A 101807-nucleotide genomic window follows, 5' to 3' on the forward strand; every position below is an offset into this window, starting at 1 on the left:
AAATGATATATCAATGTGAACGCATGTAGAAGATGTAGTTATTGGCATATTAACTCACTTCTGTATAGATCTCAACACAAAACTCCATTTATCCAAATCCCTGCTGCTCTGCCAATTGTCCACAAAGCAACACATGCAGCAGTTCCAAGACTGAATGGAAGTCATGAAGCAGATAAGGTATAGACCAGTGGTTGTCAAACTTTTTTTTTCCCCACAGACCACGTGAAAATTGCTGAGGGTCTCAGCTGACCACTTAATGATGTTTCCAAATGTTGTTTGTACTGTTAGCTAACTATTGTAAAATGCTTTGGATAAAAGTGCTATATAAAAAAAAAAACACAACTTTTTTTGTTCTACAAATAATATCAGTAGTATTAACTTTCTAATGTGATGGATGTGGCCTCCCCGCCGCAGCAGTCCCCGACCTGGGGCTGGGAAGAAGAGGGGTCTCTCCCCACCCCAGCAGCCCCCAAGCTGGGGCTGGGGAATCTCTCCCCTGCAGCCACAGCCCTGGAGCTGGGGAAAGTCACCTTTCTCTGGCCGCCATAGCCTTCTATGTCCTAAATTCCAGCAACACACGCCTGCGCGGCTCCACTAATTAGGTAGGTAGCCCTTCATTCTCTTGTGTGTGGCCGCTCAGGCACGCACCTTAGAATGGAGCTTGTGGACCACAGTTTGAGAACCTCTGGTAGAGACACTTTTGCACAGTTGTTCTGGAATTACACAACAGAACCACAGCTCTGGAAAAAGACTCATGGTTCAAATCACTAACCAAAGACTCAGGCCTTGTGTACACCGGCAAGTTTCTGCGCAGTAAGGCAGCTTTCTGCATTGCAACTCCCAATGTGTACACACTGCCAAGCCACTTAGTGCTCAAACACTGCACAGTTGCAGCATTGTAAAAAAACCACCCCGCTGGGGCTATATTGCTGCAGTGCCAATGTAGACACACTAGTCGATTACAGTGCTGCAGTTGGCCCCCTGGAGGTGTCCCACTGTGACGCATGGCTTTAAACAAGGGTTAAACATCCTACAAAATAAACAACCCTCAAAAGACGTGGGGAGATGTCTGTGTATTTACATATGTATGAACAGGGTTGACAATGTAATCAACAGTCCCTAGGTTGTATTCTGATAATTCAGAGATCAAAAGATCATCCTAGCATTTAAATGAATTGTAAACATGGGATATCTCTGTATTCATCTCTCTTTGAAAAGTACAGCAAATAATCTGTGAATGGTGGAGGAACAAACAAAATTGCCTTGTTAATTCTATAGCTGAGTATTGGTGATGGACCTCCTTCAAAGTCATCCTAATTACCTTTTCTTCCCGGATGAACTCCCAACTTGTCAAAGAGGACATGAAATTGTATAAAAGATCCTTGGGTCCCAATTCTGTCATCTCAGATTATTTTAAGCTGCACCAGGGCAAATTTGAGTCACAATACTGAGGTCTCAGTTAGGATGGTACACCCTGAATATGATATTTAGACACTAGACTATAACCTGTGAAGTGAATTCTAAAGGAACTCTCTACACCTACAAAGCTCACCGTCTCTGTTATGAATCTAAACCTCAATGAATTCAACTCATGGCTGTATGGATATTGATCTTTTAACCATTCTCTCTCTTTTTTTTTTAATAAATTTTAATTTTTAATCAGAAGTGGCTGGAGTGTGTATTTGGTAAGATCTGAAACATTCATTAAGCGCAGAGGTAATGTGTCCAAGCCTTTGGGAAGGGTAGAACCTTTTCTTTTATATGATGAAATCATCATATCTGACTTAGTTCCCTTAAAAGGATCCAGGCTCAGGCCTCTCTCGAGACACCTGTGTTGTTTGGTAAGGTAATAAAGAAGCTGTTTTATGCTGGCTTGGTAAATCTAAGTATTGGAATATCCACCAGCTTTATGGGGATTCTCTACCCCATTCTTTACAGTTTACCCCCATTGAGTGATCTCAGCTGACCCCTGCTGGGACCCCAGTCACATGCACAATGCCTGTTCTCGCCTTTCTGGTCATTGGTTTGAACTCTACTGCCCTGCCTTCAGGTGACCATGAGCCCCACCTCTTAAATTCCTTGGGAATTTTGAAAGTCCCCTTCCTGTTTGCTCAGTGACACATGCAGTGGTCTCAGCGCATCTTTCCAGGTGACCATGCCTGCTCCGTGCACCAGGCGATCCTCCCCTTGCAGCAATGCCAAGCTGCTGGACCTCATGAGCATTTGGAGAAGAGGAGGCTATCCCATCCCAGCTGCGCTCCAGCCATTGGTATTATAACACCTATGGCCAGAATTCATGATTCATGACAGAAAGGGGCCATGACCGGGACACACTGCAGTGCAGGGTCAAAGTGAAGGAGTTGTGGAATGGCATGGGAGGCAAATGGCCACTCCACTTCCATGCCCAGGAGCTGCCAATTCTACAAAGAGCTGGATTGGATACTCGCTGGCGACCCCACCTCCACTGCAAGGGTCACTGCGGATACTTCGGTGGCTCACGTGCCAGTCAAGAGTGGACCGAGCCAGGAGGAAATCTTGAACAAGGATTGGGATGCAGAGGCAGAGGATGACTCCGAGGTCAGAGATGCATGCAGTCAGGAGCTCTTCTCTGCCCTGGAGGAAGCTAGCCAGTCACAGCTGTTGGAGCTTGGCAAAGCGCGAACAGGAGAGGAGACCCCTGCGTAAGTGGCTTTGATTTTAGGAATTGCTACGTGAGTTGTTGGGGGCAGGATTGCAGAAAGCAGGTTTGTCTCTGTATGATGCGCGTAACACCACATGCCTAGTCTGAGCGGCGGAATAGCATGTTGATTGACTCCCTCACTTCATGGGAATCTACCTCAGATCTCCACAAACGTCTCATGGAGACACTGGGCAATCCGCTACTGCAGGTTCTTTGGCAGAGCTGCTTTGTTTCTTGCCCCATTAAGGGTAACTTTACTGCACCACTCTGCCATCACTGAGAGGGGGAAGGGAGACCATTGCTGCACACAGGCAAGCGACATAAGGGCCAGGACGGAAGCCGCAGTCTTGAAGATACCCTCCCTTGATTCCCTGCTCACCCTCAGCAGCGAGATATCTTCCACAATAAACACAGCCTGTGGAAAATGTGGGAACAGTAATGATTATAAGGCCCCCCCCCTACAGTGCTGGCTCTCCCCAAGAGCCACTTACCCAGTGTACAGTACGGTCCTGGAACACTGATTTCCCCTGCCCCTGAGGTTACTCATGTGTGCTTGCCTGGAGTCAGCCAGTTAGTGACAGGTATGTGAATAGTGGCTATGTTTTTAAATCACTGAATCAGTGGTCTGTGTGTTACAAACAATACTGCTTCTGTAAAATGTTGCATTTTGGATTCACAGAGATGACCTTGGGAGCCCAGCCTCCCTCTTTGTTGTCACTGGGTGAACGGCTGCGCAGAATTAGAAAGCAGCCACGAAGAACTAAAGAGAACTTCCTGCATGATGTCATGATGCACTTCGCGACCAAAAAACAAGAATTGAAGGAGGAGGAACAGTGAGAAGAGGGAGTGACAGGAGAATGCGGCGCACCAGAACGAAGCCACGGAAGCTCTTAAATGTTATGGAGCGCGAAGTGGACACACTCCAGATGCTATAGCACTGCAAACCGAGCAGCTCCGTGCCTATCGTCCCCCGCAGATGCTGTCACAAAACTCTTTCCCAGGCACACACCCCCCGGGACACTGCCAAAATACTCTTAAAAACATCTTGGCTCCACTGTACCCACTGCATTCCACTCCTGCTCCATCACAGTCCAGCCCTGTAGACTCCCGGTACCCACTGCACTCAACACTCATCCCTCTGCAGTTTAGCCCTGCTGAAGTACAGTACCTGCTGCACTGTACTCCAAACGACAAGGTTGTATATGATACCTGGACATACACAAATCTTTAACCGTCCCGGGACCTCACCTCCTCCAAGGGCCCTCCCTTTCCCCATCCCCCTCAGTGCTAATGTGTTTTTTGTTTGTCTCTCTCCTCCAGTTGTTTTTTAATAAAATAATTGTTTTGGTTTGAAAGCAATCTTTATTCCATTAATTGAAAGCAAACAGAGCCCTTGCAAAGCAACCGGCAATTTTCTTAAACCTTCACAGTGCATCATCTGCACTAATCACAATTACCTCCTAGCATTACAAGCACTGCACTCCCAAGCATAGCAACAATTAGTGGCTTTCAGCTTCAAATTGTTGCCTCAAGGGATCCCTGATCCTTATGGCCCCATTCTGCACCCCTCTAATAGCCCTGGTCTCTGGCTGTTCAAATTCAGCCTCCAGGTGCTGAGCCTCAGCTTCACTCAGGGCTGGACCGCTTTCACCCTTCCCTTCACAAATATTATAGAGCGTACAGCACGCGGCTATAAGCATAGGAATATTGCCATCGGCCAGGTCCAGCCTCCCACATAGGCAGCACCAGCAGGCCTTTAAACGGCCAAAAGCACAGAACAGTCATTCTGCACTTGCTCAGCCTGTTGCTGAACCGCCCCTTGCTGTTGTCAAGGTTCCTTGTGTATGGCTTCATGAGCCATGGCATTAAGGGTAGGCAGAGTCTCTCAGGATCACAATGGGTGCTTCGACTTCCCCTAAGGTGATCTTCTGGTCTGGGAAAAAAGTCCCTGTTTGCAGCTTCCCGAACAGGCCAGTGTTCCGAAAGATGTGTGTGTCATGCACCTTTCCAGACCAGCCTGCGGTAATGTCTGTGAAACACCCAAAGTGATCCACAAACAAACTGGAGATCCATAGAGAAATATCCCTTCCGATTAATGTACTCGGTGGCTAGGTGGTCTGATGCCAGAAGTGGAATATGCGTGCCATCTATCGCCCCTCCACAGTTAGGGATGCCCATTTGTTCAAAGTCATCCACAATGTCACACACGTTGCCCAGAATCATGGTCTTTCAAAGCAGGATGCGATTAATGGCCCTGCACACTTCCATCAGTACAAGTCCAGCGGTCGACTTTCCCCACTCCAAACTGGTTAGCGACCGATCCGTAGCAGTCTGGAGTAGCCAGCTTCCACAGTGCAATCACCACGTGCTTCTCCAATGGCAGGGCAGCTCTCATGCTCATGTCCTTGCCCCACAGGGCTGGGGTGAGCTCATCACACAGTCCCATGAATGTGGCTTTCCTCATCTGAAAGTTCTGCAGCCCCTGCTTGTCATCCCAGACGTGCATGATGATCTGATCCCACCACTCAGTTCTTGTTTCCCAAGCCCAAAAGCAACACCTCTGTGAATGCCACAAGCTATCTCGTGTCATAGCTACTACTCGTGGTGAGATCTATGTCAAACTCCTCTTGACTTTGTAGTTTAAGGAATAACTCCACTGCCACGCGAGACGTGTTAGAGAGAGTGAGCAGCACATTGGTCAACAGTGTGGGATCCATTCCTGCAGACCAAAGAAGCAGGACGTGCAGTACACAAACCGTTGAAAGATGACGCCATAACAGACGGAAACACAGGGATTGCTGGGACGTGAAGCAATGCATCACAGGGCATTGGGACATGACCCAGGAGGCCCCACGACCCCCTCCGTCTTCCCACAACTCTTAGCAGCAGAAGAGGAAGAGATGCTCTGTGAGACAGCTGCCCAGAGTGCACCGCTCCGAATACCGATGCAAGTGCCGCAAGTGTGAACACGCTATTGTGCAGGCAGCTAACATTGTGAACACACATCAGCGGTTTCCCTTCAGCGCTCTGAGCGGCGATGTAACTCTGCCAGTGTAGACATACCCTAAGGATCCAAAGTCAGTAAGAGTCACAGCCCAAAATTTTGGTCAGGGAAATGTGACCCTTCTCTGTCATTCCTGCCACTCCTTCATGTCCAAATCTTTGGTTTTGTGGTTGTTTTTTGTTTGTTTTTTTGAGGCAGAGCCACTTGTGTTTAACTAAGAAGGGGTGAATTGCAACATTGTCTCTTTGACTGCCTCCCCTGCTTTCTAAACTCATGCTTTTGCCACTCCTTCCTCTTTCCTACTAAAAAAACCAAACTCTTTTTAAAAATTACTTTTCTATAGAATGGTAACCAAGTCTGAAACAATGTCTAAGTGAACTAGATGGTACCAGTAGATAAACAAGCTAATAAACCTTCAGATTTAAGGGAGAAGAGTTATTGGAAGAGTATAGCTGGAAGCAGGGTCAATCCAATCCAACACTATTCCACAATTTGCTTCAGAGGATGAGTGGAGAAAATGCTGATCAAATTAACCAGATTTGCTACAAATGCCTATTTAAATTATTATAGATGATACAATGACTGCATAATTTTAGGAAAAAAATCACTGATTTCACAGTTTATTTTACAATTATCGGGATTAGTCTACAAGTTAAGGCAAACATACAAATGCATTTTCTTTTCCTTTTAAATCATAATTATAAAGATTACACAAAGTTCTCCAAAATTTCTAAGAAATGTTCATTATTTGGAAAAAATCATATTAAGATGCTTGATACCAGGACATGGAAAAACTAAGACAATGCACACAATGCTTTATAACAACAATATTCAAACATCTAATGGCAATATTTAATCCATTTGAACAATGCATTCAAACGGGCAACTTCAGAAATTACTTACAAAGGTAAATAAGATTGGCAGCCATACCATAATACTATTCATAACATGAACATAATTATATTGGCTACTTTCACAAAGAAACAGGACATTTGATTTCTCAACAATGAAAGCATACAATGATTAAATAAACGTGTGTGTGAATACATGTGCATAAATGAGTATGCTGTTGCTTCATATAGTCTTCACTTTTTCAGACAAGAGGAGATTATTTAGGCATACTTTGCCAACTGATTTCTCCGGTGAGATGCAAATCCCTATTAAAAGTCATGAAAACAAAATCCAGAAGAAGGCAGCCCTTGTTAGTGGATGGACAGTGTGGTTTATGTGTCTCCATTTAACACTGCCAGGCAGCTCTGCAGCAGCTGCAAGTTACCCTGTAGAAATAAAGAAAATGATGACCACGTTTCCCTATTTTCTGAGATATAAAATATTTTTAAATGAAGATGAAATTCATTACTTATTAAGCAGCATGGGTAACTATAAAACATTTGTAAAATATTTTTGTTTAAGCAATTTTGATCTCTTCGAAAGATCTGTTGAACATAGGAAGCCAATCTCAAGGAACTGCTCAACAGAAATTGAAATCTAGTACACTTTCTGAATTTGGTTAGTTTAAATAACTTCTCCACTACATCTCATATCCTTCCCACACATATCGCAACAAAAGCCTATTTGTGATGCAAAGCACAACAAATTTACTACAGAGGTCTGTCATCGTCCTTTCTTTTAGAGTTAAATTCTCAGTTATAAAAGGATGACTGAGATTTCTGTTAAAGATATTCTTTCAGGTACTCCTCACTCAGAAAAGATAGTAATACTACTATTGTCAGATTATTTCCATAACAGAATTATTCATATTATTCAATACATTGTATATCAGGAAAAATAAATTAGACAGGAATTTCTTTGATATATTTATCTTGGAGCAATGAAGGAAAAACAGAATCAATTAAATGCCCTAAACCAATGATTGAAAGCAGAGGTGGGCAAACTACGGCCCATGGGCCACATCCAACCCGCGGGACCATCCTTCCTGGCCCCTGAGCTCCCCGCTGGGGAGGCTAGCCCCCAGCCCCTCCCCTGCTGTTCCCCCTCCCTCGCAGCCACCCCACTGTGCGAGCAGCACTCTGAGCGGTGGGGCTGCACACTCATACAGGGCAGCATCTGGCTCTGGCTGGGCGGCTCCAAACATGCTGCTCTGAGCGGCATGATAAGGGGGCCGGGGGGTTGGATATGGGGCAGGGGACAAGGATCTGGGGGGGGGGGGGAGATTCTGAGGGGGGCAGTCAGGGGGCAGGAAGTGTGAGGGGGCGGGGACCAGGCTGTTTGGGGAGGCACAGCCTTCCCTACCCAGCCCTCCATACAGTTTCACAACCCGATGTGGCCCTCGGGCCAAAAAAAGTTTGCCCACCCCTGATTTAAAGGGTGGTCCTATCCTAAAAATTACGAAAAGTGGCACCTTATTCCTCAGACATGTTCCATGTGTGTTATCACTTTGCTGATGGTAGTGACAAAATAAAAAACTAACTTGTTATCACTGCAGAGACAGCAGCTCTAGGAGAGTGGTTATCAGAATTGTTAATCAAGTTTCAACTGCAAGGCCAAATCTATCCCTAGTTGTACAGATCTAAATAAAAACAATTTGGCGTTCAAAATCATTACTACTGATGTACAAAGCAACAAACAACTTGACCTTCAGATCCCAGACTGAGTTTACAGGGCTTGCAGTTAGAAAAAATATATTTACTTACAAATTAATCAAGTATGGTCTGGAAATCAGTGAGCTAACTATAGCACCCAACAATGCCATTATTAGAAAACCAGTTTCTTTAAATTCTAAAAAGTAAGTTAAAGCACACTGTGCTGGCTACCATCCGTTTTATACATCCCATTGCTATCAATTTTAATTATCTGGCTCTGTTCTACAGTTACAAATTATACTGAGTTTGTACTCCAATCTGAAGCTGAAGAGTATGGGCAAGAAACAGGAATTGCTAAGAATGAACATCCTAATATTCCATCTAGTCCAATAAAAGATGGACAGACAAAACCCTCATAATGCACAATTATACCATGGAAGATGCTTCTTGATCCCAGTTAGTAATGAACATACACCCAATCAAGCATGTGGACTGATGAATTTTACAGTTTTAAACTCTGTTCTTATTCAAATCCAGATCTTTCTTGGTAACTATTTGCTTCTGTAACCTGTAGCAGTGAGTTTATGTATGATCTTAATTTCAAAGTTGATTTTTAATATAAGGAAGCTTTTGATATGTAAAAAATAAAAAAAAGAAAGAAAAAGAAAAAAGAAAAATCTTCTGCTTCTGTTTAACTCTGGGGTGGGCAAACTTTTTGGCCCAAGGGCCACACCGGGGCTGCAAAACTATATGGAGGACCAGGTAGGGAAGGCTGTGCCTCCCCAAACAGCCTGGCCCCTGTCCCCATCTGCCCCTTGACTGCTCCCGTCAGAATCCCCGACCCATACGACCTCCCCTGCTCCTTGTCCCCTGACCGCCCCCTCCCAGGACCCCCGCCCATAACCACCCGCCCCGGGACCCCACCCCCTATCCAACCCCCCCTTTTCCCCTGTTCCCTGACTGCCCTCCTCCAGAACCCCAAACCCATCCAACCCCCCCTGCTCCCTGTCTGCCCCAACCCCTATCCACACCTCTGCTCCCTGACAGGCCCCCCGGGACTCCCACGCCAAATCAGCTCCCCCCGCCCAGAACCTCCAACCCATCCAACCTCTCCCTGTCCCCTGACTGCCCCCCGGAACTCCCCACTCCCTTACCATGCCGGAGCCAGCCACACCGCCACACTGCCCGGCGGGAGCAACAGGCCAGAGCGCTGGCAGCGCAGTGAGCTGAGGCAGCAGGGGAGGGGCCGGGGACTAGCCTCCCCGGCCAGGAGCTCAGGGGCCTGGCAGGACGGTCCCATGGGCCGGATGTGACCTGCGGGCTGTAGTTTGCCCACCTCTGGTTTAACCTATACAATGACTAAGATTCTTGCATCTCCTCCTAATCCTTCTCTTCTCCAAATTAAGCAGTTCAATTAAGCATAAAAGACTTCATATAAAAAAAATCATCATCTCTCAGCCATCCCCCACTGTTGATTTTGTTTCCTTTGCCCTTCTTTGGAGAAATGGGACAATCATGTCAGTTAAAACTCCAAACACCAATTTTGTCTGATCCTTTACCCCATCCATCCTCCACTCACGGGCAGCAGTCACCAGTACTCCACAAGAGAAACTAAGTTTTTCCTGTTGTATATACGAATTACACCAACACAGTGTTTTCTTATATCCACCCTTCCAACCCATGTAAGATGCAGGGGGATTCACCCATGTTGCTAGGTCATAGGGACCCAGGAGTCTAAGGCCCACGTTGGTAGTCTGATCATGGCAAAGGTTGATCTTTGCCCAGTGCTGGAAAGGTGAATGAGGTAGAGTGGAGCCTATAGTATGCTGGCAGAATAGGCAAAATGTGTGTGTACTGTATATGGATGGTAATACATGAGAAATTGTGGTCTCTGGCCTGTAACAGAAGGATCTAGTTGCCAGCCTGGTATATGTAAAACATGTAAAAATAGCGGATTTTGGATTCCAGACATTCTACTGAATAATTTACAGGCAAACTCGCATCAACATGGGGAAACTATGTAGGAAACCCATTAGCATTAATGTTCATTAAATCCATGCATAAGTGGGAAAACAGATTCATTCAAGTTTAAGGAAATCCCAACATTGCCATATTAGAATGCAGAAGTCGCTTCTGACAAGTGGTACACCACTTAACTTTTCTGATCTGTGGTGGTGGGCATTTTTTTCCCCTTTAAGAAAAGAACAAGTTTCATATACTAAGAATAGAACTAGTTTCATATACTAAATCTTTCAGATACTGGGTGGCAGATGAGGAACACATCCCTCATAACCCCTACGTTTGGAGAAGACAACAAAAACTTGTATTAACGTAAGGCATACATGTCAAAACTGGGTTTTGTCCCACCTTACATACACATTTGAGAATCTAAAATTAATTGCGAGATCAGGATTCTGTAATGAGTTGTTGCTTGAACTATGTTAGCTGCACTCAAGTTGCACTGTTTATCCTCACCAATTCCAGAGTATGACCACCACTCTGTTTATGAACTGTAGTTCAAGTTCAACATTACAGAACTAAGATGGTTTTAAAGTGGTAACGAGGCTTACATGTGACTTTCACATGAGACAGCCAAACATTAAATACAGACTTCCACACTTACAGCTCAAGAGCTTCTATATGCATAATATATTGAATTTGTGAACCGAGTGAGCTGCAAACAGAGGAGAGGCAAACAGAGGGAGTTCGCCTAAAAACCAAGCTATGGTGAGTGCTGTATTGGGGGGCTCTGTTGTGAGCTGGCAGGGTGAATATCTGAGTGTCTGTCTGCTGTGACCATTTGTCTGACTGGTGCTAGTTGCAGGGACTGTTTGACAGTGTGTGTGTTTGTTTAAAAAGTGTAACTGTCTGACAATGTGGGTTGTTTGTTTGAACAGTGTGAATTGGGAGTGCTTTGTTCCAGATGGACCATGAGTGGTTGATTGGAGGGAAGGCTTTGAGCCTGGGCAACTGCTTTGAGCCAGCAGCCTTATAAAAAAGCAACCAGCTGCCAACCGAAGGGAAGCAAACAGAGGGAGTTTGCCTGGAGGGAGTTCCCACAGAATTTTTTGCCTTTCAGCAGTAAATACAACATCTGAAGAGGCTCTCAGAAGGAAGACAATATGGATAGTGAGCAATCAGCTGTTATGACCTGCATGTGCCATGTTTGTCTCTCCCCCAGAGGAGAGAAGGGACTTCGTCTGTAGACTGTACGAAGCGCAAACTGGTCTCCATATTGGAAGAGGAGGTTAAAGGACTAGAGACCCAAGTATCAACCCTGAGTTACATCAGAGAAAACGAAGACTTTCTGGATAGAAGTCAGTGTTTGGTACTGCAAGCACAGCATGTTGAAGAATTGGAGAGGGCAGTGCAGAATGGGAAAGAAAATTGGCAGCATGTGACCTCCAGAAGAAGAAAGAGGAGAACCCATGTACCCCCAATGCAGAAAGAGGTAAGAAACCATTTACAGGCTCTCTGCACAGGTACTACAGTGGAGAATGGTTTAGAAGAGTCATCTGAGGGGAGGGATCAGAAGACCATCAACCAGAAGGCATGGAATGCATTATCTTAGGGATGGAGGTTCTATGACCACCACTCCAAAGGGGACAAGATGGGTGGTGGTGGTTGGGGACTTCCTCCTAAGAGGGACAGTGTCATCCATCTGCCATCCAGACCAGGAAACTCAAGAAGGGTGCTGCTTGCCTGGAGCTAGAATTCAGGATGTGACGGAGTGTCTGCATCCAGTTTTGGGCCCCCCACTACAGAAAGGATGTGGATAAATTGGGAAGAATCCAGCGGAGGGCAACAAAAATGATTAGGGGGCTGGGGCACATGACTTATGAGGAGAGGCTGAGGGAAATGGGCTTATTTAGTCTGCAGAAGAGAAGAGTAAGGGGGGTTTTGATAGCAGCCTTCAACTACCTGAAGCGGCGTTCCAAAAAGGATGGAGCTAGGCTGTTCCAAGTGATAGCAGATGACAGAACAAGGAGCAATGGTCTCAAGTTGCAGTAGAGGAGGTCTAGATTGGATATTAGAAAAAACTATTTCACTAGGAGGGTGATAAAGCCCTGGAATGGGTTACCTAGCGAGGTGGTGGAATTTCCATCCTTAGAGGTTTTTAAGGTCAGGCTTGACAAAGCCCTGGCTGGGATGATTTAGTTGGGGTTGATCCTGCTTTGAACAGGGCGTTGGACTAGATGACCTCCTGAGGTCTCTTCCAACCCTAATCTTCTATTAATTTACTTTCTAGCAGTCACAAGCTACACAAACCTGCATAGTTTAGAACTGTCTGGAGGTTTTCACTTGTCTAAAAAGGTAGCACAGAAACAGCTTTACCCTCTACTGGCAAAGGAGGGTAACATTTAAAATTTAGTTTTCCTTTTAGTTTTCCCTTAGATCACATCTAAAAATGTATATGGAATTTACATAATCCCCCTTCCAAAAATTCAGTTCCAGAGAGGGGGCACAAGGCCTCAGTCACTCCCCATCTCACCAATTCTGAGAAAGATGATAAGACTTTGAGGTACAGTAGATGTTATTTACAAATTTACAGAACTTTTCATGAAAATAAGTTCTTATTCATAATTCCAGCATTTGGGAGGAAGGTTTAAACAAACAGCTTCTGGTGTTCAGTCAAATAGTAAGGAGATTGAAAGCCTGCCTCATAATTTTCATAATTGCCAGAGTGACATACCCTTAAAGTTTTACTGGTCCCACTAATGACTTTATCAAAATAAGCCTCAGTATCAAAGCCTCCTACCTAATTCCTGAAGGGTCATTACTGGGGTTTGTTCTCTCCCCCACACCATTTTAACAGTTCCTTAAAATGAAAATCCACCAGAGCCAAAAAAAGGATCTCTTATTAAAAAAAAAAAAAAGTTATTTGGAGGTCTGAAGCAGGTTTTTACCATCATTCCATTTTGCCAGTGACTGAATGACGTATGCCTATTATGACCATTCCAGAGATAGAAGGTGGTCAATAGAAGCTTAAAGGTAAATAATATAACTACACTACAATATCTTGCTACAGCTTTAGTTTCTCTTTCATATTGTGTCACATTGTTAAAACAAAATTAGATTATACAAGGGCATCATGAGTTGTTATAATTTCCTGAGATCTAAAAGGAATGCAAAGTACACTAGCATTTTGTGCCACCAGACAGACCAACAAGCACTAACAGGCTTAATAAAAGAATTGAATTAACTAAATTAATCTAAGAATTTGTTTTATTTCACAACCAAGATCAAGTTGAACAGAATTTTCTATTATACATTCCCTTGCTCCATTAATGACGCTGCCTGCAGATCACATCTCTAATGTACAGGTATTATGAGCTTTGCAATATTTGAAAAAGCAGGACTTGGATACTATCATAGAATCATAGAATATCAGGGTTGGAAGGGACCTCAAGAGGTCATCTAGTCCAACCCCCTGCTCAAAGCAGGACCAATCCCCAATTAAATCATCCCAGCCAGGGCTTTGTCAAGCCTGACCTTAAACATATCTAAGGAAGAAGATTCCACCACCTCCCTAGGTAACGCATTCCAGTGTTTCACCACCCTCCTAGTGAAAAAGTTTTTCCTAATATCCAACCTAAACCTCCCCCACTGCAACTTGAGACCATTACTCCTTGTCCTGTCCTCTTCCACCACTGAGAACAGTCTAGAACCATCCTCTCTGGAACCACCTCTCAGGTAGTTGAAAGCAGCTATCAAATCCCCCCTCAGTCTTCTCTTCTGTAGACTAAACATCCCCAGTTCCCTCAGCCTCTCCTCGTAAGTCATGTGTTCTGGTCCCCTAATCATTTTTGTTGCCCTCCGCTGGACTCTTTCCAATTTTTCCACATCCTTCTTGTAGTGTGGGGCCCAAAACTGGACACAGTACTCCAGATGAGGCCTCACCAATGTCGAATAGAGGAGAACGATCACGTCCCTCGATCTGCTGGCAATGCCCCTACTTATACATCCCAAAATGCCATTGGCCTTCTTGGCAACAAGGGCACACTGTTGACTCATATCCAGCTTCTCGTCCACTGTAACCCCTAGGTCCTTTTCTGCAGAACTGCTGCCGAGCCATTCGGTCCCTAGTCTGTAGCGGTGCATGGGATTCTTCTGTCCTAAGTGCAGGACTCTGCACCTGTCCTTGTTGAACCTCATCAGATTTCTTTTGGCCCAATCCTCCAATTTGTCTAGGTCCCTCTGTATCCTATCCCTACCCTCCAGCGTATCTATCTCTCCTCCCAGTTTCGTGTCATCTGCAAACTTGCTGAGGGTGCAATCCACACCATCCTCCAGATCATTTATGAAGATATTGAACAAAACCGGCCCCAGGACCGACCCTTGGGGCACTCCACTTGATACCGGCTGCCAACTAGACATGGAGCCATTGATCACTACCCAAAGAGCCCGACAATCTAGCCAGCTTTCTATCCACCTTACAGTCCATATTTCTTTAACTTGCTGGCAAGAATACTGTGGGAAACAGTGTCAAAAGCTTTGCTAAAGTCGAGGAACAACACGTCCACCGCTTTCCCTTCATCCACAGAACCAGTTATCTTGTCATAGAAGGCAATTAGATTAGTCAGGTATGACTTGCCCTTGGTGAATCCATGCTGACTGTTCCTGATCACTTTCCTCTCATGTAAGTGCTTCAGGATTGATTCTTTGAGGACCTGCTCCATGATTTTTCCAGGGACTGAGGTGAGGCTGACTGGCCTGTAGTTCCCAGGATCATCCTCCTTCCCTTTTTTAAAGAGGGGCACTACATTAGCCTTTTTCCAGTAGTCCGGGACTTCCCCCGATCGCCATGAGTTTTCAAAGATAATGGCCAATGGCTCTGCAATCACATCCGCCAACTACTTTAGCACTCTCGGATGCAACTCATTCAGCCCCATGGACTTGTGCACATCCAGCTTTTCTAAATAGTCCCGAACCACTTCTTTCTCCACAGAGGGCTGGTCACCTCCTCCCCATGCTGTGCTGCCCAGTGCAGTAGTCTGGGAGCTGACCTTGTTCGTGAAGACAGAGGGAAAAAAAGCATTGAGTACATTAGCTTTTTCCACATCCTCTGTCACTAGGTTGCCTCCCTCATTCAGTAAGGGGCCCATATTTTCCTTGACTTTCTTCTTGTTATTAATATACCTGAAGAAACCCTTCTTGTTACTCTTAACGTCTCTTGCTAGCTGCAACTCCAGGTGTGATTTGGCCTTCCTGATTTCACTCCTGCATGCCCGAGCAATATTTTTATACTCATCCCTGGTCATTTGTCCAATCTTCCACTTCTTGGAAGCTTCTTTTTTGTATTTAAGATCAGCAAGGATTTCACTGTTAAGCCAAGCTTGTCGCCTGCCATATTTACTATTCTTTCTACACATCGGGATGGTTTGTCCCTGTAACCTCAATAACGATTCTTTAAAATACAGCCAGCTCTCCTGGACTCCTTTCCCCCTCATGTTATTCTCCCAGGGGATCTTGCCCATTGGTTCCCTGAGGGAGCCAAAGTCTGCTTTTCTGAAGTCCAGGGTCCATATTCTGCTGCTTTCCTTTCTTCCTTGTGTAAGGATCCTGAACTTGACCATCTCATGGTCAGTGCCTCCCAGGTTCCCATCCACTTTAGCTTCCCCTACTAATTCTTCCCAGTTTGTGAGCAGCAGGTCAAAGGAGACTCCAAAGGAGTAAACAGAGTGCTAGAGTTGAGAATGGAAAACTGAGACCATTAGGTCAGAGACAAAGTGAAGTCTGAATTTATCAGTTTTTTCGAAGGTCTCAATCTGTGAGTAGCATTAGCATTACTGTTCCCTGGAAAGTATGAATGGAAGTGAGGAAATCTGGGTAACTAAATCACTGGAGAGGGAAGGAATTTGCAGCATACATTAAAGCAAATAGTGCAAAAGGAAGTACTATAGACTCATGACTACATACAGATTCCAAGCAAACTGTCTATGCTTGGAAATCTAAGTTCTTATAGACTAAAATAAGAACTCAGTATTTGAACCCAGTATTTGTTTCGATGCACAGTGTCCCCGATTCCCATCTCTGGTAAATTAAAAGGTAAAATTTTACACCATTCCCAAAATACACAGCATCTTTTGGACAAAGTGAAATGAGGACATTCAGGGACCCCCTGGGTTTCTCTGTGTGACAGAGGCCCACTGGTACCAACTGGCAAAGGGCTCACTGTTCATTACAAGCAACTCCTGTCTCAGACCTGACAAACTTACCACACCACTCACTAGCACACCATTTTCACAGAGGTAGTATGTGAAGTCTCTACTGAAAGCTTGTAACCTATCGATAACCATTGTGAGATATGTGTCTGAGTAATATTTAAAGGAATAATGTAACTACATTGAAAGTTATTCCTTACCATCTTCAAGCAAAAGTTAGTCCCCAGAGAATAACATGCTCAGGGAGGGCTTATTAAAGCAGAAAGGAGCTGTCTCCCTCCCTGGCTAGCACAGTATGTACTGTATTGCTCAGTTGTCTACCTTTGCACCAACCCAAACAAGTCAACAGAAAACCATCAAAGAAACTATAATCATGAAAACCACTTGAAGTGAAAAGGCTCAACGGGACAGTGAAGGGATTGCCCTCTTTGTGAATAAAGACTGCTTCAGTTGGTCATGGTGTGGGAGGAGGGAGGACACTCCAGATTCATTCACTGAGGATGTACCTTGATAAGCAGGGTTGCTTCATGAAAGACTGTGTCCTAGCTACTTGGTCTAGCAAGCACTGTAAAAGACTGAACTTTGAGAATCTACTTTATTAGATAGGAAAGGTAACTATTAATAAGTTTAGGCCCTCATTTGCATTTTATGATTTTGTTTCATATGTATCCACTTATTTCCATCACTCACACTTGTTCCTATTTGAATCTCTATTCTTTCTTAAGTTTCCTTTTGTTTTACTGTAATTGAACTCAAGTGCTGTGTGTCATACAGGAGTGGTGGCCTAACGTGACACTGGTAAACTGGAGGACACTGTTCCTTTGGGAACAGAGGATCTGGGATTTCTGCGGGTATCTGGTGGTCAGAGGCTAGATACCACAAGGAGACACTCTGAAGGGACTTGGGAGCTGAGGTGTATCTATTGTCAACATGCAGACCTGGTATAGCTCAGCGGAGAGTGCCTGAGTGGCTGACAGGCTGGCTGTGTGAGGGAGCTAACACCCAGCTGGCAGAAGAAAAACTCCCTTGCACTAGAGACAGAGGGTAACAAGGTGACTCTCAGTCCTGGGTGCCCCAAGAAGCATCACACTCAAACCAATATAAAACACAACCTTTTTTAAAAGGCTCAATGTGAAAGCCATCTGATCCATAAGAATTAAGTGAAGGGTCCCACATATTCTAGTGCTTCTAGTACATAAATATATATTTTGAGTTTAGTTTAAGATAGATGATAAAAGGAAAAAGTAATGCAAAAAGATTACTTGAAAATTACATTAAAAAAAGCCATTTCTTCTCACAGCATTAAAAACGCATCCAAACTAAACTGTTTTACATCAAACTGAAATGTCCAAACCAATTTAAACAAAAGTTGCATGGATGTACATTTTTATAGATCCATACACACTCTTGAATTTCAAGTGTCTATGCCTAATTTCAGCCTAAAATATTCAAAATAGATCCTCTCAGAAATAAGGTTTTAGTGAGAACAGTGGCAAGTGCAGACAACGGTAACAGTTAAATAATGTGAATTCTGAAGGAACAGATGGTTCAGGATAGCTTTTCCGGAAAATCCCTTGGTATAAGATGTTATAGCCACAGTCTGCAGCTTTGTCAAAAGTAGTAAGCTATTATCTCCACAAAGACCAAAAAAAAAGTTGCTCAAATGCATTTAAATGACTTTTAAGGACAGTGCACTTAGGTTCTTTTGGGGAAAAATAATTCACCTCCTTAAAACCATTTAGCATGTTCAGTAAATTATCTGCAATCTGAAGTTTCTTAGTCAACATCCTATGCTAGTGAACTAAAAGAAACCAAGGCTCAGAGGTATATTCAAGAATCTATACACAGATCTGGCCTCAATATCTTGCTCAGTGACAGACTTCCTCTATGAGCTTCAGGCATAGTTTCATACCTCATTGGCGGGGGGGTTGCAAGGATAAAATCCACTAATATCCGAGAAGGAAACTCGGATATTATGCTAATGAGAGTCATACAGGTACCTAGACAGATACCGTAGGCAGCAATACTATAGTCAATGCATGAGATATTTTCTATGGGATAGAGATGTTCAAAAAGCACCGAAGGCACTTAGGACCACAAGTACCATTGAAAGTCTATGCATGCACCCCTATTCTCCATAGTTCACAACTTTATAAAAGTTAGCCTTTCAGCTGAAGCTGCTCACACTTCATATCAGCTCTGACTGAACTTTTTGGAGGTGGACAGTATATTACATAGCTCAGAAATGACCAAACTGATCTTATCCAAGTATACAACATGGAAAAACGGATTTAAATACAAACCAAAATAGGTTTTGATTACCTTAGCATGCTTCAGTTCCAATTCTGCAAGTTCCACTAGATTCTTTCGGAATGCAGCAACTCTTCTTGTTTTAAAGTCTACAAGTTCTGTAAAGTATAATTTGTGATTCCATTAAAAATAGTGTCAGTGCATTCAAGCATTAAGACGCTTGCCCCTCGGGATGGGGGCGAGGGGGGAAAAAAATCACAAGTTTAAGACTAAGGACTATAATTTGGGCTCAGAGCTATTGCAGCATTGTTAGGGTATGTCTATATTGCAATTAAAAACCTGCAGCTAGTCTGTGCCAGCGGGCTCAGGCTCAGAGTGTTCGGACTAAGGGGCTATTTAATTATGGTGTAGACATTCAGGCTCAGGCTGGACCCTGAGCTCTCAAACCCTATGAAGTGGGAGGTTGCAGCCCGAGCCCAACATCTATTCTGCAATTAAACAGTCCCTTAGCCAAAGCCCCTTGATCCTGATTCATCTGTCATGGACCTGTTATGCATGTCTAACTGCAGTGCAGACATAAGCTTAGAGAAGGAGCTATTTAAAGTGTGATTGTGATGGCTTCTCTTAACCATAATTTTCATATATGTAAAGCTCTTTTGGAGTCATATAGCAGTGTGTCCCCCTTTTAAAAAAAATTAGAATATTAAATTTTAATTAGGGCTGTTGATTAATTGCAGTTAACTCACGCGATTAATTTTTTTGAGTTAATCTCAATTAATCGCAGTTTTAATCGAACTGTTAAACAGAATACCAATTGAAATTTATTAAATATTTTGGATGTTTTTCTACATTTTCAAATATATTGATTTCTATTACAACACAGAATACAAAGTGCACAGTACTCACTTTATATAATTTTTATTACAAATATTTTACTGTAAAAATGGTAAACAAAAGAAATAGTATTTTTCAATTCACCTCCTACAAGTACTGAAGTGCAATCTCTCTATCATGAAAGCGCAACTTACAAATGTAGATTTTTTGTTACATACCTACACAAAAACAAAACAATGTAAAACGTTAGTGCCTGTAAGTCCACTCAGTCCTACTTCTTGTTCAGCCAATCGCTAAGACAAACAAGTTTGTTTACATTTACGGGAAATAATTCTGCCAGCTTCTTATTTACAATGTTACCTGAAAGTGAGAACAGGCGTTCGCATGGCACTTTTGTAGCCAGCATTGCAAGGTAGTTATGTGTTAGATATGCTAAACATTTGTATACCCCTTCATGCTTTGGCCAGCATTCCAGAGGATATGCTTCCATGGTGATGACACACATTAAAAAAATAATGTGTTAATTAAATTTGTGACTGAATTCCTTGGGGCAGAACTGGATGCCTCCTGCTCTGTTTTACTGCATTCTGCCATATATTTCATGTTATAGCTGTCTCGGATGAGGACCCAGCATGTTGTTCGTTTTAAGAACATTTTTTCACTGCAGATTTGACAAAATGCAAAGAAAGTACCAATATGAGATTTCTAAATATAGCAACAGCACCTAGACCCAAGATTTAAGAATGTGAAGTGCCTTCCAAAATCCAATCAGGACAGGGTGTGGAGCATGCTTTCAGACATCTTAAAAGAGCAACACTCCAATGCAGAACCCAAGCCACCAAAAAAGAAAATCAACCTTCTGCTGGTGGCATCTGACTCATATGTTGAAAATGAACAGGCACTGGATCGTTATTGAGCAGAACCCATCATCAGCATGGACGCATGTCGTCTGGAATGGTGGTTGAAGCATTAAGGGGCATACAAATGTTTAGCATATCTGGCACGTAAATACCTTGCAATGCTGGCTACAACAGTGCCATGCGAACGCCTGTTCTGACTTTCAGGTCACACTGTAAACCAGAAGCGGTCAGCATTATTTCCTGCAAATGTAAACAAAACTTGTTTGTCTGAGCGATTGGCTGAACAAGGAGGACTGAGTGGACTTGTAGGCTCTAAAGTTTTACATGGTTTTATTTTTGAATGCAGGTATTTTTTGTACATAATTCTACATCTGTACGTTCAACTTTCATGATAAAGAGATTGCACTACAGTACTTGTATTAATTGAAAAATACTATATTTTATTTTTACAGTGCAAATATTTATAATAAAAATAAATATAAAGTGAGCACCATACACTTTGTATTCTGTACTGTAATTGAAATCAATACATTTGAAACACTGGAAAACATCCAAAAATATTTATAAGTAGTATTCTATTTTTTGTTTAACAGTGCGATTAATCGTGATTCATTTTTTTAATTCATTTTTTTTAAAGATTAAATTAATTCTTCTCTTTTCCCTTCATCACTATGCTTGCCCCAGAAACTTGCCTTTACTCATGAGCGAAAGCAGGCATGTGAAGGGCTCTGCAGAGAACAGTGAGGCAAAATTAATTTGAAGAACAGATCAGCAGGTAGCTTAAAGACAGAGTGCTTGTTGAAACACTTCAGGGGCTAACAGGATCTTTCTCCAAAGAGCCACCAACTTTGGCAGATTTATAAAGCCAAAAGAATTTTAGTGACAGATGTGGATGGGGAAGCGAGGTAGGCTCCAGGGGCTAATTTAGGAGAGGGGATGCTGACTGGGTCAGAAGACCACTTCCCTAGGCCAACGTTAACCCAAAGGGGGAAAAGACTTGCAGAAAGGAGGCAGCACACTGAACAGTCTCTTCTCCAAAGGAGGAGCACCTTTCACCCACCAAAGCTGCTTAATTTCGGACAAATCCCCAGTACTAGCATCCCCAGCAAAACACTCCCCTCACTGGCTCCTCTGTTTCTGACTTACAACCACCTGCAATGAGATGTGGCAGTCAATGGAAATCAGCACTGAAGTGGCTAGGTAGAGTTGTGTAAGGCCATTTCAACAGAGCTTGACAAAATTGTATTTGTCTTCACTATCTGCAGTCAGTTACACTTTTGTGCATGTCAAAACAAGTGACGACTTAGTTACTTGTATCTTGATTAGAGAAAATTCAGCCATTTAAGCATCATATTGGTACCAGAAAGACCATTAGTCTTTAATATAGAAGGAAAATACTGTGAAATGTCCTCAGATAAGTCACAAATAAATACAGATTAAAAGCAGAGAAAATTCAGAGCAGTAAACATATTCTAAAGGTCTGAAAAATTGAGGCTATTCAAGAAAACAGATTTTTTTAAAAGTGCAAATATAACGTGTGATCAAAGATTGCTCAAATACCTTGTTTTGCTGATTCAGATATTTTTTCAAATTTCTGACAACATACTTGCTGAGTGGTCTCAGCTTGCAGCACATCTTTATTTTTTGCTCTTGCTTTATCCAATGCCTTATTAGCATTTTCATAATCCACTAGTGACCTAGATCTTCTGTATAGGAGATCCTGCAAAAACAAAGTATAAGGATGTCTAAAATCTACAATTACCTACTGTTGGATATCTTCAATTTTAGCCCTCAGATCAGAGCGTAACTACCTTATTTGTCTCAAGATTTTCATTTTATTCCTGCTTGTAAGATTATTCTAATTTTAGTTATGTGAATATAGCAAAACAGATCCTCCCACCCCAGCAACATAAAGGGGCATAGAAATTCCCATATTGGATCAAACAAGTGGTGTCATCTAGTCCAATATTCTGTCTGACAGTGGCCAACACTAAAAGCTTCAGAGGATGTTGCAAGAAACTCAGGAGAAGGCAGGTATGGGGAATTCCATATCCTCCCAGCAGATTAGAATCAAGCTATTGTTTAGATTATGAATCCGAAATACCTGCATAGCATGAGAAACAATACTAGCCTTCTGTATTAAAAAAATGTAAACAGCATTCATCATCACCACCACCGTTTTCTGAATGTGGACAACTTTGTAAATTCCTTCTAACAGCATGAAGAAGCAAAAAACAGTCTCTTCCCACACCAAGCAAACAGTTTTGGAACCAACTTTGCCTATAATAAAGTTTTATTTAAATTATTTGTTTTAGTTTCAGTGATTTTAGAGTATATGAAACAGTTGTCAAACTATATGACTACTTTTCAATTAAGCACAGTCATTAGAATAATCTGCGAATTATAAGTAGTTTACAGAATTTTTCAAAGTTACTCCTTCATTGCTTCTAAATCCACAAATGATATTTAGCCTTGCAGATGGGAACAAACAAAATGTTGTTGTTACCATTTTCTTAAGAGTGAAGATCCAATACTGGAGGAGTGGGACAAAAATTAACAGGCTGGAGATTTTTGTCCTTTTCCTAATCCACTAAATTAGCATAATTTATATTTACTTAGGTGATCCCTAAATACTCTTTCAAGAAGTGCACTACCTCATTGAACATAAAGCACAAATTCACCTTAGCAGCTTGTGATTCCCTTAAGTAATATTTCAGAAGGTCAGAAAGCTTAAGGTCTTCATCTGCAGACACCCGCGCCTCTATTTTCTGGAGGGGGGGGGGGGACGGGGGGGGAGAGAAAAAAAAAAGTGATATGCCTTTCTCAAAACATCTGGACTCCAATTTTTCATTTGTTTGATGTAAGTACAGGTGCAGATACGTGCAAAGCAACAGTGCATGATGCACACAGATATTACCACTTTCAAAAAATTAAACAATCAATTAAATTAATTAAATTAATCAATTAATTAAACATCATGCGCTAGTTATGCCTGTTTATAGGAATGCACAAGGTATGCCTGTTTGTCTTATAGGAAGCCAGTTTTTAACAAGGACATTGTTCCCACTTTCAGTGGAATATACTGTATACTGAAAAAGACAGAGAAGTTCAAACAGCCTCAGAGGAAAATACACATTCTCATCATATGAGATTAACAGAACATAAAAATTCTGTCTTAACTCCATATCAGCTATTCAAGTGCAGATACTCTTCAAAGAGACCAATTCCACTGTATGAACTGTCTGAAAAGGTCAACCAGTTCTGTACAGTTGCTGGCACCCACCTTCATCTCCAACATCTATAGTGTTAAAATGTTATTCCAGTAACACATCCAGCTTTAACCAAATCAGTAGCTGTGTTCAAAAGGTGCACTCATGAAGTTGAATCTCAGTGATGAGAAGGCAAACTGATTCAACAGTGCACTGTCTTTGAATAAAATATATACCCAATACAGTATTGCTGCACCCGTATGTAGTTAACAGAGCAGGGTAAATCATTTATCTGAAGAAGCATTCCTGATTCAGAAAGTCTTCATTATTCCATGTCTGCATAAACTAATAGGTTTTAAAATATTCATGTTTACTAGCTATTTACATAACTAATTTGCTGACCTCTCAAATGATTGTTGCTCAAGGTCCCAACTCAATATTTTTAAAATTTCCTTTTCCATTAGTGTCCTTTCCATTCCATCTACTGCATTATATTCTTATTCCTGATAGCTTTCTCGTGGGATAACTTGGAGGCAATCTTCTTGCATGCAAGTCTTTTAAAATCACTTCTGTTGCAGTAACAGACAAAAACCTTGAGCACTTCTTAACATTTTGGAGGACTAGCTCCCCTTACTTGGTAAAATTAATGTCAGGCTACAAGGTAGATAAACTACATCCTTTGAAGAGCTCTGTGTAAGCATGAAAGCTTGTCCCTTTCACCAACAGGTGGTCCAATAAATATACCTCGCCCACCTTGACTCCCTTTTACCCTTTCACACAGTCTACAGAGTCATTTTGAATGTGGTTTTATTTAAAAAGCAGTTTGAAAATCCTAACACACTATCTTCCTCCTCACCTCTGCCCAATGCTCAATACTTACCATAAAAAACTCACAAGCTGATCAAAAGACCACTGACCCCAAGATACTAATTGTCAATATCCTGGCACACACTGGGATATACAACTACAAACAGAAGTTTACATCTAAAAATTGATTTAATGATACATACCCTTGTTTTGTCAAATAACTCTGATACCTTCAGAAAAAACCTGGGAAGGAAACAGATACGTATTATGACTTTAATGGTTTTCCGTTCAATTTCCAGTCAATGATCTAAATAACCTGATCACAAAACTAAGATTTGGTACAAAGCAAGAAAGGCCTATTACTGCAACTGGAGTATAGTATTACCAGAACTGAGGTGAATTGACAAATCTCTGTACGTTAACTTCATATATAGCTCCTTCCTGCAATAATGCCAAGTACAACTGATATGGTTAAGCCTTCATTTTCACAAGCAAATTTAAAAGAACATTTTTTAAATTGCCTATGTTTTAGTGTGCAGAGTCCAGGAGTACAATTTAGTTCAGAATATCAAACATACTGGACAAAATTCAACATACTGGACAAAATTACCAAAAGCGTGAGTGAGCACAAATCTCCATATGGATGCATACCTCTTGTTTTCAACTCTAGGGAAAGAATGGGGATCCACAGAGGTGCACAATGATGCCACTTTTCTTGATCGCTCTGCTGTGACTATGACAAAGCATGCATATACCCAGATCTTAGACGTGCTCTTGTCATGCCTTACAATCTGCTTGCTATGCATATGGGGAGTGGTAAGGGAAGAGAAAGAAACCATTCTTTTGGATCTTATTCTCTCTTATGGACTCAATCCATTTTGACAAATGAACAGACACCAACCTGGCTAAGTAAAAATTAACATATTGCTGGGTAGCAATCTGTCCCATAATATAATCACTTTTAACAATAAAAATCTTACTTGCACATATCTGTGGAGTCCTGTGTTCCTAATGTATACAATGAAGACCCAATTCTATTACAGTCATCTGCAACACCTAGAAAGAAAAAAAGGACTTAAGACTGAATTTCATTCTACTCTTGTATGAATATTATTTCAAGAAGCACATGTTATTTTTTCAAAACTGGATGCTTTTCTAAAAGGTATGCTCTAGTTCAACCAGGAGTTATGGGCTTGATGCAGGAATTACAAGATGAAATTATGGGAAGCAGTGGCCCCAGCTCCCTAGCGCCACGCGTTGCCTCTGCTCCACCCCAAGCCCCGGTTCTGCAGCTCCTATTGGCTGGGAACTGCGGCCAATGGGAGCTGCGGGGTGGTGCCTGGCTGCCAACAGAGGCAGCATGTGGAGCATGCTGAGGGAGAGAAGCCCCCTCCAAATAAGCAGTGGCCCCAACCCCAAGCCCACCCATGCCCAAAACTGCCCTGAGACTGCCTCAGCAGCAGCCAATGCGACTGACCTGGGGGCTGCCCAAGCGGCTCCTGGGCCAGCCACATGGGGCTGCTGCAGAAGTCATGGAATCCGTGACCTCCGTGACAAACACTATATACCACAGTGTGGACACAGCCTGCTTTTCACTCAGCATGTAGCTACACCTACTCTACATGCCCCCACCAGTGGTGTGCCTTTCAACTTGCAGATATTTGACACAACTGGAAATTTCTTGACTCACTTTACCTTGAGAATATAAGAAAGTTAATACTAATTCTTGTTCTGATGGTACTTCATTACAATAGATTACAAAAAAAGTTTGTAGCATAGACCTTGTTTTAACAGATTGTTAAACTCACTATTGCATACCAGCCCTGTGGAACTACTATAATAGCTTATATAGCAGAGTAATATTAGGAAATTATGTATTTTAATCCATCTAAATCAGTGATTCTCAAATTTTTCTTTTCACGGACCACTTGAAAATTGCTGCGGGTCTCGGTGGACCACTTAATGATCTTTCCAAACATTGTTTATACCATTAGCTATTGGATAAAAGCACTATATAAAAAAATAATAATAAATGTTTTTTTGTTCTACAAATAAAAGCACACAACTCATATTTTAATAACAGTTGTCTTATCTTTCTAATGTGATGGATGTTCCCTCTCTCCCCTGCCACTGCAGCGCCTGAGCTGGGGCTGGGAAGGAGGGGGGGTCTCTCCCTCTCTCCCCCACCATGGCAGCCCCCTAGGTGGGGCTGGAAAGGATCGGGGATCTCTTCCCCGTCACAGAGCTGAGGCTGAGGGCCACCTCTCCCCGGCAGCTGCAGCCCTGGAGCTGGGGAAAGTCGACTCTTTCTCTGACCACCGCAGACCTGCATGTTCCAGATTCCCCCCTCTTATCACTCCACTGCTCCCTCCCACTTACCCCTTATTCCCCCCAAGGCCACCACCCCACCTTACATGTGCATTATCTCCAGGGTCCAGGTACGTGGCTCCTGTGTGGCTCCACTAATTAGGGGGGTGGCCCTTCATTCTCTCATGTGCAGCCGCCCAGGTGTGCACCTTAGAGGGAACTATCCACGGACCACCTGAATGGAGCTCGCAGACCACAGTTTGAGAATGTCTGGTCTAAATGATATTTTTGGAAGTGAGAGACGACAACTCTTTGCAACACTCCAGCTCTCTGGAGATCACTAGGAAGTGCTCCATGGACCACGCTTGAGAATCTTTGCAAGATTCCTGAGGTCCATACTCTACCTTCCCTAGATAGAACTTTGAAGGAACCATCAGTCCACAGGCTCCGTTTGATTGGACTGGCCACTACGATAACTCAGAGTGTTGAGAACCACGTGCTTCTCAACCACTAGGATCAATGAACCTTTGATGTCTTGAGTTTGGTCAGTCTCTTGCTACCAGACCCTCATATTTTTGTGGTACATTGGAAATAAAACCAGGAGAGTTACAGATCCTGTCCTGGTCCTAGTCAGGTAATAACCAAGGGCCTTCTTGATGTTATCTAGTATGGCATCTAATCTCTGCTAGATGTGAATGAAGTTTAGGGAAAAATACAAGAAAGTTAAGTGTCTGGTTAAAATAGAAACCTGAAACCACTTTAGACAGGAATTTGTAGTGAGGACACAGGGCCATTCTTACAGAACATAAGTCACAATGGCCTGGATCTCACTAACAATCTGGGCTGATAATGCAGCAATGCAAAATGCAATCTTCAGAGAAATTGTACGAAGAACTGTCTGACAGGAGTTTGAACCAGGGCCCCCATTAGCTTTGTAAGTACCAGTTTCAGATCCCATTAACAAAGGTGGTTCACACAGAAGAAGGAATACATGGAGCAAGTCTTTGGCAAACTGCATTACTGTAGGGTCAGCAAAGATTAACAGTCCATGCATTAGAGGGTGGAAAGTTGAAATGGTAGACAAATGAAGGGTGCTAGCTCATATTTTTGACATATATGTAGCAGAAGACCCAAAACCAGAAGTAATGGAAGGCCACTTTGGATTTACTCTTTTCCGAGTTGCTCAGAAGGAAAATCTCTTCCATTTCATCAACTATGTTTTCCTAGTCAACGGCTTCCTGTTTTCCAGTATTAACCTCTTGACTTTGACAAAATACTCAGTCTAGTGCTCCCAGAAATCCAGAAGTCTAGTTGTCAGCCTAATAAGAAAATCAGAATCTGGGTGAAGAATCTTGCCCTGATTCTGAGACAAACGTTCTGGTAAACTGGGATGAAAAATTTGCAATTCTGTTTTCAGTTCTAGGACGATGGAGAACTGAAATTGCATAACTCAGGCTGGAACTAACAGAACCACCGTGGGTTGCAAGTCTCGAACAATGTGCTAAGGTAAGCACCTCAACACACTCCACAGATGTCAATTACTATTACCAAGGGAGACATATGGAATTGTCCTCTGGCACGAAAGCTTTCATAGCTGTGAAAGCTCAGAAGTCCAATCCCCACCTTTGTGCTAGGATTAAAAAGGACTTTGTTTATGTGAATCCCCAAGAACACTGCGCATTCCCTAGGGCAAAAGACACTCCCTACGGAGACTGAGCTCTTATAAGCCAATCACAGTTACAGCAAATATAGATGTCCTTTCCCCGGTTCTTTCCTGAGAAAATACTACTTTGAGCTACAGCAGAGGTGCGGCTGTCACAAACCTTCACATCTTTAACTTGGGCAAAAACAGGGATTTCACCCACTTTCGCCAGGCCTGTAAGCAGTCACTTCTTGCAAAGGGCCTTTGACATTAAAGTGCCCTTTTAATGCAGATTCTGCCAGACTCCACAACTTGCTCCTTAAGAGTCTCTCCAACAGCAATTTAAAGATGACCCTCCTAATCTTTTCAGGTTTCATAGGAGAAAGCAAGATAGATCAAACACCTATTCAAATTGTGACCATCTCCCAGGTACCAGACATTGCACATAACCATCAGTGACCAGCGTCAAAGTGTTTTATGAAGCGCAAGGCTTGAAAGGCCTGCCTTCCTAGTCACCTCACCATGGTGCCATTGTGTCAGCAGACCCTAACAAAAGGGAAAGAAAAACAAAGATAAAACAGAACAGTACTGAAAAAGGATGGTACGGCAGTGCAAGAGCTGAGCCCAGATGACACTTGAAAAAAATATGTGAACAGTGGGGGGGGGGGGGGGAGATACTCTAAAAAAATCCTATTTAATTGTTCACAAACAAAAATCCCTAGAGAGGATAAGGACAAACCAACCCAATGAGGGACGCATCAAGAACACTGAGCTATGCCAGCCCACTTCTCTTTTAGCAGTCTAACGGAAACAGGTGGGTCTATGCCTGCTTTTATGCCCTTGGAATTCGCAGGGTGGAAGAGGGTGGGTGCACACATGGCCCCAACAGACACTGCTTACTCGAAGTTTCCAAGCTGATTAATACCAAATGGCACCTTCCAAGACTGAAGATGGGCAACTGCGGAAGGAAAAATTTATTTCCTTCTTGAACTTAAGGTCGCCAACAGTTCCCAAATTTTGGCATGCCAAACTTTCCCAAACCTCTCCACTCCCCTGACATATTATGACTGCCACTTTTTGTTGGATTGGAATAGTTGAGTTTGAGGTTGAGTAAAGAAATGTAATTTCTTGTGTGGCATGAGTTGAACCCAGGTAACTGCAGGCAGATCTAAAGTTCTCCCCACTAGAAAAGGTTTGTGACAGAATTTAATCATGAATGTAGCTGTAACACCCACCTCTGCCCTCTAAAATTCATAAAACTTAACTAAAGGTTAAATACATGTTTCAGTTATCCCCAAAAGAAATGGTATGAAGAATCATATAGTCTCCAGTGTAAAAGCAGTTTATTCTAATTCCAACTGGTCTAGTACAGCATTAGCCATGAAGAAAATGGCACTCTCAGCCAACTTGTATTTTGGTGCCCCAGACCCCCACTGCCTCCCCCAATCATTGCCACTGGCCCCCACGGCTTCCCCCGCCCTCCTCCCCATCACCCTTGGCCCCCGCTGCCTCCCCGGACCCCACTTCCTCCCCCAACCATTGCTCCAAGTTCCCTTCCATGACCTTGCACTCCAGGCCAGCTCTGCTCCTCGCCTCTTGACCATGGCACCCACCCATAAAGCCAGCCCTGAGCATTAGTTACACCCAGAGAGATATGTTATTCCAAGATCTGATTAGTCTTTGGTCCATCAATGGCTATTGGCCAGGATGGTATCTCTAGCCTCTTTTTGCCAGAAGCTGGGAATGGGTGACAGGGGATGGATCACTTGTTTATTCCCTCTGGACACATGGCATTGGCCACTGTCAGAAGATAGGATACTGCCCTAGATGGACCTTTGGTCTGACCCAGTAAGGCCATTCTTATGTTTACTTCTGCTTGCATAAAGACGTTTATACTCCCTGAGAATTTTACTCTTCCTTGCATGTGAGGCAAGTTATCAACGGCAGGTCATTGCCAATCACAAAGTGCAGAGTCCTGCACTTAGGACAGAAGAATCCCATGCACTGCTACAGACTAGGGACCGAATGGCTAGGCAGCAGTTCAGCAGAAAAGGACCTAGAGGTTACAGTGGACGAAAAGCTGGATATGAGTCAATAGTGTGCCCTTGTTGCCAAGAAGGTCAATGGCATTTTGGGATGTATAAGTAGGGGCATTGCCAGCAGATTGAGGGATGTGATCGTTCCCCTCTATTCGACACTGGTGAGGCCTCATCTGGAGTACTGTGTCCAGTTTTGGGCCCCACACTACAAGAAGGATGTGGAAAAATTGGAAAACGTCCAGCGGAGGGCAACAAAAATGATTAGGGGACTGGAACACATGACTTATGAGGAGAGGCTGAAGGAACTGGGATTGTTTAGTCTACAGAAGAGAAGAATGAGGGGGGATTTGATAGCTGCTTTCAACTACCTGAAAGGGGGTTCCAAAGAGGATGGATCTAGGCTGTTCTCAGTGGTAGCTGATGACAGAACAAGGAGCAATGGTCTCAAGTTGCAGTGGGGGAGGTTTAGGTTGGATATTAGGAAAAACTTTTTCACTAGGAGGGTGGTGAAACACATCTAGGGAGGTGGTGGAATCTCCTTCCTTAGATATTTTTAAGGTCAGGCTTGACAAAGCCCTGGCTGGGATGATTTAATTGGGGATTGGTCCTGCTTTGAGCAGGGGGTTGGACCGGATGACCTCCTGAGGTCCCTTCCAACCCTGATATTCTATGACTTTGAAAATTTTCTAGTGTGTGCTATAACTAATGAGGCTTCCCCCGCTCAAAGAACAGAAACTCACTTTTGTGTGATCTTGTCATTTTATCAGATTTGCCAGATGCATCTTTGACTCGGTTATGGTATTCTACAAGGAATGTTCTTTCATGTTCAAAAAAGTCATCTACATCCTAAAAGACAAAACGGTATTTAGAAAACAGATTCAACTATCTATAATAATACACAAGAAATTTAGTATACAATCATGATTGTGTACAATTAAATACTTTATAATACGTGTAAGTGAACTCTGTACAGATTTCGTAAAACACCCTATATGAAAGTCAGTTTCTACTTCACTGACCTGCCAAGTCCCACAAGATTTGATGTTTGCCTGCAATGTTTTAGCCTTTATGATAATAGGTGTTGCACACCTAGAATCCTTAACACATGGTTAGCAGGTAGGTGAAAGAAAACTGATTTTTAAAGATATGGTGTTTCATAATGCATTTGTAATTTACTAGGGTGGTTGTAATAAGTACCTTCCACCTCTATGTCACCAGTTCTATTAAGACTCAAACCAGTAACGAAGGAGAAGGTTCATTACCATCCATCAGCTGGTTAGCGAAATAGTTAGATATCTGGTCTCAATTGCAGTATTGCATCCAGTTCTGGGCACCACACTGGGAAAGACGTGGGCAAATTAGACAAAGTCCAGAGAGAGCAACAAAAATTATTAAAGATCTAGAAAACATTACCTATGAGGAAAGATAAAAAAACTGAGTTTGTTTTGTCTGGAGAAGAGAAGACTGAGGGGGGACACATGATAACAGTCTTCAAGTATGAAAAGGCTCTCATAAAGAGGAGGGTGATAAATTGTTCTCCTTAACCACTGAAGACAGGACAAGAAGTAATGGGCTTAAATTGCAGCTAGGGAGATTTAGATTAGACAGTAGAAAAAACTTCCTAATCATAAGGGTAGTTAAGCACTGAAACAAGTTGCCTAGGCAGGCTGTGGAATCTCTATGATTGGAGGTTTTTAAGAACAGGCTAGAAAAACATCCATCAGGAATGGTCCAGATCAGTGGTTCTCAGCCAGGGGAACATGTACCCTTACGGGTACACAGAGGTCTTCCAGGGGATACATGAACTGATCCAGATATTTGCCTAGTTTTACAACAGGCTACATAAAAAGCACTAGCAAAGTCAGTACAAACTAAAATTTCATACGACTTGTTTATACTGTTCTATATGCTTTATACACTGAAATGTAAGTATAATATTTATATTCCAATGGATTTATTTTATAATTATATGGTAAAAATGAGAAAGTAAGCTATTTTTCAGTAATAGTGTGCTGTGACACTTCGATATTTTTAGGTTTGATTTTGTAAGCAAGTAATTTTTAAGTGAGGTGAAATTTGGGGTATGCAAGACAAATCAGACGCCTGAAAGGGTAGTCTGGAAAGGTTGAGAGCCACTAGTCCTGCCTCAGTACAGAGTACTGGGCTAAATGACCTATCGAAGTTCCATCCAATCCTAAATTTCTATGATTCGCTGTTTCTGTCCAGTACCTAGTACAGAGGCATCTACCTAAAAAGATTAACACCACAACTGTCACAATTAGACACTTCTGTTGTCTCTGCAGAGATGCTATGAACTGAGTGTGCAAGGACATTGAAGTACTCTGCCATCCAGACCATTCAGATCATGCTGAAGCATATAGGTGGGTAGACGCAGACAATATGAACAGTTACTGCCTATTTAATATCTGCTCTGTGGACAGAAGACTGGGTTACAGTATTGCTAATCTAGCCCCTTTCATGAGCACTACTCAAAAGAGAAAAAAAAGGTGAACAAAAAGCCTTAACCACCTTCATTATTAACTAATACATAGGAAATACATCATGCAACAGCATTCATGTGATACACAATATGAATGAATATGGTAGTTCTCTCTATATTGTTTTGAAAACAATTATTATGATGATTGGGAGAAGCCAAGATGTCTAAATAGCATTACAGTGGACGCAGATTTACACTAGGCAAGAGTCTGAAACATTACATTGACACTATCTTTTCTCCTTGAATAAGAGTTTTTTTATATATATATTGCCCTTTAGACTCTCTTTTGCACCAGAACTAACTCATGGCTGTAGTACCCGCATCTGATGTCTCAAGAATACAATTAGGAAAGTTACATAGGGCTTGAAAAATCCACTTGCTAGTGGGAAGCTTTCACTGGAGCACAGAGGGGATGAAGTCAACAGTTTCTCCAGAATTTAAGGTTTCATTATACAAGCACGTTTCTAGTCAATACAATTCCAAAGATAACTTTCCAATCATTAACTGAATAAAAGATTCAATATTGTCTTCCTGAGTCTACAGGCAGCTGCAATGCCTAAGAATTTTGAATATCGCAGTGAAATTGTCCAGACTTGTTAATTTCACTGGGCACTGGTAAAATAGTCAGAATCATCTGTTTCACAATGCTATTTGGGAAAGCTATAAAGAGCAACATATGAAGGATAGGTCCATCAATGGCTATTAGCCAAGACGGTCAGGGACCATCATGCTCCGGATGTCCCGAAGCCTCTAACTGCCAGATGCTGGGAATGGACAACAGGGGATGGATCATTTGATGATTGCCCTGTCCCATTCACTTCCTTGGAACCATATGGCTTTAGCCCATTGGAACACAGGATGCCACTGTTGGGCTAGATGAACCATTGGTCTGACCCCAAATGGTCATTCTTATGTTCTTAACCAAAGCAGGTATCAGAGTTATTCATTGGGGGAGGGAAATGGCCCCTATCCACTCCACCCCTCCACCTTCCTCCTCCAAAAAAAAAAAATAAATAAATAAATAAATAAATAAAAGGGCTGGAGAAGGGATAAAACCAGGAATGCCTTCCCTGTGGAAGCAGCCAGATAGTTCTGGAAGGTGACTGGGGTAGGGGCGGAAGGAGACCCAAAGCCTCTTTCCAGCAGGTAGATATGCAACTTTAAGGGCTGGTCTTCAATGCTGGGGTAAGTCGTCATAAGATACGCTACTCCAGCTACGTGAATAACATAGCTGGAGTCAACACAGCTTAGGTCGACTTATCCCAGTGTCTTCACTGCTCTGCATTAACAGAAGATGCTCTCCAGTTGACTTACCTTATTCTTCTCGGAGAGCTGGAGTACTCTGGGTTGACTAGAGAGCGCTCTGCCATCGATTTAGCGAGTCTTCACTAGACCCACTAAATCGACACCTGCTGCATCAATTGCAGCAGCATCAATCTCCCCATAGTGAAGACAAGCCCTAAGATTACAATTCCTGCTATCCAGAAGAGAATAATATGAATGATGAAACCTCCAGAAAGGGTCCCAGGACAGCACCCTTCTCAGTAGCTGGTGTTGCAAGGGGCTAGACATCTCAAGTTGCTACACCTGGGCTTTGCTGGTGCGGCCCCAAGTCCCTCCACCTTCGCCTCTTTTGTATCTACCTCTGGCAAGTGTATAATAAATTTGTGAAGCCCTGAAATGTACTTGGCATGCATTTGGTATTTGTCTCCTTTTGTAATCATATTTGATTTCAATTCAAAGAGATACAGTTTCAAAAAAATTACTAAACATTTTATTAACATGCTAGAGATGAATCACCTTTACTCCTGAAACAATGACACCATCTGCTGATTTAACCATGTTTTTAAAGAAGTCTTCAAGTTTCTCTTTCTTGTTTTTCCCACGAACACTCAACTGAAAGACAAGTTCACATCTCAAGTTAGCACAGTCTCTGAAGACAATAAAAGCAGTGAATTCATTTCTGGACTGAGAGGAGCTAGAAATTATACTAGAAACTGCAAGTCTTGTACCAGGTTGATGTCTGTTTGCCTAACAGTACATTGTATAAATAATGTGGACGATGCACCAAGTATTACTAATACAACATTTTGCATTCTACTGGTTATTGACCAGACTTCCTTTAACATCTAATGTGAGTTTTGGGAAAACATGCAACTCCATAGTATTTGGGAAGAATACTGAATGTATCTGTATCATTTCAGCTACATTCATTCTCAAATGTCCTCATTTTTTTATACACAGTAAAAGGAAGCTACTGACAAGTTAGCTAATGTCACTAGCTCTTCCTTTGCTGCTTACAATTGCAAATTACTTCATCTTCAGGAACTTCTAATCCATCCCCCTCCTTGCTTCCACTGAAATCATCCCTCTCACACCATTTCCCCACATCCTTTCTTCTGTCCACCTAACTTTCCAGATCTGTGGGGCCAGAATTCCTGGACCAGCTTTGCTTCTTCTGCAGCAAGTACTGAGTTGACCTTCTATATATCAGAGAACCAAAAGTCATGTTTCAAGTTAAGAAAAAGATCTATTACCTGAGGTTTGGTTTTAGTTTTATTTTCAATTTTCAACATTGAAGGTAGTGCAAGAGATATAGTTACATTTAGTTACTTAAAAAAGTAATTGAGGCACCACTATTTAGACAATATACACCATCATCTCAGAAATAGGTTTTTAGGCAAGTTACAATACATAACGACCTCCACTTCACTAGCCCAGTATTAGGATTCCAACTCCAACGCAGTATGAAGACAGCTTGTATTGGTTACTTCTCCATATATTTAACTAGTTTAGCTATCACAAAACTATTCTGCTTCTCAGAGATTTTTGTCATCTTGGCATAATATTTAACAACCATGTTATACTGAAGAAGAATCTGTAAACTTAACAGAACCTTTTACCCATCATAATTTTTAATCAAAGAGTTACTCTTGGAATGCTGTCTTGACGAGAACTAATCACACTTGTGTTTTACAAAACAGTGATAATGATAGTTTGTTTCATCATGCTCTCTCTTTCAAAACACCTGAAATCAATTAAAGAATAGGTGAGTAAATATCTTCTTGAGCCACAGCAAATGGTGACTGATTAAAAAGCGTTGCTAGTCTCCCGTAAGTATTTTTTCTGACTGGGCTACAGTTCAAAAACTATAAATTAAGTCCTGAATGCCAATTACCCAGATGGCAGAAAAATGAACTTTGACAGGGCCAGCTAATTTAATTTCTTAAATTCTAAATCCAAAGAGGTTTGGTTAAGGAATCACTGTAAATTGCTTCAGGAGATCAAGTGTTCTACCCATTTTCAATCATATCATGAAAGTACATCTTGATTACTTTTGCTACTGAATCAGTTTTCAATACTCACATCCTGATTATATTCCAAGAAGACATGGAAATTTAAATCTTTTCTCAAGATAGGATGTGCTGCCACACGACACAAGAACACTTCATGCATTGCAACTGTCTTCTTGAATATTGCCAGATATTCACTAGAAACAAAAAACAAGTACAGTGACTACACAATAAAGAATTAAAATTCCACCCAAAACAATTAATTTTTATTAAGCCGACTGCAGAAAATAGAAACATCCTCGTACACAGACAAAACTAAGGAATGCTAAAATATTTTACCCTAACCTTTGATGTACTTGATGTTAGTATATTATGTGGTATTTAATGTGTGCACTAAGAAGGTAATGTTAATACACGGCAAAAAATTTAATCCTTTATCATATAACATAAGCAGACATATAGAGATAAATACAACAAATATTACAGGCCTTTTAAATGAGGATACAAATTCCATCTGTGTGTTAGTTCCACTGGAAGTATAACCCCATTTATCCTTCCCATAAACTATCAAGAACTAACAAGATGCAAAACTGTACTACACAAGCAATCGCGTAGCCTATTGTGAATATTCCTTCCTCTATCTCCATCTTGCCTATTTGCTCCCCTCAACTCATTTGTCTGTATTTTGTCCATTTAGCTTGCAAGCTCTTTGGATCAGGAATCTTATTCCATGTCTGAAGTGCCTAACACACACTGGGTGCTCTATACATGGATCTTTTGCTTAATTTCCCTTTTGGAACGGTTGTAAGATTTAGTACAGTAGAACCTCAGAATTACGAACACCTCGGGAATGGAGGCTGTAACTCTGAAATGTTTGTAATACTGAACAAAACGTTATGGTTGTTCTTTCAAAAGTTTACAACTGAACATTGACTTAATACAGCTTTGAAACTTGACTATGAAGAAGAAAAATGCTGCTTTTAACCATCTTAATTTAAATGAAACAAGCACCGAAACAGGTTTCCTTATCTTGCCAGATCGTTTTTTTAAAATTTCCTTTTTTTTTTTTTAAAGTAATTTATATTTAACACAGTACTGTATTGTATTTGCGCTTTGTTTTGTCTCTGCTGCTACCTGATTAGAAACCAGAAATATGCACTGAGGTGTGTGGTTGACCAGTCAGTTTGTAACTCTGAGGTTTTACTGTATATCAAAAGTAAGTATCATGATAAGTCAGTTGTCCAGTTCAACCAAACTAGATTTTAAGGCAATAATTGAAGTTTAGTTTATGGTGCAAACAAAAGATTAATTAGGAAGAGGAGCATCTACTCCTGTCAATACTAGTTTACTATAGTTTATTTTATTTTGTAAATTCAATTAACTGACATGTTTAGTAAACTGCATTGATTGTACAGAAATAAGAGGAAAGAGGCTTCTTTTATTCCCCCTCAAGTTAACAATGAAATGGCTTAGATAATTGACACACTTGCTTCCACTACGTGCAAGGAGGGATCATAAGATTTACATACCAGCAAACCAGCAGGATCAGTGTTGGGAGATGTTTGATCTCTGTGAGAGCAGTAGTCATTCAGTGAAGACAAAAAAGAAGGATGCAGAGGATGGAGGTGGCAGTAGAAGAAACCCCAAGGTTTCTGTGTTATCCAACCCCTAACCAGACCACAAAAGAATCATGATCAGGGCCGCTGGAAAATCACAGATTCTTCAATATTTATTGTGCTCTGCTAATTTCCAGTTTTCTGGTGTATGAAGTATACGTGTATATTTCCTCTGCTGTCAAACCATCTCTTGCACACCAGTCTAATACAATACTTTTAATACACTAGCTCACAGCAGCTGGATGCTGAGAAGTGCTAATTATTTTCTTGCCAGTTCAGTGCTTTGGTGAGAAGTAATCTAGTAGCAGTGTAAATATACACCTGAAAACTGAAATCAGGGAGGGAGGAGAAAGAGCAAAGAGGTCCATGGATGAGATAAAAGAAAGGGGATGGAGCAAGGAAAAAGACTTTCCTATATGACTCAACACAGAGTACTAAACCTTACAACAAATCCTCCGATCACTATCAACTGCATAACCAGGGAAGTCACTATTTCCAAGAAACTGTCCTACTGTAAAATTATGTATTCCCAATAAAAAAACATGTCAGGCAGTTACCAAATTTCCAGTTCTACAGAACAGAAGTTTGATAATTGCCCATTAACAACTAACTACTGTGATTGTACAAGCTCCTATTACTTCACACTGATTTGAGAGCTCTTCTGCCTTGCCTATGTCTCTCACTAACAGTAACTAAAGATAGAAAGTAAAATTTGCATTTTTAGTTATTACTAGGGCACATGCAAAGAAAGCAGCTCAGTCCATATTCATGGTGAAACAAAAGATTTATACAAGTACATAGTAAAAACAGAAGAGCAGGTTATCAAAGTCTGATTGAAGCTGCCTTCATAAGTGATCTGTAGAGAAAAAGGTTAGTTAAGACCTAATACCTCGCCTTTACAGTTTGTTCTTGAAGGATTCTTTGTAAAAACAAAAAAAGCTAACTTCGTTTTCCATTTTCAGTGTGTATTTATATGACCCCTTTATAAAATTCGCACAATTCTGGGCAATAATTTATACAATTTTCCTGATGGCTCTGATCATGATAATTGAGATAACACTGGTTATGTGGTAACTGCGGATGCTCAAACCTGCATCTTCCAGAAGGGATCACTGTTGTGAAATGATTAGAAGTATGGAATAGCAGAGAGCACTAAAAGGCAATTGAAACATACAAACACACAGAGCACTAAATAAAATATACATACGCTTCCAGTTCTTGTTTCATCTTGGTGAACTCTTCCTTAGTCATCGATCCTTCTCCTTCTCCAAGTTTCTGTAGTTTTTCCCTTGAAGCGTCAAAGTCAGGCCTGGGTGGTGCTGGTGGAATCTGTGAAATGAGTCAGAGTACTTTTGAATTCCTCACCTTCTTAGTCAAAGCTAAAGCCCTTCAAATAACGGCACAGTAATGCCCTGTCTAAACTACACAGTTTTATTGACAAAAGTCAGCTTTTGTCGACAAAACAGTTGAGGTGTACACACTGAAATGCTCCTCCCGCCGATGTAAGTCTTCTGCTATGCCAACATAATAAAACCACCTCGACGAGCAGCATAGAGCTTTTTGCGACACAGTTAGAGCGATGCAGGATCAGTGGACATACGTCAGTTGGTTATGTCACCTTAATTGGCCTCCAGGTGTCCCACAAAGTCCATCATGACCGCTCTGGCCAGCAATTTGAACTCTGCTGCCCTGAAGGTACACAGGTATGCGCCCCTCCCCTGTTTAAAGACCCAGGGATTTTTGAAATTCCTCTTCCTGTTTGCTCAGTGTGCATAAGTCATACAGCATCTTCCCAGCTGACGATGCTGGCTTTACCCAGCAGATGCTCTCCCACATGGAGCACACTAGAGCTGTTGGATCTGCTGAGTACATGGGGAGAGAGGCGGCTGTGCAGTCGCAGTTTTACACCAGCCATAGAAATTTCGAAACCTACAGGCTGATTGCTAGTGGCATGCAGGAGAAGGGGCACGAAAGGGACACACAGCAGTGTCATGCTAAAATCAGTGTCATGCAGACATACCAAAAGGCAAGGGAGGCCACCCATCACTCTATAAGGAGCTGCATGCATCCTTGGTGGCAACTCCAGCTACACCACCAAGGCCCCATGGATACTTTGGGGAGACTGGAGGCAGCAGCCAGCGGACTTGAGCCCAATGAGGAAGTGGTGCCGGAGGACAATGTGCAGCACACGGCAAGGTCGTCCAGTGGCGCAGCAAGTCAGGACCTCTTCACCACTCCAGAGAGGTCTAGCCAGTCCTAGCACTCCAGCTCTGCATCCCGTGTGCCAGGAGAGGGGAGCTCCAGTAAGTGCTCATTTTGCTTTGATACTGCACAGTGAGAGGAGATTGAGCTCTCGTGTATTTTGTTATATGGTAGAGGATGGATAAGAGAGAAATTAACAACAGAGCCTCTCCATCTACGCAGTTGGATCACAGCAGAAAAGTTTGTTAATGTACAGAGGGATGTCCTGGGAATCCTTCATAGAAATCTCTAGGAAGCTTTCCTGTAGGTATTCTGCATTTCTCTGCCAAAGATTCCTTGGGAGACCTGCCTTATTTCTCTCCCTACTATACGAAACTTTGCCGTGCAACCCAGCAATTATTTCTGCAGGGAACAGAGTGGCACACAGGCGAGTAGCATACAGAGTTGGTTTGAAGCCCTATGCATGCAGGAGCTGCACCCTTAGGAGAGAGATATAAGGTTTGATTACTCTAGCCTGTGGAAAAGGGCACCAATATTCAGAATAGGCCCCCTAGACACTGAAAGCCCTGGTCTACACTAGGAGTTGAGGTCGAATTTAGCAGCGTTAAATCGATTTAACCCTGCACCCATCCACACGACAAAGCCCTTTTTTTTTTTACACTTAAAGGGCTCTTAAAATCGATTTCCTTACTCCACACCACAAGGGGCTTATCGCTGAAATCAGCCTTGCCGGGTCGAATTTGCGGTACTGTGGACGCGATTAGACGGTATTGGCCTCCGGGAGCTATCCCAGAGTGCTCCATTGTGACCGCTCTGGACAGCGCTCTCAACTCAGATGCACTGGCCAGATAGACGGGAAAAGGCCCGCGAACTTTTGAATTTCAATTTCCTATTTGGCCAGCATGGCAAGCTGCAGGTGAGCGCAGAGCTCATCAGCACAGGTGACCATGATGGAGTCCCAGAATTGCAAAAGAGCTCCAGCATGGACTGAACGGGAGGTACGGGATCTGATCGCTGTATGGGGAGAGGAATCTGTGCTATCAGAACTATGTTCCAGTTTTTGAAACACCAAAACATTTGTCAAAATCTCCGAGGGCATGAAGGACAAAGGCCATAACAGAGACCCGAAGCAGTGCCGCGTGAAACTTAAGGAGCTGAGGCAAGCCTACCAGAAAACCAGAGAGGCAAACGGCCGCTCTGGGTCAGAGCCCAAAACATGCCGCTTCTACGATGAGCTGCATGCCATTTTAGCGGGTTCAGCCACCACTACCCCAGCTGTGTTGTTTGACTCCTTCAATGGAGATGGAGGATTTTGGGACGAGGAAGATGATGATGAGGCGGCTGTAGATAGCTCACAGCAAGCAAGCGGAGAAACCATTTTCCCCGACAGCCAGGAACTCTTTCTCACCATGGACCTGGAGCCAGTACCCCCCGAACCCACCCAAGGCTGCCTCCCAGACCCGCCAGGTGTAGAAGGGACCTCTGGAGAGTGTACCTTTTAAAATAGTATACATGGTTTAAAAGCAAGCATGTTTAAAGATTAATTTTCCCTGGCATTCACGGCTCTCCTGGATGTACTCCCAAAGCCTTTGCAAAAGGTTTCCGGGGAGGGCAGCCTTATTCCGTCCACCATGGTAGGACACTTTACCATTCCAAGCCAGTAGCACGTACTTGAGAATCATTGTAGAACAAAGCATTGCAGTGTATGTTTGCTGGCATTCAAACAACATCCGTTCTTTATCTCTCTGTGATATCCTCAGGAGAGTGATATCATTCATGGTCACCTGGTTGAAATAGGGTGCTTTTCTTAAGGGGACATTCAGAGGTGCCCGTTCCTGCTGGGCTGTTTTCCTGTGGTTGAACAGAAACGTTCCCTGCTGTTAGCCATGGAGACGGGGGAGGGGCTAGCCAGGCGGTGCGGGGAGGCAAAATGCAACCTTGGAACGAAAGCACACGTGCTATGATGTAATGTTAACAGCAAGGTTTACTGTGAAAGAGTGTACCCATTGTTCTATAAAATGTGTCTTTTTAAAAACCACTGTCCCCCTTTTGTTTTCTCCACCAGCTGCATGTGTTTCAAGGATCACAAGATCTTCTCCTTCCCAGAGGCCAGTGAAGATTAGAAGGCGAAAAAAACGCACTCGCGATTAAATGTTCTCTGAGCTCATGCTGTCCTCCCACACTGAGAGCACAGAGGAATGCGTGGAGGCAGACAACGTCAGAGCGCAAGAAAGCACAAAATGACCGGGAAGAGAGGCGGCGGGCTGAAGAGAGGGCTGAAGCTGAAAGGTGGTGGCAGCATGATGAGAGGAGGCAGGATTCAATGCTGAGGCTGCTGGAGGATCAAACTAATATGCTCCAGCATATGGTTGAGCTGCAGAAAAGGCAGCTGGAGCACAGACCACCGCTACAGCCCCTGTGTAACCAACCACCCTCCTCCCCAAGTTCCACAGTCTCCTCACCCAAACGCCCAAGAACGCAGTGGGGGGGGACCTCCGGCCACCCAGCCACTCCACCCCAGAGGATTGCACAAGCAACAGAAGGCTGGCATTCAATAAGTTTTAAAGTTTTAAACTTTTAAAGTGTGGTGTGGCCTTTTCCTTCCCTCCTCCACCACCCCTCCCGGGCTACCTTGGCAGTTATCCCCCTATTTGTGTGATGAATTAATAAAGAATGCATGAATGTGAAGCAACAATGACTTCACTGCCTGTGCAAGCGATGATCGAAGGGAGGAGGGGAGGGTGGTTAGCTTACAGGGAAGTAGAGTGAACCAAGGGGAAGGGGGGTTTCATCAAGGAGGAACAAACAGAACTTTCACACCGTAGCCTGGCCAGTCATGAAACTGGTTTTCAAAGCTTCTCCGATGCACACCGCGCCCTCCTGTGCTCTTCTAATTGCCCTGGGGTCTGGCTGCACGTAACCAGCGGCCAGGCGATTTGCCTCAACCTCCCACCCCACCATAAACGTCTCCCCCTTACTCTCACAGAGATTGTGGAGTGCACAGCAAGCAGTAATAAGAGTGGGAATATTGGTTTTGCTGAGGTCTAAGCGAGTCAGTAAACTGCGCCAGCGCGCCTTTAAACGTCCAAATGCAATTTCTACCACCATTCTGCACTTGCTCAGCCTGTAGTTGAACAGCTCCTGACTACGTCCAGGCTTGCCCGTGTATGGCTTCATGAGCCATGGCATTAAGGGGTAGGCTGGGTCCCTAAGGATAACTATAGGCATTTCAACATCCCCAACAGTTATTTTCTGGTCTGGGAATAAAGTCCCTTCCTGCAGCTTTTGAAACAGACCAGAGTTCCTGAAGATGCGAGCGTCATGTACCTTTCCTAGCCATCCCAAATTGATGTTGGTGAAACATCCCTTGTGATCCACCAAGGCTTGCAGCACTATTGAAAAGTACCCCTTGCGGTTTATGTACTCGCCGGCTTGGTGCTCCGGTGCCAAGATAGGGATATGGGTTCCGTCTATGGCCCCACCACAGTTAGGGAATCCCATTTCAGCAAAGCCATCCACTATGACCTGCACATTTCCCAGGGTCACTACCCTTGATAGCAGCAGATCTTTGATTGCGTTGGCTACTTGCATCACAGCAGCCCCCACAGTAGATTTGCCCACTCCAAATTGATTCCCAACTGACCGGTAGCTGTCTGGCGTTGCAAGCTTCCACAGGGCTATCGCCACTCGCTTCTCAACTGTGAGGGCTGCTCTCATCTTGGTATTCATGCGCTTCAGGGCAGGGGAAAGCAAGTCACAAAGTTCCATGAAAGTGCCCTTACGCATGACGAAGTTTCGCAGCCACTGGGAATCATCCCAGACCTGCAACACTATGTGGTCCCACCAGTCTGTGCTTGTTTCCCGGGCCCAGAATTGGCATTCCTACGCATGAACCTGCCCCATTAGCACCATGATGCCCACATTGTCAGGGCCCGTCCTTTGAGAGAAGTCTGTGTCCATGTCCTCATCACTCTCGTCAACGCACTGACGTCGCCTACTCGCCTGGTTTCGCTTTGCCAGTTCTGGTGCTGCATATACTGCTGGACAACGCACGTGGTGTTTAATGTGCTCCTAACTGCACAAGTGATCTGAGCGGGCTCCATGCTTGCCATGGTATGGCGTCTGCACAGAAAAAAGGGGCGGAACGATTGTCTGCCATTGCTCTGACGGAGGGAGAGGTGACTGACGACATGGCTTACAGGGAATTAAAATCAACAAAGGGAGTGGCTTTACATCAAGGAGAAACAAAAACAACTGTCACACAGAATGGCCCCCTCAAGGATTGAGCTCAAAACCCTGGGTTTACCAGGCCAATGCTCAACCCACTAAGCTATCCCTCCCTCTGGTATTTCAGGCAGGACTGAATCTCCATTAAAGTTTTCAAGGTGCCCCAGACAGACCTCACCAAAATGACTGTCGGCCGTTGATTTCACGGAGGGAGGGGGGAGCAAATGAATACAAAACAAATCTGGTCTATTTCTTGTTTTGATCCACTCCATCTATCTTTTACATCTTTGGCTGGCAGCAGACAGTGCAATAGGAAGAGCCATCCTCCTCTCCTGCCTGCTCACCGTAAGATGGTACAATAGGACTGCCTGCAGGACTAAAGGGAATGACCTGGTCGAGTCACTCCTAATTTAGTCCCTGCGCCCATGTCTGCCCAGACGCTCCTGACCGACCTTACCAAGGCGACCAGGAGCACCTTGGACACGATGACTATGGTTTTCAGTCCCATTGCACTGTCTGCTGCCACAAGGCAATGGGTTGCTGCTGCTGCTGTGTAGCAATGCAGTACCATGTCTGCCAGCACCCAGGAGACATACAGTGACAGTGAGCTGAGCGGGCTCCATGTTTGCTGTGGTATGGCGTCTGCAAAGGTAACTCAGGAAAAAAAAGCACGAAACGATTGTCTGCCGTTGCTTTCACGGCGGGAGGGCCTGACGACATGTACCCAGAACCACCTGCGACAATGTTTTTTGCCCCATCAGGCATTGGGATCTCAACCCAGAATTCCAATGGGCGGCGGAGACTGCGGGAACTGTGGGATAGCTATCCACAGTGCAACACTCTGGAAGTCGACGCTAGCCTTGATACCGTGGAAGCACTCCGCCGAGTTAATGCACTTAGCGCATTTTGTGTGGGGACACACACAATCGGCTATATAAAAACAATTTCTAAAAAAACGACTTCTATAAATTCAACCTAATTTCGTAGTGCAGACATACCCAAAGTAACCCACTTTGCAAACCATCCTTTATCCCTTCTTGCCCATTATCCCTTGCCCACCCCCACGAACTCACCATAATTGGGACTCGTGCTGACCTCTGTGTTAACCAAGGGACAGTGAGTAAGAGGTGAGTGTAAATTTTGTGATTCATGGCTGGGAATGCATTCACAGTACAGTCTCTGTTCATTGTTTCTTTGGCTTCTGCAGATGTGCCCTTGAAGACCCACTCCTCCAAACAAGCAAAGCACCTCCATCAGATAAGGCGGCAACCCAGAAGGAGTAAGAAGGATATGTTTCACAAAGTGCTGGAGTCAACAGATGCAGCACATAGCCAAACCAGAGCATGGAGGGAGACAATCAAAGAAAGACTCAGGCTGGATAGCCATGAAAAGCCACAAGGGCAGAAGCAGATGATAAAGTTCCTGAAGGGCCAGACAGATGTTGAAGTCCCTCATTAACCTGCAATCTGAGCACATCTGTGCCCGACTCTCCCTCCAGGCACTACAGAACTCCAGTCCGTGCCCTCCCCAAACTTCCCCACCGCATTCCTCGCATGTTCCTGGTCCCCCACAGTACTCCATGCATTCCACACAGAGACTGATTTTCCAACGAAAGCTGGAGTTACAGAAGTTTGTTTTATCCCATTATTAAAGTTGAATCTTTTAAATAAAATGAGTCTTTATTTGTGACATACATACATCTCTCAAACACAGTGGCTATGGGTAGCAATATTTGCTCCTTGCAATTAATGATCAAGAAGCAAGTACTACAGGCAGCAAGTAAACATTGCCTGGCCGAATGCATTACATAAAGATACATTACTGGGAATCAGTGTCAAAATGCTCCTTCAAAGCCTCCCTGATTCAAATAGCCTCCCGCTACACATCTCTAATTGCCTTTGTATCTGGCTGCTCAAAATCAGCAGCCAGCTGCTTGGCCTCAGTGGTCCACCCCTGGGGAAATTTTTCCCCCCTCACTTCACAAATATTATGCAAAGTACAGCAGGCCACAATGACCATCAGAATATTTTCCTCACTGAGATCTAACTGGCCAAAAAGACAGCAACAGAAACCTTTTAACCAGCAAAAGGCATATTCAGTGGTCATTCAGCACCTGCTGAGCCTGTTGTTAAAGTGCTTCTTGCTGTTGTCTAGACTCCCAGTGTAAGGTTTCATGAACCATGGGACTAAGAGGCAGGCGGGGTCTCCAAGGATCATTTCCTTATCCCCCATTAGAATCTTCTGATTTGGAAAGAAAGTCCCAGCATGCAGCTTTCTATACAGTCCAGTGTTTCGAAAGATGCATGCATTATGGATGTTCCCTGACCTCCCTACATTTATGACAGTGAAACAGCCATGGTGATCCACCAGCGCCTGCATGACCATAGAGTAGTAGCCCTTTTGATTGATATACTCCATCACAAAATGGTTGCAGGCCAAATTTGGGACATGTGTTCCATCTATTGCCCCGCCACAGCTAAGGAATCCCATTGCCTCAAAGCCATGTATTATTTCCTGCACTTTACCAAGAGTCACAGTCCTTCATAGCAGGAGGCAATTAATGGCCCTGCACACTTGCATTACCAAAACCCACGGTGGATTTTCCGACTCCAAACTGATTTGTGACTGACTGGTAGCAGTCCAGAGTTGCCAGCTTCCACACAGCAATCACCATTCACTTTTCCACAGGGAAGGAAGCTCTCATTCTGGTGTCCTTGCACCACAGTGTTAGGGTGAGCTCCGCGCACAGTTCCAGGAAGGTGGCTTTGAGCACCCAAAAGTTCAAAGGCCACTGCTCGTCATCCCATGCATGCATCATGATGCGATCCCATTGCTCAGTGCTTGTTTCCTGATCCCAGTACCAACAGTCCACTGTAGCAAGCTGATCCGTGAATGCCAGCAGCAATCTTGAGTTATTTTGTTTCCATGGCAGACAGCAGAACAGACACCACTGATTCACTCTGTTTCACACCCCATGAAATACTGCAGTACCAGCAACATTGTGTTCATAATGCTCATCACCAGAATAGTCAGCAGCTCAGGATCCATGCTGTGTCAGGCAGAGACAGTGGGTACGCAATTTACAAAGGCTGTTGAAAAATGGCACAAAACGAAGTAGGAAGCCCACGGAATGATGGAACGGAAATAACTGCATCACGGGACGGCAAGCACATCTCCATCATTCACCACGATCCGTTCCCAGAACTCCCAGTGGCAAAGGATGACAAGTTGCACAATGGGATAGCTACCCATGATGCAATGCTCTCTGTGTTGCTGCAAGAGCAACAACTGTGGACGCACTCAAGCCAACACAAACAACACTATGTGGATGTGCTCTACCGATGTTATTAAAGTAACTTATGATCATCGACTTAATACTGTAGTGTGGACATGGCCTAAGTTGCTTAAAGCTTTTTAGATCTGAACTCCTGCCATTCTCCTCCCTGCTCATAGTTAACACTCTTATGGCCAAAAGTCACCTGATGAACAATTTATGGAGCATACTATCCCAATGCCCCATGATAATCTCTTTTCATATTACTAAAATGTTATTTTCTGGTTCCAATAATCACTTACAACTAGCCTTATGAAAATTAAACACCATTTCTGATTCACTTAATTAACTTCAGTTAACTATTCTAATGTTTCCTTTAAACAAAGGGGACATAGTCAAGGTATTTTCAAAAATTGTTTTAATGCCCTCCATTCATATTTTCTGAAAAGCATGAAATTGGAGTTATTTTTCTACCATTATTGCTAGGCTGCTGGGATTAAAAAATACATTTGTTGGAAAAGAGATACGATCTTCACATACAGAAAATAAAGACACAGTAGGTAAAATTTTGGGCCACTTAACCTTTTAGTTATTTTATAATATGGTGCACTATAAGTTAAAACAATTCACCTTAACTGTTCCTGAATTACTAAGGCTATGTCTATACTACAAGCACTATAGCAGCACAGCTGCAGCTATGCTGCCGTAGCAAAGACAGAAGGAGTTTTTCTATCGCTGTAGTAAATCCACCCCCTTGAGAATTCTTCCATCCACCCAAAGGTGTTCATACCAAGGCTTAGGTCAGTTTAACTACATTTCTCAGGGGTGTGAATTTTTCATCTAGCCTGTACACCAGGAAGGAAAATTATGCTGAAGTTTGAACATGTTAATATAAACTGTTTAAGAACAACTTCTCATTTCACTTTAAGCCCTTACTACATACTCAGAAAAATTAATCTCAAAGCATTAACAAACTGACTAAGGGCTGATCTACACTGAAAATTTACATCTGCAAAGCTAAGTCTCTCAGGGGCATGAAAAATCCACACCTTTGACAGATGTAGCAAGGCCAACCTAACTCCAAGTGTAGACAGCACTACTTCTTCCACTAACCTAGCTACCACCTCCCAGAGAGCTGGATTAACTACAGTGACAGGAGAACCCCTCATCGCTGTGGTGAGTGTCTACACTAAAGCGCTGCTGATGTACCTCTATCATTTTAAGTATAGACATAGCCTAGGCAAACAGGTTTGTTCTTCTCAAGTACCTCTCATCTCTTCCTTTTCAGGATGAAAAAATTAATATGATCAGATTTGTGATCAACTAAAATGGTGCATTAGGATGGACAATGTGCATAAAAGTACTAAAACTATTTTTGTAAAAAAAACCCAATATTTTAGTTTTGAATACTCTTAAAAAACCTTCAATTAAATGTGTAAACTTAACTTCAAAAAGATAAATGTCAATTATTTCCTTTTTAAAACAATTTATTGACTTTAACGCTAGCTGTGTTTACAATTACTTCTTTCATCATGTAACTAACTACTTTGGAGACATCCATTCCCCAAATGCCTGAAGTAAGTCCGAAGGGGGAAGTCCTCTAAATTATGCATTATGTTTTCTTTGTCCTACTTTAAACCATATTTACTATTTTCTTTGAATTAATCCAAAGTGAAAATTGATTCTCCTCCTCCTAGAGGAACAATTAGTAATGGAACAAAATTCCAAGAATACTGATGACTTTACAGCTTAATACTGAACTCTTTATTGCCATTCCAACTACAAACAAAGGAAACAAAAAAAACTTAACTCAACAAACACTAAGTTAAACATTAATTCCTGAAAACAGGTATGCCAAGTTTCACAGTTCACGTGTCTTCTATGTTTTAATAGGTTTAGACTAAACTATACAGTTGTAACATTAAGCCACTCAAAATTCTTGGAGCAAAGAAGAGACAGGCACAATGCAATAAAACATGTTATAACTAAGATTACACTGGCTCACCGAAGAATGTGTTTCAACATCTGAGTTTGTGAAATTGCTTAACGCAACGTAGGAAAACTTCAGGGCCTGATTTTGAGAGAGGAAGAGCACCTATAGCACCTATTAGCTTTAAATGGTATAGGTGCTCAGTACATGTAATAATCAAGTCCTCAGTCTACAGTATTTCATAAATGAACAAGACAAATAAAATGAAAGGTTTAGAATACTTACGATGTAGCCGGCATAGTCTTCATTTTCAACGAAGGAATCATGAAGCCAGATAAACTCCTCATGTTGCCGAACAACAGAAAATTCATTTTGTTTAAAATTTGGTAAAGAACTCTGCAAAGAAGGGGGCTTTTTTCAGATTTAAGTATTCAGAAGTTTACACTACTATATCACGTTCTATAATCTCAATGCTGAAAAGTAGTCTACAACTAGAAGAACAGTAAAACCACCTTAAACTCTACTACAAGTAAGCTGCATCCTGAGTAAGTTTATCTTCTAAAGTTTTGTAAGATAAAAGTAATCTATTTTATAGTAGTAACATCATGAAAAGACAGTACCAATAAACCATCAAATCAAGCAATAAGTTACTTAGAAAATTAAAATGTAAACCTGAGGCAGAACATACTACTATCCTGAAGTATACTGTTCAAGTCTGTAGTGAATAATGGAGAAAACAATGTACACCACACTGAAAAATACAAGTGTGTGTAGAAAGGCCTGCCAATAATTTAACAAAGTAAGTGTGGGAATCACATGGTAAAACAGAGTAATCTATAGAGAATCTCAAGTAAGTTCTCTTAAGTAAGTTATGGTTTTACCTTTTAAATCAACATTTTTTGCATATACAACTTGAATTTTCTTTGTTGATTACTTGAGGCTGACAGTGTCTCTCTCATTTTTTAGTTAATTTATTACTCTTAAACATCATCCAGATACAAGGCTGGGTTTACCTTGGTATGAACAGTGAATTTCACTTTGTCCCTCTCGCTAAGAGCATCTGAAATATCCACTTGCAGGGCAGCATCAGTCTGGAGATCTACATTTATTGCTCTAAGCTAAACAAAGAACATCAGTTTAGACTTAATAAAAACTAAACGAAAATAGCACTTCATTTCTCATTCAGCATGAGCTGATACTGCACTGATGGGCATCCTTACAACACAACAGATGGAAAGAACAAAACTACAAAATGTAAAAAATAGAGCTAGTGAGAAAACAAATCCAACCCACATTTCTTGCAGTGCACAACCATGCATAGCCATTTCATTTACTATGCTTCCTTGTTTGTGCCCTATTATTAGTATTTGCATTTCTCATTGTATATTGTTTGTTAACTTTCTCACAATTCAAAAAAGCAAAATACATTGTAAATTTTAAAGATTTTGAATTCTAAACAGACAGATGTTTTTTTCCCTAATTTTTACATTATTTTATTATTTACAAACACACAACTCTAAAGAGCATGTAATATGAATAGATAATTTTAAAGGTGCCCTCAAGAGGGAGAGGGGGACAGTTTATGCCTTTTGTTTTTTATGATATTCAAAGGAATGATTTATTTTTAAAAAGTCTTTTCAATTTTTTTTTTATTAAAAACTCTCATCTTGTCTACTTTAGAGAATATGTCTGGCCAGAGATGTGTTAGGATATGTGTAGAGTGGCTCTCATTTGAAGTTTCAATAAGTCAGCCTGAAGATTCTCATAATCTACTAAGAGGAAGTGGATCTAAAGATTCAATTTAGGCCAAATATTTCAATTTTTCAGTTAAGTCTGAACCAACAAAGACAAAATTCACAATCATGGCAGAAACTGCGGATCAGGTGCTTCACTCGTTCTAAGGAAAAACTAAAGCCAGAAGAACTAGATGGTGGACTTCAGCTTAAGTGCTGTGGCTAACAGCACTCCCTCCACCAACTAAGTCTCTCAGTAGGTGCCAAAAAAAGAAGAGTCTGGGCTCTGAAGACAAGAAGGGGGTGAACAATGGCTGCTGCCTTGCCTCTGGATTGCAGACTCCCCCACCCACAATGGCAAAAAAAATTCTTCCAGGAGTTACTGCTGTTCCTTATCTGATAGTGGAAGAATAAAGAGGTAAGAAGGAGATCAAAGGAGAAGCAGGATCTAAATCGGGGTGGGCAATAATTTTCGCAGGGGGGGGGCCACTCCACGAATTTTGGTAAGTTGCCACAGGCCGCACATTTCTACTATATTAATGGAGGGAGTGCGGGGTCTGGGGGGGAGTTTGGGTGCAGGAGGGAGCTCCCGGCTGGTGCAGTGTGTTGGGGTGCAGGAGGGAATGAGGGGTATGGGCTCTGGGAGGGAGTTTGGGTGCAGGAGGAGGTTCTGACCTGGGACAGCAGACTGGGGTGCGGGAGGGGGTGCAAGGTGCAGGCTCTGGCCAGGAGGTGCTTACCACAGGCGGCTCCCAGCCAGCAGTGCAGCAGGGCTCAGAAAGGCTCCCTGCCAGCCACAGCCCCACGTTCCTCCCAGAAGCAGCTGCGGCTGACTGCTGCTGGCACGTCTCTGTGTGCCTCTTGGTGGGAGGGGGGCAGCGGGTCTCCGTGCATTCCCCATGCCCGCAAGCACTACCCCTGCAGCTCCCATTGGGAGCAGGGGCAGTGCACGGAGCCACCTCCATCCCCGGCCACTTCCAGGAGCAGCATAGGGCCATGGCAGGCAGGCAGCATGCCTGAACACCCGCTCCCCCGCAGGACTTTTAGCAGCTTGGACTCAGAGATGGCGAGGGGGCAGAAGAGGCCGGACAGAAATGTCAGACGGGCCACATCTGGCCCACGGGCCGTATTTTATCCACCCCTGATCTAAATGCTACTACCCAAGATAGTTGAAGTTGCACTGTGGTTTCTCCAGGAAAACCCAGATTTCCAGGTTACAGTCCCTTCCATCAGTGTGAGGTTGGAAGCCCAATCCCACTGAAGAGAAAACAAAGGGAACTCTGAGATAAGCACTGTATGCCCTTTCAATGGGAGTGGACAATCTAGAGTTATATCTTTAATACACCCTGTAGATCATTCATACAATAAAGTAATTTGACACAAAATCTCTCCTCTAGTCCCTGCATGTGCAGGACATGTCTTGAATATGCTGGAGTATCTAGAGGACTGGGGCATTAGTATCCTTTTCCTTTAGAGATATAGGTCTCATGAAACTTCTAAAAATTAAAAAAAGAAGATTTATACTTAAGCAAAGCTAATATCTATTTAGAAGTAAGTCTCACCTTGTACAATTTTGCAAAGCACAGGAGACTTGATTAAATAGTATTTATCACTGCTGTAAATTCATGTTGAAGTCTGAATCAGAGTTCTCATTTACAGTTTCAGTTCCTTAATTATTGCAAGGAACAAACAGGCACCCAAACATTTTAAAAGTATGAAGATAATGATGCCTTTGAAACCTTCTCACGCATCATTATCTAATTATACCACCAATAATTTTTAGTTACTTGCAGTTTTATATTTGTGATATTCATTTTTGGCTATACACAATTGGCTATTTTGTTCTTGTAGTTTCTACTGAAGTGTAAGGTTTTGTAGCAAAACATCCTTTCATACCATACCCACAGAGCAGCTTTTTCATAGAAAACTATAAAGACTGCAAGTCAAGTGGCAAAGCCCAAATTTCAAAATGGTTATGAAAATATTATCTCATGTTGTGTAACTACCAACTCTGTAGCATGTAAAAACAAATGTATAATTTTCTATGGAAGTCTCCTTAATGCCATTAATAGTTAATTTGTAGTACAGTGGATAAAAGACAAGTTTGGATTATTCAAATAAGACTTCTGTAAACTGACTTTCATGAGGACAGAACGAAGAAAAATCTGTTTTGTATAGTTTAATGCCAGAAGGGACCATCAGATTATCTATTTTAATCTGATCTCCTGCATATTACAGGCCATTAAATTTCACCCAGATACTCATATTTTGAGTCCAATGACTTTAGCTGAACTAAATTTAGTTCTCAGGAGACTAAACTGCTGTGTGCTATAGGCAGAGAACAAGAGAGACCAAGGGTGTGTCTTCACTACGGGGGTAAATCGACCTAAATTACGCTACTCCAGCTATGTGAATAACGTAGCTGGAGTCTACGTAGCTTAGGTCATCTTACCTTGGTGTCTTCACTGCACTGCGCTGATGAGAGATGCTCTCCGGGGGTCAACCGGAAAGCACTCTGCCATCGATTTAGCGGGTCTTCACTAGACCCGCTAAATCGCCCTGAGGTACCACCAATCTCTGAGGTCTCTGCAATGGCAGGGAATTGATTAGGCAAGACATGCCCAGATGATCCTAGCAGATGATCTACACCCCATCCTATGACAAAGGCAGGAAAAAAAGCCAATGTCCCTGCCAATCTGTACTAACTTGCTTTGTTTTCTTTCACCATCTTTCCAAAGAGCCACACAAAACCAAAAATGGTGCAGTGTAGACTTCTAAGGTTCAGTACAATAGTGCTTTATACAATGCTTGGAATATCAAAGCTATTTTACTTTTATATTTTTTCCACTATATTAATGTTAAATGTAACTTTCTGAACACAAGCCACTATTTTAAGGACAAAAGTAAATAGGACAATTGCAAACAATAAGTAAGAACACACTGTTGTGATGGATGGCTTGCCCAACAGATAAAAATGTAGTTCCTCTATAAACCTTGGAGAGTTTAACAATATATTAAGTTATGCTACATTGCTTGCCTGGCAACAGGACCATTTATATTTGCAAAGGTAATGAAGCATTCTATAAATGGTATGAAAGACAATCAGAAAGCTGAAGGAACTTTGTGAGTCACTGTGCAACAAGAATACATTCTTTGTATTTTTGGGTATTGACTCAAAACTAAGGCTGTCATGCCACAATAGTGAAGAAATTGCCCTACTCTATACATCACTACTTGAAAAAAAAAATGACTATCAACAGATGGCTTATTGATAGAGGGGAGAAGGAGAAAGAAAAACCTGGGATACACTGCAGACTTTCATAGAGACGCTGAAAGTCTAAACCAACAGGTTGTGAAAAGCACTGGCAGCCTGATTTTAGGTGGGCATGCAATTATGCCAAGTTGTACATAATGTTTCTATACTTCAATTCATACTTTATGGCCACCAAGTAGACGTTCTTGTAAAGCAAAGTCAGTTAGAGAATCGCAAAAATAAAAGCTATTTTCTCTACTTTGAACACAAAAAAATCCAGCTTTTATTTAAAGTAACTGGAAGCTGAAAATAAGAGTAACTGCTTTTGGGGCACCTCAGAGAGAAGGAACCTGACCTCAGAAGAGGTTGGGTCAAGAGCAAAGTATCATCTTGGGCTCTCTCTCAAGGGCAAAGTAGGTTTCAAACACTACTGTGAGAAAGCTGGCACACCCTAGTCAAACTACTTGTGGAATGCCAGTTCTTGTTATTTCATACCATTTACAGTAACATCTACCCACACATTGTTAAAAAATTAAGAGTGCTGTTGACATGACAATGTCTGAACTCTAGAGAGAGAAGGGGGTCGAGATACACAGTAAGGAAGTCAATTAACCTAATCAAAGGCTGGTGTATAGTCCTTCACTACAGAGCGTGGGATGACCTGTGCAAACACAGCAGGGTGATCCACAAAAAAAAAAAAAGTCCAGGGAAATACCAACTTACAAAAGAGCACTTGTTTTTACTATTGCCACAGAAAAGAGCTGCTATGGTTTTTAAGACTCAAATAGCCGAATCTGAGGCCAGGTCTACACTACACTACAGACCTATCTCTCTATAACTATGTCACTCGGGGTATGAAAAATCCACATCCTTGAGCAACGTCGTTATACCAATCTAACCCTCCATGTAGACAGCACTATGTCAATAGGAGAGCTTCGCCCATCGACATAGCTACCGCCTCTCGGGGAGGTGGATTAACTACACCAATGGGAGAAGCTCTCCCGTTGGCATAGGAGTGTCTTCACTAAAACGCTACAGCACTGCAGTTGCACCACTGTAGTGCTCTATGTGATGACAAGCCCTTCAGAACAGCTTGCCTGTGCTCCTTTCATTTATGATCACATTATGATCAACTACCAAGAATCTGCAAAGAGGCCTGGTAGTTAATGCTGGGGATTTAGATTCAGAATAAATAAGCAATGAAAAATGGGGTCTGAAAGTAACATCAGCAGAAAAGTTAAGGGAAGGGATGGTGATTATGTTGTTCTGTAATAATTATTTGGCACTGGATGCGAAAGGAAAAGAAAGAAGAGAGGCTCCTACTGGCCGCTTCAAAAGGTATTCTGGAAGAGCTGCTTAATCAAGACCAGGGGTTTCAAACACGCAGCCCCGAGGAGTTACTTCCTGCAGTCCGCCTTAGGCGCCGACTCCACCAGCAGCCAAGATCCCCTCACCCCCTGCCGCCCGCATCCCTGCTCCTCCTGTCACCAAACAGCTGTTTGGCGGCGCTTCGGACTTTCCAGGAGGGAGAGGGGAGGAGCGGGGATGCGGCGCGCTCAGGGGAGTAGGCAGAGAAGAGGCAGGGATTTGGGGAAGGGGTTGGAATAGGCAGAGCAGGGAAGACGTTGTTAGCTGGATCAGCAAAACATAACCCACCTCTGGCCCTGCTGCTGCCAGCTCCCACACAGATGCTCTGGGGAGGAGGGCAGGCAGGCTCTCCGAGCTGCTGTTTAAGGCAGTGTTTACAGTCACTCTCACTCTGGGGGTGGGGATGTCTGCTGCGTGCATTTCAATGAGCCGTTTCCACAGTTCGCTGAAGTTTACCCAGGTCAAACTGCCCAAGCTCGACAAACAGCCTTGCAGGTCCTCACTCCGGACCAAGCCATTGAGTTTGCTCTTCCTGCATCCCCAATCCTCCCCTCCAGCTATACCCCGACTCACACCAACCCTCGGCCAGCCCCTTCACCACTCTTCAAACCTCCCCTCCCTCAAGGGAGGGCCAAACACACCCACCATTGAAATCCATCCCCATTGAGCCCATGCACAGCGTGAAATGCTGGGGGAGAAGAGAGCCAGGAAAGCAGCAGCAGCAGCCAGTCACTGGGAAAAGCCCTTTTCCTTTAACACTGGGAGGGAGGGAAAGGGAAGGCGAATCAGAGAGAAATATCACGGGGGGGGAGGGAAGGGAAGGGAACAGGGATCTTGGATTTTCCAGTTTACAAAAGCCAAGCCTGTTCCCCCACACCTCTCACCCTCAACAACACCTGGGTGGGAAAAAAAATCCCTGAACCTCCTAGGGGACGCGGACACTTCAACACAGGTGCTGACTGCTGAGTAAATTCACTCAATAGAGTCCTACAACTCCCAGCATGCTCTACTCCACCTTGCACCGAGCTGCCGCCTTAGAGACGGAGCAAGGCACGCTGTGAGTAGTTGGGAAGAATGTTTGTTAAAAGCGGCAAAGTATTTTGTATGAATAGTTACTTTAAAAAGTTCCCGCCATTACAGCTATGTTGATAGACTATTAGTGTAGATCAGGGGTCGGCAACCTATGGCATGCGTGCCAAAGACGGCACGCATGCCGATTTTTAATGGCATGCTGCTGCCTGCCGGGTCCCAGCCACCGGCCCCGCTCATCCTGCTGCCGAACCCAGGCCGGCTGAGCGGGGCCCGAGCGAGGCCCCCAGCAGGCAGCAGCGTGCCATTAAAAATCCTGCCTGCCCCCTTCCCCCCGCTGGGGCAGGGTGAAGAAGCTTGGTCCTGCCGGCTGCTGCTGCAGGGCAGGCAAGGTCCCCTCTCCCACGCCTCTTCCTCCAGCGTGCTGGGTTCCTGCCCCTCCTCCTCTCCCTCCGTTGCCCGGTAGGGGGAGAAGTGGAGCCAGAGCATGCTTCCTGCTCCAGGGAGGAGGCGGAGAAGAGGTGGGGTTCCAGACCTTGGGGAAGGGGGGTGGAATCAGGGCATATCCCCTCCAGCCCCCTGCCGTGAGCTGCTCTGGGCAGGGAGCACCCCCAGGACACTAGCCCACACCCACACCCTCTGCCCTGACCCCTACATCCCCCTCTCACACCCCCCAGCCTCCTGCCCTGACCCTGCACCCCCCCGACAACCCCAGCCCTGACTGCAGCACCCCCACACACATACCCAGCCCCCCCGCACCCTATGCCCTGACTCTTGCACCCCCCACATTCCCACCCCCATCCCGATCACCAAACAGGAGCTACTATACTGCTCCCCTCCCCCTACATTCCCACCTGCACCCCTCGCACCAAATGGGAGATGCCCTGGTAAGCACTCCACACCCAAACCTCCTGCCTCAACCCTGAGCCCCCTCCCTCATTCTAGCTCCTGGCCAGACCCTACACCCCAACCTGATCCTTCACCCCCAGCTCTGTGCTCAGTGCACTCCCACCCTCAGCTCAGTGCAGAGAGAGAGGAAGAGAATGGGCTGAACCAGGGAGAAGGTAGGTACCCACTCTATGTGGGCAGAGCCGGGATCCCAGACCGGCAGCGGGCTGAGCGGGGCTGACAGCTGGGACCCTGGCTGGCAGGAGCCGGCGGATGGAACCCCAGACTGGCAGCGGGCTGAGTGGCAGAGGGCTGAGCCACTAAGCCCACTGCCGGTCTGGGGTCCCGGCCGCTGGCCCTGCTCAGCCCGCTGCCGGCCCCTTGCCAGCCGGGGTCCCGGCTGCAGGCCCCACTCAGCCTGCTGCCGGCCTAGGTGAACGGAACCCCACGCTGGCAGCGGGCTAGCAGCATAAGATCAACAAGTTAATTTAATTTTAAATGAAGCTTCTTAAACATTTGGAAAACCTTGTTTACTTTACATACGACAATAGTTTAGTTATATAATATATAGACAGAGACCTTCTAAAAAAACGTTAAAATGGATTACTGGCAAGCGAAACCTTAAATGAAAGTGAATAAATGAAGCCTCGGCACACCACTTCTGAAACGTTGCTGACCCCTGGTGTATATCATCATGAGTGTTACTGACCACATAAGGAATAGTTTCAGGTGTTTATATTTTATTAAAACCCCTCTTCGCATTACAGTTTTAAAAAAGTTAATACATTGACTTTTAATAGTATACTATATTAATCTTCATTTTTTACTACACTTTTGTATCGTTGTATGAAAAGGTTTCAGCGATGAGGCCCTCGGGGCCAATATACTAGTCCTCATGATGATTTGAGTTTGAGATCCCTGGTCAAGACCCTTGACTAACACATTTTTAAAGGCATTAAATGAGACCGTACTATGAACATGTTACTACAGGAGCTTGTAGCAGTAGTGGGAGGGAAAATATAGAATTTTCTAAACAAGATCAGACTACTGGTATACAAAGGCCTGCAACTATGGCCATTATCTAATACTTCACAGAAGGGCAACCTATTTATTTCTAGAAATATCACACACATTCACTCTCTCTCTCACTTCTGCAGTGGCTGGCATTGTAAGTGCTCACTGATCATTCTCCCCAGCGTCCCTCTCTTATTTACTCTGCATTTTTCAGTAGGAATACTAAAAAGACTCTACAATACACTTGCCAAACAGTGCAAGTCCACAAGAGTAACAGTCCTTCCTGACCTCTTAACTGCATTTTATGCTTCATGACCAAAACCAATTAAATCTTAACATGTATGCCTACATACCGTTATTGGTCAAAATTACCTGTCCCCCTTTAAAAATCCAGCTACGGTACCTAACTTTATGCCAGATGTGTCAAATATATGATTTGCATGATATATTTTTGTGGTCTACATGGCATTTTCAGAAACTTAGCTTTCATTTTAAGAAGTTCCTAATTTTTATGGGGTTGTCTATATTAGCTATCACATGCTAGCTAACCCCAAGCCAAGCATGACTTTTCCTCCCTCAATCTAGCTGGTCAAGGTCAATTCTTCCTAAGAGACTGACTTAAGCCAAAACAATATGGACAATGGTTACACCAGTTTAAGTACATCTGCATTTTTCAATCAATCTAGTTAAACTGGTACATTTTTCGAACACAGAGAAGGTCCAGACACGGAAGAAGAAGAGAAACAAAGGGCAGAAATAGGTGCAAGCCCAATGGTTAGAATATTTTCTAACTGATACTGAACACAAAAATGAGGTACCAAACTAAAAGTAAATGATTAAATAACAAAAATTCTGTTACTAAAAGTCCTAGTTGCACACATACTGTGGCACAAGCCTCCCATTGTTATCAGTGGGAGGTATGCTATAAACTGAAAAGAGAAGATAGCGTTAATATATTACCTAGGCCCTGGCCTATACTTAAAGATGGAATTCAGTGCTCTCCACCAAATCTGTCACCCCTGCTCAATGCAATAGAAGATTTAAGAAGCACATGTAGGAGAGAAAAAAAGATCTGAGTGGGAACTATACAGATGCAAAATATGAATCTCCTAAAATACAAATGAACCTGGATTAAACTACTTTTTACAAAAGCTATTTAAAAAAACACTTGAGTGGAGGGATTAGGGGAATATAAACAACAAGCTAAAGTATACTTGTTAAGCCGCGTTGTTTCTATCCTGAGAGGAGAAGAATCCCAAACCATAATAGCATTTAAAAACCATCAAAACAAATCAGTGTCGGTAACGGCATTTAGATACCCGGACCGTTATGGAGGCGAGGAGTTATGACCAAGGGTACACAACTGGAACTAAGATTCAGGTAAAATGCACACACAAGCCCAAGAGAAAAACGCCGCCACCACCACCACACCCCCACCGCGTACCCCAGTGTGAGGGGCCCAGGAACTCGCAGATCAGACCCCACAACCCAGACACAGGGGCCCCGGATCCTGCAAAACAGAACCGCCCCCGCCCCGCCAGGGACCCTCAGGACAGAGCCGCAGCCCTCCTACCGGGTGCCAGGCGCCGGCAGGGCAGGGCAGGGCCCGGTCCCCAGCTGCCAGCGGCCTGGGAGCCCCCGCAGATGCACTTACTCCTCTGTCCTCTTCGGAGAGGAAATCTGGGCCGTCGTCCGAGCCTTCCTGCTCCGGGGGGAGACAAAGCGCACAGGTTAGTGACCCGGCCACACGCCCCTCCCGCCCGACTCCCAGCGGCGCCCGCAGTCGCCCAGACACCCACCATCATGGCTGCTCCCCGCGCTCCCTCCCTCCGCAAGCGCAGGCCCAGCCCGCCGGGCAGCCCGGAGCCGAGGGGAGGGGCCGGGCGGAGCTAAAGCGGGAGGCGGAGGCTGTTGCTGAGCCAGTGCGCTCCTCGGTCGGCCCTTCTGGGCGGGCCCGCAGCTCCCGCAGAGAGCAGCAGGGGCGCCGAGGGAGCCCTGAGGCGAGGCCAGGGACCCGTTGCGTGGCTGGCGCCCACGCTGCAGGGGCAGGGTGTAGGGAGCGCTGAGGCGAGGTGAGGGCCTCCATAGCTGGATAGGTGGCACTCCTGCACCCTTACTGCTAACAATGGGTTTCAGAGTAGCAGCCCTGTTAGTCTGTATTTGCAAAAAGAAAAGGAGGACTTGTGGCACCTTAGAGACTAACCAATTTATTTGAGCATAAGCTTTCGTGAGCTACAGCTCACCTTATCCGATGAAGTGAGCTGTAGCTCACGAAAGCTCATGCTCAAATAAATTGGTTAGTCTCTAAGGTGCCACAAGTACTCCTTTTCTTTTTGCAAATACAGACTAACATGACTGCTACTCTGAAAAGACTCCTGTGACACCTGATAGACTAACAAAAGCATTGGTGCATATGCTTTTGTGGGTGGATACCCACTTCGTCAGATGCATGGAACAGAGTATTTCAGCACCAGTGACAAATATAGAGGTGAAATAAACTTTCTGTTCTTACTTGAGATACCCCATTTTATGCATCCCAGGATTGTATTAGGTGTTTTGGCCACAGCATCACACTGGGACCTCTTGGTCAGGTGATAGTGCACCACAAACCCCCAAATCTTTTTCGGAGTCACTGCTTCTTAGGATAGCATCCCCCATCCTGTAAATATGGCCTACATTCTTTGTTCTTTGGGTTAGGCTCTCCCCCCACCCCGAGTCTTCTTTTCTCAAGATTAAACATGCCCAGTTTGTTTAACCTTTCCTCATAGGTCAAGTTTTCTAAACCTTCGATCATTTTTGTCCCTCTGGACTCTCTCCAATTGGCCACATTTTTCCAAATTGGACACAGTACTCCATTTGAGCCCCCACCAGCGCCCAGTAGAGTGGGCCAACTATCTAGAATGTCTTACATACACCACTGGACTTCCACCCAGGGAGCTAATATTTAACCAAAAACTCCCACCCGCAGGCGCCAGCTTCCTCTGGGGTCCGAGGGTACTCAACCCCCCGCTCAGGTCCTGCCCCAAACCCACCCCACCTCTTCCGACCTATTCTATGGACATCTTACATGACACCTCTTAGATACAAATTATGAAATTAGTGAGTTGGGGTACACTGACCTGGTCAGGCCAGCTGAAACTCACTACCAGATACTGGTAAGCCCCTTTCCCTCTTGCACTGGGATGCTGTAGGGCAGTGGTTCTCAAAGCCAGTCTGCCGCTTGTTCAGGGAAAGCCCCTGGTGCGCCAGACCGGTTTGTTTACCTGCCGTGTCCGCAGCTTCGACCGATCGCGGCTCCCACTGGTCGCAGTTCGCCGCTCCAGGCCAATGGGGGCTGGGAGAAGGGCGGACAGCATTGTTCCTTCCCTGAACAAGCAGCGGACCGGCTTTGAGAACCACTGCTGCAGGGTTATACCAACCCCTCAGCCCCCACATTATTTTTGCCCCCCAAAACATACATCGGCACCTTGCTCTTCATCCCACTCCCAGGCATGGGTGACAGATGCAGAGTTCTCCCCCTTTCCATGTCTGGTATTCCAAGATGGGTGAGGGAGGAGCAGAAAGCAGCCTGACCCATTTTTCAGAAGAAAGGAGGGAGGGAGCAGAGTTGCCAGGCTCTTTCTGTTCCCTCTAGCCACCCTTGTGAAAATGACGTCAGCTCCTTCCTTTTCTCCCATCCCTACCCAAAAACTCCTGCCAGGAGAGCTCTGCCTGCATTGTGCAGCAGTTCTGATTGGCTGCTCTTCCCCAGAAGGTGAGGAAATGGGAAAAGCAGCAGCCTGTGACAATCAGACAGACAGCCTGTCCATTAGCCTGCCCCTGCCATAATACACTTGTGTTGGGTGTTGGACATTTTAGGTAGGGTGACCATATTTCCCTAAACTGAAAATGGAACACTGGGTAAGAGATGGTCAGTGCTCTGGGGAGGTTACTTACAGTACACACACAAAAAATAAGGTAGTTTAATATATTTTATATATACAGTAAAAGATTTGTTATCTGGCATCTTGTGGGAATGGGAGGTGGGGGGTGCCAGTTAGTCAAATATTCTGGTTTACTAAGAGTTATACTTACCAATAGAATACCAATTTTCAAAGAATTAGAATAAAACAAAATAATAAAGTATAAAATAGAGGTACTCAACAATCCAGTAGCAGTACTGCACTGCAGAGTGGTTGGTTTCTTAAAGCACTTAGGTGTATACAGGTAAAGTTTTCTATACAGTAGGTTATCTTATGACACTACATATCACTATGGGCAGCGCATGACGTACACCCAGATCACTAAAAATACACTTAACAGTAAAACTATACTGAACATAATTTAATCTTTCTTTGATGATTCAGAAGGCATTTCACAATCTTGCAGGTCTCAGGGTCATCATTATCAACATCAATTATTGTAGCTGTAGAAGGTGTAGGAGATTGGTCTGAATCTGTACTGACCCTATGACACACCCTGGAAGCTGCTTTTTTGAATAAATTCCCGATGTCAGCTTGCTTAATTGTCTTCTGCCTCTTTTGCATAAAGGTAGAGTGCAGAACGTGCAACTGCATAACCTCCTGGGCAGTATAACATGGCTGTCTTTTTGCGAATTTAATTATTGTATCAAAAACTGAAACAGCCTTTCCCCAAGTTATTTTTTCCTCTTCACTAAAATCTTCTTCACTGTCTCTATCAGTGTCCTTTGACTTTTCAGGATTCAAAGCATTCTCTATTATTTGTGTATCAGTAACAGTATGTACCACTTCAACCTCCTTGTCAGCTTCAACCCACTCTTATATCCCACTTTCATGATGTTTGTAGATGGGGTGAAGAAGCAGTATCCTTCACCATTTCAAGAATTTGTGCGAATGTATTTTTTCTAACTCTTACTTTAAAGCCTTCAAATTCCTCCTAATCAGAAGACACTTCTGCAAATATAACACTAGGCCACAATCTTATCCAAGCTCTCCTTAATGTTTCACTTAAAAGAATTCCAGACACAAGCAACATTAAAAATTGCATCTTTTATTGTTTATAACGAGATTGAAAGTCCTGTATAATGCCTTCATGATTGATAAACTTTCTCAGGAAATCTCTTCTGTAATAACATTTCATATTCTGGATAATGCCCTGGTCCATAGGTTGAATCAATGAAATAACATTGGAAGGCAGGAAGATGGTAAAAATATTACCACACACTAACTGTGTTTCATGGGATTGAGCTCTACAATTGTCTAGCAATAGAATAATTTTGCTATCTTCAGGTAAGCCTATTTTTCTAAAATGTTCTTTCACTGCAGGTACAAAAATATGATGAAACCAATCATAAAAACTTTCTTTGTCCATCCATGAATTACCTTGCGCTTTGTAAACAACAGGTAAATGTGCAACACCTTTGAAAGCTCTAGAACAATTATATTTTCCAGTCACCAAAAGTTTTATTTTATGCAAGCCTGCAGCATTAGCACCCATAAGAACGGTTAGTCTGTCTTTATTCTGCTTTAAACCAGCAGCACTAGATTCCCTTGCACCTGCTAGGGTAGATTTGGCAAGCATCGCCAAAATCAGCCAGTTTCATCAGCATTAGAAATTTGTTCAGGGGATAGATCATGTTCAGCAGTTAAATTTTTTAAAAGTTCACAATATTTTTCTGCAGCTTCATGGTCAGTCAGTTTATGTTCACCAGAAACAGGTAACTTTCTAATGCCATGACAAAGTTTAAAACATGAAAGCCATCCATCAGAAAATGCACATGGCTCAGACGATTGCATTTGCTTATAATAATCTTTTGCCTTTTCAACGAGCATTGGGCTGGAGATAGGGGCACCCTCCGATAGTTTCAATGAAAACCATTAATATAAAACACGAACTAGCTGCTCTAATTTAGGCATACACAGAGAACAGCATTGTTCAATAGCTTTATTTGACTCACAACTAGCAAAAAATTTGAGCAATTGTCCGTTCTGAGCCTTGATGCTGTATATAGTGGATGAGCCAACATTGTACTTTTGCATCAAAACATTCCTATTCTCACCCTTTTCAAGACGTGTACAAATATCTCTTTTCTGTTTTAATGTCAACACAACTCTCTTACGCTTCTCTCCTTTGCTTTTGGTTGGTATTTTGGATGCCATAATGGTAGGGTGGTGTTGATATTTTACAATAAACACAGGACAATACACTCAGTAATAAATTGACCGATCACAATGGCAGATACAAACAGAAAGAACAACATTCGGCTCTTCTCGGCTAACTCGAGCATAGTCCGACTGTTCTCAGAAATACTCAGGTCCCGAATAGCTTCGGCATCAATTCTGGTTAGCTTTGGCATTGGTCCTGGTTACTAGATTGAAGATTAGGTTTGCCAACTTTCTAATAGCACAAAACCAAACATCCTTGGCCTGCCCCACCCCTTCCCTTCCCTCCACCACCCTCACTCACTCGCTCATTTTCACCGGGCTGGGGCAGGGGGTTGGAATGTGGGAGGGGGTGAGGGCTTAGCCTTTGGCTGGGGGTGTGGGCTCTGGGGGGGTGCCAGGAATGAGGGGTTTGGGGTGCAGAAGGCAGCTCCAGGCTGGGGGATGGGACCAAGGGGTTCCGCATGTAAGAGGTGGCTCCGAGCTGAGGCGGGTGTTGGGGCGTGAGAGAGGGTATAGGCTCTGGGATGGGGGTGTGGGTGCGGGCTCTGGGGTGGGGTTGGGGCTGAGGGGTTCAGACTGTGGGAGGGGGCTTCGGGCTGAGTCTGGAGGTGTGGGGGGGGTACAGGCTCTGGGCTGGGGGTGTGGGCTCCGGGATGAGGCCAGAAGTGAGGGGTTCATGGTGCGGGAGGTGAATCCAGGCTGGGGCAGGGGGTTGGGTGCAGGAGGGGCTGAGGGCTCCGGCTGGAGGTGTGGGCTCTGGGGTGGGGCCAGGGATGAAAGGTTTGGGATGCAGGAGGGGGCTCAAGCAGGGGCCAAGGGGTTCCGAGTGCAGGAGTGGGTACAGGGCACAGGCTCTGGGAAGGACTTTGGGTGCAGGAGGGAGTTTGGGGCACAGGGGTTTCAGGGTGCCGGATCCAGGCGGCACTCACCTCAGGTGGCTCCTCGCAAGCAGCAACATGTCCCTGCTGCTCCTAGGCGGAGGCGCAGCTAGATGGCTCTGCCCGCTATGTCCACCCACAGGTGCTGCCCCCACAGCTCACATTGGCCACGGTTCCCAACCAGAGTCAGCGCTTGGGGTGGGGGTAGTGCACGGAGCCCCCATGGCCATTCCTCCTCCTAGGAGCAGCAGGGACATGTCACCGCTTCCAGCAAGAATTACAGAGCCAGGTAGGGAGCCTGACGGCCCTGCACTATCTGGACTATAAACCGGACTTTCAATGAAGATCAGAAATTCCGGTTTATAGAGCTTTCCAGTTGATAAAGTGCCAGATAACACAGCTTTTACTGTATGTTCATATATTTTATAGTTTCATATATTTTACTTACAATTCAGTAGTTACTGGCAGTAACTAGTATTTCCTGGCTGGGATGATTTAGTTGGGGATTGGTTCTGCTTTGAGCAGGGGGTTGGACTAGATGACCTCCTGAGGTCCCTTCCAACCCTGATATTCTATGATTCTATGATTGTTTCTTGTCTTACTGCTGCTCTTCAGGGTACGAGGCCTTGCAAGGCTGGCCCCCCTGAATGTTTCTCCACACCTCCTAGGGGTGCACACCCCACAGTTTGAAAACCTCTGGCTTATGATGTTGAGATAAGTCATCATGTAATTGATCCAACTACTTTTTTTTTTTTTTTGCTGTATCCTGCATGGTCTGAACAATAAAAATGGTTTTATTACAAGTAGAATAGTCTATTCTGAATAACATTCAAATCATCAGCTGGCAACTGCAAACAGGACAAATGCCCAGTTTTCCCCAAAAGTTGTGATGTCTGGGACAGAGCTTAAAAAGGGGACTGTCTCAGCCAAAACAGGACATATGATCACACTTATTATAGGAAGGAAGCCCAGCAGTGGCAAGCTGGCCAGAACAGCGACTGTGAGGAGCTAGAGAGGAGCACAAGGCAGCCAGAGGCTTGTGGAAGATCCAGAGAGGATGGTCTGGGATTAGCTGTTTGGGATAAAGTAGGGAAAAACCATGGGTGGCAGGTATAATAGGCCAGGAAAGACTTAGCCTACCCTGGTGCTGCTGCCCTCCCGCTGCTGGATACCTGGGTCATGGTAGCCCCGCCGCACCCCTTCCCCAAAGCCCCCACCGCCTGCTGCCGCTGCTGCCTGCCTGCCATGTGTCCTCCATTTCACCCTGCCTCCAGAGGTCCCCACTGCTCACAGCGTCCCTCCTCCTCTGGGACAGGGAAGTGAGGAGGGACGCAGAGAGTCAGCGGTGGGCAGGGGAGTGAGGAGGCTCGGACTGGCACCCGGGGAGCCAGCAGCTCAGACCGGCGCTGGGGGCCAGCAGCTTGGCTGTGGGAGGGGGTTGGTGACCCAGCCTGGCACTGGGGGCGGGGGAGGGCCAGCAGCTCGGCCCAGTGTGGCTGGGGCGAGCGGGCCAGGGCTCCTCCAGTCGCAGGGCAGGAGCCTCAGGGCTTCTCCTGTGGGGTGTGGTTTGGGGCTCCGGTGTGCAGGGGGCGGGGCCGGTGGGCTAGCCTCCTCAAAGCGGGGGTTCACCCACCGTCCATGGGAAGAACCCAAAGTGTTGACTGATTTTATACTTGGCTAGTTTCAGGAATGTCTCCCCCCTCCCGCATCTATCATCGGGATCTTATTTCCCTCAAAGGAAAACTGACAACGGATAGGGTGCAAAACAAGAACAGGTTTATTGGACAGACAACAGTTAACAAGGGTAAGAATAACTCAGGTAAGTAACAGGTTGATACCAATAAGGGCTCCCAAACTATAACCGAGAAAACAAGGAACCAAATACAAAGGGCACTGGCTGTGACAAAAAGGGCTTAGCTCCCTTCCCAAGGTTGACCCCAGGTAGGTTAGATGGAGGACAAATGAGTCTCTACCGTACCCTGCAGCTTTATCCCTGGCACGGCAGGACTGGCTTCGGACCCAATCCAGATGGTAAGGCAGGGCCTCTGGCACAGGCTGATGGAAGTTCTGTCTTGTTCTTCTTGCAGCTCTTCTTCCCTGCGTCATCATGGGTGGATGTCTGAGGCAGGATTAGAAAGGTAGATGACAGATCGTTCTCATATGCAGGTAAGAAACCCTCCCTACAACCTTATATGTGGTACTAATGTCCACCCTTCAGGGTAAGCAGTAGCTCACTGCAGCACTCTCTCTCTCAGATGGGCCGCAGTAGCACACTCTACCTCCAGGATGGGCAGCCCCATTTGGGAGATGTGCTGACCCTTTTATAACGTACGGCTGCTGGGCAGATTACAGGTCAAGTGACCTACCCAGTTTCTCACCTTAGGGCAAATAGGGCGCCTAAGCAGTAGCAGGGGCTGAGGAAGAAGGGCAACCAGTATGGATTCCTTGTTGTTGTTAAAGAGATCCAAGATGGTGTAAGGGAGATAACAGTAAAATAAAAATTTTTCTGCCTACAGAAGGAGCCTGGGGGGGCAGAGGGGAGTGATGAAAAAGACTGTGAAGGGTGAAAGGTGAAAACTGTGAAGGGTGAAAGCTGAGCCCACAGGGTGGGCAGAAGACTGCTTGAAATTACAGCAGAGACAACAGACCCTTTGGGAAGGAGAAGCTGGACCCAGTTTGAGACTGGGACAGATTTTCTGTTTCATTGTTTTGGACTTAGATTCCCCAAAAAGGGTAGACTTTTATTAGAAGCTTGGCCACAAGCGCAAGTCAATAGGGTTGCCAATTTTGGTTGGATGTATTCCTGGAGGTTTCATCACAAGACAACCTTTAATTCAAGATTAATCTTTAATTTCTGGAGACTCCAGGACAATTTGGAGGGTTGGCAACCCTAAATAAGTCAACAAAGCAGCCCAGATGGCATTGGTGGCTGGGTGGAGTCAAGAAGACTGAGTGAAAACTGAGGCAAGCTGCTGCAACAGCCCACTATGCCAAGTGGGGGAGCTCTGGGACAGTAAGTTATGAAACAAAGTCAATTAGAAGGGCATCCCCCCAGGGGCAGGGCTAAAAATCCATGTGTGTTAGATCTTCTCTCAGTACTAGAATGGCTCTAGCAAGTGATAAGATTGTGAGAGTTGGCAATATGTAATGTGGTGAACTTGCTGGAGGTGAATCAGCTACTTCTCTTTTTCATCTGCTCAGGAGGAGGATGGGTGGCCAGCAAGGAAAGCTCTCATGCTATTTAGGAGGACAGTTAGGAGGAGTTGGTCAGGAAGGCAGAGCGTCTGGCATCTGGGAGGAGTGTTGTGTTGAATCCAGTGGAGAACTGGGATCCATTAGATGTTAGGACCCATACAGCTTTAGCAGCTGAAGCACCTAGAGCATTTGCTGCAGCTGTGGTATAATCTGGCACGCCACTGAGGACAATTTCAATACAAGGGTTAGCGTAACATAGCACATCAGTGACCCCTTGAGGGGCAGATATTTACATAAAACCAGGGCTAGAATTTAACACAAGTCCCTAACATTGCAGTTCATAGAACTACCATTAGGTTACTCCTTCTTTTTCAGTTTCAGATCCCTGACTGTCAGAGAAGTGTAGTGGCTAGAACAGCCACTGATCATTTAGAACAGTTCTGTAATTAAGCAAGTAGGTCTTGCAGTATCTCTGATTTGTGCTCCTTATTGCTATGCACTGAGCATGGATCAATACATGCACAACATCAATACATACATGCTAAACTGCATGATACTGTTCAGCTACTAGGTTCTGCCTTTGGTAACAGAGTACACCCGCACTGTAACAAATCCCTGGGGATCCAAGCCATTTGTTCATTATAGCCAGGAGTTGGTTATAGTGAAAGATCCCTGCCAAGGGTGGGGCAACTGACACCTCACGCTCTGCAGTGGGAGCTGAGAGCTCCTCCAGCCCCATAGCAGTGGGGGTGGGGGAAGGCTGACATCTCCTCTGGCCTCACAGAGATGGGGGGGGGATGATAGCTCCTCTGGCCCTGGGGCAGCAGGAGGGGATGACATAAAAGAACATGTTTTCACCAGAGAATTCAGGAACCAAAGGAAAATGTTGAATCTTTTGTAAAAAATGTTCATGCATTGGCTGAAAACTCTTATTTTTGGGGACTGCAAAACACTAAAATATCAGAGACAGGCAGGTTGTTGGTTTAACAGACAAAAGCCTCTAACAGCAATTAAGACAAATCTACCCACAGCTACACAGATAGCAAATCAGTCTGAACTAGTCAAACACCACAACAAAAGGGAGGAGCAACTTGAAAAACCTGAAACTAGCGTAGAAACTGTAAACTGACACAGCAGGAGTGCTAAAAATAATTACAATAAAAGCCTTGAGTGTATGAAGAAATTCCAGGCAAACTACAAAGCCTATCAGAATAAATGCGCAAGATGAGGAAAAATTCATATCCCACCAAATGTATGTTTAACCAAATGCACCAGGTATAATAAATGCACAAAATATGGACATTTTGCAGCTGTTTGGCATTCCAAGGCAGTCAAGGAGTTGACTAATATTACAGACAATCAAAAGCCATTGTTCCTGGGATCTATCACCTGTGATAACACAGTCTACTTGGAGAGTGAAATTGAATATTCATGGAGAGACTATTGACTTTAAACTTGACTCAGGAGCAGATCTGACCGTCATCTCAGAAGGGACTTACATTCACTTTCAACCCCTCCCAGAGCTGAAATCACCTGATACAGCTCCATTATCCTTTCCTTTTACTCCTCCCACTCTCTAACACCTGGATCCATGGGGATTCTACCACTGGCACAGAATGGCTGGACTCTACTCCCTCTAGACCTTATCAAGGTGTCAGGATTTCTTTGTGCATTGGCTGGGAAGCAAAGAGTCAATGGAGGGAGGTGAAGAGGTACTGCATTCTCACTGGCACTGAATATGCTCACCCTCAAGGAGTGAGAATGGATAATTAGGGTGACTATATTTACCAAAGAGAAAACAGGACACCCCCAGTCACTCGGCCAAGGGACCCCCCCCCATGCTGTTTCCCATTGCTGGAACCCTGTTTTTCTGCCTGCTTCTCCCTCCCACACGAGGCTGTTGCCTGGTTGCCGGAACCGTGCGGGGCCCCCTCAGGAGGCTGTTGCCTGGTTGCCGGAACCCTGCAGGGCCCCCTCAGGAGGCTGTTGCCTGGTTGCCGGAACCCTGCGGGGCCCCCTCAGGAAGCTGTTGCTGGGGTCCCCACATTCAGGAACGCTGCCTCTCCCCAGCCCTGCCTCCCCCCTGCAGTGGGGCTGGTATCTCTCTGCTCACCCCCTCTGCACCACACCCCTCTTTTTTGACAAAAGTGGGCATTTGTTCTGTTTGCTCTTGCCAACTGATCAAGTCAGCAAGAGCAAACGGGACAAATACCTCCTTTTGGGAAAAAAGTTGGTACAGCACTTAAAAAAGGGACTGTCCCAGCCAAAGGATGTATGGTCACACTATGGATAATAGTTACCCATCTTTGCTTTGAGATCTTCAGATGAAAGTATTATATTAATGCACATTATTCTTTAATTTAGAAGATTATCTCCTTCAGTGTCACTACTCTCTGCCAATGGTTTCCCTCAAGTTGGAGTAAGCAAGAAAGCCATTATTACAGTTTAATTGACATTAGACAGGCATTTCTGCTCCTTCTGCCCCTGCTTCTTTCTGAGACACACAAGGGACCTCATTGGCAAAATGGCATATTGGCAGAGGCAGGGATGGTGGAAGGTCTTATGAGAGACTGTTCTCATGGTGTATAAGAAACCTCACCTGGCTCAGAGGCATCATCAGGAGAGTTCCAGAGGGTGGCTACTCTGATAAGTGGAGTTCAAGGGGTTCCAGACGGTGGCAGCCCAAAGCAGATGCAGCTCTTGAGGTGGAATTGGCATGCTGCATCTGCAATCAAAGCCCAGAAGTACAGATGTCCAGCAGGAACAGTTATGGGCTCCTTCCCAACCTTTCAGAAGGTTGGCAACCCCACAGAGACATTCCAAAAGGAAGCAGCACAAAGCAAGCATGGATAAGCTCTGGTGATGGGAACCAGCACTGCAGGTAGCCATGGGAAGAGAGGGACCCAAGTGAGAGCTGGCTTCCTTCCTTCTGTATTGATAAGATTCATACTTGATAAGGATGATCCCAGGTTTTCAAACCCTGTTCTGAGGAAATATTGTCCAGGGCAGTGACCCTCTCCCACTTCTGCTCTTTTAATAACCAGCTGATTCTCACTGCCTTGTTTGAAAAAGCTCTATAGGCAGCTGCAGGGGGAAGGGTGGCAGAGTACTGCTGAGAGAGAAGCAGTTCACTTAGGGTATGTCTACACTACGGAATAAGGTCGAATTTATAGAAGTCGGTTTTTTAGAAATCGGTTTTATAAATTCGAGTGTGTGTGTCCCCACAGAAAATGCTCTAAGTGCATTAAGTGCATTAACTCGGCGGAGCGCTTCCACAGTACCGAGGCAAGCGTCGACTTCCGGAGCGTTGCACTGTGGGTAGCTATCCCACAGTTCCCGCAGTCTCCGCTGCCCATTGGAATTCTGGGTTGAGATCCCAATGCCTGATGGGGCTAAAACATTGTCGCGGGTGGTTCTGGGTACATATCGTCAGCCTCCCGTTCCCTCCCTCCCCCCGTGAAAGCAAGGGCAGACAATCATTTCGCGCCTTTTTTCCTGAGTTACCTGTGCAGACGCCATACCATGGCAAGCATGGAGCCCGCTCAGGTAACCGTCACCCTATGTCTCCTGGGTGCTGGCAGACGCGGTACGGCATTGCTACACAGTAGCAGCAACCCCTTGCCTTGTGGCAGCAGACGGTACAGTACGACTGGTAGCCGTCATCGTCATGTCTGAGGTGCTCCTGGTCGCCTCTGTGAGGTCGATCAGGAGCGCCTGGGCAGACATGGGCACAGGGACTAAATTTGGAGTGACTTGACCAGGTCATTCTCTTTAGTCCTGCAGTCAGTCCTATTGAACCGTCTTATGGTGAGCGGGCAGGCGATACGGACTGCTAGCAGTCGTGCTGTACCATCTTCTGCCGAGCAGTCATGAGATGTGGATGGCATGCAGTCCGTCTGCTGCCAGCCAAAGATGTAAAAGATAGATGGAGTGGGTCAAAACAAGAAATAGACCAGATTTGTTTTGTACTCATTTGCTTCCCCCCCCTCCCCTGTCTAGGGGACTCATTCTTCTAGATCACACTGCAGTCAAGGTGCAGCGAGGTAAATCTAGCCATGTATCAATCAGAGGCCAGGCTAACCTTCTTGCTCCAATAAGGACAATAACTTAGGTGCACCATTTCTTATTGGAACCCTCTGTGAAGTCCTGCCTGAAATACTCCTTGATGTAAAGCCACCCCCTTTGTTGATTTTAGCTCCCTGAAGCCAACCCTGTAAGCGCCCCTCCCAGCATCAGAGCAATGGCAAACAATCGGGCATCTGAGAGTGCTGTCCAGAGCAGTCACAATGGAGCGCTCTGATGGGGCTAAAACATTGTCGCGGGTGGTTCTGGGTACGTGTCGTCAGGCCCCCGTTCCCTCCCTCCCTCCGTGAAAGCAAGGGCAGACAATCATTTCGCGCCTTTTTTCCTGAGTTACCTGTGCAGACGCCATACCACAGCAAGCATGGAGCCCGCTCAGGTAACCGTCACCCTATGTCTCCTGGGTGCTGGCAGACGCGGTACGGCTTTGCTGCACAGTAGCAGCAACCCCTTGCCTTCTGGCAGCAGACGGTGCAATACGATTGGTAGTCGTCCTCATCGTGTCCGAGGTGCTCCTGGCCGCGTCGGCTGGGAGCGCCTGGGCAGACATGGGCGCAGGGACTAAATTTGGAGTGACTTGACCAGGTCATTCTCTTTAGTCCTGCAGTCAGTCCTATTGAACCGTCTTATGGTGAGCAGGCAGGCGATACGGAGTGCTAGCAGTCGTACTGTACCATCTTCTGCCAGGCAGGCAAGAGATGAGGATTGCTAGCAGTCGTATTGCACCATCTTCTTCCAGGCAGGCAAGAGATGGGGATGGCTAGCAGGCGTACTGTACCATCTTCTGCCGAGCAGCCATGAGATGTGGATGGCATGCAGTCCTTCTGCACCGTCTGCTGCCAGCCAAAGATGTAAAAGATAGATGGAGTGGGTCAAAACAAGAAATAGACCAGATTTGTTTTGTACTCATTTGCCTCCTCCCCTGTCTAGGGGACTCATTCCTCTAGGTCACACTGCAGTCACTCACAGAGAAGGTGCAGCGAGGTAAATCTAGCCATGTATCAATCAGAGGCCAGGCTAACCTCCTTGTTCCAATAACAACGATAACTTAGGTGCACCATTTCTTATTGGAACCCTCCGTGCAGTCCTGCCTGAAATACTCCTTGATGTACAGGCACCCCCTTTGTTGATTTTAGCTTCCTGAAGCCAACCCTGTAAGCCGTGTCGTCAGTCGCCCCTCCCTCCGTCAGAGCAACGGCAGACAATCGTTCCGCGCCTTTTTTCTGTGCGGACGCCATACCACGGCAAGCATGGAGCCCGCTCAGCTCACTTTGGCAATTAGGAGCACATTAACCACCACACGCATTATTCAGCAGTATATGCAGCACCAGAACATGGCAACGCGATACCGGGCGAGGAGGCGACGTCAGCGCGGTCCCGTGAGTGATCAGGACATGGACACAGATTTCTCTGAAAGCATGGGCCCTGACAATGCATGCATCATGGTGCTAATGGGGCAGGTTCATGCTGTGGAACGCCGATTCTGGGCTCGGGAAACAAGCACAGACTGGTGGGACCGCATAGTGTTGCAGGTCTGGGACGATTCCCAGTGGCTACGAAACTTTCGCATGCGTAAGGGCACTTTCATGGAACTTTGTGACTTGCTTTCCCCTGTCCTGAAGCGCATGAATACCAAGATGAGAGCAGCCCTCACAGTTGAGAAGCGAGTGGCGATAGCCCTGTGGAAGCTTGCAACGCCAGACAGCTACCGGTCAGTTGGGAATCAATTTGGAGTGGGCAAATCTACTGTGGGGGCTGCTGTGATGCAAGTAGCCCACGCAATCAAAGATCTGCTGATATCAAGGGTAGTGACCCTGGGAAATGTGCAGGTCATAGTGGATGGCTTTGCTGCAATGGGATTCCCTAACTGTGGTGGGGCTATAGATGGAACCCATATCCCTATCTTGGCACCGGAGCACCAAGCCGCCGAGTACATAAACCGCAAGGGGTACTTTTCAATAGTGCTGCAAGCTCTGGTGGATCACAAGGGACGTTTCACCAACATCAACGTGGGATGGCCGGGAAAGGTGCATGATGCTCGCATCTTCAGGAACTCTGGTCTGTTTCAAAAGCTGCAGGAAGGGACTTTATTCCCAGACCAGAAAATAACTGTTGGGGATGTTGAAATGCCTATATGTATCCTTGGGGACCCAGCCTACCCCTTAATGCCATGGCTCATGAAGCCGTACACAGGCAGCCTGGACAGTAGTCAGGAGCTGTTCAACTACAGGCTGAGCAAGTGCAGAATGGTGGTAGAATGTGCATTTGGACGTTTAAAGGTGCGCTGGCGCAGTTTATTGACTCGCTTAGACCTCAGCGAAACCAATATTCCCACTGTTATTACTGCTTGCTGTGTGCTCCACAATATCTGTGAGAGTAAGGGGGAGACGTTTATGGCGGGGTGGGAGGTTGAGGCAAATCGCCTGGCTGCTGGTTACGCGCAGCCAGACACCAGGGCGGTTAGAAGAGCACAGGAGGGCGCGGTACGCATCAGAGAAGCTTTGAAAAACAGTTTTATGACTGGCCAGGCTACGGTGTGAAAGTTCTGTTTGTTTCTCCTTGATGAACCCCCCCACCCCTTGGTTCACTCTACTTCCCTGTAAGCTAACCACCCTCCCCTCCTCCCTTTAATCATTGCTTGCAGAGCCAATAAAGTCATTGCTGCTTCACAGTCATGCATTCGTTATTCATTCATCACACAAATAGGGGGATGACTACCAAGGTAGCCCAGGAGGGGTGGTGGAGGAGGGAAGGAAAATGCCACACAGCACTTTAAGCACAGCACTTTAAAAGTTTACAACTTTAAAATTTATTGAATGACAGCCTTCTTTTTTTTGGGCAATCCTCTGTGGGGGAGTGGCTGGTTGGCCGGAGGCCTCCCCACCGCGTTCTTGGGCGTCTGGGTGTGGAGGCTATGGAACTTGGGGAGGAGGGCGGTTGGTTACAGAGGGGCTGCAGTGGCAGTCTGTGCTCCAGCTGCCTTTGCTGCAGCTCAACCATACACTGGAGCATACTGGTTTGGTCCTGCAGCAGCCTCAGCATTGAATCCTGCCTCCTCTCATCACGCTGCCGCCACCTTTGAGCTTTACATACATAGAACATGTGCTTTCGTTACAAGGTCGCATTTTGCCTCCTCCCACCGCGTGAACGGATTTTGGTTGAATGCCAGCAAACATACACTGCAATGCTTTGTTCTACAGTGATTCCCCAGTACGTGTTGCTGGCCTGGAGTGGTAAAGTGTCCTACCATGAAGGACGAAATAAGGCTGCCCTCCCCAGAAACCTTTTGCAAAGGCAGAACCGCAAATGCCAGGGCAAAGTAATCCTTTCACATGCTTGCTTTTAAACCATGTATAGCATTTTAAAAGGTACACTCACCAGAGGTCCCTTCTCCGCCTGCTGAGTCCAGGAGGCAGCCTTGGGTGGGTTCGGGGGGTACTGGCTCCAGGTCTAGGGTGAGAAACAGTTCCTGGCTGTCGGGAAAACCGGTTTCTCCGCTTGCTTGCTGTGAGCTATCTACAACCTCCTCATCATCATCTTCTTTGTCCCCAAAACCTACTTCTGTATTGCCTCCATCTCCATTGAAGGAGTCAAACAACACGGCTGGGGTAGTGGTGGCTGAACCCCCTAAAATGGCATGCAGCTCATCATAGAAGCGGCATGTTTGGGGCTCTGACCCAGAGCGGCCGTTCGCCTCTCTGGTTTTCTGGTAGGCTTGCCTCAGCTCCTTCAGTTTCACGCGGCACTGCTTCGGGTCCCTGTTATGGCCTCTGTCCTTCATGCCCTGGGAGATTTTCAGAAAGGTTTTGGCATTTCGAAAACTGGAACGGAGTTCTGATAGCACGGATTCCTCTCCCCAAACAGCGATCAGATCCCGTACCTCCCGTTCAGTCCATGCTGGAGCTCTTTTGCGATTCTGGGACTCCATCATGGTCACCTCTGCTGATGAGCTCTGCATGGTCACCTGCAGCTTGCCACGCTGGCCAAACAGGAAATGAGATTCAAAAGTTCGCGGTTCTTTTCCTGTCTACCTGGCCAGTGCATCTGAGTTGAGAGCGCTGTCCAGAGCGGTCAGAATGGAGCACTCTGGGATAGCTCCCGGAGGCCAATACCATCGAATTGTGTCCACAGTACCCCAAATTCGAGCCGGCAACGTCGATTTAAGCGCTAATCCACTTGTCAGGGGTGGAGTAAGGAAATCGATTTTAAGAGCCCTTTAAGTCGAAATAAAGGGCTTCATTGTGTGGACGGGTGCAGGTTTAAATCGATTTAACGCTGCTAAATTCGACCTAAAGTCCTAGTGTAGACCAGGGCTAAAACTGAACATGGCAGAGTAGCCCAATGAAATGGATTAAGTATCTATTGAGGAGCTGGAAAGCAAGTAATGGTGAGGGAGCAAAGGAAATTTATATTTGTTAGGAAAGAATTTCTCATTATAGTGAGGGAAAAGGGAATTTCATTCTAGCAAATCCTGTAAGGTAACACTTTGGGCAATGCCAGGGGGAATAGAATGCATATTGTACCTCTACAGGGGTCTACTCCAAGGTGTTCCCGACTGTGGTGATATTCATGCCAACTTCAGTAATATTAATTAGCACAAAAAAGTTTTTATCATGGAAATACAGAAAATAAAAATTCTGGAAACTAAAAGGAGGGGGAAATAGAAATAGATAATGGACAGAAGAATGAAAAGAAAATACAGAGAGCAACAAAATTTAAAAATGGAAATAGGCAGAGGTTAAAAAGATTAATTAAAATAGGAAATGGCTCTGAAAAAAGCCCACAACTGTTCAACTGAATCAGGAATCATCCTGCTATGCACTAGCTAGAATCAGAAATCATCATGGCATTCACTAACTACTTTACTTAACTATATAATATTATCAGGGTTACCTCATCATTCTATCCCCTTTTCTGTGTTGTACAGCGCTAAGTATAATGGGGACCCTGTCCTGACTAAAGTCTCTATGTTCTTGTAACAGAGTTGTCATAAATATAAAGGGAAGGGTAAACCCCTTTAAAATCCCTCCTGGCCAGAGGAAAAATCCTCTCACCTGTAAAGGGTTAAGAAGCTAAAGGTAACCTCGCTGGCACCTGACCAAAATGACCAATGAGGAGACAAGATACTTTCAAAAGCTGGGAGAGAAACAAAGGGTCTGTGTCTGTTGATATGCTGCTTTTGCCGGGGATAGACCAGGAATGGAGTCTTAGAACTTTTAGTAAGTAATCTAGCTAGGTATGTGTTAAATTATGATTTCTTTAAATGGCTGAAAAAAGAATTGTGTTGAATAGAATGACTATTTCTGTCTGTGTGTCTTTTTTGTAACTTAAGGTTTTGCCTAGAGGGATTCTCTATGTTTTGAATCTAATTACCCTGTAAGGTATCTACCATCCTGATTTTACAGAGGGGATTTCTTTACTTCTATTTCTATTAAAAGTCTTCTTGTAAGAAAACTGAATGCTTTTTCATTGCTCTCAGATCCAAGGGTTTGGGTCTGTGGTCACCTATGCAAATTGGTGAGGATTTTTACCAAACCTTTCCCAGGAAGTGGGGTGCAAGGGTTGAGAGGATTTTGGGGGGAAAGATGTGTCCAAACTACGTTTCCCAGTAAACCCAGTTAGAGTTTGGTGGTGGCAGTGGATATTCCAAGGATAAAATTAATTTGTATCTTGGGGAAGTTTTAACCTAAGCTGGTAAAAGTAAGCTTTGGAGGTTTTCATGCAGGTCCCCACATCTGTACCCTAGAGTTCAGAGTGGGGGAGGAACCTTGACAAGAGTGCGGAATAGAGAACTACTAGCTGACTCAACACTCAGCTCACTTAAGCATTAATAAATTCCCCCAGAAAAGGCTAATTCCCTAATCAGACAGGGGAGTGGGTGCTGATGTGCTAAGGAACTAATTATCCCTTTAGCTGAGAGGGTAGTCAAAAAGCATTGGAAGGAGGTACAAGGGGGAAAGGCTAACAGCTCAGAGGAAATAACACCTCAGAGGGGTGAGCACTCTCCCGCTTCCTGGAGAAAGGGCTGAGGACTAGGAGAAATTGTAGATAGAGATGCTGTATAGGATTGTGGAGGTAATATAAATAAAACTCATAGAAGTGCTAACAAACAGAAAGTATCTAAGGTTGCTTGTGTGGGATGTCAGGACAGGAATAACATCCTGTTATGCGTGTTATGAGTGGGGGCTTGTCCAAAGTTATTTCCTTTATCTGTGGTGATGAATCTGAAGGAGGGAGCCTGTGGGAAGACTTGGTGGTCTGGGCAATGGAAGAGACCCTAAAATGCTTGGTGAAACAACAGAAAGAGATGCAAAAGACCTTGCAGTTGTTCCAACAATTCTGCTACCTGGAATAGCAATCCCTACTATCTTGGCAAGCTGAACAACAGAAAAACATGCAGGGGTTCATGTGAGAACAAGTGCACATGCAGCAATAATTACTCCAAAATGTGGAGAGCCCTGCCATGGGGAATGGCAGTTGACTAAAGGGGATTGGCCTTTGTAAAATGGGCTTTGTAGACAACCCTGATGCCTTTTTTTGCCCCATTTGTAAGGGGAGCTATTGGAGCTGGTTGGGACAGAGGAATGTAGGCCTTCCACTTAACACCCTACTACTTGGTGGGGAGGCTGAAGTGGCTTACACGGCCCTGAGTGACAAATAGGTCCAGGACTATGATATTCTTAAGGCAGCCATACTAGACCAAGTGGGCCTGTCTACAGAGAAGTACCTGCAGAGGTTTTGGGCTGCTTGATGGACTGAAGGGATATGACCCAGGTCATTTGCCCAGAAGCTAACAGACTGGGCTACCCACTGGTTAAAGCCGGTTACTCAAAGTGTGGGTGAAATTAGGGACTCTGTTTTGACACTCTAATTTTGGCAAAGCCTACCTGAGAACACTGAGCGTGGGTCAGGAGGCATCAACCAACAGCACTGGAAGTGGTGGTCAAACTCAAAGTTTGTGGAAGCAGACTTCCCCCCCCCAAAAAGGGGGTGTCCATTTAAGGGACCAAATCCAGGAAAAACGGGTTGAACATTTACAGGGGTAAAACCTGAGGAGAAGAAAAGGGAAGAGACAAAAGGAATTACTTGAGGGAATCAGGAAGTTGTATGTTACCAATGTGGACCTCAGGGATAAACTGGTAGTACTAGGAAAACTGGGGACAATAGATAAAAAGGACTGTGAGTGATAAGACATGCCCTGCCTTAAAATAAAGAGGATGACGGTGGGAAGATTAGGTCTCCAAGTTGCCCCTGGTGCAAAGACCAGTGGGCTAAACGGTTGTGGGGACCACCCCTGCCCAGGAAGAGTGACTTCTGGGGGTGGAGGATGGCTAAATCATGTAATGGGATTCTGGATGATCACTGGTGGGGGGGGGGGGGGGGGGAAAGGAGGGGACTGAGACAAAAGGAGACCAACATCTCTTGTAAGGAAGGGAGAGCACAGGACAAGAAAAAGGAGGCCACATGGAAGGAGAACCCTTGCTTTTAAACAAGGAGTACGGAGGTGTGTGATTAACACTGATCACTTAAACGTTAATTAGTTCCCCAATAAGAGGCCTGATGGAGGAGTGGAGTATTTAATTACCTAATCAGCCCCCACCAGTCTGATTAGGTAGGGGGCTAGTTATCCCATTTGCTGAGAGGGATGTTAAAAAACCTGGAAGGACATGAAAGAGGGGAAAGAATAGCAGAGTCAAGAATAAGATCCCAGGGAAGTGAGATCTCTCTCTCCTGAGAAAGGGCTGCACCATGGGATCTTGATGGTGGTTTGGTGGAGATACAGTAGAACCTCAGACTTATGAACACCAGAGTTACAAACTGACCAGTCAACCACACACATCATTTGAAACGGGAAGTATGCAATCAGGCAGCAGCAGAGACCTCACCCCCCCCCCCAAAAAAAAGCAAACACAGTACAGTACTATGTTAAACATAAACTACTTTAAAAAAAGGGGGGGGGGGTTAAAAAAAAAGATTTGACAAGGTAAGGAAACTGTTTCTGTGTTTGTTTCATTTAAATTAAGATGGTTAAAAGAATTTTTCTTCTGCATGGTAAAGTTTCAAAGCTGTATTAAGTCAATGCTCAGTTGTAAACTTTTGAAAGAACAACTATCACGTTCTGTTCAGAATTACAAACAACCTCCATTCCTGAGGTGTTCATAACTCTGAGATTCTACTGTAATAAATAAAATTCACTGAGGTGTTAAAACAGAAAGCATCCAAGTCTGTTTGTGTAAGATCTCAGGACAGGCATGGACTGTGCCCTATTACAGTGCAACTGTAATATAATAATACTACCCAAGTTTCATCACTGTAATGCAGATTATTTGGAAACATTCTCCTGCAATGACCCTCAGTGTCAATAGATGGTGCTATTGATATAATTTTTAATGGCACTCAGGCAAAGCTGAAGGTCTCCAGTTTCACTTTGCAGAGTCATACATACAGTACATTAAAATGAGGAATGTCATACTCCCAGAAAGTTAGAAGCCACATAATTTAAGGAATGTTTAGGTTTTATCAGGAAACCAATGAGATATACTATTGAGCAGATGTTCACAGACTTGTATAAGTTCCCATTCCTTAGAGTTATGCTATATAGTAAAACTTGAGATACTCAATGACTGTGAAGACTTCGATATTTATAAATGCTGCATGTCAGTATGAACCTACTGAAATATTTTAAATGGTTTGAATAAAATTGTGTGTTTCACAGATCTGCCTCTCCTGATTTCTCTCCCCACATTTTTCTAACACCAGTTTCTTCGCTGTTCTTCTGTACAATCTCATTGCTGTTCGTGTTAGGTGCTCTCGGGTAGGGTGATGACAGGCAGACCCCTGTAATCTGGAGCAATTTTTCTGTGTCTCAACACCTTACTGACTCTCCATTTCATTTCAAATTAAAATCTTTTCCCCTCCTTTTCCTCCCCCCAAATGCTGACTTCTGCTATTTTCAAAACTACATTATTTAAGATGCCATTCCAAGAAACACTGTATTGCATTGTTTTTTGTGCTAGGATATTAAATATGAAAGAAAAGATGAATCACTAATAATTATTTGCCTTTAATTTTCAATAACAAAATAGATGTTTAGTGCTTTGTTCGCAAGCGGTGAAAAGGCCAGAGGGGCACGACAACTACAATATTTTATTACAACACCAGTCTCAAAAGCCCATTTGCCTGTGAAAGCAATGATATACTGCCAGACCAACTTAAAGCAGCAGAATGGTCCCATGCTGAAAAGATCCTTATTTGCAAGCTCTCAGAGGCAGGGACTGTCTTTTTTTTTTTTTTTTTTTTTTTTTTTTTTATTCTGTGGGAGTATTTTCCCCCCTTACACAGATGATGCCTCGTCAGTGGTTCCTTGCTCATTTTGCACCTTATTTCCTCTATCTCTGAAGCCTAACAGCAGGCAGTAGAACCCCTTGGTTGATCTGAAGGCATGGGATATCTCCTAGCTTGTTTGTCCTAAGTATGCCGGGAGTAGTACAGCCTCTCTTGAAATGTTAGAAGGCTATGGTGGCTAGACAGCAGGAAAGTGGCCTGTCCAGGACAACATTCACAAGCCTATCAAACAATATGTCCTTTGGCTTCTTAAACTCGCATGTGTTCCCTACCTGCCCGGTATTCTTAAGACTGTCTCACCAAGTAAGTCTCACCTGAGAACCACCACCCCTAAGCGCAGATTGCATTGCCCTTTTCTGATCTATGTTTCACCAAGAAGGAAGCAAAAGGTCTGGGTTTAGCCCCCACATCCAGCAATAAAGCAATATGCAGCTAAGTAAATTGTTGAATGGTCTGGTGATTTTCTTGAGAAATTAGACTGAGTCCTGGAAGTGGAGTTCCTTCCGTTCCCATATGACACCATGGTAACACCCACATTTATAGATTGTGTGTGCATGGAAGCAGCCAAACTTGTTGCACATTATATTTATCATAGAATCATAGGAATGGGAGTTACTTCAAAAGGTTATCTAGTCTAGTTCTCTGCAGAGGACCAAGTATACCTAGACCATCCCTGACAGGTGTTTGGTGGGTTAAGAACAGTATAGAAAATGACAGGGATTCCACAACCTCCTTTGATAATGTATTTTTGAATTTAATTATCCTTATAGTTAGAAAGTTTTTCCAAATATCTAACCTAAATCTCCCTTACTGCAGATTAAGCTGATTACTTCTTGTCCTATCTTCAGTGGCCATGGAGAACAATTGCTCATCGTCCTTGTTATAACAGCCCATCACATATTTGAAGACCGTAAGGTCCCTTCTCAGTCTTCTTTTCTCAAGACTAAACATATATTTTTATTAAAAAAAAAAAAAAAACTTTCCTCATAAGTTGGGTTTTCTAAGCTTTTTATAATTTTTGTTGCTCTTCTCTGGATTCTCACCCATTTATCCACATCTTTCCTAAAGTGTGGTGCCTAAAACTGGACACAATATTCCACCAGAGGCCTCACCAGTGGCAACTAGAGTGAAACAATTGCTTCCTGTATCTTACTGATGACACTGCTCTTAATACGCTCCAGAATATCGGCCTTTTTTGTAACTGGATCACATGGTTGGCACATTCAGTTTGTCGTCCATGATAGCTCCCAGACTCTTAAGCAGTGCTTCTGCCTAGCCAGTTATTCCCCATTTTGTACTTGATTTTTTTCCTTAAGTAAAGTACTCTGCACTTGTCTTGATTTAATTTCATTTTGTTGATTTCAGACCAATTCTCCAACTTATGAAGGTTGTTTTGAATTCCAGTCCTGTCTTCTAAAGTGCTTGTAGCACCTCACAGCTTGGTGTCATACACGGATTTTTATAAGGATACTCTCCACTCCATTATCCAAGAAGTCATTAATGAAAATATTCAATAGCACTAGACCTAAGATAGAAGCCTGTGGGACCCCACTAAACACAACCTCCCAGTTTGACAGTAAACCATTGCTAACTAATCTTTGAGTATTGTTTTTCAACCAGTTGTGTGTACCTACTTTATAATAATGTAATCTAGACCACATTTCTGTAGTTTGCTTGTTAGAAAGTCATTTGGGACTGGGTGAAAAGCCTTACTAAAATCAATATATATCATTTCCCGCCCCCCACACACTAGGCCAGTAACCCTGTCAGAGAAGTTTCAGAGTAGCAGCCATGTTAGTCTGTATCTGCAAAAAGAAAAGGAGTACTTGTGGCACCTTAGAGACTAACAAATTTATTTGAACATAAGCTTTCATAAGTGGACTGAATGCATCCAATGAAGTGAGCTGTAGCTCACAAAAGCTTATGCTCAAATAAATTTGTTAGTCTCTAAGGTGCCACAAGTGCTCCTTTTCTTTTTCCTGTCAGAGAAGGAAATCAGGTTGGTCGGGCATGATTTATTCTTGACAAATCCATGTGGGATATTATTTATCACCCTATTATCCTCTAGGTGCTTACAAATTGTTGGTTTAATAAATTGTAATACTGGCACAATTAGGCTGACTGGCCTATAATTCCTCAGGCCCTCGTACAAAGATAGGTACTATGTTTGCCCCACTCCAGTCTTCTGGGAACTCGCCCTCTTGCCAGGGCCGGCACCAGCGAACCAAGCAGGTGCCTGGGGTGGCAAACATAAAGGGGCAGCAGGACATTGGGTTCTGGGGTGGCAATCTGCCCTCAGTGGTGGGGGGAATTTAGCGGCCGCTCCGTCAGAGCACATTTCACGCTCGGCAGCAATTCAACGGCAGGGACGCAACTCTTCTTTGGTCGCTGACAGCAATTCGGTGGCCGCACCATCACTCTGCCTCCGTGTTTGGAAGCAAGGTTTTTTTTGTTTTTGTTTTTTTGTTGCTTGGGGTGGCAAAAACGCTGGAGCCAGCCCTGCCGCTTGCATGAGTTCTTGAAGATAATTGCTGATGGTTCAGAGACTGCTTCAGCAAGTTCCTTACGTATTCTAGGATGAATTTCATCTGGCCCTGCTGACTTGAATACATCTAATTTATCTAAATATTCTTTAACCTGATCTTTCCCTATTCTGGCTTTTATTTATTGTCCTTGGATGTGTTAAGCATCCTCTCACAATTAACCTTTAGAGAAGACAAGCAAAACACACTTAAAAACTCAGCCTTCTCGGTGGGTACTCACTACCCCCTCTCCTCCAGTAAAACACCTGGTTGTGCAGCAGTCCAATTAGAAAAGAACCAATGTTGGCTCCAAACTTGTTCCTTTCCATGTGTTCTCTTCACAGTGAGGGGATTTAGGACTGAAGTGATGATTACTCAAGGGGGAAAATAGCTGAAATCAAGAACAAAAAGTATAACATGGACAATAAATTTTAAGAAAATCTACCCAACTACATGGTGGGAAACAGGTGCTTGATCTCAGACTCCATCTTCCTGAGCTGACAGATATGAAACTGCTTGTTGATTTTTAAGGTGCGTCCCATACCCAGATGCAGTACACCAGAATCCACTTAGTACAAATTTGGAGAATGGGATAAAGGCTCAAACAGTGCAAACCCAAGTTCACTCTTGCTCAGCCTAGGCTAATTCAAGAGGGGCTGAGCTGCCCAGAGTAATTGGACAAGCAGCTCCGAGTGTTTTGTATTAGCCACACAGAGTTGCTGGGTTCTGACTGCATTATTAGCTCCACCATCAGCAGCACTTGAGCTTCAACCCCTACCCTTGCTGGAGTTGGGTTGTAATTCAAAGTCCCACTCCCCTTGAATTAGGAGTACCTGATCCTCCTCTTGGAGCTGGATTATCATGCAAAATAAACTCCTGCTCCTCAGGTAGAGAGTCCAAAGCTTTCCTCCTGGCACTGGATTACACTTCAGGCCAGCAATAACCCTCAGTTAGGTTCACCTACCAATTGGCACCTTTCTGCTAAGAGCTTTCACCTCTCAGTTTAGAGAGGTTAACAGGCAGCAGTGTTGCTGCTGCCATCATCATCAGCAGAGAGGTGCTTTTTCTGGGTATCTTTACACTGCAGCTGGGAGTGCGAGTCTCTGCTTGAGCTAGCGTGCTAAAAATAGCAGTGTGGCTCTGTGGCATGAGCAGTGGCTTGGGCTAGCCATCCAAGCACATGGCCAGGGGGTTGCGTGGGTTTGCACTCAAACAGCTAGCCCCAGCCATGGCCCTTGCCGCCACAGCCACACTATTCTTTTAGTGCACCAGCACATGTCTGACTGTCCATGCTGGGAAGCATATTGCCAGCTGAAGTACAGACATAGCCTCTGTGAGCACCTCTCTGCAAAGGAGCCCTGATGGCCTTTTATCAGGCACAGTGCTCATTATTTGATTAACTGCCTAGATGGACTTTTCCCCTTTAAGATAGCTCCTCATAGGTAGCCTGGGCCTGGACTCTCCTTAAAGGGGCCACCAACCTCATGACAGTGAGACAAAAGTGTTCAGTATCTAGGACTCAGACATGCACCACAGGAAGCCAATGGGAGCATTGTTACTAACTTCAATGTGTGTAGGATCAGGCCTCTAGAATGAAATTGATTATAGTTAAGGCTGCATTTTTGTCACATTTGTCTGTGAGGTCATGGATTCTCTGATTTGCATGTTTTTAAAAAAAGTCCATGACTTTTGATTTAGGGGATTTTTGTATGCCAGTGGGTGGATCTGATGGTGAACAGCTGAATCAATTTCAGTGAGAAGTCTGAGTGCTGCCAAGTTAAATTCTGGGCTGCATGGGTAACTAATAGAGAGCAGGAACTCAGCAACAAGTGCTAATGCAAAAAACCAGACTAGCATGAGAACTTTTATTCCTGCTGGGTGGAGAGGTTTCTCCTTCACAAGGCACAAGAAAAGAATTCAGAGCATTAGTTTGGTTTTTAGAAAGGTCAGCTCTGTTATGGCAACTACTCTGTTCAGAGCTGTACACTGTTATCACAACAACAGTAGAGTTCTAGGGCCAAACCGTACTGATATATGAGAAATGTTCACATAAGGACCAGAAACATTTTTGACTAGAAGAAAAGGAGGACTTGTGGCACCTCAGAGGCTAACGAATTTGAGTATAAGCTTTCGTGAGCTACAGCTCACTTCATCGGCTGCATTCAGTGGAAAATACAGGGGGGAGACTTATATACATAGAGAACATGAAACTATGGGTGTGACCATACACACTGTAACCAGAGTCATCACTTAAGGTGAGCTATTACCAGCAGGAGAGCGGGCTGGAGGGGAAACCTTTTGTAGTGATAATCAAGGTGGGCCATTTCCAGCAGTTGACAAGAACAAGGGGGAAATAAACAAGGGTAAATAGTAATGACCTATCCACTCCCAGTCTCTATTCAAGCCTAAGTTAATTGTATCCAGTTTGCAAATTAATTCCAATTCAGCAGTCTCTCCTTGGAGTCTGTTTTTGAAGTTTTTTTGTTGAAGAATTGCAACTTTTAGGTCTGTAATCGAGTGCAGTTAGACTCCTATGCAAAAAGCATGGGACTCAGCTGCCAGAACCTGCCAGAGACCAAGCATGTGGAGTTTCTGTACCTCTTCATCAGGTCTGGCCCAACTGTCCAACAATATGGTTCTGTGCCAATGCAACAAACACTAATCAAGTTAATAAATAAATAACATAAGCAGCCTGCGGTAGAGCTATGTGCAAGGAATGGCCCTACATGCAAAATTCTTAGAAATTCACTCGGCCCGATCCTGCAAGGCATTAACTCCTATTAAAGTCAATGGGAGTAGAGGGTGCTCAACATCCTTTAGGCTGGGCCCATTTCCCCCCTATTGTATGCTGTTAGTCAAAGAAAGCTTCAGCACTGAAAATGGGAATTCTGCAAAGACTTAGGAAATGGAATTAGGATACTAGCTAAAAACCTGATCCTGCAACCCTTAATAATCTTGACCTACATGAGTGATCACATTTATTTCAGTATGATTACTCATGGAAGTAAGAATAACATGAATGTATCCTTCCACCCAGGGGATCAGATCCTAGGCTGGTGTAAAGAGCTATATGTATGTTGATTTATGCCCAGTGACAAGCAAGCCCTGCATCTACATGCACAGTTTATAAATTATACTTGTATTACAATGATCTGGAGCGAGAGACCTCGTATCTTAATTTCTCTTTACAGAACACAAAGGGATCCATGTAGTTTCATTTACTTGTCTCTATCTCAGAAAATTCTATTGTTATTTCTCACTTGAGGGGGCAACTATGACTAAATGACTGAATAAAATCCCATATATTTGCCAAATCTGCATTCCTTCCCATTTGCCACCTTTTAAGGCAATGGTATTCTTGGAATTTGCACTTGTAAGAATCCCACCGTGAGAATGAGAGGATTAGAATAAAGGTGGAGAACACTGTTAATCCTAATTAAAAATGCATTTTATTTAAACTAGTGAGAGACAATACAATGAGTTTCAAATTAAATCTCAGGAGAAAACTTACCCTTCACATCTCTTAGGATAAAATAATTATGTACACTTTTATATCACTCTCCCCAGTGTGGCTCCTGATAGATAAAGCCAAAAGAGGTACTGATTTACACTATCTAGGATTCTGGCCCCTCATCTGTGCTGACCTCCTTTGTTAATTCTTGATTTGGCTAATAATTGTAGCCCTTTTCCCTGCTCATATTTAAACAATACGCTGTTAGCAATCAACAGCTAAATCTCCTATTTAGTAATGTCTAATTTACATTATAATGTACATGGATTTCAGCCCAACAAGACATAAGTGTTATACTGCTGTACAACACATTAGCTCTTGCAAGCTCAACAGAGCTAAGCTGAGTCAGTACATGTATCAGAGACCTCTGAGGAAGTACAGCAGGAAGTTACACTGGTAATTAAGTAGGTGTTATGCTTTCCTCTGGATCAGGGGTGAGCAAACCATGGCCCGTTTTAAGCCAGTCCTCAAGCTCCTGCTTGGGAGTAGGGTCTGGGGCTTGCCCCGCTCTGGTGCTCCAGCCAGGGCGCAAGGTCGGGGGCTGCTCCATGCGGCTCCTGGCAGCAGCAGTCTGACCCCACTCTGGCTCCTACGTGCTCCAATAGCCCCCTCTGCCACTCCAATGGGAGCTGCAGGGGCGATGCCTGCAGATGCGGCAGCATGCAGAGCCACCTGGCTGTGCCTCTGTGTAGGAGCCAGAGAAGGGACATGCCGCTGCTTCCAGGAGCCACTTGAGGTAAGCATCACCCAGAGCCTGTCCCCATGCCCCAACCCCCTGCCCCAGCCCTGATCCCCCTCCCACCCTCCAAACCCCTCGATCCAAGCCCGGAGCACCCTCCTATACCCCAAACCCCTCATCCCCAGCCCTACCCCAGAGCCTGCAGCCCCAGCCGGAGCCTGCATTCCTTCCCACACCCCAACTCCCTACCCCAACCCTGATCCCCCTCCTACCATCCGAACCCTTGGTCCCAGCCTGGAGCACTTTCCTACACCCCAAACTCCTCATCCCCAGCCCCACTCCAGAGCTGCATTCAACCTCACGCTATAATGACACTAACAATTCAGCTACAATTCTTGGTACCGTGTGTTTTCTTACTCATCAAGATACTGTAGGTTTTAACAACTCCAAGATGTCTGCTGAATAAGAAATTATGGAAGTCTGCTACATAGTGCATATGATTTATGTAATCCTTCTGCCAGGGGTTAACAGCAGCAACAAGGGCCAGCTCCAAATAGCCAGGTGTCCCTCTTAAAATTAACAAATACCATCCTCAGCCAGAAAAATTGGATGAAACCTCTGGAAAATATGGCATGAAAATCAATGCAGAGAAAACCAAGCTAATGACAGACAAACGTGATGGGATCAGCTCACATATTGCTGTCAGTGGACAAGAACTGGAGACAATGAAACAGTTCAAGTATTTGGGGGCACTCATCACTGATGAAGGATCCAAGGCAGAAATTTGGGCAAGAACTGTGCAAACAGCAGCAGCAGTGGCAAAGCTAAAGACAATTTGAGGAATAAGAACATCTCCCTGGAATCCAAACTGAAACTGCAGCATGCATTGGTCATCTCCATTTTTCTGTATGCATGTGAGATGGGGACCCTTATAGCAGAACTTGAACAGAAAATACAGGAAGTAGAGATGAGATATTTCCGTAAAATCCTGGCCATCTCCTACTTCGACCACATCACTAATGAAGAGGTCCGCAACATTATCACCCAATGCACTGGGTCATATAAAGATCTTCTGATGACTGTGAAGAAGCGCAAGCTGAAGTGGTATGGCCATGTAACAAGATCATCTGGCCTATCCAAGATCATCCTCCAAGGGACAGTACAGGAGAAGAGAAGAAGAGGTAGACAGAAGAAGAGATGGACTGACAACATAAAAGAGTGGACAGGAATGGACTTCACGGAGACTCAAGCATTGACACACAATTGTCAGGGGCAGAGACAAATGGTTGGTTGCTCATCAATGATGGTGCCCCAACGACCAATCTGGTTATGGGAGTGGTGATGATGATGATGATCATCATCATCATCCAGAATTTCTGGGATCACTAAATACATTCCCTGGCCATTCTGAATAGACAATACTTCCTACCCTCAAGCACCGAGTCTGTGTATGAAACACGGAAAACTTTACAGGAGAAAAGGAAATACAGAATGAGCTTGGGAAAATTCAGCAACAATCTACTATATGAATGATGAATAAAACACTCCCCCATGGTAATTTTGGCAGTGGTCCATTAACTCAGTTTCCACCTGCCACTGTGAACATCCAATAGAAAAATGTCCTGTTACACATCACTTCCCCCTTCGCTAACCACCATGCATGGTTTGGTGTCAGTGGATAGTGTAGTCCCCGAGTTCTTCTGAGGTGCCCTCAAGCAGGCCTGTCTCCTGGGAAGCTCTGCCTGGTAACCTAACCCAGCTATAGTGGTTTCAGCCAGGGGTGCTGGAAGAATTTTTATAGTGGGGGTACTGAGAGCCATTGAACTAAACTGTACACCCTGTGTATAATGGAAACCACTTCAAGCCAGAGAGTGTGGCAATACCTCTAGTTCCAACACCTATGGTTTCAAGCTTTATTTAGCATCTGGGTTGAAGGGGCCTCACTGCAGTTCTGCTGCTGTCCTCTGAAATTTTACTGAAGAGGCCTCTCTGCATTGCACCCCCACTGCAAAGCTGCCACAACCACCTCTGTGCCTTTTCCTGAGACAAAGGACTTACATACACTTTTACAGCCAAGTCCTCAGTCCATCTTGGCTCTCCCTGCAAAGCCCTTTCAACAGCACTGGATCCCCAGGGGAGCAAACCAATAGCATAGATGGTCTTTGAGCAGAATCTTCACTACAAGACAGGAACCATTTTCACCTTTTACCAGTTCAGTTCTGCTACCTAACGAATTCTGAATTTGTATCCAGTTACAGTAGCTCCCAAAGTCTGTCACTGAAAGAACTCTTGGTAGAAAGCTTATGCAAATGAAGCTCTCCCTGGAGCTTCACTTCTTGCTGTTCACCAATAGATGGAGCAGAAAGCTCCTTCCCCTCTGTAGTTTCTCTCCATCTGGAGTTCTGGATAAATAGCTTATGCAGAAAAAAACAGCTTTGTGGCCATTCTTCTCTCTGTTCATCAACAGATGGGAGAACAGAGCTCTCTACCTTCTAGAGCAGCCAGCAGGGGTAATCCATAGGAGGACCGTGAGGCCAAATCTGGACCGCCACACACTTTTGAATGGACCCTAAAATCTTTTTATCTACTTATTATCATTATTGTTATTTTTTTATTATTTTCTCTGGAGTCTGAACTTTGACTATCCCTTGACCAATAAATTTGGACCTTGACAAAAAATAGACTACCCCTGTTCTAGAGCTTCAGGCCAAGGGCTTACACTTGTGAGGCTGAGGAAATGTAAACATATAGGGCCAGATGCCTGAGCCCATTACAACTCCTTTTAGGCTGCTGTGGCTGCTCAAAGGGGCCATAGAGACAGTTTAACTTGCCTCCTGTGATTTCTCTGTACATGGGGGGAATCCTTAATTAAGCTTCTGTAATGGTTTTACACATATACACTGCATTCTTAAAGTAGGGGTCATGGAGAGAGAAAGGGGTTGTGGCTGGTGAGCCTGGGCTGTTGGAATGGCCTTTGAGGCAACAGACAAACAAATGAAGTGCAAGCAGATCCTGATGGCTCCAGGATCAAAGAGCTGGAAAAAAAGCAACTGGCATGACATACCTACATATGCTCACCTTGGTGCTACACTGGCCCAGCTCAACCAGAACAGAGAATGTGCACCAAAGAACATCTGAATTACTTAAGACACAGTATTCACCTTGATAGACAACTATGTCCTCCTGATGGAAGTTTTGCCCTTAGGTGTTCTGTGCCCTGATGTTTGGCTCATGCTCTTCCCTGTTGCCTGGAGAAAGAAGTTAGGAGTATAGCAATCACTGTCAGGATCCTTCAGCCTCACTAACCCAGTTAAACCACAATTTTCCAAACCCCAACTGATATCTGGTTACCTGCAACTGATATCTGGTCCTGTATCTGAAATTCAGACTGAAACTGAAATTTGTTTTTAATGAACCCCCAATTTTACAATTAAACTTAATTCTTAAACTTATTCTTCAAGAGCTTTACTTCTACTGGGCAGTAAACTACGGGTGCCAACCCTCCAGGATTGTCCTGCAGCCTCCAGGAATTTAAGACCAATCTTTATTATGGTGTGATGAAACCTCCAGGAATACATCCAACCAAAATTAGCAACCCTACAGTAACACTGTCACATGGGGCACAGCAGCAAGAGCAGTAACGATGGTGGCATACCCCACTAATTCAAGTTTGGTTAAATACCCAGAAGACTACAGAGTTTGAGAATGTCACCCACAAATTGTGACTAATTTTCTCTTTTCCTTCTGTCTCATATTTTCGAGACAGTGCTTTATAATTACTATGAAAGGACACTGCCAAACTTGCCAGGCCCATAATTTTATCTACCTTAGTTTACAATATTATTATAAATAAAACAAGAAAATGTTATGAGGTAATTTGTTGATAATTGATAAACCAACAAAAAGTTTGTGAGGTAATTTGACGACTCCAAAAACTGACTTGAAACAGATATATCATGAGAAAATGGTGAGTAAAATTCCTCACAGTGCTCAGCTAACATACCAAACTTCTGCCCTATACCATCTCTGCTAATCCAGTTTTAGACTTCTCTGATCAGAGACTTTCAGTGAGTTCAAATTTTGTATTAGACTGAGTGATGTGAACACATGGAGAGGGATTATCTCTTCGACTCCGGCCCCTTTATGCTACAGCAGTGCATAGGGGCCATAAAAATCCCAGGTCTGGCCACGGGAGAAGTTCCCCTGTGCAAGACCTGAGCAAAACACAGCTGCAGCCTGTCTTATGAACCCCACTCTGCAAGCCCAAACATAGGGAGTTTACCAGATGTGGTGGTGGAGGCTGGAGTGGCAGGCCATAGATGGGTGGGGAGGGTGGGGCCATAATGGCAACATGGGCTGTGGGTGCATTTGTGCCGGGTGCCACTTTGATACCCACAGCAGCCCAGAATTGGGAGGATGCAAAAGTGGCTCTCAGTCACTGACTGCCCTACAACAAAAAGAAAAGGAGTACTTGTGGCACCTTAGAGACTAACTAATTTATTTGAGCATAAGCTTTCATGAGCTACAGCTCACTTCATCGGATGCAGTGTGTATGGTAACACCCATTGTTTCATGTTCTCTATGTATATAAATCTCCCCACTGTATTTTCCACTGAATGCATCCGATGAAGTGAGCTGTAGCTCACGAAAGCTTATGCTCAAATAAATTTGTTAGTCTCTAAGGTGCCACAAGTACTCCTTTTCTTTTTGCGAATACAGACTAACACGGCTGCTACTCTGAAACCTGCCCTACAACAAGCACTCTGTGGGCTGTGAGTTTTGTGCTGTACCTCTCACCCCTGAAACTGCATCACAAAATCTTGTCCCTGGAGTTTAGAAAGAGAGCCATGTTTAGTTGTGATCAAAGACAGTGTTTGACATCTGATCTCTGGAAATAAAAATTACCACATAGTGACACCAACACTTAAAAATATCCTATATCTTTTGACAAGTAAATCTAATTATTTTTTAAAATGAGAATATGAGCCCTGTAACCAGACTTATTAAAGAAGAAAATAATGCTAGCAAGGTCTGTGCTAGAAGAATAGGTTAATCTGTAGTACAGTATTTATGCTATAATCACTGAGTTCACAAAGATGAGGTGAGTTCATGCATATATGGAACACAGTAGGCAGAATATGAAAGCTGACACAAACTGATGCTGACAAATGTAAGCAGGCCACCTGATAAAACTACAGCATTTATTATCAAATTTCATATATTTAAATAGAAGCAATTATTAATACTGTACATTAACACCCTTTTGGTGAAAAAAAAAATATTGTAACAAGAAATTGAATCCTGTATTGAAACCATGTATGCTGAGTTTTGCCCTGGAATGCATATTTACCTTGTCATAAAACTCCATAAATCAATGTTTGAAGTGCACTGATGCACACAAGGAAATAATTAGCACTTTGAAATATGTACAACATTAGCAAATTAATTATCCTCACCCACAGTATACCCATAATTTGTCCTTCTCTTAATTTGCACCATAGTGTTCCAATACTCCCAGCCCAAAATTCAGCTCTGCAATAAGCAGGCATAACTCCCATTAATTTTAATGGGAGCTGCACCTACTTATGATAGTACTGCATTGGTCCCTACAGAATACTAGATTAATACATTTTACGCTCATTTTGCACACCAATTGAATGCCAAATAGATACTATATGACTACTTTGCCAGTTACTCTTGTTTTCGGACCATTTTATGGCAAATATGTAACTTACACCTCACTGTTCATTACACCTCACTGTTATACCACTGCATTTGGCCAATAGGAACATAGTCAAATGAACTGATGAGGAAAACAAAAACTAACCTTTCAGTCATCATAAGAAACGTTACCCTCTGAATATTCAAAAATTGTATGTCCTGCCATACATGGAGTATGCCTGCCTACACCCATAGACACAATGGTATGGCAAGATGCCCAGTCTCTGAAATGCTCGCAGTCAGCACTTCAGAATCTGAAGAATTTAGTACATTTTACATTGCTGCTCTCAGTGGTGGAAGGTTAACCAAGACTGGGCTAAAAAGGGTAGAGGAAGCAACAGGGATGTGAAGTCATTCAAGTGACTGCCTGCCTGCCTTAAAAACTCAATCTTGGACCTTAAAGTTTGAAGGGTTTTTTATCTGGCACATGCAACATCTCCAGCAACTGAGATGCTATAGATGAAATTCCATCTCAGTTACACATGTGCAACTTTATTGTCCCTACAATGGAAATTAATTAATTTCTGATGATGATATGCAATCAGAAATAGGACTGGGCCCACTCTCCTGTAGTTAGAAGAAAAGGAGTACTTTGTGGCATCTTAGAGACTGTTCTGCAGTGCTAAGACTGGTAAAAAATATTAAACATTTATATTTTTCACTAAAGCAGGCACACTGTCAGAAGCTGATAGACAAAGTATACATCAGAGTCCTTTCATCCACCACTGAAATGCAGCCAGCTCAGAAAGGAAACACAGCATCTGCATCACAGCGCAGAGAAACACTTCACACCAGTTTCAGACAAGTAGAATATCATCTCCACATGAAACTGCAGAGGCAATTTAGGGAAGAATGGAATTTTCCAGTTTGGCCAGGAAACCGAGGCTGAACAGCTCCACTCTTGCAAAAAAATGCTGCGGATGGTTAAATGACCACAAGCAGTCAGGATCTTGGTTTTACAACTAACTTGAGATGATCACTGCATCAGTATCAGGCCCTCCTGCTAGAGCACTGGTTTGGTAATGACTCAGGGCAACAGTGAATTGCCAACATTGAGTACAATTTTCAAATGCACATGAGGCTCTCAAGCCTAAGATCTATTGACATTCAAAGTGTATTTTAACTTAAATCTAATCTAAAGTCATTTTTTTAAGGCCAGAACAAACATAAGTTGTAGAACAGGGGTGGGCAAACTTTTTGGCCCAAGGGCCCCATCTGGGTGGGGAATTGCGTGCAGGGCGATGAATGTAGGGCTGGGGTGCGGGAGGGAGTGCGGAGTGTGGGAGGAGGTGCCGTGTATAGGAAGGGGCTCAGGGCAAGGGGTTGGGGAGGAGGAGGGGTGAGGAGTGTACGAGGGGGCTCAAGGAAGGGGGTTGGGGTGCAGGAGGGGGCTCAGGGCAGTGGTGCAGAGAGGGGTGCAGAGTGTGGGAGTTGGCTCAGGGCAAGGGGTTGGGGTGCATGAGGGATGCGAGGTGCAGCAGGGGGCTCAGGGCAGGGGTGCAGGAGGGGTGTGGGGTCTGGCGGGGGTGGGGTGCAGGCAGGGGACTCAGGGCAGGGAGTTGGGGTGTGGGGTGCAGGACGGGTTCAGGGTGCGGGCTCCAGCCCAGCGCCACTTCCCTGGAGCAGCTCTAGCCTGGCCCCAGCCCTGCGCCTCTCCGGGAAGCGTCTGGCACCACGTCCCTGCTGCCCCTAAGGGAGGGCAGAGGGCTCCGCACACTGCTCTTGCCTGCAGATACCTCCCCTGAAGCTCCCATTGGCCACGGTTCCCGGAGCCCTTTGCCCCCCCTCCCCTAGGGGCTGCAGGGACGAAGTGCCGGCCACTTCCTGGAGCAGCGCAGGGCCTTTGGCCTCAACGGGGTGGCAATCCCATGGGCTGGATCCAAAGCTCTGAGGGGCCGGATCCGGCCTGCAAGCCGTAGTTTGCCCACCCCTGTCGTAGAAGGAAGCAAAGCACTTTCACCTTCAAAACAAGTAAGTTTCTACCTCTTGCGTTTGTAGAGAAAAACTTGGAGACCTGAATTAAAGTGCACTCTAAGGGCTCAAAAACCAGAAGGCAAATAAAAAATCCCCAAAATGTATTTTTAAAAAAATCTCTTGATTTTAAAGCCAATCTCATGATTTTGGGGGGGACCTGACTTGTGTTTTGAATGCCTGGGGTTAGCAATGCTACTTGCAATATGACAAGGCCCCACATACTCCACAGCAACCTGGGCCTAAATTCTGCAGCAGACTTGTGATTTCTGCAGCACTCTCATGTGGCAAAGTGGAAATGCTGTAGCAGCTTCATTTAAATTTTAAAATATGGAAGGTTTTATTGAATTAGATGTGAAGATGAATCATGCAATCAGTTCAGTTGACCCTAGGATATTTTATGTTGGCATTACATTTTTATTTTATGCTGTCTCCACATTTTCAGTTTTTAAGTGCTGCAGATTTTTGTACTGACAACACAATTGCACGGCAGAAATTATCAGGGGCAAGCTGCAGGGTTTGATGGTTGGGTAGGGAACAGCTCAGGCTTTTGGCACTTGGGAAGGGATAAACAGTGGTCCAAAATTGGAGGATAAGCACACCAGCTCGATGTTCCTGCTAAAATGTCCAGCAGCTAAATAGTTAACAATTTGACATTTAAATTGTCACATATGGGCTTTAGAGTTAACACCCTGTGAGCTGAATGGGGCAGTTCACACCTGAGATCTAATGTTTCGTGCTGTTTGCAGACTCAGCTGGGCACCTCTGCCTTGATTTACACTCAGTTTATATTCTGCACACTTTCTTCTCAACTGTAAGGACTAGAATCTATTTATTTAAGTAAAGCTTAGATTCAGGAGCAAAATACTGCAGGAAGGGGTGAATTTTGCAATATCTGCAGGGACTTTGCTGTGTGTTAGTCTTCATTGGGGTATATGGAATGTCTCATGGGGAGGGAACATGTACTATGTGAGATGACAGGTAGAGTGTGGGTAGGCCATAAAGGCCCTTGAAAATGAAGGCAAGCAAATTTATGTTTGATGTGACAGAGAAAAGGGAGACAGTGGAACGATGCAAAGAGAGGGGCGTCATGGTTAAAGTGACAGGCTATGAAAATAATCTTTGCAGCACCATTATGAATGGATATGAATGGGGCAAGATTGCATTTTTCAAGGCCAGAGAAAAAGATGTTGCTGTAATCAAGACGTAAAGATGATGAAAGTCTGGACAAGCTGCATGGATGAATAGGAAAGGCCATATCTTAGAGATATTATGGAGAAAGAACCGCATGATTTAGACATAGCCTGGCTGTGAGTACCTAGAGAAAGATCTGAGCCGAAGCCCAGGTTAGAGGCCAGAGAGAAACACAGATTGGTGATGCTCATAGAATGGTAAGAACATAAGAATGGCCATAGCGGGTCAGACGAAAGGTCCATCTAGCTCAGTATCCTGTCTTCCGACAGTGGTCAATGCCGGGTGCCCCAGAGCGAATGAACAGAACAGGTAATCAAGTGATCCATTCCATTGCCCATTCCCAGCCTCTGCCAAACAGAGGCTAGGGACACCATCACTTCCCATCCCGGTTAATAGCAATTGATGGACCTATCCTCCATGAATTTATCTAGTTCTTTTTTGAACCCTGTTATAGTCTTGGCCTTCACAACATCCTCTGGCAAGGAGTTCCACAGGTTGACTGTACGTTGTGTGAAAAAAATACTTCATTTTGTTTGTTTTAAACCTGCTGCCTATTAATTTCATTTGGTGACCCCTAGTTCTTGTGTTATGAGAAGGAGTAAATAACACTTCCTTATTTACTGTCTCCACACCAGTCATGATTTTATAAACCACTATCATATCCCTCCTGAGTTATCTCTTTTCCAAGCTGAAAAGTTCTAGTCTTATTAATCTCTCCTCATATGGCAGCCATTCCATACCCTTAGTCATTTTTGTTGCCCTTTTCTGAACCTTTTCCAATTCCAATTATCTTTTTTGAGATGAGGCAACCACATCTGCACACAGTATTCAAATTGTGGGTGTACCATGGATTTATATAGAGGCAGTAGATATTTTCTGTCTCATTATCTATCCCTTTCTTAATGATTCCCAGCATTCTGTTTGCTTTTTTGACTGCCGCTGCACATTGAGTGGATGTTTTCTGAGAACTATCCACAATGACTCCAAGATCTCTTTCTTAAGTGGTAACAGCAAATTTAGACCCCATCATTTTATATGTATAGTTGGGATTATGTTTTCCAATGTGCATTACTTTGCATTTATCAGCAATGAATTTTGTCATTTTGTTGCCCAGTCGCCTAGTTTTGAGAGATCCTTTTGTAGCTCTTCGCAGTCTGCCTGGGTCTTAGCAATTTTGAGTAGTTTTGTAGAAATATAGTGGGGGAAGGGACCCCAAGAGATCATCTAGTCCATCCTTCCATGCTGAGGCAAGACCAAGTAAACCTAGACTATCTCTCACAGGGGTTTTGTCTAACCTGTTCTTAAAAACCTCCAATGATGGAGGATCTACCGCCTTTCTTGGTAACCTATTCCAATACTCAACTATGCCTATAGTTTTTCCTAATATCCAGCCAGAGTCATGAAAACCAAGGGAGGACAAAATTTCAAAATGATTTCACAATTGATAGTGTCAAAGATGGCCGGCAGGTCAAGAAGAATGAGTTGGGAAGAGTTTGTTAGAAAGTTTGGTGAGAGCAGTTTCAATGGAGCGCAAGAGGCAAAAGCTGGATTGGAGAGGGTCTAAGATGGAATTGGAGGAGAGGAACTCCAGAGAGCATTAAAGGGAGATGTGGAAAAAGTTGGAGAAGCAAATGGGGTCAAGGGTGAGTTATTTTAAGATGCGATTAAAGCATACTTGTATTATGAGGGGAAAGAGCCAGAGGAGAGAGAGATTAAGGAGAAGAGTAAGGGACGGTATGACAGTGGTTGTGAAGGAGATCAGAGAGATGGGATAAGGTCATAGAGGACAAGCGGAAGGGCTAGAAGAGGAAAGCAGATGAAAAATGTGTCTCTCTGACAGAGGAGGAGGAGAGAGTTGAAGGAGGAAAAAAGAAGGCAAGCCAAGCGGAGGGAGGTGGTCACATCGTATTTTGTCAATTTTCTTTTGGAAGAAATTGGTAAGATCGAGAAGTGGAAGTAGAGCCATCCTTACCCATACGCAAAGTAGGCAGCTGCGTAGGGCACCAGGAAATTTGGGGCACCTGTGCAGCTGCATGCTGCTCCGGCCCCTGCTCTTCCTGCCCCCGCGCCGACGCCCCTGAGGAGTGCAGCAGGGCTAGGCCTGCACCCACCTGTGGCTGGAAGTGCAGTGACCTGGCCCCAGCCGCGCTGCCGGTGAGTGCTGGGGGGTGGTTCCCCCTTGCCCCACCCTCCTCCGCAGAGGCCTGGGACCCAGAATTGCTAGGGACGGCCCTGAGTGGAAGCTTACATCTGTTCAAAGTGGGTATAAAATGCTGCCATCAATGTGAGTATAGAATTCTGATTTGATAATATTTTGCATTCCCTTTGCACAGGTGTAAATTTGCAATGTGCAAGGCAGAGGAGAATCAGGCCCAATAACTTCACTACCCACTAAATATACCTGACTTCAGGGGCAAAAGACATCCTAGTGATGTCATTTATACACCCTTTTCCCCATATCCATCAGCAGGAAGAGTAAGACTGATGTCATTAAACGAAAGTAATCCCTGAAGAATAAAATGAAATTATTATTGTTATATAGAATAATACCCTATATGGAGGATAACCAAGATGTCATAGCTGTAAATAAAATATGATTAAAAACACACTCCTGAATGAGATGTCCAGGAGCCATACCCGTATCAGTTATGAATTATCTTTTTTTATAAAATACATGTGAAAGCAATAAAACACTCATCACATTTATAAATATTCTATATTTATCTGTAAACCTCAAGGCTCATAATAATGGAAAGTGATCTCATATGGATGCCAGTAAGTATTTACAATATTCATCTCTCACAAATGCTAGTGAAGGGGTGATAAAGTGATCTATGATTATGTCAGGATTATGAGCTACATATATCAATAATCCCACTCCCACTGAGTACTCCTAAACACTCTCAGCAAATCCATTTGTCCATTTTCCTTAACTGACTGGGTTTGATCCTGTATGAGGAATGAAATGTCTCAACAAAACTGGGCCAAGTATACAATTTATTTTTTCCTACAATAACTCTGTGCTTTGAGAAGTGCAATTTCAGCTCTTCTTCACCCTAATCAAAGATATTATGTAAAACGGGAACAAGAGAATTTGGTTTATAAAAGTCACTGTGGATGATATCTACTTTGAAAAACATAAAACCAAGACCTCTCTTTGAAAGTTGGTTTATTTTCCAACTTGTTCATATGAGGCTCTTCAGAAATGCAATATCTGTACTAAGTCTTCTTCATTATGTCACAAACTATTTCCTTTTAATTGACTTTAAATAGTCGAATATAACAATGCATGCCCCAAAACAATTTTAGTTGAGGCATTGCATTAAAATTCCTGAAGGAAATTAGTGCTTTGGCTACAAAGCAGCACAAATTTTAAACCAGTGAGCATTCTAAGTGGATTGGGGAATTATATCCACATGTCAAGAAGTAAAACAATTTTCTGGAATCATCAAAAGGTTTCAGTATGGTTATAAAACTCCTTCCTTTGAAAGCAGTCTAGTCCGATCTATAATTAGACTACAGTGTGATACAAATGCTGTGTGACAATACATAAAACAAAAAGCTTAAAGGGCAACTGAACATCATACAAACCTTCTTAATAGTGAAAACAGTGTACTTAACAAGCCAGTAATTTTATGCTAAATATGCACTTAATATGTTTACAAGCTTCATGTTTATTGCACACGGCAGCACAAAATGTTTGTTCAAACAACTTGATGTTGGTACTGCAAAATGCTTTTCTGGAAAAAAACCCCTCATGTTTCTGACCATTACCCACTAGCCTTCTTCTGGGCACCATTTAAAGAGGCATCTAACACCAGTAGTATATGCACACCTAACAAACTGTTGACGTAAGAAAAATGAATCCGCTATTTTCCTAACTTTGTGGTTACTACGGTAAAGTTGGTTACCATCGCCA

At 44.2% G+C, this 101807-nt stretch overlaps 1 protein-coding gene and 1 long non-coding RNA gene across 4 annotated transcripts; both read right to left on the reverse strand.

Moving 5' to 3' along the window:
* Positions 1-6274: 6274 nt before the first annotated feature.
* Positions 6275-60559, reverse strand: SNX6 (sorting nexin 6). Of its 3 annotated transcripts, none has more exons than XM_048853955.2 (14): positions 60467-60559; positions 60322-60369; positions 50396-50500; positions 49668-49778; positions 38957-39078; positions 36207-36330; positions 34641-34736; positions 31081-31186; positions 25333-25408; positions 24556-24595; positions 23018-23104; positions 21897-22056; positions 18715-18800; positions 6275-6961 (listed from the first exon to the last, which is right to left on the reverse strand). In XM_048853955.2, the coding sequence occupies exons 1-14, from the start codon at positions 60470-60472 to the stop codon at positions 6908-6910; spliced, it is 1221 nt and encodes a 406-aa protein (XP_048709912.1). In that variant the 5' UTR covers positions 60473-60559; the 3' UTR covers positions 6275-6907. The 3 variants fall into 3 exon arrangements, with proteins under 3 accessions (XP_048709912.1, XP_048709911.1, XP_048709914.1); XM_048853954.2 differs by having other exon boundaries at positions 60241-60369; positions 60467-60544; XM_048853957.2 differs by lacking the exons at positions 49668-49778; positions 50396-50500 and having other exon boundaries at positions 60467-60541.
* Positions 60560-67706: 7147 nt separating this feature from the next.
* LOC142072356 (uncharacterized) lies at positions 67707-92238 on the reverse strand. Its single transcript, XR_012668753.1, has 3 exons — positions 92164-92238; positions 71465-71590; positions 67707-67789 (listed from the first exon to the last, which is right to left on the reverse strand). It is a non-coding gene; the product is annotated as an uncharacterized LOC142072356 (long non-coding RNA).
* Between the last annotated feature and the right edge of the window lie 9569 nt (positions 92239-101807).

Source organism: Caretta caretta, chromosome 6, assembly GCF_965140235.1.
Source record: "Caretta caretta isolate rCarCar2 chromosome 6, rCarCar1.hap1, whole genome shotgun sequence".
Taxonomy (NCBI): domain Eukaryota; kingdom Metazoa; phylum Chordata; order Testudines; family Cheloniidae; genus Caretta; species Caretta caretta.

Coding starts and splice junctions, on each gene's coding strand:
- SNX6 (XM_048853954.2), bottom strand. Junction 22,057..23,017: donor GGGAATCACAAGCTGCTAAG/GTGAATTTGTGC, acceptor TTGTTTTTGCAG/GATCTCCTATACAGAAGATC. Junction 18,801..21,896: donor ATCTGAATCAGCAAAACAAG/GTATTTGAGCAA, acceptor TATACTTTACAG/AACTTGTAGACTTTAAAACA.